Below are 137,956 nucleotides of genomic sequence, written 5' to 3'. Positions count from 1 at the left end.
AATCTGATTTATCCTATTTAACCAATTTTTTATCTCAGATAAGGTATTTTTCATCTTCAGAAATTCCTTTTGGGATATTTATATGTATATGCAAACTGTGTGTGTGTGTGGGAGAGAGGGAGAGAGAGAGAGAGAGAGAGAGAGAGAGAGAGATCTATCTCTTCTCAACTTTGTTCATATTGTTTTCTACCTTCCTTGGCACATGGAATGTATCTATAATAGATACTTGAATGTCCTTTTCTGCTAGTTCTATCATTTCTGGAGCTTGTATTCCTTTAAATAAGGTTGGATATACTTCTGGCATACAGATAAGTTATTTGGTATCAGTTGGGTGTTTTAAGGACTTACTTTTAGGTTTTGTTAGGATGTACACAGAGCAGTTATTAGTCGAGGGTGAATTGAGCTTCTGTACTAAGTATTTTTTGCAAGTTCCTATCAAAGTGTTATATAGAATGATGTCTTTCTACTGTCAGTGGAGGCAATATGAAGTATTCCCAGTCTTGGCTGAGTTCCAGTAATTGTTCTTCTACTTTCTGATGGTTATTTTTCAGCGTTTTCCTCCCACTCATGCACAGAGTTCGACTCTGCGGTTCACTGGTTTGCTTTCCTGCCTTGAGTTTGCTTCCCCCACAACCCCCCACCACCTCAGCCCCCACCAAACACACCTGCCCACCCTTCACCCCCTGCCATCCTCTGGGTACTCTGATCTACAAATCGTTGCTATCTTAGCCTCCTCAGATTCCAAGCTCTGTCTCCCTCCTCCCTGTGCATGGAAACTGCCTCTAGGCTGTAGGCTGGTGCAGTCACAGAGATTGCCTTATTTATGTTCCTTCTCTCAGGAGTATATCTCTTGCCCCCTATTATCCAATGTCTAAAAACTGTTTTTCATATATTTTGTCCATTGTTCTCATTTAGGTAAGATGATAATTCTTGTCCCTTCACTCCATCTTGATCAGAAACCTCGCAATAAAGCTTTAATTTGCATTTCTCTGATGCTAAGTTCTTAATCAAAAGGTACACTCCAAACTTTTGAGAGATACTGTCTTCTTGCTCACAGAAAAAGGTGTTAAAAATTTGTGTTCCATTTAGAGTTTTGGAAAATACTTATTTTCCTGCATTTGTGACAACAATAATAATTTCCAATCTTAAGACACTGGACATGGACAGACTGTAATTGGAACAGGAAACATAAATGCCTTCAAACATGAAAACATGCTCAATCTAACACAGAATATCAGTACCCAAAGACCAAAGTTAGGGAAAAACAACTCAGTAAAAGTAAAAACCACGCAAAAAAGCAAAAACATCAAATAATATGTTGTTAATCAGAGATGATACTGCATTAATAAAACAAAAACAGAATGTTGTTTCTAAAAGAATTTTCAGGAAACAAAAAAATCATCTATAAATGTGATTATAAAAGTAAAAAGAATTAAAAATGTTGAGGAAATTTCCTACTCACACACCTCAGAAGACAAGTATATGGGTAATGAGATAAAAAAAGATAAGAAAAATAAGAAAGCCAATCCAGGAAATCCAAAGTCCAAGTAATGTAAGTTCCATAAATAGAAACAAAAATCAGGTAATTATCAGTGAAATAATTGAGGAATAGTCCCCAAAACTGATGCTAGCTTGATAGGTTGCCCAGAACAGTTGATAAAAATAAACCTAGAATGAGGTACATTATTGTGAAATTTTAAAACACTGGGACAAAGAAAATATTTCATAAATTTTGAGAGAGAGAAAGTAGGAGGAGGAAGAGATAAAGAGATAAACTGTAGAGCAGTTACAATGGAATCTAGAAGACAATGGAGAAATGCCTTCAAATGACATACAGCCTGAAATTCTACACTTAACCAAATTTTCAAACAAGAATGAAAGCAGATGCAGGCATTTTCAAATATTACTGATCTCAAAAGGAAAATAGAAAAGAACTATCTCCTACTGAACTACCATGAAGTAAAACTGACTAATGTGTTAAACCAAAATGAGGATGTCAACCTCTTATACACACACACACATACATGTGGGTATGCATATTTCAGAAAATTGGGTATCTAGCACAAAAGAGATGCAAATGGAATCTCCAGGAGGTAAGTGAAGAAAAATCCCAAGAGGGTAGTTCATCAAGTATAGAGAGCAACTAAAACAGAATTACTCAAAACACTTACCTGTTGAGGTCTACCATTAGCAAGATCCCCCTACTGTTGGACATCATTTTCACATGAGGACTGAAAATATCCAAATAAAGCCTGACCCAAACTCTCATATGCACCTGACTTATTTGAATCATGTACTGATTCTTCTCTTCTCTTTACCTTAACACTTGTTTCAGCTGAAAATATTCATTTTTCTCTTGAGAAGCACTTTACATTGACTTATTGTGGAAAGCTTGAGTTATGATACAGTGAATTGAAAAGCAAGAAATAACACTTTCCCCTTGATTCTATTCCAACCAAACCTCCAGTTCCTGGACCTTTATACTCAATGCCAGATATCCCAGCCAAGGTGAGCCAGGCTTCCCAGGATTCTCTCTTAAGTGCGCCCGCTGACTTCCCCTAAAGTGGATCATTCAACTTTCAGGAAAGTTGAGGTCAGGCGATGACCCAAAGACTGTGCAAGTTTTATGTTTTATGTAACAATAGCAATATTGTCTTCTCCTCACACAGCTAGCTTTGTGATTGCTACTCAGCTTTTCCAAATTAAACAATGCAAGCATAGGTGATAAAGCTATAAAGAGAAACACCATAATGAACACAGAACTGATATAGCAGTTGTCTAGAGGATGAGAAGAAGGTTCACTTGTGATAGTCAAAGAGCCGTCTCTAAAGTGTAATGTCTTAATCCAGTTATTATACTCACAAGTTTTCATTTTTGTAATTATTCTTCAAAATATATTTTTGCATTTTATATGCTTTTTATAATGATGATACACCTCACAATAAAAAGAAAAATATATAGCAATGTAATAATGTTCATAACTGAAAAAGTAGGTCATAAAATGAAATGTGTGCTATGATTACAACTATATGCATTACATGACTGGGGAAGAAAGAATGGAAGGCAGTTATGCCCTAGTGAGAACAGTACATTATAGTTGAAAGATTATGCATGATTTTCTCACAAACCAAACAGTTTTCCAGTGACTTAAAATGCATTATGCCCTTTAGTCCTCACCATTCTGTGAGGCACAGATTTTTCATAATCCTCATACTGCAAATGGAGAAGCAGAGGCTCACACTATTTCACAAAACACACCTGTAACCTCAAGAAAAAGTGGACTGAGGACCAAAACTCTATGTCATACAAAACACCCTTTCTCTTACCTTGCTCAAGTGACAACATCACTAAGCCTCAACTTCTTCATCTGTAAAATAATAATGGTAATAATGGTGGGGCTTTAATCAAAGCTTTATCAGGATTCAGCAAAATACAGCAAGTAAAGCAATTACCACCTAGCATGTAATGATCACTCAATACTATTACATATGAGTAACAACAATATAAATGTGAAGGGTTAAGAAAGATAATTGGGTTTGGCTCTATTTACTAGGCATTAGGCATTTAAGAATGAACATGAGGGCCTCTCCAGTGGCGCAGCGGTTGAGCACTGGGTTGCGAAGCTGCCCGCAGCCTCTGCAGCACCGGTTCGATCCCCGGGCGCCGGCAAGGGTCCCACATGGCGCGCAGACCTCTCCTGCCGCCCGCTGCTCCCCTCAGCAGTGTACTTCGTCCGTCTGCCTGTTCTGCTTCCCGCTCTGGTGAATTCTCTCACCCTCCCACGCTTCTGACTGTACCCAGTGCTTGTATAAACAAATAAATAAATCTTTAAAAAAAAAAAAAAAAAGAATGAACATGAGCTCACTGCCCAGCAGGAACTGACAAATTCAGGAACCTGTGGAAACCATATATATGTATTCGCGTGTGATGCTAGCAGAACAGAGGAGGAAGGCTTGAATTGTCTTGTGAGGTAAAAGCAACTGGGAAAGTGTTTCTTTTTTTTTTTTTTTTAAACATTTTTATTTTATTTTTTTTTTGTGAATCATGTATTTTATTTTATTTTATTTTTTTTCATAAATTTTATTTTTATATTCCCCATACAATTGCAACCCCCCCATTCTGACCCCAATCCCTCCCATCCCGCCCCCCACCCCCCAAAAAGTGTCTCTGTTTCATAGTTTTTTGTTGATTTTGATTTTCACTTTCTTATAGTTATATTTTCCTGGTCCCTTATTTAAGTTTTCTAGATTCCTGCTATGAGTGAGACCATCCGGTATTTTTCTTTTTCTTTTTGGCTTATTTTGCTGAGCATGATCCCTTCCAGCGCCATCCATGTTGCTGCAAATTGCATGTGTTTATCTTTTTTGAATGCTGAGTAATATTCCATGGTATATATGTACATCTTCTTGATCCAGTCATCTATTTTTGGGCATTTGGGCTGTTTCCAAAGCTTAGCTATTGTAAATAGTGCTGCTATAAACATAGGGGTGCAGGTGTTCTTTGGAATTGATGTTTCTGTGTCCTTTGGGTAAATACCTAGGAGTGGAATTGCTGGATCATATGGAAGCTCTATGTTTAGTAGGTCCAGAAATCTCCACACTGCTCTCCATAGTGGTTGGACCAGTTTGCACTCCCACCAACAGTGCAGAAGAGTTCCTTTTTCTCCACACCCTCGCCAACATTTGTTGTTGCTAGTTTTTTTAATATGTGCCATTCTCACTGGTGTAAGATGGTATCTCATGGTAGTTTTGATTTGCATTTCCCTGATGACAAGTGATGTTGAACATTTTTTCATATGCCTGTTGGCCATTTGCATTTCCTCTTCAGAGAAGTTTCTTTTTAGCTCTTCTGCCCATTTTTGGACTGGATTATTTTCTTTGTTGTTGTTGAGTCTCATCAGCTCTTTGCAGATTTTTGTGATCAGTCCTTTATCATTAGTGTTGGGTGCAAAAATGTTCTCCCATTTGGTGGGGTTTCTCTTTGTTTTTGTTATTGTCTCTTTTGCTGTGCAGAAGCTCTTTAATTTGATGTAGTCCCAGCTGTTTATCTTTGCCTTCACTATCACTGCTTTGGGTGATGTGTCTGTAAAGATATCTTTGATGTGCAAATCACGTAGTGTTTTGCCTATATTTCCTTCTATATATTTTATGGTTTCAGGTCTTATGTCTAGTTCTTTAATCCATTTTGAGTTGATTTTTGTGTATGGTGTGAGGTAGTGGTCAAGCTTCATTCTTTTGCATGTAGTGACCCAGTTTTCCCAGCACCATTTATTGAACAAACTTTCTTTGCTCCAATGCATAGTCTTTGCTCCTTTGTCAAAGATTAGTTGACCATAAATCTGTGGGTTTATTTCTGGATTTTCTATTTGATTCCATTGGTCTGTATGTCTGTTCTTGTTCCAATACCATGCAGTTTTGATGATTATGGCTTTGTAGTATAGTTTGAAGTCTGGTTGTGTGATGCCTCCATTCCCTTCTTTTTTTTTTTCAGGGGAGCTTTGGCTATTCGGGGTTTTTTGTGATTCCATATGAATTTCATCAATAATTGTTCTATTTCTTTGAAGAATGACATTGAAATTTTGATTGGAATAGCATTGAATCGGTATATTGCTTTTGGTAGGATGGCCATTTTAATAATGTTTATTCTTCCAATCCATGAGCAGGGGATGTCTTTCCATTTCTTTGTATCTTCTTCTATTTCTTTTAACAGTGTTTTATAGTTTTCTTTGTAAAGGTCCTTTACCTCTTTTGTTAGATTTATTCCCAAGTATTTGATTTTTTTTGTTTCGATAATAAAGGGAATGGTTTTTTCATTTCTTCTTCTTCGGATTTATTGTTAGTGTATAGGAAGGCTTCTGACTTTTGCATGTTGATTTTGTATCCTGCCACTTTGCTGAACTGATTGATGAGTTCAATTAGTTTTCCTATGGAGTTTTTGGGATTCTCTATGTATATTATCATATCATCTGCAAATAGTGATAGTTTGACTTCTTCTTTTCCTATTTGGATTCCTTGTATGTCTTTCTCTTGTCTTACTGCTCTGGCTAGGACTTCCAGTATTATATTGAAAAGCAGTGGTGAGAGTGGACATCCTTGTCTTGTTCCAGATCTTAATGGAAATGCTTTCAGCTTTTCACCATTGAGAATGATACTGGCTGTTGGCTTGTCGTATATGGCCTTTATGATGTTGAGGTATGTTCCTTGTATTCCAAGAATTTCAAGGGCTTTTATCATGAATGGGTGTTGTACTTTGTCGAAAGCTTTCTCGGCATCTATTGATATTATCATATGGTTTTTATATTTCTTTTTGTTGATGTGTTGGATAACGTTGATTGATTTTCGGATGTTGAACCATCCTTGTGTCCCTGGAATGAATCCTACTTGGTCGTGGTGAATTACTTTATGGATACACTGTTGGATTCTGATAGCTAAAATTTTATTGAGGATTTTTGCATCAGTATTCATTAGGGAGATTGGCCTATAGTTTTCTTTTTTTGTGTTGTCCTTGTTCGGTTTTGGTATTAGTGTAATGTTGGCTTCATAGAACGTGTTAGGTATTATACCTTCCTTCTCAATTTTTTGGAAGAGTTTGTGAAGGATAGGCACCAATTCGTCTCTGAATGTTTGGTAGAATTCATTTGTAAATCCATCAGGTCCTGGGCTTTCTTAAGGAAATGTTACACACTCTGACATCTACAGTTGAATTGGAAAGAATTCTGTGAGACTATGTCCATGCTATGCCCTTAAGCCTCTCTTGAAAAAAGGAAAAAATGATGACAGTTGGAGTCAAGACAAGGATGTTACTATATACAGAGTTTAATATTACTATACTGAAAGGTCTACAGTTACTGTCAAAATAAATCAAAAGGAATAAAGACAAAAAGGCATTGATTTGGACAACCAAAAGATAACCATATCAGAAAAACTTGAATATGTACTGAGGACTATAAAATAGCAAAAAAAAAAAAAAATGCTAATTATATTAGATGTGGCATGGTTATATATTTTTAATGTCTTTCTCTGTTAGAGATGTAGAGTTCAATTTCCATAGTTAAATTACACAATTGGCCCAAAATGGGAATGGACTGGGGATAGGGATTATGATTATAAAGGAAGTATGATAAGAGAAAAAGTGCTGGAAATTTAGTGAGAATAATGTTATTTTTACTTGTATTTTGACATTTTCCATAATAAAAATTTTAATTTTAAAAATATGACACTAGTGACCGTGAAGGACATGTTTCAGATAAATGTTGGGAGAAGCAGAGAGATTTCAAAGGATCAAAGAGTACCTGGTGGATAAAACACGAAGGCAGCTCAAGAATTTTAGTCATTGTTAAGATAAGCAATAGAGATAGAAATAGAGATAGATACAGAGGTAAATACAGAAATAAACATTTTGACTAGTTATAAGGGAAACATAAGTGCATGTGTGGGTCTAAAGGAAGAACCCAGCGGAGGGCATAAGATTAAAAAAAGTGAGAAAAGGTTGACAGATGAAATCCCCACATGGCAGGCATGGGTCCTAAAAGGAGGGGTGGTTCAGTGATCAATAAAAGAGCAGAAGAAACTACTTTCAAACCCTTGTCAGATGGAGCAAAATCTATAGCTCTTCTGCCAACCTGGGGGCCGCTTGTGTCAAGGAGACAGCGGCCTTCACCATTATAACTAGAAGGGAGGTATTTTGATGCAAGGCCTGCAGTAGAGTGCAGAAGCTACCATCAAAAAGGAGGAAAAAATGAGTGAAGAAATAAGTACAAAGAGCAAAAGAGACAGTTACTCAGAATGAAAAATCTGGTAAGAAAAAGAAGCTGGCATTACAGGGGACTGTGGTGATGGTGCACGAGTGCATTGGTGAAGGAAAGTCTATGGGGACTATACCTGAGGGGGTGGGGGGGAAGCATAAATTGTTTAAAAATGAGCAATGATGTAAAAATTTTTTAAAAAATTTAAAAAAAAGAAATTCAGATATGAGATGATGGGGGAGGGGGGAGGAGCTGGTATTGCACCATTCACCCATAGCCTGTTGTTCCACTACCACCAAGTCCAGTCACATCCCAGCAAACAGTCTCAGGTGTGAAGTTCAGGAAAGGCAAGAGACTGGTCCAGGCTGGAGTTAGAAATCTAAAGGTTGCTATGAGCTCAGCCTGAGGCACAGGGTGTGGGGAGGGGGGGAGTACATGTGTTCATTTCTGAGACATTCCAATAGCCAGATTCACCAGGCCCCGAATCTCAAGGGTCAGGTCAAACCCAGGCCAAATTTTTTGGTTTGAAATGGCAGTAGGTTAAATTGCTACTCACGGGCCTCCCCTGGTAGCGCAGCGGTTGAGCGCTGGGCTGCGAAGCTGCCCGCAGCCTCTGCAGCACCGGTTCGATCCCCAGCCAGCCGGCAAGGGTCCCACATGGCACAACAGACCTCTCCTGCCATCCACTGCTCCCCTCAACAAAGTACTTCATCAGTCTGCCTGTGAATTCTCTCACCCTCCTGTGCTTCTGACTGTACCCAGTGCTTACATAAATAAATAAAATATTTTTTAAAAAATAAAAATAAATTGCTACTCGCTCACAGAACCCATATTATTACCCAATATAATGATGCAGGGATTCTGCTCACTACTTCTTTGTAACTCAGTTTCCATAGTTACTCTTATGTTGGTCCATGGTGGTAGAAAATTACCTCAAAATAATTTATCCTTAAGAAAGAAAAACTCCAAATTTTAATGTGAGAAAAAAATGTATGCCTCCCCTCCATGTAAAGCAAAGAAACATTACCCACCTTTCTCCCACTTTCATCCAAAAAGATATCTGAACCACAGGTCCTGTGAGAATCGACAGCTCTCAAATGTTAAGGAACTAGAATTCCAATGGAACAAATCATTTTCTTAACAGCGCTAGCTGAGGAACGGAGAACTATTTGTTGCACTGTTTAGTTGCTTTAATAGAGATTGAATTTCTCTCTTCCATTCACTACTTGAGATGCAAAGCCACAGAACGGTCCAGTAGGTGAGAGTACAGACACTCTAATTAGTGTCATTGTAACCAGGGTTTCTGCCTACCGATATGCTAAATCATGTGAATTACATGAATAGTAAAAGAGAGTGGAAAGTCTTTCAGATCTGCCTTGCGAGCTGAATCCATACTCTTACTCTAATTAGAGGTACAAAGATTTCCTTTATAAATCTCATATTTCTAACTTTCCATCCATTATTGACTTCAGAGGTGCCTCCTCACCCACAGTCCTCACAACACTTATTCCATGTGTTTTTTTCCTCCCAGGGACACAATCCATTTCCCCTCACCAGGAATTCTCACTGACAATACCTGGAGAGAGTTATTCTCAGAGAACAGCTTGCCCAGTGCCAGGCTTCATTTGTCTTTCCCTCGGGTCATTTATCACAGGGAGGTGGCCTATTGAGGTAAATCCTAATTGAAAGTGTCGATGTTCGCCAGTGTGCTATCTGGATGCCAGTGCTGAACACAGGAAAGTATTTTGCCACCTACATTCAGGTGAGCCAGTACAGAACTGGACAAAGTCCCACCAGCAGCAATAATACCTGCCCTGTCTTTGGAAGATTCTCCCAGTTCTGACACAAGAGTCTTCACTTATGTTGGAATTTACACATGCAATGGAGCTTTCCCCATGCCAAAGGTTTGGTTTCCATAGTAGAATATTAGACCCCAACATGAGAAGATTACACTCCCAAATCTAGACTTGTTCCTACATTCATTTCTTCACACTTCCCCCACCCTCTTTCTATCCTAATGGACTTGACATTGTATGTAAATCCATTAATAAACAACTCAGAAACATTCATTCATTCATTCAAACACAAGTGCTTTAATGCACCAGGAACAGTAGTAGGTATATCCAAATCATTAGAAGACAGAACTGCTACTTTGAAGGGAAATTTATACACAATAATACAAAAACCGACTGCTGCTTTGCAACATTTAGAGTCAATGGATACCTAAAACTTGGAAACTTAAAAAATGCACATGGCAGAATGCAAATGGTGGCAAGATATGTGGTGTAAAAGTACAGATGATAAGTGTTGGGAAGTGCAAAAGAGGAAAGATGCAGAGGGTAAGGGTTGGAGAAACAAGAGATAGTCTCTAGACTCTATGGAAGAATAAATAAAAGTACATTAAGGCTACTGAGTTAATTACAGTGGGTGCTCCTGGAGCCTGCCCTATTGCCACCTCCTCTATTTACTCTCCCCGCTGCCTTTTGCTTGTGAGGAACAGTCCACACCTTTTGACAGTCTTTAGCAGTGGATAGGTACCTACTTCTAGATAGGTACCTACTAGATAGGTACCTACTTCTACCTTTTGCACTGACCTTCTGAGAGACATATAAAGGAAAAAATGGCCTCTTGTATTCTTTTAGACAATATATTAACTAATTAACCTTATAGTTGCACTATCTTGGGACATCTTATTTGAGGGTAAATACATTTTCCCTATTGCTTAAATATTTGTGGTTGACTTTTCCTTTACTAGAAGTGAAAGCATCCTAACATGATAACCCACAGGAGTCTTATTTGGTAATTTAACTCTACTGGGTAAAAAGAAAAAGAGAGGAGGAAGAAATACATCTGAAGTAAATTCTAATGTATAGTAGAAAGTAAACAAGTAGTATAATTTATTTAAAAAAAAAATAGAAGGACCTCCCTGGTGGCACAAGGGATTAAGTCTCAGCATTATGAAGCTATTGCAGCCACTGCACCATGAGTTCGAACCTTGGCCAGGGAGGTCACCCACATGGCACAGCAGACCTCTCCTGTCTTGCCTGCTGCTCCCCTCAGCAGTGTATTTCAGTAGATCTACCTGTTCTACTCCCCACTCTGTCTCTGGTGAATCCTTTCATCCCCGCACCACCTCTGCCCTGAACCCCAGCTCTTGTATGCACAAATAAACAAAATAAATCTTTAAAAAACAAAAAGAAAGAGCAGTATAAGAAATCTATTTAGAGGGATGGAGTTACTCATCAGAAGAAACAGGGGTTAAAAATGGGACCAGAGTTGAGTAGGGTTAAGTAGGGTTAAGTTGACCACAGTTAAGTCTTTTGCACTAATTTATTTTTAAACTATGTGCATGTATCATTTTTCACAAAAGTTTTTAAATTTACATTAAAAAGAAAATGAATTCAAAACTAGAAATTAATTTCCTCTCCTGGAGGCACTGGAAAGAAAATAAGACTTTTTCTCAAGGCAAATCAGCAAGTTAATAGAACTGCTTTTAAGCCAGGAAGAGTTCCAAGGGCCCCCATGCTTTCCCTCATGATATGAGTGTAGCGGTATTTTCTTTGTGTAGATATGGATTACGCTTTTGGAATGAAAGTGTTTGAAATAAGAGATAAGGGAGCTTATGGGGCAACGATATATATATTAAAGATTTGTTTATTTATGCATACAAGAACTGGGGTGTAAGCCAGAGGTGTGAGGGGTGAGAGGATTCACCAGAGACAGAGTGGGGAGCAGAACAGGCAGACTGACTGAAATACACTGCTGAGAGGAGTAGCAGGTGAGACAGGAGGGGTCTGCTGCACCATGGGGGTAGCTCCCTGGACAGCTGGGGATCTAACTCATGCTGCAGTTAAAGACAATAGCTTGATAGCACTGTCTTTAACCCCCATGCCACCAGGGAGGCCCCAAAGATAGATATCTATATATATCTATCTATATATCTAGATATCTAGATATAGATATCTAGATATATATATTTAAAAAATAAAAATCTAGCTACAGTGCAATTAGTTTTCCTTTCCCTCCAATCAATGCAAATGGTGCTCATAATCCATCTTGTCAATGTAAGGAGCAGTTACATGAGTGGGATAACTAAGTATGCTGAATTTTTTTTTAATATTTATTTTTTATTTATACAATTTTTAATTTGTACAATTTTTAATTTATACAATAGTACAGGCCAGAGGCATGGGAGGGTGAGAGGATTCACCAGAGAGAGCAGGGAGCAGAACAGGCAGAAGGACCGAAAGCACTGCTGAGGGGAGCAGCGGGCGTGACAGGAGAGGTCTGCCGCACCATGTGGGAATCTCCCTGGTCGGCTGGGAATTGAACCCGTGCTGCAGGGGCTGCGGACAGCTTCACAGCTCAACCCACTCCGCCACCGGGGAGGCCCCGAATTTCTTGAAGTACCGTAAGACACGAATTTTCTCTAAGTTAATTTTATTCTTCAAAGTACAAGAGAAAAAAGTCACCTTGGTTATCCTGAGAGTCTCCTCAAGGATATGAACAAACTGTTTCTCCCACACATCTCTGACAGTGTAGACTAGAAGTTGCTAATGATTTAACTTGAACCACCAGCATAGTTTCAAATTAGCAAAAGGACATTCCTCTTCAACAAACTCCAAAGCTACAATTTTGTTCCCAGGGGATCAGAGGTTTTTTTAAAAAATATTTATTTATTTATACAAGCACTGGGTACAGTCAGATACGCGGGAGGTGAGAGAATTCACCAGAGCCAGAGAGGGGAGCAGAACAGGCAGAAGGACCGAAGTACACTGCTGAGGGGAGCAGCAGGCGGCAGGAGAGGTCTGCACGCTATGTGGGACCCTCACCGGTGGCCGGGGATCGAACCGGCACTGCAGAGGCTGTGGGCAGCTTCACAGCCCAGCACTCAACCGCTGTGCCACCAGGGAGGCCTGATCAGAGTTATTAAAACAAGTTCTAGGAGGAGAATAATCCTTTAATTTCTAGAATCCAAGAGAAATAAACATTGATTTCCAACCTCATTCATTTAATGATGTCCCATTGAATTCATGGTCACTAGCTCATTTCATTTAAGCTGTTTTTCAGTAATGTAAGCCAGGCACATTGGCTCATTGTCCTTTAAATTATCCTAATCTGACTTTTATAAAGTCTTATAAAAACTGACTTATTATAGTATTAAATATACACTGCCCTCCCTATTAATAGTTTTAGGAATATTTCCTATAAAAATAAAGCATATAAAGTTTTGCATTGCAGCCTCATTCTTTTAATGAAAAGCGAAAAGTAATCAAAAAGCCAAATAGCAAGACAACGATGGAACAAATAATGGATATTAATGTGGAATATTATACAGCTATGAAAACAAAAATGAAAATTTTAACTCCATAGAACTTCAGGAATTGTCACAGAAAAATGTCCATAGCAAATTGTCATTATAAAGAAAAAAGTTTTAGAAATAGGCATATAATACTAATTCCATTAAAATGTGTACATATATGTATGCATGTATGTTTGTGTGTGTGTGTGTGTGTGTTTTCTCATAACTGGGAAAAGGTATGAAAAGGCATACATAAAACTGCTCATGGTGATCACCTTGGCACAAAGAATTAGAGTGGAGCAGTTTTACCTTTAAAATAGTGAAGATTTTGAATTGTGATATCAACCATCCATTATTTTGTACTGAAAGAAAAAAAATACTGGGAGTGTGGAAAAGGTTATCAAATTCCCTTTTCCGGAACCACACCAAGTATCACAATTTAGTGAAAATCTGTTCAGCTTTTCAATATCTTCAGGAAATAATTGTTTGCAGCCTTTTTTCTGTAATTTTGTCATAATAATAGGTTCAAAAACCTATTTAATATTTAAGGAAAAATACAGCCTCTAATACAACCATTCTGCACATGAGAAAATTAAAGAAACAAGACCACAAAAAAACTAGCAAACAGCCTAGTCAGGATCCCACAGTAGAACTAACTGGATAGCTTCTCTTCCTCCTAAGACTATACCGTATCTATTAAGCACACGCATCTAGGTAAAATCCTTCACTTCACTTCAAATTCAACTATCATTTTAAATGAAAACAGCATATATGATGAGAATCTAAAATTCTACTTTGCAGGGTTGTTAAAATAGAATTTTTTTTTAACAGGCCCAAAGAAATATATGTACTCCGATGTTTACTGCAGCATTATTTACAATAGCCAACAGTTGGAAACAACCTAAGTAGCCATAAACTGATGAATGAATTAAGAAGATGTGGTATATATACAAAGCGTAACACTACTCAGCTATTAAAAACAAAAAGGATGAAATCTTGCCTTTTCCAACAGCATGAATAGATCTAGAGCGATTAATTATGTCCAATGAAATAAGTCTGACAGAGAAAGATAGACACTGATATGATAAATATGAAGACAAACAAATTAACTAATTAAAACAAACTTTTTGGATGGGAAAACTAAATTAATGGTTACTGGAAGGGAAGAGGATTGGGGCTTTTAGAGGTGAACTTAATGTAGTTTTCACAGACGCTGATTTATAATTATTTATACCTGAAACACATTATAATATTAACAAAACATATAAATAATATATATTACATAAAACAATATAATTATTTTTTTAAATTTCCTTCTCTTCCACTCATTACTCCTGTCTCCTAAAGAAAATTGTTGTCCACGAGCCACCATGTCCTCTGGAGCTTAAAGTCATACACTCCAGTCCTGTTCTCTTACCTTTAACTTATTTCTTTTAAACAATTCTCTCAGATCTCTCTAAATTCTCTAGATTTGAAATCCAAACAGACATCTCCAATGCTGAAGATCACCTCACAGTTTCTAAAGTCCTTATAATAGCCTGCAGGTGTGATATTATGTTTTGTATATTAACAAAAACAAAAATATTGTGGACTCAGGATCATTTAACTCCAATACCTTTTTCAGCTCTACTTGCGAATGGTCTGTCATTCCTGGCTTTGAATTTGTAATATTTGTTAGCAACTCTGTGGGAGGGATAGTGGGCAACAATTTTTAGAGAGCAATGTTCATTAGAGCCAAAGAGGAAAACTCAGTAGGATTTAGGATAATGCAATGCATAGTAAATAAGAAATGAGAACATACAATAGACACTGGGGGTGGGGGGCAATACCTCTGTCTCCTATCATGTACCCTGAGACATGACTGGATTTATTACTGATGCTATATTCTCACACAGCTTCAGTGACCAGCAAAGTCTTTCATCCCATCTCTAGCTCATCCAAAGATCATACTCCCCAGGGACCTAGCACTTCATAATAATGATTCATTATTTATTCCAGCCCCAGGACATTTGAAATGAGTGTTTCAAACCACTGCTGGTTATTATATTGGATTTAACTCTACTGATGCATTTACTGACACCACAGGAACCACCGAAATAGACGTCTCCATAGCTCTTTGAAAGCTGAATCTTTGATTTTCTTTCATGAATACTGAGACCTAGCATAATCTTTCCTATAATGGTAAATCATAAATATATTTGTTGAATGAAATTATAAATGAACCTTTAAACAATCTATCAGAATAAAAAATTAATGACCACTTTTGAGGAACTGATTTTTTTCTAAATGAGCATTCCAAACTTTTTCGAAGACTGGGCCAAAATAAACATGATGTAGACACTGCATCAGGGATTTCCTGGCATATGAACATACTCAGTAAGTATTACTGAGGAAATGAATGACAAATTGGATTACAACATTTTCTCATTCTTTTTTCTGGTATTGTATGAGTGCTGTAGAATAGAAGTTGGACAACTACATCTGCTCCTTTTTTACCTACCTTTAATTTCTCTGCCTGGGTTCGCTGTTGCCAAATCACAGTGCTTATATAACCTACAAATAGGAAAATATATAACCCACAAGAGCAAATTCAATTAGCTACTTTCAAGACATTTTCAGAAAATCAAAGTCTTCAGGATCAATAGAAGGAAAGGAAACACAAAATTCCAGCCCCCCGGCCCCACCCCCAGAAAGATTTCACTTAAACTCTACTACAAGTCTTCACTGTTACAAAGGTAATGATCTTTGCCCAGTTTAACTTCATTTGGTTGGTCTCTTAAATAAAGTCTTAATGCAGTGAAAAGAAGGTATGGTGAAGGAAAAGGTCAACCACACATTTCCATGGAATGCCCTTGAATTGGAAAATGACTCAGGCAACAACATATAATAAAGCAATTCTATTATGATGAGATTAAAAATCTACTAGTATTAACTAGCTTGGTAATTTTCTTACTCTGATCTAAAAGCTTTTGCTAATAGAATTTCAAGACAGATATTTTGAATCTATCCTTCCTATAAGGTACTGAATATACTAATGGTGGCTAAGTCATGAACCTATGTATACAGATGGGCACGGGTCTGGAAAGACAGGAGAATAGGAAGACCTATTCATTTACTTTTCATTCTATAATGTTGCCATAGTGACCTTTCTAAAATGCAAAGCTATATCAAGTCAATCTCACTTACAAAATCTTTCAGTGACACCCCATTCCCCTCAAAGTAACCCCCTAGCATGATAGCCACCCCTTTCAGGTTCTGGCTTAAAATTCTTCATCTGTGATTCAACCAGACTAAACTTGCTGCTATTATTCATTTTAACAATAAAAAGAACCAACAGTAATTGCCTGTAAATAACAATAGATCATATGTATTTCTATTCTCAGAAACTAAGAGTGTTTAGAACACAGTAAATACATGTTGAATAAATGAATGACTAAAAAATGATAGAATGAGAAGGGAAGGAATGATACCTATAAGGGTCTGTCTCTTAGTTTTTAGACAATATTGTGAATGTTCCTGCTATCTCATAGTCTAGAGAGAGAGAAAGAGCGAGAGAAAGAGAAACTGATACCAAGACAGATACTTCATATTAATAGAGCATTGGGGGCCTCCCTGGGGGCCCAGGGGTTAAAGTCAGCACTATCCAGCTGTCAGAGGCCACTGTGGCATGAGTTCCATCCTCAGCCAGGGAGCTAACCCACATGGCATGGCAGGCCTCTCCTGTCTCCACCTGCTGCTCCTCTCAGGAGTGTATTTCAGTCAATCTGCCTGTTCTGTTCCCCACTCTGTCTCTGGTGAATCCTCTCACCCCCCGTACCTCCAGCCTATATCCCAATTCTTGTATGCATAAATAAAAATAAATCTTTGAAAAAAAAAAAAGAGCATTGGATCTGAACCTGAGGCAGCAGACCTTACCTAAAGGTCTGAGGCAGCAGACCTTACCTAAAGAGCAGTGAGCAAAATATAAGGATATTTGGGAGAGAGAAGAATGAGCAAAGAAAGAATCAGGTAGTTTTGGAATATGTGGATTCAGCTGTCATCAAAATATTTTTATGAAATTGGTTAAACTGAAATGTATGATTTAGAACTATTTTGACAGCTAACATTACTGTGAAGAAGTATCTCTTATTTTATTACTTGTAAATATATATGAAAAAATATATATATAAATGTAAATATATTTATATAGACATATATAAATACATATAATATATATAGAAAAAAAGAAGCTATGTATGTATGTATTTATCTCTGTATCTACCTAGCTATCATCTATATACCTCTCCATCTGAGAGCTTAACAAAATCAGATATTTTAACTTGGTTATTCTCTTCAGCGGGGGTTATAAATCCCAAGAAAATGAGGGATTTACTTGTTTACTTTCTTTTTCTTTTTAAACATTGCCTTTTCTTTATTGACTTGGATTCAATTTATATATACATATATATGTATATATATGTATATATGTGTATATATATGTATATATATGTGTGTATATGTGTATATATATAAAAGAACTGTAGGTATAGGTCAGAAGTGTGGGGGAGGAGGGTGAGAGGATTCACCAGAGACAGAGTGGGGAACAGAACAGGCAAATCTACTGAAATGCACTGCTGAGGGGAGCAGCGGGCACAGGACAGGTCTGCTAGCCCATGTGGGTCAACTCCCTGGCTGTAGTGGTGACAGAGCTGAGACTTAACCCCTAGGCCATCAAGGAGGCCACTACTTGTTTACTTTCTTCACCTCAAGGTGAACTTTCATCCCTCACTTAACATTCCAAAAGCCTCTGGAGTCAATAATAAAACATTTGACTAAAAATAAAATTGTAAGCTGCTCCTGTATCCCTAGAGAATTAGAATCCCAACTCACTTCTTAAGTACCATTGTAGTCTAGGAGGAAAAAATCTAACCAGAGAAATCACATGTTACTGGTATTAATGCTTCCCCCAGGCCACAAATTGCAGATCACTGAGTATTAGGAAACAAGCTATCACCTAAAGTGTTCCCAATAGACATCACTAACTAAAAATATTATTGCACCTACTAATTACATCAACAAAGTACTTTGAATGACTGAATCCTTTCCACAAATCTGAAAATAACCCATAGAGAATCACTGTTCTGTCAAAAATCTGCCATCCCACACCATCAGCATCTTTAACACTATTTATTCATTGCTCAGCTCAAACACTTAATAGCCATCTCTGATTCTTCTAATATTCTACATCCAATTGAGCTATATAAAGTTTTGACAGTTCTGATGATAACAAATAATCTCTGAAATGGCCTTTTCCCAGTCTAAATCAAAGAGGTGGTCTTGGTCACCAGCACACTTGCCCCATTTGGCCATCCTCTACACGGTAGCCAAATTAATTTTTATTACCTCAGTCTACATCCTTTTCTACGTAAAACACCCAGTGAATTCTCACTGCAACATGAATAAACTCCAGACTCCTCACCATGGCCTATAATGCCTTTGGTGACCCAGTCTCTGCCTTTCCCTCACACCTCACTATTTCTCTCTCCTTTGTTTCCCACATCACGGTCCACTGAACTTGTTTCTTCTTTTTTTAAAAAGATTTATTTATTTATGCATACAGGAATTGGGGTATAGGCCAGAGGTGTGTGGGGGTGAGAGGATTCACCACAGACAGAGTGGGGAACAGAGCAGGCAGATTGACTTAAATACATTGCTGAGGGGAGCAGTGGACAAGGCAGGAGAGGTCTGCTGTGCCATGTGGGTAGCTCCCTGGCTGGCCAGGAATCGAACTCGTGCTGTGTGGTGGCTGGCAATAGCTTGATAGTGCTATCTTTAACCTCTGTGCCACCAGGGTGGCCCTGAACTTGTTTCTATCCAAGATTCTGAACTGAGCCCCCATCCCCACAAAAATATCAATGGCTGCTTTCTTTCCAATATTCAGACTTTGACCTAGATGTCACTTTCAGAGAGATCTTCCGTAAGTATTTAGGTCAATCTCTAACATATTAAGCAATTTTATTTCTTTTGTGGTTACATTTTTATCTGTTTCCTTCTACTAAAGTGGAAGACTTTAAGGCAGGGGCCCATCAGTTGTGTTCTCAACTCCATCCTCAAAAACTGGAACAGTTTCTGGCACTAAGTGTTGGGTGGCCAAGGCCTATGGCCCTGGGCCTTCTGGATGGTCCACATAGCCTCCTGGGCTGGTGCAAAGCCTGCTGCTCTTCCCTCCAAAATGAGAGGTTAAACTTCGCTTCCTGATGTCCTGAAACTGCACAGCCACAGGGGAAGATGCCTGCATGGTGCTGTAGTTTGAACTCTGCCCCTGATATCTTGAGAGAGCTGCTGACAAGGGAGTGTAGCTGAGTAGCCATGTGTGAATCTTTAAAATGGAATGATGCATGTGAATTTGATCTCTTTCTCATCAGAGCTGCTATAGAAAGCACAAGTACTGCTGGCTAAGAGGTTTGTTGGCCTTTCCAGGGGAGGGGGGTGGTGGCAGCAACCTCAGCAGATACAGCTCCACCTGGCACCATCTATTTGGCAGCTAGACCTTCTCCCTCTCCCTCTCCCCTGTTAGCAAAATCATTATTTTCTTTTGCTAACGTTAAGGTCCTTTTATTTGCTTCTGTAGCAGAGGCTTATGGGACCCAGAATCAGTGAGAGATGCTGACCCTGTGATAGTTTTTAGATTCTTTACTTAATAACACTATGCAATAATAAATATTTGTCAATTTACTGAATACCACACGAAAAAAAAAGGATCTTCTTCTCCATACACCAGATGCTAATATTATTTTTTTTTTAAAGATTTATTTATTTATTTATACAAGCACTGGGTACAGTCAGAAGCGCGGGAGGGTGAGAGAATTCACCAGAGCCAGAGCGGGGAGCAGAGCAGGCAGAAGGACCGAAGTACACTGCTGAGGGGAGCAGCGGGCGGCAGGAGAGGTCTGCGCGCCATGTGGGACCCTCCTCTGGTGGCCAGGGAGCAGCCGGGGATCGAACCGGCGCTGCAGAGGCTGCGGGCAGCTTCGCAACCCAGCGCTCAACCGCTGCACCACCGGGGAGGCCCCAGATGCTAATATTATGCCAGAATTAGCACACCTGGAAGGCACTATAGTTTGAATAACAACTTATCTCTTTGAAAGGAATATTTCAGGCCCTGTGAACATAAGATTTGTATTCCAGAGTAAAGAAATGACTTGTCATGAGCAGTCACTTTAGGTAGTTCCTTTTTCATTCTCACTGGATTAAGATCTAAAAGTCTCATTTCAGCACTCTGAGATCTTCAAACCAAACCTGATGAGTTATTTTGCCTCTCCAGTCAATTGATAAACAGAAACTTCTGGCCATTCTCACTATAATTTACTCAGTATTTGATCTCTGGAATTCTGGTGGCTTCATCTTGGTGCAGTTATAGCTCCACTCTGTGGAAAAATAGGGGAGATAGGTAATAAAATATAGGTATGCTACCTCCGTGACCACTGAGAAATTTTGGGAAACAGTATAGATGATAACCTGTAGAAACATGCACAAAATATCAGCATGATGAAGGGTATTTTATTTTTACCTAGATTAACTATGGTAATCTCTAAAAATGAAACTGAATCATAAGCCAATGAATGACAATTTACTTTCTTTCCCATTTTCTTCACCTCTTTATATTTCCATAGCAGGCTTGAAACTGCTCAGAATATTTTTTAAAGATTTATTTATGCATACAAGAATTGGGGTACAGGCCAGAGGTGTGGGGGGTGAGAGGATTCACCAGAGACAGAGTGGGGAGCAGAACAGGCAGACTGACTGAAATACACTGCAGAAGGGAGCAGTGAGTGAGACAGGAGAGGTCTGCTGTGCCATGTGGGTAGCTCTCTGGACAGCCAGGGATCGAACTCAGCTCCCTGGACAGCCAGGGATCAAACTCGTGCTGCAGAGGCTGTGGATAGCTTCACAGTGCTGTACTTATCCCCTTGCGCCACCAACGAGGCCCTGCTCAGAAATTTTTTAAGTAATGGATCTCTGATAGTGGCATCTGTGGTATGTATAAAAATCACAAATACAAAACACAAAGTTCATTCTGATTAGACCAGAAATAAGATTTCTGGTCTAAACAATTTCTCTATACTTAGATGCAGCCATGGAAACCAGGAGAGGCAACACTCCCTTTTCTTAAAGGAAATGAATGTTTTGCACTAACTAGTGTCCTTTGCCCTCACTGAGGGAAAAGATCCTTCATGAATCTGCCAGTAGTTAAGAGCAGCACGGAATCAAGACTCAATGAACAGGATTTCTGGGAGACAGAAATGAGTTAATGAATTCTTTCAAAAAACCCCAACATTTTGTAGGATTTATTCCAGTACACTTTTGGGTCTCTAAATCATCAAAAGCATAGCCAATTTCTAGTAACACAGCATCATTCATCATAGGAGCTACATGGCATCCACCACTTTCCCAATTAAGATTTCAAAACCATTTTAAACCCTGCTTCACTTATATTTAATGGATATAGTATTAATTTTCTCTTCACTAGCTTCTAAGAGTTAAATTTGCGCTCCACTATATACTGGGCTTTTCATTGAACTTACTCATTAAAGGCTTCAACGCTTAGTGAAACTAGAAAATAGCAAAGTTTGTATTTGGCGACCCAAGATAAACCCTTCATCTCCATCCTCCCCCATGCTTCTGTCCCTCTTCAGCCCTCAAGTTCTTTCCTTATCAAAACAACCTCTAAGGAAGAGATCTGAATTCCTTAGCACGAAAATAAACCACTGATTCAAGCTTCAAGGATGACCTTTCTCAAGGAGATAAGGGAACAAACAGGAATCAAAGCTTGGATTATACTATGTTTTCAAGAATAAAAGAACAGGTAGGGAGATTCTAGGGGAGTTTTCCCTGACCCTATTATATTGTACAACCCAGCAGCTGCCTTGCCTACAATATGACTAATTTTGTTAAAAACCTCAAAACTAGACTCTTCTTCAATAGGTTCATGGTTTATAAACATGTAAATAATTCATTTTTATTCATGAAGAATTAAAAAGAATATTTAAAGGACAGAATTAGTATAAATAAGGGAAAGTTTCACTGGTGAGTCAATAGACTTAACTTGGTTCTCAAAGACATATAATTTGTCAGCAGTCCAGATTAAAGGACATTATAAGCAATGAGATCAAAATGAACAAGGTAAGGTGAGATGAAAGCATGATATTAGTAGTCTAGTTTCTAATTTACTTCTCTCTGCCCTCCAGAAGATTCTGACCTTAGGAATTAATAATTCACAACAAGTACTCAGTTTTAGAACACAGATACATGTTGAGAATTTGAACTTACTAGGAAGCCTCTGACCCCCTTTGGCCACACATCCAGCTGACTGTTTTGGACATTTATGAGTTAGGCAATTATAATCTTAAGGCTTACCATTTTTAACAGTTTGAGCAAATGCTTTCCAAAGTTTCAGGTACTTTGGGTCAACTATATCTTTCCTTTAGATAAAAAGTCTCATCCTTTTGGTTGACCTTTTTGAGCAGAATAGGCAGTACTTGAATTAGCTGCTAATTTTTTTCATGTTTACTTTTCCTGAGTGGAGAATTATGGAAGGCCTGCATTAAGAGAGTCTTTGCTCTTGAGAAAGCATCTCAAGTCCAAGCACATGCCTTCAGATTCTCACTTATATATATAATGATGTGAGTCTTTATGTAAAATGAATGTACAAATGGGGCAAAAGCAATCTCAGTAAGCACAGATCTTTATCATATGGAACAAAGTATGAACTGAATATTTTGTAGTTCAGAATCTCAGAAGCAGACCAAAAACCTCACAGACCACATCATCCATTTTATGATTCAGGTAATTCATGTTTATTCATTAATTTAAAACTGGACAGGATTCATCCCAGATCAGTATTCATCTCAGTGATTCTCAAAGTATGATCCTAGGACAACAGTAGCAGCACAACCTGGGACTTTCTAAATGGAAAATTCTTGAGTCCCATTCTAGATATGCCTCAGAATCTGTAGGAATAGGGCCCAACACTGTCTCTTATTGAATCTTCTAGGTTGTTCTAGTGCACACAAAAGTTTGAGAACCACTTCTCTATCCCCTGTAAGTAGAATGAATATGTTGGTCCGTGTACTAAAAAATTCAGGGGTTATGCTTCCTCCTGAATAATCTGTGAAAAGCACCTTGTTTTGTTTTTCTTCCATGGTGGCAAATTTCATTTTATGTCAACTACATACTCCTCTGTTAGGGTCGTCCATCCCATGATCCCAGGCCACACATCCACTCGACCTCCCACTGCTCTCCTATAAGCACCTGACCTAGAGTTTTTGTGTGCTCTTCACTGTGCCTTGGCCATACCAAAACCTTTCCACAATTCTCATTTCCTCCATGACGTACCCCTTGATTAAAACACTTTTTAATCCCTCAGTCTATCAAAAGTCCAGCCCGGACTTTAAGCGCAAGCTCAATGAGCTAGCCATGAAAAATCTTTTGTCTGCTCTAAACTCTCTTACAAACTTTCTTGTGAACTCCTACAGCACTTAGTGTCTGACCCAGACACTGTAGTCCTCACATTTCTTAGTCAAAGACTGGTTTTTGGTAAGAAAAAACATCTGTACTCATTTAAATAAATGGTGATAGTTGTAAGAATTCAGAGGAATTTCATGTAACTCAAACTTCAGGACAAGAATACTTATTTTCATGTTTCAATATAATAAGTATATCCTGGCCTGCCTCTCTACCCCCAAATTAATCTGATATCTTACTGATGAATTTGTGAGAAAAAACTTCCTCCCTTCTTTTTGGGGACCTTCTGTAGGGAACATTCCAGAGTACTCATTGCAGAGAATAACAAGAACAGGGAGGTGGGCAGCACTTCACTTTTCTACCTCTGCCTTTGACAGGGGAGTAAGTTAATTTTGGGGGCAAAGTTAGCGAGACCATTGTTACTGCAGGGTTAAATTTGTCTCCAAACAGTTTAATCAGCAAAAGATGAAACTTTTACCTCCATCCGCCTAATTTATTGATCTGTGCTTCAATGGATTAGAACTCAGGAAAGAAAAGGGTATTATCATTAGTTACCTTAAAATTTCTCTCTCTCTCTCTCTCTCTCAGTCTGGAGCTACATATTTGCCATCCCCACTGTGAATCCACACCAACTCTTCTCATTCTGAAAACTAATTTCTTTTTAACTTGGGCTATACCTCTGCATTAACTTGGGCATTTATAAGGAACTAGGCGTTACCATTAGTGACAGAAGCTACTAATTTCTCCTCAAATGTATCCCCTTTTCTTTAGTAACAGAACACCCAAATTTTAGCTGGGCAAATGGCAATAGATGTGGCCATCTGGTTAAGTTCTGCCCAATGAGAAAATTTAAGTGGAAGAGCTATATACAACTTATGGAAAACATCCTTAAAGGGAATGGAGTTTTCCTTCTCATTCAGTTTCTTCCTTCCTACTGCGTGAAATGCAATTGTAATGCCTGGAGCTGAAGTAGCCATTTTCGACAGTGTGGGAGAAGTAGAGGTATAGTAGACCTGGTTCATATAGGCTCAGGAGAGCAGACTATAGCATATTCAGGAATATTGTAAGCTAATCAGTAAACCATTGGTAGTTTGAAATTGGCTGTCGTGGGAATATTTCTACCATAAGAATTAGGCAAATGTTAGGAATCAAACCTTCTCTCCATTTCCCCCCAAGAAAGTCAGCTCACCACTGAATAGAAGCACACGTTGAAGCTAGCAGGGTAATCAGAAGGAAAGAGCCTGAATCCCTAATGTCAATGAAATAATTTGCCATGTGAGCCTGGGATTGCCTGTGTTTATAAGAGGGAAAAAATGAGTTCCTACCTTGTTTGGGCATCATAATTTTTGCGTTCTATCCTTCAAAGTCAAACCTAATGCTAACTAAAACCCAATTTGGCACTGGGCCTAATTCAAACGGCACCTGACCATAGATTTGGATCATCAGGAAACCAAAAAAGAAAATCTGATTATTTCAGGCTTAGATCACATTCCCATATTCCTAACACAATCAGTGGGGGGCAGACCTGTTCTTTTCAGCAGGGGCTGTGGTTTAATATCTGAAAAACAGATACAAGCAGAGCAGGCACCCCAAGCTAGTTCACTTTACTACCATTAAATATGTTAGCATACAGATACCTCATTTAATTCCATGTAGCAGCTAATCCTTTCAAGTCAATTTGTCTGAATTATTTTCCCAAAACATTTTATAATCATTTTCTCTTTGCCTATGTCCTGAATGCAACTGACTACAGTACACACTCTCAGCCTCTGAGACCTCTATCTGCTACACTGAGTTAAGTGTCTTGTTTATTCCAATGTGGTTGGTCTCCATTTATTTTGTGTTCTGGCAAACAATTCTAGCAATAATGCCAGACAAAAGCTGTTCAAATGACTATGCTGTACTTGCCAAAAAGAATGAGAAAGCATATGACAGGCAATCTTCAAATACCCATTTTATTGAAGCTCTGGGCACCTTCAAGAAGACAGAAGATAAAGTTTCTTAGGCAAAAAGAGATTCATTAAAGTCCTTGGATTTTATGAAAATTCATAAACATGACTGAATTCAAGGCAGAGTGACCAGCAATCATATGAGTGAGTATGTAGTGAGAAGAAGATATAGTTGAAGGAATTCAGAATTTCTGGAGATCTGAAGACACTGGAAAAGCTATCACATTCCCAGTGGACTTTGTTATAATGGCCTTTCATAAATGCTGATTCAGTTAAGGTACACAAATTCAAGAACACAACTGTACCACTAAGTACTGTATTTATCTATTTAAAGTGTTTAGAAGTAGAAAACATAGGTTGATATTCCAAGTGTTAGCTATCAATGGGCCCGTGTGTTTTGCCTCCTTCCTCTCAATTCTGATTTCTGAGTCTGAACATGCGATATGCTTTGCGATATGCAAAGGTATATCATCAGAGGTTTGGAGAAGCACTTTGTCTCTGCTCATTGTCTTGTTCTGCAGTTGAACAGAGAATATGCCTAGGCTCATGTGCTGAAAGATAAAACACCAGTGTAGAGCTAAATGTGTCCACTCATTCCAACCAAGACTATATATAGATCAACCAATAGTGAGACAAACTCTAGACAAGTGAGTAAACTCAACCAAGATCAACAGAACTGAGCAGCCCATCACCCCAAATGTATGAGCAACAAATGCCTGATTCTTAAAAAAAAAAAATTGTTTCTGCATGATTCTTAAAAAATTGTTCAGGGCCTCCCTGGTGGCCTAGTGGTTACATCTCAGCACTATCACCACCATGGCCTGAGTTTGATCCCCAGCCAGGGAGCAAGCCCACATGGTACTGGAGACCTCTCCTGTCTTGCCTCCTGTTCCCCCTAGGAATGTATTTCAGTAAATCCACCTGATCTGCTCACTTTTTCTCTGGTAAATACTCTCACCCTCCTGCCCCGACCTCTAGCCTACACCCCAGTTCTTCTATGCAAAAAAAAAAAAAGAAAAAGAAAAAAAGGTTTATGTATGTGTGCTTCACTTGTGGGTTGATACTCTCATCTCTAACCAGATTAGAAACTCCTGAACAATGGAGAGAGGAAATGATAAATAAGATCTCTAACCTATTAGAGATAACAGACAAGAGAGTACTATAAAATGGTGTGAAAACTGATATGAGAGAGGTAAACAGTGTAGTGTTCATGGTGGTCGATTCCCCAATATCAATTTTACTCCATATGAACAGTCTAATCCATCCATGAGAATCCCATTCCCTTCAGTGGTCAATGATTAGTGGTCAATGATCAAACATGGACATTTCATTTCCATATGGCCAAGGGATCCAAGATATTTAGCAACAGTTAAAAAAAAAAAACACTTGGACATATGATCTGATCTTGGTCACCAAAACATGGAAGGAAGTGTAAAAAGATGCTCCCCCTCTTCTTCTGGACTATGGGGTCAACCATCTACCCAGTGGGTTTACTGTAAGGCACTATTTTAGCAGGTGAAAAAGAAGCCTTTGAAAGAAGAAAAAACTAGTTATCTGTAAGAGAAACCTTAAGTGCCTTAGGAGGAAGTAGCAATCATTCTTCTCATAGCCAGCAGCTAAGCCTCTTAAAAGAGAACAGCTGCTTTGTATGATAACTATTTGCAGAAATCTCATCTTATCCCTACTCTCTGCTATGTTGCAGGGCAAGGACCTTGTCTAAAACAAAGCCCCAGACACAGTGCCTTGTGCAGCCCAATCAGCAGCCGAGAAAAAATTCAAGAGCAAAAACTTGGATAGATCTTTTTCAAGGGAAGAGACTGGGTATTTGATGGTGAGAAAAACAAAATGATTAGTTTTTTTTTGGAGGGGGGAGGAAATAGAACTATTTCAGGATCTCCTCCCCACCTCCCCAAATTCTCCATCCCTCATATCACTCAAACAGAAACCGGTTTTCTCCAGTTATACTTGGAGAACCGTATTTTCTTTTATTAACCTCTCACTTTAGAATTCTAAATGTTGTCCCTTCAGGGTCGTTTTCTGCCCTCCACTGATCACATAAAGTTCTTAAACCTCACCATGTGCCAAAATCACTAGGGATTTTTTTTTTTTTTTAAATACCAATACCCAGATACCAGTCTCAGACTGATTGAACCTGGTACAAAGTCGGGGCTGAGAACCATAACATCACTGTGTTGAGGAAGGCCAACGTAGCTAAGGACAAAACTCGACCCCACATTCCAAACTTCATGCAGGAATTGGAAAGTCAACACTTCAGCAAGCCTGCTTCTTTGATGAAAGAGGCAGAATGGGAGAAAGGCAGGGGTGACCTCTTGGGGGAAGGTATTCTGCTCAGTGGCAACTGCTGCCTCCGTCAAGCTTCCCACCACTGCTAAATTGAGGATTAGAGATTAACTCTGGTCTGACAGTCAGCAAATCACTGATTTGGTATAGCCTGTGATCATTGGGGTAGCAGTGGGGAGAGATGATGGAGAGAGATGCTAAGCTGGTAGGATGGCAGGTGCCCCTCCTTGGAGTACCAGGAACACAAGGGTTTTAACGTGGTTTTATTCAAAAAAGAATTAAGAGCAATATGGAGTCATCCATGCAAGGTCCCACCAAGTTTTCATACCTAAGCTAAACTGCAGTTTCGCCCTCTCCAAGGATGGAATTCCAAACCGACCAGTCTAGAGTTTCCCGGTCAGCACTAGTGAGGTCATCTGAAGGAGAATATTGGACTTGAAAGATCTCTCCACCTGGAGCCTGGCCAAGAGTACCCTGTAGAGCCCCGTGAAGAATCAGCACTTACACCACAAGTGAAAAAATACATTGACTCCTTCCACACTGAATCAACCAAGGGACAGTCAGTCAGACCTGACTTCCGTCAGTCTACAGAAGTAAGGTAAGTCATCTTACCTACAGAGGTAAGGTGAAAACAAGGCACCCTCACTAGAGGCAGGCAGAAAGGAATCAATGTCCGACTCAGTTCCTGTATCAGAAGGCAAGCAGGGGAAAATGGGCTTGATTATGAGAGAACAGACCCAGATCCAGCCCACCCTTCAGGCTATAAGATGGGTAGTCTGGGGGTGTGGAGAATGATGAGGAAGACCTTTGAATAAAAAATGACTCAAGTTTTAAAATGGCCACCACTGATTCTTAAGATTTTAATGAGACTGTTTTAATACACTGGAAGTGACATGAGTTATCAAATTGGGCTGAGGGATCATTAAGGGAGCTTACTACCTAGAAGGCAAAGGGAGTTTTGACAGAAGTTATTGGCAAGTATGGGGAAAATAAAACCCTGCCATGTTTATACCTTACGGTAAGGAAGATTCTCAGTAACTGGGTTACTCATGTCAATGTTTGCACTCCTTGAATGTGAATTGAAGTGCTGGCTCTCCTAAGTATTGCATTTATGTTTCCAAAGAGTTTTTTTAAGAGACAAAGGTGGAACAGGATGGTGGTGGGAAGTGGTTGCAATGACTGAGGGTAAACTAAAATAAAATCTTCATCAAGAGCCAGACATGCCCCCGGATAATTGTTAAATAAATAATTCAAAACAGGGGCCTCATATTACCTAACCAACCAAATCACGTTTCTTATGTGACTCAACTTGTCACAAGGGTTGTTGGGTTATCCTCACTATTGTATGAATTAAGTGCAAGATATTCAAAAATAACCAAATAAAAGATGACTTGGATAGAGAGCCAGAGAGATTCTGGTGATAGTCTGAGAGTTAAACCCTTGTCATTTTGCCCTCCTTTCCTTCTCAAAATAAGACTACAGTAGAAGTTCCAGAATTTATCAAAAGCAGAAACAGCACCCCACAATTCAACATGGGAAAACTGGAAAGCTACAAAGTTGACTCACTTTGTTTTATTAATTATGGTGAATACAACTAAAACATCACAGCAAATAATTCATATTTTGAAACTTAAAGACAAGTTAGCTTTGCATATCTATCATTTACTACACAACTACTGCCTTTTGCAGAGACCTCTTGCTCCCAAGCAGGCATATCTGGGAGGATTTAAAGATGAGCTTCTGGCTTAAGGGCCAGTTGTAGCTTGAGGTCTGAGGTCCTGAGGTGTTTTTGAGAACCCCTCCCCTGTCCCCCAACTCCCTCTGAAAAGTAATGCCTATAATTCTTAGCATTCCTATCATTCCCTCAGGGCTGAGGCAGCTCTCTAAACATTCTTGCCCACAGGCACCTGAGGAATTGGGCCAGGAGTAATTCTGTGGGAAGGCACCAGAAATGCAAAGCACAGCAAGAGTATTTGGGAAGATGACAGCGAGGTCTAAGGGAAACACAAAGAGGGGGTAGAGTGCCAGAAAAAGACCCCAATCTACGTCAGCAGCTTGCACAGAAGGTTCCACCACTTAGCACATGTAGTTAGTGCCTTACTTAGAAATGGAATGTGGTTCTGGGAGGGGAGGATGGTACAAAGCTAGAGCCTGGAAAGGGACCCAGGGCCCTGGACAAATGCTTACTAAACTTGTTTAGCTAGTATCACTTTCAGGAAGCCTTGGGGGGCGGGGGGGGGGGGATGTTTTCATTGCGGTCCTAACTGGATCTCAGAAACCGTGTCCAGAAACTCAGGCACTAGAGTTCAAAGTCCTTAGACGAGCTTTATCAGCAAAAATCCAGGCCCCTTTCCTTTCTCTTCCCCCTTCCTCTTTACCTCCCCCATATTTCCTCTCAGATTTCTCTTTCCCTTACACAAAATGGGAGTTTATTAGGGTAAATCTTTTGGAGAAACGAGGTATACCTGCAGCTTATTCATTTACGCTTCAACCACTAGAGGGCAGTGTCATCACTAATTACGGAAACTCCTGATTTCCTCTGGCTTCTGTATTCACGCTGTCCCATCCACACATCCTGTGACAGGATGTTCCAAAATTTTCCTTTAATTCTGATTGGAAATAAACAACTTCAGGGTAGTTACATCCAGATTCACATTACATCAAAAGATGAATTTCACAGGCCATAGTCTCTGGTATATCTGGAACAATCTTGCCCAATTTTATAACGCAGTTCAGAATCCAAAGCTTAAATTTGCATGTTTATCCCTCTGAATTTCTACCTGCATCTTGGGATTTCTCTCATAAGCTTTCCCTAAAAGCAAAAGAAACTTTTCCAAGAAAGGAGGAGTTAAATAATCCAGCACAGCCTATTTGTGCAAGATCCTGTTTTGTTTCTTTTTTTTTTTTTTTAATAGAGGCATGTTTAATTAATTTATTTATTTATTTGTGTTTTTTTGTTTGTTTTTTTTTGTTTTTTTTGTTTATACATGCACTGGGTACAGTCAGAAGCACGGGAGGGTGAGAGAATTCACCAGAGCCAGTGCGGGGAGCAGAGCAGGCAGAAGGACCAAAGGACACTGCTGAGGGGAGCAGCGGGCGGCAGGAGAGGTCTGCGCGCCATGTGGGACCCTCCTCCGGTGGCCGGGGAGCAGCCGGGGATCGAACCGGCGCCGCAGAGGCCGCAGGCAGCTTCGCAACCCAGCGCTCAACCGCTGCGCCAACCAGGGAGGCCCAATCCTGTTTTGTTTCTATATCCATCTTACAAGTGCATGGCTTGGTCAAAAGCAGGGTTAGTCCAACTGGTCAAAAGTTATCAATACACTAGTCATGTATGCATACACAGGGGTCAAGATCCACATGTTTCTCTGTGTTAGAAGCACTGGGAGTTTAAACTGGGGTCCAGCAAAGTTGGTCCTAGCTAGTGTGCCAAAGAAAGCAAAGTGGTTAAATAGTTTGGGCTAGGGGGTACAGAATTCCCTGTCCTATATTCAAGTAGCTCTTCTGGGCATAGACCTTGCACGAGGCGTGCTAGTATCTGATGCAAACTAACCTACTGAATAAGGACATAGGCAAATTATAAATCAGGCAGTTACTCATTTTCCTAGGCCTCTCCCACATATACAGGAAATACACATTATTAGACTTTTTCCTTTCATATTCAAAAAAATATATATAACTCAGTAAATACTAAAGAAATACGGTAAAAGAAAGAACAAGCTCCAACACAGCCTGATATTGGTTGATTTCAAGTTCATCCTCAGTTTATCAGCAGAGGCAGATAAGGTGAGAGAAACATTTGCAGACAAGAGATTTCTGGAATTTTCCTACAGTGCTGAAATACCATCCAGAGTTCAAGTGGGCCATATTTAGACAAAGATTGCTATGCTTTTTTCTCTTTTGTATTTTCACAGCCATATAATAACATTACATTCTTTACATAAGATCAGTACTATTTACCTAAGACTTTCCCAAAGGTCTCTCTGCTCCCTTCCTATTCTCTCCCCACAACGTTCATGAGCACATACTGTATGTTTGAGGGGAAAAATGAAAGGGAAAGCTTACTGAAATTAATTAGGTCAGTATTTTAACTAAGCAATTCCATATTTATTGAGAGGATATTGGAGCTGAAAACTAGTCCCAAGGTTTAAAGAGTCACTTTTTTTTTTTAAAGATTTATTTATTTAGGCATACAAGAGCTGGGGTGCAAGCCAGAGATGGGGGTGGGGAGGGGTGAGAGGATTCACCAGAGACAGAGTGGGGAACAGAACAGGCAAACTGATGGAAACACACTGCTGAGGGGAGCAGTGGGCAAGGCTGGAGAGGTCTGCTACACCATGTGGGTTGCTCCCTGGCCGGCCGGGGATCGAACTCAGATGGTGCTTAACCCCTTGCACCACCAGGGAGGTCCCATGAGTCACTTCTTTTAAAATTCAAGACAAGGCTCCCAGAGTTGGGCCAAGACTGTATTTCACAGCAGGTAAAGAGAGAAAAAAAAAACAGAAAAACAAAGACAGTCGGAAATGTTATGGAAGGTTATTCTGAGTGAGCAAAACCTTTTCTGGGTAGAATGTTGACAAAGGGTGGAAATGTATTTGAGAGTTCTGTGGATGTCACCCACCTACTCACAACCAACAAGGCATCAGGGCCACCTTCTTTATAGGTCTGCCCCCAGGGCATCAGGGACTAGCCCTTTCTGCTTCCAGCTCACCTTTACAAACCCAAGATTTTGGCAAACTAGGACAAATAAACACAGATAGCTAGGAAATGGAAGCAGTAGATGATATCCCAGCTGTAACTTGGCTAAACAGAGTTGTCTCAGGACATGACAACTTGGCTTCAATCCGTATTATTCTGAATGTATAATCGATGTGGCCCATCTGTTTCCAGTAAAGGACCTTTTGTTTTGCTTTTTTCTTCTCCACTTTCACTCAGAATGAATGGCTTTCTCATTAGGCAATGTTCACATGCCCTCAGAAAATGTGTTTGGAATAGAAAGACTCCCCAGAATCACAGATTAAAATACCAGCAGAGTTGAGTATGTTATTCCCCATTCTGAGCTAGTCAAATGAGAACTCATGCCGTTCTCCATGCAGGGAACTTCTCAGGTAAGAATATTAAAGCCATGAAGTGATCTACTTAGTGTGGTTGTTAAAATTCTATGGCACTCTGGTGAGTAGTGTGTGGAATGGCAGCAAAGCACCTTTACCCATCCCAGTCCCTGTATTTCCTGAATTTGGGGAAACAATTAGGAAAAATTTAGGTCTTCTCACCCATTTTGCAGATATTTATTGAGCACCTACTCAGTGTGTCTGGCACTGGGTGTACACTAAAGGCTAAGCCCCTTTGCCATCTAGAGTCATATGAGAAACAGGGTAGTTAAATGGCAATAATAACTTCACACCAACTAGGGGGGCAATCATTAAAGAAATACAAAATAACAAGTATTGACAAGAATGTGAAGAAATTAGAAAGCTCATATACTGTGTACAGAAATGTAAAATGGCATAGTCACCATGAAAAACAAAATTAACGTATGACCCAGCAAGTCTACTTCTAGTTACATATCCATGAGAAGTGAAAATATGATCATACAAAAACTTGTACACACATTTTCACAGAAACATTCATAATGCAACAGAAGGAAATAAAGCAATAGTCCATCAAACTGATGAATAAACAAAATGTTATATCCCTGCAATGGAGTATTATTCAAGTCATAAAAGGGAATGGGGTACTGATAATTTGGATAAATCTTGAAAACTATATGGTTACTGAAAGAAGCCAGATACAAAAGGACAAATAGTGTATGGTTCTTTTTATATGATCCCCTCAGTAGGCAAATTTACAGATATAAATCAGATTAGCAGTTGTCACTGGGTGGGGGTTGGGGGATGTGGTATGTGGTTTCTTTTCCAAGTGATGAAAATGTTCTGAAATTATATAGTAGTGAAGGCTGCATAAACTTGTGGGTATATTAAGAGCCATTGGATTGTACACCTAAAAGGGGTAAATTTTATGGTATGTGAATTAAGACTCAATAAAATGAGGTACTTACAATGCAAAGTCATGAGTGCCATATTAGACAAGAGTGCTGTCTGACACATTTGGAGTGAAGAAGGAGAAGAGGTTCAGAAAGAGTTTCTGAAAGAAGAGACTTTTAAGCACAGACCATAAAGAACAAGTAAGAGTTAAGAGGGACAAAAGGAGGAGGAAGAGGAAAGCGGAACATGCCCAGACCTGAAGGGAGAAAGCACACAGTGCAGCAGGGGGGCAGCAGCAGCTTCACTGAGCTGAAGCCCAGTGTCTGTGGTGGGCAGCCAAGAGAAGTGAGGCTCCAGATATGAGGGATTAGCAAACCAAGTTAAAGAGACTGGACCTTATCCTAGTTATGAAAGTAAAACCTTGAAAGAGTTAATAAAGCACAGGCACAAGCAGATCTGATTTGTTCTTCTGAAAGGTTGTTCTAAAAGCAGTGTGGAAAATGGACCAGAGACCGGAGATTAGTTAGGAGGTTATTACTGCACTAATACAACTCAGAAGTGACCAAATCGGGAAAACTGGAAGGTACTTGGAAGAGGGTTCATGCTCCCTGTAATGCTCTGCCAACCCTGCCAGTGCAGGTCTCCACCTGGAAGAAGTGGTTTCATAAGGAGGTGGTGCTGATGCCGAGGTTGCCAGAACACCTGCCAGCAGGCCCTACTCTGCCTCTGGTCCAAACTTTATATTCAATCCCTCTAGACTTGGTTTCCCTTCTCAGACTACCATATGATTAAAAAGATCTTGACTATTTAAAACAGAGTCTATTCTTCATAAAGTATGGAATTGAGTCAAAACAACTTGAGTACAAATTCCTACTCTTATCATTTCCAAGTTATATGACATTGGGTATAGCCAATGTCTGATCTCAGTTTCCTCAAATATGAAATGAGGAAGACAATACACATCTAGGTTCTTATTCAGGGTTATGGTAATAAAATATGTAAAAAACAGCCTTAAACCTGGCCTGCCCTGTAACAAGTGCTCAATTAATATGGTTTCTGTACCATTCAAGCATTCTGGGATTAGAACTCTGCAGTTGGAGTCAGTCACAACTCTTCAACATAAGCAGGATCTCAAAGTATAAGTATGCTTCTGGCCTGGTACTGTCAATATTTAGTAAGCTAGGAAAGACTATTCACTGTCATCTTAGAAACAGGTGCTTGTCCAAATGACAAGCATAACTCACTGGCATCCATTTCAAAATCAAATGTATTTAAATTAATTCCTAAAAGGAAGTATGTGAGAGCTCCTCAGACAAGTCATCAAATCAGACTTGTTTATGCTCAAGTAGGAAGGCCAAAGTTCCAGGTGAAGACTGTCCATTCTAAAGCTCAGCATAACTTCAGGGCAGCAGACCATAGAAATACTTTGAGGCACTGGGCAAATGGAATGTTGTCTGGAATGATATGTGAAAGGAGAAAAAAAAGTTCATGTAAACACAGCAGGTAGTTTCTCTCTCTCTCTCTCTCTCTCTCTCTCTCTCTCTCTCTCTCACACACACACACACACACACAACCTTTCATGTATTTGAAATATGTTTTCCTCTCACCCTCCTCAATACTATGACAATTACCTCCAAAGAAATAACAACCTTCCTATGCATTTCTTTCTTAGTTGATCACTGTAATGGGTTTCAGAAAGCACAAGGTGGCAGAAGCACACTAGAAATGCCAGTGGAATAAGCTCTTGGGCATCAAAGAAACTGCAGTTACAATCAGTCTGATTGTTGTTACTGTCACTTGTAACTGTGATTATAATAGATAGGCAACTTTATTATCCTTTCAAACATCAACAGTGTGAGCACTTTCAAATCCAATTCTTACGTGTTTCAAAAAAGATTTAGGACATTCAACTTGTATTCATATTTTTATAAACTTTCAAAAAGTTCATTTATTATTATGCAGTTTACTTCATCTATCTATTTTCCTATTAACAAGTTACTTTAAAATGAAAATATTATCAGTAGTGTCAGTGACAGTAAATTTACATTTTTAGTATGCTATTTCCAAAACCAGAAAAGTCAGTTATCAGAGAGATCAGAACTGAACAAACAGATAACCATTTCATTTTTTCCTAAAATGAAATAAAATGATATCCTTTCTGTTTGAACAGTATTCCCTCTAAGAGCTTTGTAATGCCAATAAGAAAACAATAAGAGCAAAATACATTTCTTGAGCTGCTGTGTACATAACTTGGATCTGCATTTTCTGATTTTTCAAAGCTGTATCTACATAGATATAGTGGATAGTATGTAAAATATGCATGTATATCTGTACACATAGGTAGAATTTCACATATGGAAAATGTCACAGTTACAAAATAATTTTTAAATATTTAAATATTGCTGGGACAGTCCAAAAGTCATTTCTACTTTTAGAAGCTTGCCACTAAATATAGATTTGTTCCTTTGAAATCATCTGAATGCTCTAAAGAACTGTATAAAACCACTTGATCTAGTCCTCTGCTTAATATTCTCCTCTGTTATAAGATTACGCAAGTGAGTCTTCATGAACATCTGGCAACTAAGTGGGAAACAGGGTTATTACTGTCTACTAAAGCAGGCGCTGGGAAAATACATATTATCTCCATGTTTCAGTACCTTAACTCATGTCTTTGATCCACAGGTCAACAATGAGAAATCAGAAATAATTTGATGACACTTTCCTTTTTAGTTTGAAAACTTAATTTGTTTTACTAGGTGAGCAAAATACTGACTTCATAAAAAGAGAAATTCAATTGTCAAGGACAAATGTTATTTACATTTCAAAAACTCCTGAGTCTCTCCTTTGTAAATATAAGGCAATTACAGGAAATTTTCTTCAAGGAATAATCCTATTCAGGATTCCCCAGGTTGAGTGAGAACTCCAAACCAAAGGACTCTCACTCTGTGATCTTCACTTGCTCCTTCTGGGCTTTCTACTACCCCAGTAACTAAAAAATTTCCCATTTTATTCAAATACTCTCAGGCAGCCCTGCGAGGGGATTTCCTGAACTTTGACCACCAAGATTAAGTCTTCTGTGGTCAAATACGATACAAATAACTGGAGGAAAAAGCCACCTTAAAGAAATTAGTGCAAGAATTTCCTACACTTTCTCAAATTATGTGGGGCTACATAAAAAACTTCACATTGAGTCTGGATGATCTGACTATAAACTCAATGTCATAATTGCTGACATTTCTCAGAGATTGAACTTAACCATTTTCAAAGCCCTGAAGAAGATTAAAATGCATGGGCTAAATTAAGTAATGAACCTTGTCTATCTATGGAGCAATCCACATTTTAAAAGCCTAGAGACTCTGGCTTGGGAAAGCTAGAAAAATAAACATCAACCATGATGACTGGAGAAGTTAATCTTTCCTTTCCTGAATCTTGTCCCCAAACTTCTAGTAAAAATAATTTAGATTATGGCAGTTGGAACTGTTCTGTATACTGGCATCATTATACAGGAATAGTTTCTCCTATTTTTGCTTATTTGTTTTCCCTCTATTTCTATTCTTTCCCACATAGATTAAACCAAAATAAAATTAGCCGGGCCTAATTTGATTGTAATCCAAACCACATACCTTATGTATTCCATTCCAAATCAAGTTTAATTTACTGACTTCCTTGGGTCCCAACTGAATGACCTACTGGAACTCATGAAAGAGGTCACAGAATAATAGTTCAGGCCAAAAAAAGAATGTGAAAAACATAAACAAGACTGCAAACAGATTGGCTCAAAGACATGACTTGATTAAAACAATTGTTTTATCATTCAAATTCCAAAGAATGGGCCTCCCTTGGTGGCGCAGCAGTTGAGAGCTGGGTTGCTAGGCTGCCCACAGCCTCTGCAGTGCCAGTTCGATCCCCAGCCACCAGCAAGCGTCCCACAAAAAAAAAAAAAAAAAAAAAAATTCCGAAGAAACAAGACTTACAACAGGAAAAGCAGCCGGCGAAGAAGCAGATGCATTTATACTACTTATTATTTGTTCATTCATTCATTTAACCAATATTTATTAAGTACCTACTATACAACCAGATCTCACATACTCATGACTCTTAAACTAGTAAAGAAAACTGTGAACATTTGCTTTCCTGGTACCCAATTCTGCACTGAAGCCTGCCTCCCTTTGCCTCTAGTATTTTTTCTGTATGCTGCAAAATCTGAACATAGGATTTACTGTTTTGTCTGCTTTTATTTTTTGTTAATTTAGAAGCTGAACTTGGGGCCTCCCTGGTAGCACAAGGAGTTAAGACACAGCACTATGAAGCTATACATAGTCACTACAGCACGAATTCCATCCCTGGAAGACCTACATGACACAGCAGACCTCTCCTGACTCTCCCGCTGCTCCCCTCAGCAGTGTATTTTAGTAGAGCTGCCTGTTCTGCTCCCCACTCTGTCTCTGGTGAATCCTCTCACCCCCTACACCTCTGGCCTATACCCTAGTTCTTGTTTGCATAAATAAATAAATCTTTAAAAAAAAAAAAACTGAACATAAGATTTACTGTTTTATCTGCTTTTATATTTTGTTAATATACAAGCTGAATTAAAAACCTCCTTTCAGTTTTGATAACCAATAGCTTTTGAAATATTTAATCCAAGTAATTTTAATTTTTTAATTCTTTGTGGTCAAAATTTACCTTTAAATGATAAAATAAATTTTGTTAAGAAGTTAATAACATAATGGCCTACATATGGTTTTATACAAATGATAAGCCATTAATATCTTTATAGTTTATGCTATAAGTACTCCATATTTCTGATCCTCAAAATCATGTTAACAGAGAGATACTATTATGAACTTTTTGTAGGTTATGAAAGAGGCTCAGCAAGGGGAAATGATTGTCATTTTTTTTTTTAATAGAGGCATGTCTTATTTATTTATTTATTTGTTTGTTTGTTTGTTTGTTAGTTCATACATGCACTGGGTACAGTCAGAAGCGCAGGAGGGTAAGAGGATTCGCCAGAGCGGGGAGCAGAGGGCTGCAGGAGAGGTCTGCACGCCATGCATTCGGGACCCTCCTCCGGTGGCCGGGGAGCAGCCAGGGATCGAACCCACGCCGCAGAGGTCTCGGGCAGCTTCGCAACCCAGCGCTCAACCGCTGCACCACCGGGGAGGCCCAAAATGACTGTCATTTAATGATGAATGTAAACTCAGACTATCCAGTCAGTGTTCCTTTATGCTTTTCCTCAATTTAAGCTTCATTTAAAATTTAAACTTTGGTTTGCTTTGTGCTAGAAACACAAGAATACCTCCTTCTGATTCAGGGAAGTCCTGCTTATTAGTTTTACATGTTTGGTTTCATAGTTACCTGGCATCTGCCCCATTTGGTTTTTTTTTTTTTTTTTTTTTTTTTTTTTTTATAGAGGCATGTTTTATTTATTTGTTTGTTTGTTTGTTTTGTTTATACATGCACTGGGTACAGTCAGAAGCGCGGGAGGGTGAGAGAATTCACCAGAGCCAGAGCGGGGAGCAGAGCAGGCAGAAGGACCGAAGCACACTGCTGAGGGGAGCAGCGGGCGGCAGGAGAGGTCTGCGCGCCATGTGGGACCCTCCTCCGGTGGCCGGGGAGCAGCCGGGGATCGAACCGGGGCTGCAGAGGCTGCGGGCAGCCTCGCAATCCAGCGCTCAACCGCTGCACCACCAGGGAGGCCCTGCCCCATTTGGTTTTAAAACAAAAATTAAACACATTAACACCAGATCATGGATATATCATAGTTCAATAAACGGAACAAAATGTCCACTTCTTCACTAAAAAGCATGCCATTTTGGTGAAGAGGAAATCAGAAAAACTATTTTTTTAGTCCCCATTTCAATACTAGCTAATTAAACTTAGGCAAGTCCTTCAAATTCTCTGCCACAATTTTACACAATATAAAATATGTCTAAAATTTTGTCCTTTAAGCAGTTAAGTACTCCTATACCAGTTCTGCTGGTATAGAAATTCTAAAAAGTAGAGGAAAAAAGCTCATTTCCAATATCATGTCATGTAATATCTTAAGTGAGAAGGCACATATTTTGAGGTTTCTTACTTAGTGTCTAGAATATTGTGTTCACATTCAGTGAATTCTTTAAATTCCACTTACTGACATCTCTTTGGACTTTTAATCCAAAATTATATAGGCATTTTTCCTATTACATGACTAGACTGATTGTTTTGCACAAGTTACAAAGTTAGTAGCAAGATCAAAGGCAAGAATCTCTGACTGATATCCTAAGCAAGCCAGGATCATTAAGTTACACCCTGCTAACCAGACAGAACTGTGACACCCTCTCTAGTATCAACAGAATTCTCTAACTGAACTTTATTTTAGCCATCAGTTTCTTTTGGCTCCCATGCTGTCTTTTTACCAAGACCTGCTTCTTCTCTTTCTCTATTCATGCCTAACAAGCATACAAACAGATAAAAGAAAAAGCTGTAAGTGCAAAGCAAAGCAGCTGAATAATACACAAGTCAGAAAAACCCAACTAAATGATAGTTACTAAACAGATTTCCTTTCTACAGTTTAGAAAGCAAATTTTCTTAAGTGATATAATGAGTCTCAGGGTATATAAAAGGGTACAATGTGAGTTTTTAATAAAATTTAATTTTATAATCAGTCATTATAAACTGTTTCATAATCAGTCACAAAATGGAAATAAGAAAGTACACAAACTGATTTACAAAAAGGTATAGGAAAAAACAGACCTGTGACAACTTTGTCACCAGGACAAATAAAAAAATAAAAACACTTTCAGATACAGTTGTCTTGTCACAAAAAAAAGGTAAATTCATTGGCTACACCAGATCTATTGAAAATATAGATGGAAAACAGAATGGATGTTCCTCACAAAATTCAAAATAGAACTGTATAACTCAGCAATTCCACCTCTGGGTACCTATCTGAAGGAAACAAAAGCTATATGTCAAAGAGATACCTGCACTCCCACCCCAGTGTTAACTGCAGCACAACTGCAATCACAATAGCCAAGACATGGAAAAACCTAAGTGTATCAATGGAGAATGGAGAATAAAAATGTAGTGTTTGTATGTGTATTCACACTCATTCACAAACACAGAATTATTCAGGCATAAAAAGGGGAGAGATCCTGCTTTTGCAACAAGTTAACAATGGACCCTGAGGGCATATGTAAAGTGAAATAATAAGTCAGTCAAAGACAAATATTGTATGATCTCATTTATATATGGAATCTAAAAAACTAAATTCACAGAAACAGAGAACAGTTTGGTGGTGCCATAGGCAGAGGTTGTGGGTTGGGAGAAATAGGTGAAGGCAGTCAAAAAGTATATAAACTCCCAATTATAAGTTGTGGGGATGTAATATAATGCATGATGACTAGCATTAACAATACTATACTGTATGTCTGCAAGTAGCTAAGAGAATAGATCTTAAAATTTATGACAAGAAAAAAAATGTAACTCAGGTGATAGATGTTAATTAAATTTACTGTGGCAATCATTTCTCAATATGTACAACTATTGAACTGTACTATATACCTTCAACTAAGAATGTGAGTCATATCTCAAAAAAAAAAACCCTGGATCAACAAGTATTAAGTGGAGGGACCTCCCTGTGGCACAAGTGGTCAAGCATTAGCACTATGAAGCAATAGGCAGCCACTGAAGCACAAGTACGATCCCAGACGGGGTTGGGGGGGAACGGGGGGGGGGGGGTGACGCACATGGCACAGCAGACCTCTCCTGTCTCGCCTACTGCTCCCCTCAGCAGTGTATTTCAGTCAATCTGCCTGTTCTGCATCCCCGTCTCTGTTGAATCCTCTCACACCCCACACCCTCTTGCCTGCACCCCAGCTCTTGTATGTACAAATAAATATTTTTTTAAAAAAAAGCATTAAGTGGAAATAGCAATACCAAGAGTTTATCTTGCGACAGGTATTAACCCAGGCATTTTAAAATTTTATTTATTATCTTACTTAAATTAATCCAAATGCTAGATCCTTAAGAAGTTTCACAGATCCTTTGTGGGAATTAATGACTCTTTCACCTGTTCTTGTTCATTTTATATCCATCTTTTAACTACAAGTAAACTTAAGCTCACTAGAGACAGAATCTGATTAATTTTAGTATTACCGGGCCTCCCTGGTGGCACAAGGGGTTAAGCACCGCACTATGAGGCAATCCGCAGCCTCTGCAGCACAAGTTCAATCCCTGGCCAGCCAAGAAGAAATCCACATGGTGAGGCAGACCTCTCCTGTCTCGCCCGCTGCTCCCCTCAGCAGTGTGTTTCAGTCAGTCTGCCTGTTCTGTTCCCCACTGGTGGATCCGGTCACCCCCCTCCATCTCTGGTCTGTGCCCCAGCTCTTCTATGCATAAATAAATAAATCTTAAAAAAAAATTTTACTATTACCTTAGGCATATACCACAGCATCCTCTCCAATAAACACTAAAGTTTAAATAAATGAGTGGTTTTCACACTTTGGAGACACCAAAGAAACCATCAGATTCTGCTCAAATTTTGTCTCAGTACATCTGAATTGAATCTAGTGATTTGCATATTCACTAAACACTTATTAAGTACTTTATGTGGTTTCTGTGGTACTTACTAACTCTACTGTATCATCAGGGAAAGCAAATCACAGTTAAAGTAACTTGCTAAAGGTCACAAAACTTACGTAAGAGTCAAGGTTGGGTTAATGTATCAAACAAGGTCTCTTATTCATTCATTCACTCTTCACTCATTCATTCTTGTATTCACTTATTCAACAGACAACTGTATATTTCAGGCTGGCTTTCCATAGGAAAACGCATTCAGACACCAAGATGCCAATTATTTCTGTACTATTAGCCGATTATCCTGAAAAAGCTTTCCCTTGTAAATGTATTTTTAGAGTAACAATGCGAAAGAGATAGGGGATATCCTAATTTCTTTCTGGAGAGAGCAGTCTTTCATTATCTTAGGAATAGATTTTTACTTCGTACACTCAATTTTTTTAAATGGGAAATATTTTTAAAGTGCATTTTTATTCTTTCTCTCATTAGTAGTTTAGCTAACCATTTTTGAGTTATTAAGAAAATCCATCTCTCTCTTAAAATCTGTATCTTTGGTAACCCCCCACTAATCTAAATTGAAGTACCAAGTATTTTTTTTTGCTCCAAAAAGTGTATTATTTGCTTATTCTCATCAATCACACTCAGTGAAGAAAAAGAAGTTCCTACTATTTCTGAACTTAATTTAAATTGGTTATACTCCACAAATTTCATGTAGTCACAAGTAAATCACCCATTATTATCTTACTGCAGTGATAGTTATCAGATAGCAAGTAAGGTCTAAGAATGGACAAGAATAAGGTCTGCTACAACAGTTGAGGGGAAAATAAATTAGCCGGTGTGTACAATTTCAAACTAATACATATAACTGGAGAAAATATGCACATTCAAGATTATTTTTCCAGGTCATTAGAAAAAAACTACCCTCAAGCTTTCGCAATTCATAAGAAAAATATTCTTGCCCTTTCCAGAGCCAGTATGGTGTTCTAATAGTGTGATAGAAAAACCACCCCTAGTTCTAACACCTATAATCGCCATCCTTTGTTCGGCTACATAACCAAATAAACAAAACCTGCTTCTTGTTATATAGGAGCAGGTCAGTAGACAACTGCTGGCTTTGACAGAGCTTCCTGTTCTCTACTATCAGGACATACCAGTAACTGGTAATCAGGTGCACTGAAAAAACAAGCACAGAAGTAGAGAAAGAAATTGACTTGTTGCCAGCCTTCATGAATTCAAGCTGATTCACCCTGTTTGTTTAGTTCCCGTATCAGTCTGTTAATTTCACCTCCCTGGAATATATTTATTCAGGAGTTCAGGCAGACACATTTTTTTAGTAGGAAAATAGGCCCAGATTGAATCTGGGGCTTTGAGGGCAATAAAACCCTAACTGGGAACTACTTTGAGATTCACAAGTAAACTGAAGAAGTTCTTTCATTCTAAAAGATGTTTTCTTTTACCCAAGACTTGTTTGGTGTTTCCTAGGTAGCCACATTTTACCTCAGGCTATAAAGATTACATTACCTTTGTATCAACATGTACTGCATTCCTTTTCAGGACAGAATTCTGATTTGCTTCAATTGGACTTCTAAGAACCAGCGACCTCCCTAGAAAAGTAGGTATCTAAAACTAGATGGCAGTTTCATTACCAGAGCAATTTTCTGACCATCTTTTTTTTTTTTAAGTTAAATTTCTAAAAAGCAACCATTATAATCATCTGAACTTCTTCACTGGTAACAACAACAACAAAAAAATCACACTATGAACATCAAACTTCATTTTAATTTCTCTCCAGTTATGAAACAGGTATGGTATCACACATTTTATGTGCTATTATCTCATTTAGTCTTTACAGTGATTCAGTCAAGTTAGGTTTTTTACAGTGACCCAGCCAAGTTTTGTCCTTCCCAAAAATGAGGAAATTATAAAGTAACTTGTGCAAAGCCACGATGCTAGCAATGGTACAATCGGGATTTAAATAAAAGTAGGTCTAATTTGGAAATTAGTGCTCAAGTGGATCTAACTTGGAAGCTACCACTTCATTAAGTGCTATGTATACAAAGAACCTAAAGGTACAATATCCAGGTGTATTATCTGGATGATGAGATGGTGACTATATTTTTCTAAATATTCCCAACTGATATCAACCCTCCTTTCAGTTTCTTTAGTTTGTCTCAAATGCTAGGTCATAAATATCACCAAGTCCTTCATCTGTTCCTTTTCCTTGCTAGTGTACTATTTCGTCTATAACCATACATATGCCTTTTGAGAACAGAGACAGTCTGATTCATTTGAGTATGTCTATGTACCCCAGGTGATTCTCACACAGAACTGGAGGAACTATCACTTAAACACTGCCTCCAACTGTTTTTTGTTTTTTTTTTTTAAAGACTGATTTATTTGCACACAAAAGCCGGGTTATAGAACAGAGGTGTGGGGGTTGAGAGGATTCACCAGAGACAGAGTGGGGAACAGAACAAGCAGATTGACTGAAACACACTGCTGAGGGGAACAGGAGGCGAGCAAGGAAAGGTCTACTGCTCCATGTGGGTCAGCTTCCTGGCCTGAGATCGAATTCGTGCTGCAGAGGCTGCAGATAACCTCACAGGCTATGTATTAATCATCCCCTCCCCACCATGCCACAAAGGAGGCCCCTCCAACTGCTGTTTTTAACAATGAATTGAACTCAGGTTCTAAAGAGGCAAATGAAAAAATAGAAGTTTACTCTCCCTCCACTCAAAAAATAATTTTTGTAACTTCCTATACTTTATAGTTTCACATATTTCCTAATCTCTAACCTTCCCTTTTAACAGATCCGGGTTGCACAGTAATCTTACTAGTGGTCAGATAACCTCAATTTACAGGCACTAGCAGGTATCTGATTCTGCTATATCACCATATGATCTCAGGGTAAGTAAAGCACTACTCTCAGTCGCTACACAGGGGTAATTTGCTTTTTAAGCTAGTCAGAAAGATGTTATTATTTCAGACCAAATAAGAAAACCACCTCAAGTATTCTGGGGAGGAGAAATAGTTCTTGGCAATTCAAGAATTCTGAGTTAAATATAAGTATGAAAAAGGTTAAATGCTACTCTAACTTTGTCAGTGAATCAGGGGTAAATCCCCCTAAAATGAATATAATTCCCCCATATATGCCCTTCCCAAATGAAATAAATCTTTAGGTGGCAAGAGTCACAGGAAAGGATAATGTCCTGCCCATTCAATTGCAAAAAAATTAAGTGGATAATGATTTCACCAAAAGGGGAGTATTTCCTAAGCTAGATACAGAAAGCTTAAGAAAGTACACTGTACTTCCACCCCAATTGAAAAGCTTAGAATAGAGATAAAACACAGGAAGAAATAGCTGCTTTTAACTTCAGGTGACTTCGCAGATTTTATGAGCTATATACGAACACAGATTTTTGGAAAGTTACATAAAATGACTAAATGCTTCATAGGATCATAACATACTAAAAAATGTGGGACCCTGACCACACCAACTATATGCCACTTCACACTGAGGCTACTATCTCAGTCAAAAAATGAAAGGAGGCCCTCCCCGGTGGCACAGCAGTTGAGCACTAGGTTGCAAAGCAGTCCACAGCCTCTGCAGTGCCGGTTAGATCCCCGGCTGCTCCCAGGCTACCGGAGGAGGGTCCCACATGGCATGCAGACCTCTCCTGCCGCCCGCTGCTCCCCTCAGCAGTGTACTTCGGTCCTTCTGCCTGCTCTGCTCCCCGCTCTGGCTCTGGTGAATTCTCTCACCCTCCAGCACTTCTGACTGTACCCAGTGCTTGTATAAATAAATAAATAAATCTTTAAAATAATAATAATATATTAAAAAAATCACAAATAAAAAAGGATAAATTCTCTTTTAGAAAGTATCAAAGGGGGCCTCCCCGGCGGCGCAGTGGTTGAGTGCTGGGTTGCGAAGCTGCCCGCGGCCTCTGCGGTGCCGGTTCCCCGGCCACCGGAGGAGGGTCCCACATGGCACGCAGACCTCTCCTGCCGTCTGCTGCTCCCCTCAGCAGTGTACTTCGGTCCTTCTGCCTGCTCTGCTCCCCGCTCTGGCTCTGGTGAATTCTCTCACCCTCCCGCGCTTCTGACTGTACCCAGTGCATGTATAAACAAAACAAACAAATAAATAAATAAATAAATAAAAATAAAACATGCCTCTATTAAAAAAAAAAAAAATAGAAAGGATCAAAGGACATGTTGAGAAGTAACCACTCCACAACTTGGAGCCAAAACTCTTTTATTGGGCAACTAGGTAATAAAATAGCATAGGCTCAGAGTTGTGTTTTTGTTCACAGCTGTCCCTTATACCCAGACTGAGTTTGCACAAAGTGGCACAAAAGAAACAATTGTAAACCAGTGCAAAATTTCAAGAATTCTAGGCTACCGCTGGTTTCCACACTCTGGAAGAGTGGCTCTTTCATTCTGGGTGAGGTAGATACTGGGAGGAATAAAGTTTTTACCAATATTAATTCTCAGGACTGCCTATAGTCCATCCAACATTTTTTCCTCCTGACCAGGACTGCCACATAACCAATGATGCTATCCTATCAGTGCTCAGCACCTCTGCATAAGACTCCTTCAGATGTGACTAGACATCTAAGTATCTAAACTTAAAACCTGATTTTGAGTTTGGGTCAAATTTTTATGTTGGACTGAGTGAAGGGAAGGGGCAATTAGGACATACATTTTAATTGTGAATTTAGCTTAATTTATATGCTCTGATGTTTTTTCATATCCAACTCTATGAGTATGTGCATTTTTACACTTATTGTGACTGTATTCTAATTTGAACACTGCTTTAAAGTGATTCAACTACTCAAATAAAATCTTGACTATTCCTGTAATGAAGCTGAGTTTCTCAACAGGCATGAGATTTTAATATTCACTAAAAAAGAAAATCAAGATTAAAAAATCGAAGTCCTGCTATTTGTACAGAAAATGAGAAAAGTCAAAGCAACAGCAATGGTCATTTTCTGAAATCTTTAAAAATCTTTTAACAAAAAGTTGGAAAATGTCTCAATGCCTTTATAGCTTTTACAGTTAAGAACTCCATAAATGCCCTCTTTTTATGTAATTTTAATATCATCTAATAAGTTAGATGGTTGTCAAGGCTTACTTTTCTGCGAAGAAAGGCAGTTCTTGTTTCTAGGTCCTACAAGGAGATATGCAAAATAAGACTGAGGCTATCAAGGGCCAAGCTAACAATTTGACATGTAAGATGATTGCAGTGGACTGAAATACATTAAAAATATGTAAAACATGACTCACCTTTGGAGGTTGTTCAGGATCTTTAAAATTGGGAAGAGAAAGGCAAGAATAAATATGATCTTCTCTATCTTGTGTTTTAGGGAAACCAAGTACTTGATGAGGAAGTTTCTCATTAAAGAATTCCAACTATTCGTGTAAACAGAATGATAAAATTAGTAACCTACTTCTTTGCAATACAATGATATAGTGGAGCTAAACAATACTTATCAATGTTTCCTAAAACAATTTTATAACAAGGTTGATTTAAATTTAAAATAAAGCTAGCAAGCAAATAGCATCTGATTCTGTTACCCAAATCTTAATGACATTAGAAGACTAGACATTATATACCTTCTAAGGTGATTCAATAGGAAGTACTTATGAATACATATACAGCTACCTACCCCCCTGAGTTTCTGCCTCATTTTTCCTTTGTGGTGTTTTCCTTAAATCTCTTATGGTGCTTTTCAAGACTATCCATACTAAACAGAAGGTGTTAAGAAATTAGAATTAAATTTGTTAAGTATAATAATACTGTTATTTGTAAAGTCCTTATCTGTATAAGAGATGCATACTCAAATACTTGCAGGAGAAATGACAGGTAGGATGATTACAATTTAACTTTAAAATATCCCAGCAAAAAAAAGATAAAAGGGGGATAAAATAAAATTGGCAAGACATGGACAATTATTTTCTCTACTTTTATATATGAAAATGTTAGTAAGAAGCAAAATTATACCTGAAGAGTAATCCTCAAAACTGTCAAGGTCATCAAATGCAAGTAAAGTCCTAAGACTCTCACAACTAAAGGAGTAGTAGGAGATATGACTACGAAATGTAATATATCTTAGATCCTGAAACAGAAAAAGGATATTAGGGGGGAAGGTGAGGAACTCTAAATTATATATGGAATTCAGTAAGCAGTTATGTATCAGTATTGGTTTCTTAATTGTACCAAATGGACCATACAAATCTAAGACATTAATAACAAAGAAAATTAGGTGTCAGGTAGATGAATACTCTCTGTACTATCTTTACAATAATCCTATAATCTAAAACTAAAGCTTTATAAAAGTTAAGAATTTATTTTATAAGAAAAAAATGATCACAAATCAATAAACATGGATTTTAAATTTTGTCCTTACTCACTGGCCTGCAATAAATTTTGTGTATTTTTTTAAAGATTTATTTATTCATGCATACAAGAACCGAGGTACAGGCCAGATGCAAGGGTGAGAGGATTCACCAGAGACAGAGCGGGGAATAGAACAGGCAGACTGACTGAAATACACTGCTAAGAGGAGCAGTGGGCAAGACAGGAGTGAGGTCTGCTGTGCCATGTGGGATACTCACCAACTGGCCGGGATTCAAACCCGCACTGCAGAGGCTGCGGACAGCTTCACAGCGCTGCACTCAAGCGCCTGCACCACCAGGGGAGGCCCAATTTTTTCCTCACTGATCAATTCACTAGAAAAATGCTATTCATTTTCTGAGTTCACAGAGAATAAATTTTGAAAATTCAGTCTCCCTATGGACCATTGCAGCATCCAGCCATACATACAATATACCAACAAACTATAACTGCAATAAAACATATTTATTTGTCCCAATTGTTTTATAATTTGAAAAAAAAAATCCAGTTACCAAAATCTTCAAGCAGTAAGTGAAATCAAACTTAAAAAGAAAAAAAAAGTTTTCATTTCATAGTCTCTTGGACTTAAAAGAGTTCATTTGTGTTCCAGAGATAATACTAAACTAATACGGTCATGTAAACCTGCCAATTTCCTTGCTGAGGATTTCATAAGACAATCTTTTGCAATGTAAGCAACTATGAAAAGATGACTGTTTTTTTTTTTTTTTACAAGTTCATGTTGTATTTACAAAGTGTCCAAAAGAAAAACCAATACTTTTGCTTAAAAATAGAAATACAAAAGGCAAATTTGCAGGTTTTGACCTGTGTCAGAATCATTGGAAGCGCCTGTTAAAACCAATTGCTGGGTCTCACTTCATTCAGGTGTTAAGTGTGGGCCAAGAATTTGTATTTCCAACAGGGTTACACAGGAATTCAATTCCACTAGTGTGGGTATCTCAATTCCACTAGTGTGGGTATCACACTGAGAACCACTGGAAAAAAGTTTTATGACAATGATTATAATCATTGTATATTTGTATGTTATAATCATTGTAAATGTGTATGTCATAGCATAGAGCACAAGCACTATTCTGTGACCTCAAATTACCTTCCCAATCTGTACCTTGCACAAATTTTAGACAATCAAATGAAAATAGTGATTTAACACATGGCACATGACTACTGAATTACTAATTATTGAATATTTTTATGCTATAGGTTAGGGTTATGCTCAAAGTGTTTAAGTGAGTCACTATTCTTGGTAGAACCTCCTAAGGTATATTGATCTTAAGAATTATAAAGAAATTAAGTACTACTAAAAAGGCCTAATTGATGATCATGGGATTGATGATCATGGGATCATCAATTTCTAAAATATCATTTACTTATTAATCTCTTTACAATTTTCACTAACTCACTTTAGTAAAAAAGGCAGTTAATGTGAAAATTACTGGCATAATTATACTTCAGTGAGGTTATTATTGTCTTGAACCACTGATATATGAAACCGTCAGTCCATTATGGAAGGGAAACAATTTTCCAACTTCTCTTAACACTATAATATAAATGTATTGTTAGCAAAAGTGACTTGCAGGTTCTTCAAATGGGATTTCCTACACCTTTGACAGATAACTTTGTTTATGCTTTTGCACTATAAGAATGAAAGAAACCAAATACCTTTTTATTAATTTTTCTTTATAATTTGCTTTCATAAAACTAAAATATACTGATGACATCATACACCTTTGTTGAATCACAGTAAATAGTTCAAATTTTAAAGGAACACAAATATTCCCCTGGATAAAACTCTAGAATACAAAGATTATGAATTTCATCCTATGGTATATCTAGACAGATAATGGTTGAATTCATATATGGAGTAAGATTAAAGTTTGCAAATACATATAAAGTGAAAGTCCAGCTTACCTTTCTAACTAGCTATTTTTTATTATTGCTCCATTACTTGACACCAAACTGAAAGCTTTTTCCTTTAGTAAAAGCATCTATAGTAAATCTCAGAAATTTTTTGAGAGTATAAAACTGTACATTTGGCCCAGGATTAAGAGGTTTTGCTTTTTTAGTTCTGCTTTTAACCTTATTTAATTAGATATCAAAATAGCATATAAAAGGTAATATAACCGGTCCGATCCCTACCAAGGTACAGCATTACATAATTCCTTCCAAGAGGCTGACCAGGAATAAAATGTAACCTTCTGTAGAGGTCAAAAGAGAAACTAAAGGAATGGGATTAAGAAAATATGTGCGTAGTTTACAGCTACTGACAGAATTGTGTGCAAACACTGAGTGAATCTAAAAAAAAAGAAAAGGGATTTGATAAAATCTAAGATAATGGGCTCCGTTTCCAATTAAGACTAGAAGAGGTTGCAAATACTTTCAATAGGTTTGCTAATGGAAAATGTTCCTATGTAAGGACTTGAGACATTATCTAAACAGTCTGACTGAAGTATGCTTGTTCATTTGTTAGACATGTGTGACATTACTGAGAAGATTAATTTAGAGTTCTGGAAGTAAAGACTGATTAGCTGGTGCAGGTGTATGAAGAATGACACATTAGGTAAAAGGTTATGTAAACCATTTACTAAGAAAACAGACTAGATTTTCACATTCCCAGACCCTACTTATTTTTTTCAAACTATATAGGTTAAATTCTTTGAACACCTTCGGATTAAGTTGGTAATAATTCCTGAATTAAAAAACACTTTATATAGTTTTCAAACTATAAATAAATTTTCAGTCAAGCTGAACATGTGTTAATTTCCTCACTTAGTCAAGAAGCTCAACATTACAATATTCTGATTTTATCAACACACTATTTTTGCTTTATGAAACATTTACCCCTTAAAATATTAAAGATTCTTAAAGCACTGTACACTGTTATAAGAAGACACATACATTAATGAAAACATTAGCAACATTCTTAATTTCAAAAGAAAAACTCAATGTCAGGATTATACTGATGGAATAAGAAAAAATGATAAAACGATATTAAAAAACTAAATGAAAATTGACTATTTTATTGAATTTTTATTGTTTTACATGCAAATCATATTAAAAGTGAATCTATATTAAGTTGACAACTACTCCACAATGAAAACTTACGCAATGGAAATATGAAAGCTGTCTACACAATACTAATGTGATCAATAACTCTACAAATACTTGGATTGCCTGAATTAGCTAATTTTTCAACAAAACAGTAAATTTAACTTTCATATGATCTTTGCTGATATTTAAATTTAGAGGGGAAAAAAACAAATCCCAAATACCTAGTCAAATCTTTCAAGAAACAAATTCACCAAAAAAGTAATAGATATATATTAGGTATCAAAATAAAAGGAAAATAGGCATGTAATAAAAGACTATGAACTGATCCTCAGTAATAGCTGACTAATACCAAAGGGAGAGCCAATGTATGAATGGTTTATGAGACTTAAAATATCTAAAAACAAACCAGTAATCAATACTGTGTACAAAAACACTAAATCACATATACAATCCAGAGTTTGGTGTACCTCACATACATTTAATTCTTCTTACTTCATTACTGCTACAAATTGCTTTAAAACAATCTTTCCATAAGATACAATTAAATACAGTGAGACACTTCCCAATGTGCATCAGGTCTTTCATTCCACTGTTCAGTAAATGCTACAGCAAATTAAACTGTACCTATTAGCCAGACCTAAAAGACAATGGCTGAATAATTAATACAAAGAAAAATACTTTTGAGTGCACTGTTCAGGTTAGACTAGCTAATGCTAGTTAAGACTGCACTTTGTACTAATGACATACACTACTATATAGAGCATACAGCTAGGTGGGCGGGTTGGTCTATGTCCTTGGTTTTACTTTTTGTTTTTTTTTAAATTCTATAATATCTATAACCGTATACCCAGTTGAGTAAAACACACTTGATGAAAGAATAGTTAGTATAAAATTTACTGTAACTCCCTCACTCATATTCCTCTCATATACTAAAGTGTAATTGTTTGGGGGATAAAAGGGGCACATGGCTTTAACATGCTATGAGATTCTACCTAAGTAAAATGAAATTTTAAAAAAAAATCAAAGGCTCAGGTTTTCTTTGAGTATGGTTGAAGTTTTTACACAGAATGGAAAAGGAACTGCTATACTTAATGAGAAACAAATAGCATGGGGGTAACTGCCTTTGTTGATATATCTGATGAGCAAAATGTTCACTAATAGTATTATGTATTAATGGGACAACAAAAGTGTCACTAGTTCTCAGATACTTGATAAATGTTGCAATCCTAATCAATGTGATATCCTTTATTTGAGAGCCTAGTTATCAAGCAAAGGAAGTCAAATTTTTGGTACATATTAGGGATGGTTCAGAGATAGTATGAGAATGTTTAGCATTGATTTTAATATGTGGTTTTAAAATTCTGATTTCTAATGTTAGTTCTAATATATTCTCCCCAATGAAAAACTGGTGTTTGGTTTCTTAATTGCAAAATCAAAACATATGCCTGAATCTCGTAATTGGTTATTAATAAAATTATGATTAAATGCTAATATTTTGTGAAACTTACTAGGCATTGACTCAAAATCATGAACTACCAAAAAAAAAAAAAAAAGATGAAAGAGGACTACTTACTGTACATATAAATAATGTAAAGAACATTAGATCAGTTACTAAACCCAAGGTCTTACCTAGGTTGCCTTATGGTAGTGAACATATAAATACATGTAATACATTGACTTCCATTATTTTCAACAAGTATTTCAACAAGTAAATCCCACCTTTTAATTTCTAATCTAAAAATTCAAATTAGTCCAGAAAACAGAAATGAGATGCAACTGATACAAGTTTTTTACCTTAGGAATACAATGCTTCTATCACAATGTTTAAGATTATTTAAAAAAAAAATACACTGCTTCATGACCTGCCCACAAAGCTTAATTTTATGCTTTAAACTACTTGAGCAAGCATGACAATGCATCTCTACTATTTAGTAAATTCCTTTAGAAATATATGTCCTATAGCCTTCCTCCTCTTCTCTGCACCTGCAGCACACTAAAATTAACAGTAATTCCACAAAAATGAGAGATTAGTAATTTCCAAATTAATGCATGTCAGAAGTCATGAAGGCAAGTCACATTTAAAAAAGAATTATTTAAAAAATAATATCATGAACACAATAGAACTTTGGATATGCTTTATTATGTCACAAATACCCAGGAAATGTAAGAAATAATTCTGAATAGTACTAATAATTTCACAAATACTAGTACTTTATTGACAACAGCCAAGCTTTCTAAGGTAATGCACATAAGTTACCTTTTTAAAATCTCAATTTTGTTTTATAAAATTTAAAAGGAAGTTATAGCAGGTCCTACTTTATTTTTCAATATTCAGTGCAAAAGTCTTTATGTGATAGAAATATACATTTTAAAGGTGAGAGAAATGACTGCGTGCCTTAAGTTGTCAGACTTCCGTATTTGCACTTGGTACCACTATGTAAAAGATCAATCTTGGAAATGTTCCTCATAAACTAAAGAAAAAAATTTTACAATAGCTCAGTCTTGAGAAGCATCAGCATACTGGTATAACTTTTAAAAGGGATGTTAAATATTCTTTTCCTTCCACAGGATGAAAGAGCATATCTGAAATGTTTCTTTTACTGAAGAAAACAATAATAACAGTTTAAGGCTGTATAGTGACAGCATTTCACCCACATCCACAGTGTAGATAGGAAAGTAGGCAATATTGATATTTCTGCCACATACCTAAGGAAAGAGAGATGAGAAGGTCACAGCCAAAGGTGGTGACTGAGTCTGGCGTACCACTTCGACATGGTGGGTGGGATGATCAGTTCCCGTGCCAGGTAATATTCTCCAAAGAGATGCCCTTTTATATGGTAATTGCAGCTACATCATTGAAATTTTTGTAAAATATATATGGACATACAAAAACTTACTAGGCAATTATTAAAGTGGGGGGAAGGGGAAATGTAAGTAGTTAAAACTGTGTTAATTCTAGGGTCTTTAAGGGGAAGATATAGGAGGGAAGAGGTAATGACAGTTTCCAAACCTAGTTTATAATCAGAATCATCAGATGGTGAGCTCAAAAAATTCTGTCTAGGGTCTCAACTTAAACCTATCTAGAAACTATAGCCAGGGAATTCATTTTAAGCATTCAACCCAAGTTGATTCTGATGATCTGTCAAGGTTGAAACTTCTGAAGGGGGAAGGGAGTGGGAGGAAAGACAATCTAGGTAACTGCTGAAAATATCAGAATACAATATCTGGTATTTATCAATTACTTTACGTTTTCATTTGTAAATTATCTCACCTTTTCTATTTTATTAATAGTGAATATGAACAGGCTTGGCAAAAGAAAGAGAGTCAGCAGGGTGCTCAAAATGGATTTTACTATGTTCAAGCCAATTATGTACATTAATTGGATAAAAGGATATCAGCATAACGTTTGAAATTCAACTATCAGGCAGGTATTTCATAATGGATTTTAAAAACAAGGTTTCCTTATTCAACATGAAATGCAAAATATAAAAAAGCTCTAGGCAATAATATTTAATAGGAGGAAAAAACTGTAGAATTATTTAAAATAATTGTTTTTAAAAGTCCAATATTAGGAAGAAAATCCCTTAAATTTGAGGTAGGGAAATAATTCTCACATGAGAACAACATGTCACAGTGTTATTCTCTAAGTTAAATGTTAAGCAAAGTATTTCAGTACTATTTCTATGTATAAACTACTTTGTTAATGTAAGTATAAATTTTCTGAGTGTGAAATTTTTGGTTTTGATTTTAATGCATGTAATAATTAAAAATATGGATTGCTTTTCTTATACACTGAAATTGTACACACTCTCCAGGCTTGAAGAACAAACAATTTTTTAAATATCCCATGTTCACTTATAAACCTTGGAATAATAAAAAGGTAGTACCTACATAAGAAATTTTATATTAAAATTACAACTGTATGTTTTTCAGAAGTTAAAGTAATTTAAATTTTTTTCATATTCAAATACAAAATAGTACATTTTAATTTAATATAGCGCAATTCAAGTATTCTTTTAAAATTTTATATTTAGTCAACTAGTGCATGATATTAAGTGGCTTTTTATAATAGCTCTCCTTTTTAAAGATGACTGTATAAAAGAGTGTGACTCAGTATTACTCTAAATTGCTTAGAATAAGTTGAAATAAAAAAATGACAATACACAAACATTTTTATCAGTAAATCATCAAAATATAAAAGGTCAAACACAACAGTAATAAGGCATTTTCAGGTAATTCCCCAAAAGTATTTGAATTCATGTAAACAAAGACTACTATGTATTTTCCTTTAAGAAAATGCACTACCCACAGATAAAACATACTCAAATGGTCGTGACTTTTAACCATATATTATTTGAATATCACAAAAACCAGACTAAACAGAACCTGTTTTAATAATCAAAGATGATACTTATTATTCATGGAACAAAAAAAAAGCTTGATCCTTTTTTGAAGCTAACAATGCAAAAAAAAATTTGAAAATAAACATTCACTGTTTTCTAGAAATAAATATACACAGTTTAACATATTGCAGCACAGGAATCTTGCCCTAACCTTAACCATAACATTCAATCAGTAGTTTTAAATTTTTTTTTTCCACACTGAGCCTTGAATCTTCTACCTTGTTAGCTGTCCCACAACTTTCAGAAGAGTTTTATTCTCCTGCTTTAGTTGTTCATTTTCATCTTCTATATCATCTAGGTCCTTAAACAAAAAGGGAAACAAAATGTGAGTTGTAAAAAACACGTAAAAAATATCCTAAAGGTGATTAAAAAAAAACACTTCAAAAAATACACAAAGACAATTTATAAAAGTAATTCATTTGGTGATAAGGACAGGTTCTGAAAACGATTTTAGATGGGATATGCCTCACCTACAAGGAAACATTCACTACTCAGCTCCTTCTCATTGTTGTCATTATAAAGGGCCAACTCCTTCGAAATCTTTCCGTTTTGCAAGAGAAGGCAGAAAGTAAAATTCTTTCATTATAAATATTATTTTTAATCATAAATAAGGACATTTTTTAGTTAAAGGCAAACCCCTCCTCCCCAAACTGAGTGCTAACCAAAATGCATATGAAGGCATTTTGTTCAGGGACCCTGACTGCAACCTTAAATAATGTATCAAAAGATCCAGGTCACAGTACTGGATGTACCTCTTCTACCTTGTGTGACTTTTAACAAATGTGTATATAGAAGGCTGAGAATATTGGAGAAGTGATACAGTCTGAAGCATACAGAGAGATCTCTTGTTCATTTTTTTTAAAAGATTTATTTATTTATTTGTTTGTTTGTTTGTTTATACAAGCACTGGGTACAGTCAGAAGGCGGTAGGGTGAGAGAATTCACCAGAGCCAGAGCGGGGAGCAGAGCAGGCAGAAGGACCGAAGTACACTGCTGAGGGGAGCAGCGGGCGGCAGGAGAGGTCTGCGCGCCATGTGGGACCCTCCTCTGGTGGCCGGGGAGCAGCCGGGGATCGAACCAGCACTGCAGAAGCTGCTGGCAGCTTCCGCAACCCAGCGCTCAACCGCTGTGCCACCGGGGAGGCCCTCTCTTGTTCATTTTTTTTAGTTATTTATGTATTCATTTATTTTTAACTAATGTAATATTAGGGTACACCCATTAGGTTTTACTACCATAGTTTACCCACCCCCAACTCTCCCATATTTCAACACCACACACCACTGTGCTTCCTACCCTTTTTATTCTTATATTTTTGACTTCTCTGTGACATTTTGCTAGTGGGAAAGGCTTTAGCTCTTAACAAAAATTGAAAGTCACTGAATCAGATAATCACTGATTCTAGCTGTAAGGATATGTGACTCCAGCTCTATGTATTAATCTTCGTGCCATATATACAAACACTTGGTAAAAACAGATAATCCACTACAAATTTTCGTTAGAAGAAACATTTCAAGGCAGACTATTTACTGGACGCTGTATAAGCAAACACTTACAGATTTATCCTTGCAATTTCAAATAATTAAACTTGGAGCAATCATTTTGAATTTTAAGTGTGCTACAGGATAACAACATTTTGATAAATTTAGTCTACTATCCAATTAGGTAAATGATTTTAAAATGTATAAAAAAGAATTTTCATTTACTCATAAACTAAGTGAATGATGCTAGGATATTAATCTGTTGAAAACAAAACAAAAACATGAGCTCCCAAAAATATAAGTAGGGCTTATCTAATACTTAGAATTAAATGATATCACATACATGCAAATATCATTACAAGACTGGGAATATCACAGACAGATTGCAGGTTCATTTCTAGACCACTACCATAAAGTTATCAAAAAAAGGAAACCCCACAAATTTTTTTAGACTTCCAGTGCATATAAAACTTATGTTTACATTACACTGTGCACAATAGCATTATGTCCAAAAAAAAAAAATGTACATGCTTTGATTTTAAAATATTTTATTGCTAAAAAATGCTAACCATAATGACTCTTCAGAGGCTTTTATAAAAACACAGATATGCAAGGCTCCACAAGGTGAAGTGCAATAAGATGCTGAATGTGTCCATAAAATCTATAAGGGCAGGAATTTTATTATTTCTTTCATTGCACACAGTGCCTAAGACAGTGCTAAAAGACATAAAAACACTGCATGTTTTATTAAATTATATTACAGAACCAAGAGAGGAATTCTATACTCGGAACTAGTCCACAAAAGTGGGAGAAGCTTATTTAGAATTAGAGGACTATCAAATACTTGAGGTCAAATACTGGCTCCACTTATACACTGTGATTACTACAAATGACCTGGAGCAAAGTTAAACTGAATTTTGGCGTTTCCTAATCTACAAGCTATAGTTAATACCTCAGCGCTTTTATTAGGATAGGTATGTTCATAATATGAAGTCTCTTTTCTCTTCTCTCCCAGTTAAGATTGGGTTAGAGATTTGTCCCCTTTTTTCTCTGAAACAAACTTAATTCCCTTCATCTTTTCTAAACGTCTTCTTAACAGCAAAAAGATGTAATCTTTTCTCATTACCATTACCTAAGTATTAATAATCTGCTACATAGCATTAATAATCTGCTACTTAAGAAAGAAATCAGTCTCAGGGCTGAAAGCAAAAAGAAAAGTTGCGGCAGAGTAGGAATAGGGACCGTGGGGTGAGGATGGGCTAAATCTAAAGTTGGCGATGGTTAATAGGAGAAAAAGGTGGTGAAAATACATAAAGATATCTGGAATTTCTTATGCAAGAAAGTACCAATGTTAGGTCTTAACAGAGGCAATACTGTGCTAATGTCAGTTTCTGTGTCTCACTTCCAGACTACAACTGAACACAGAACAAATCCATTTATCAGTCCATCCCTCAAAGAATAAAAATAGCGAATACAACTGAGAGTTGGCCAGAGGAAATCAATTTATGGAATGAAATGAGGGCTCTTTACTACAAATTACTCAGCTATAAAAAAGATAAACTCTTGCCATTTGCCACAAAGTGTTAGGAAATGGAGAGGATTATGCTTATGAAATAAGGAGAAAGCCAAGTACCAGATGGTGTCGCTTATATGGGGAATACAGAAAAACAAAACAAAGGGTCAGATAAAACAAAACCGTAAAAAACCCTAAGAGTGGGGAGGAAGCAAAACAGGCAGCTGTGGAAGCCTATGGCTGCCTTGCTGGTGGGTGTGCTGTGGTAACATATACCTGAAAGGCATGACCCTACAGCTCAAAATCATACAGTGTTGTAAATCAAAGTTACCTCAATTAAAAAAAAAAGTCAAAGTTATTTCATTAACAAAAGAATAAACTACTGAAATTAAATATTTTTTCATATTTATGTATTTTCCTCCCTTGACAGGAAAAAGGAAACCATGAAACTTAAATATGCAAATACTCACTCTATTCAACAAATCAATTTCTTCTTTGAGTTTTCCAATCATTTCCTCTTTATCTTGCATTAGTCTCACAAGTCTTAAATTTTCTTGTCTCTCTCTTACTATTTCCTGGTAGATATAATTAAAGTGTTAATTGAAAAGTAATTGGCTGTTTTTATTCTTAAAAGGCACACATCTGCCCAAGAAAATTTTCAATGAACGTTTTAAGTCAACTGGTGAGGGAAAGAGGACCCCCCCTCCCAGGAAAAAATGAGAAAATGAATTAAATATTTCTCATTAAATATATGCTTACACAAGTCTTTAACAAATATGAATACTCAATGATTTGCCCTCTGTGACAGCTCATCACTACCATTAGTAAAGAAATATTTACATTTTTTAATGGATAATATCCTGTTCAAGGAAATCCAAAATTTTTATTAGAAGTATAAAGACAAGGCTATGGCTCATGGGAAACTCCTAAAACAGAAAAATTATGGTCTTTAATTTCCTTCTGGCTGTCCGTTAACTGACAATGGATACAAATTAGGATCTGAGACAGAATGCGGTTTTAAATTTATTTTTTCTTTAAAGAATGAATCACCTTTCTTCAAAGAAATTTAGAATCTAGTGTGTTGGGCTAGGATAGCTACCTTGTTGGGCAAAAGAGAAGCAGAATTGAAAAGGTACCCCCTGAACTTGGCTCCCTTCTTACTGGCCATCAGAGAAAAGCAGCCAGCTGGCCTCTTCAATCCAGCTGCTGTCAATTGACAACTCAATGTTCAAACCCTTAGGGAACTTTGAAAGCCTTTCTGAAGACCCCACTTGAAACTTATTACAATGCGTATTCCTTGAAGTTTTAAATTTAAACCTGTAGAGACTAGTGTTAAAATTTAATGTGAACTAAAAATAATCATAATGTTTATAAAATAGAAACATTTAAAAAAATTAAATCTTTACTTGAAACAATCTTTGTAACACAGATAATACTTTCAATTAAACACAGCAAAACATATTTTTAACAATCAGAAAGCAATTCTGTACCATTATCAACTTTAGGTTGAACATCTACAGAACAAACTTAAGACCACATGGTTAATAGATTTATACCAATGTTTGCTTGAGTTATTTTCAAAGATACTCCTAAATTACGTTATTTTTAAAATTCTTTCAAACACCCAAGATGGTCCTAGGCACTAACTCAGAACCCAGAGGTAAGTCTACAGATACTCTCTGTACAGAAAATACAGTAAGCACACAGACTTCAAACCACTGTTAAGGAAAAGGTGGCTTTCAATATAGTAGAGATAACACTTGGCAGAACCAGAGTATACATTAAATATAAAGGAATATAAAAACTGGCTTCACTTCCAAAAGTTTAATATCAACAGAACTGGAAAGTAGTAAGAAATCAGAAAAATGCTTAGGCCACCACTACACATCTAGAAATCATATACTTAAGACAGTAAGTCAATGTTGTTATTTGAATATATATGGACATAACAATTAACACAAATGATACTTCCCACTGGCGTCCCTCATTCTCTTTCCTTTTTCAGCATCATCTCCCCACTACAAATTTCAATTTACTTTGTCTTTCACAGCTGCTATAAAATTAAAAAAGCCATGCTAATGATATATTAATCTTATCAGTCTTAAATAATTTATAGTTCATACCTTTTCAAGCTCTTCAATTTTCTTTTCCAATGTGCTACTTGTGACCAAATTACCTGAAGCATTTGCATCCCTGTATCTGCTGATTGCACTTCTGTCTGTTCGGGGATGTCTGCTTGAGACATCTTCTTCAGAGGCAGTGGTTGTGCTACAGAAATAAAAAAAAATACCTACTTTATAAAAAATCCCTAAATACTCGCAAAAAGAATCTCAATATATTTTCTTCACCATAAACAATTATTATTCCTCTCTAGACACACGGTTATAATAGTTGACTTATTTGTAGCAACAGAAGTTTAATCATTAGCCCAAGACAATAAAAAATTTAAAGAAATGTTAATTCTTTCAGTCAATATCTACAGAGAAGTTGCTAAGTACCAGACATTGTTCTGAACACTGAAAATGTAGTGGTAACTGAAATGGACTCTGTCCTTCATAGTTTTCAATTTAACAGGGAATGTAACCACAATTATAATAAGGCAAGATGACCATGCCAGTATCAATAATTGCAGAGTACAGAAGAATTAGGACAGGAGGGCCTCCCTGGTGGCACAAGGGGTTAAGACACAACCTATGAAGCTATTCCGCAGCCACTGCAGTGTGAGTTCGATCCCCAGCCAGGGAGCAGGCCACATGGTGCAGCAGACCTCTACTGACTTGCCCCCTGCTCCCCTCAGCAGTGTGTTTCAGTCAGGCTGTCTGTTCTGCTCCCCACTCTGTCTCTGATGAATCCTCTCACCCCCCACACCTCTGGCCTGTACCCCAGTTCTTGTATGCATAAATAAATAAATCTTTTTTTAAAAAAGGATTAGGATAGGAGAAATAATGTAGAGTATCTGTAGAACAACTTTCCTTTCACACTCCTTTTGATTTTGATTTTTAATTTCAATTCATCATGGACCAAATACCTTTGTAACATCAAATAAAAATGAACTAGTGAGTGGCCTCCCCTGGTGGCACGGCGGTTGAGCACTGGGCTGCGAAGGAGCCAGCAGCCTCTGCAGCGCTGGTTCACGGCGAGGATCCCACATAGCGCACACAACACTTCTGCCGCGCCCGCTGCTCCCCTCAGCAGTACATTTCCTCACTCTGCCTGTTCTGTTCCCCGCTCTGGCTCTGGTGAATTCCCTCACCCTCCCATGCTTCTGACTGTACCCAGTGCTTGTATAAATAAATAAATCTTAAAAAAAAAAAAGAACTGAAAAAATGAAAGTAAAAAAGTTCCACAAAATACAATCCAACTGTTTCTTTTAGATTCAGACACATAAAATTAATTTCAATAATATAATTAAAATAAACAGAAAAAAACATGTATTTTTCATTGAAAGTACAGACAGCAATTTTTCATATTGAACATAACTCTGAACTAACAGCAAGTCAATGTTTATGTTTATAAAGTTTTTAATGAAGTAAGTGAGCTTGCTTATTTTCTATATTAGTTCTCTACTGCTACATGAAAAATTACACCAAAACTTAGTGGCGAAAACAACACACATTATTGTGTGAGATAATAAATGTCTCTCAATTTCTGTTGGAAAGCAGCACTGGTGAGTGGTTATGATTCCAGGTCACTTATGAGTTCTCTTATTTTAGTCAAGATGTTGGTCAGAACTACTTATCTGAAGGCTGGAGAATTCATCTCTAAGATCACTCCCAAGGCTAGTGGCAGACAGGCTCAGTTTCTCACTGGATACTGGCCAGAAGCCTCAGTTCCTTAGAACATAATTGTTTGCTCCTCAGTATGGGGGTTTCTCCCTGAGCTTCTCATCACACCACATGGTATCCAGCTTCCAGAAAGAAAGTGACACAGCAACCAAGACAGCTGCAGGTTTTGTAATGATCTAAATCCAGAAGTGACACCTATCATATCAACTCTGGGTAACAATGTGGAAGGAAATTACACAAGATGTAAATAACTGGAGGTAGGAAACGCTGGGGGCTTTCTAGAAGGCTGGCTAACACACTTGTTAATTTACCTAATTTGTTTGGATTAAGGACAATTCTGCTCACAAGGGATAATGTATAACTAAGCAACTTTATGTTTTAATAGTACAACAGAAAAAGTAGTTTCACAGATATGTGTTTACAGGAATACAGGAGGTTTTAAAGCAATTTCAGTAAATTAAAAATCTTCATTTTTAACTTTTACCTAAAATATAGAAAAATGATACTTTTCAAATTGTGTCTTTCATCCTTTACTAGTAGTAGTCAGTTCTATTCATTTATCAAGTATAGTTAAAATCTAAAAAACCTGACCAAAAAATGAATCCTTTATCTATTAATGTCTTCATGAAACATGAGTTTTCTCTAGAAGTAAAATAAAATTCAAGGAATATCTTATCAAATCTGTAAGGTGTCTGATTATAAACATTGTACAAAACCAAGATCACACTTCCTTTGTTACTATATTGTACAGTCCATCATAATAATTTTTAGAAATATTTCCCCAAATTTCTAACATTCATTTTTTCCTTTGATCTTTAACACTGAAAACACTTGGCATTTTTCCTCTGCATGCAAGGAAAAAGTAAAGCTATCAGACAAATTAATCATATTTCACATAGTTTAAAAAGCTGGGGGCAAACGGATTTCTTAGTTTGCTGGGAGGAAATAAAAAAGGACCTCATCCTAAAATTTAAATACTCCTGTCTGAAAGTTTCCCTATGCTACATACCTCAGCATATAACAGTTGGTGGGCTCAGCTTCCAAACTTTAATAAATTTATTTAAATCACAAATTTAATGTGTTCATATTTAAGTAATTCACACTGTGAATTACCTACTGTTAATTCAGCTGACAGAGGAAGTATACAGCTTCATTCAGCTGACACAGCAAGGCTTTCTCAAGAGCAAAGACGGGTGTTGATGTGTATTTTGGGACAAGTTCCAGCATGTTTCTCCTGTCACTGTCTCTATATAATAGGACACACTTCCACAAAAGCAAAGCAAAACTCTAAACCACATTTGTTATTTGTTAGCTTCTCAAAAGTTTCATATAAGTCAGGGAAAACTGTGTTTTTGTTAGCAAGGAAGCAGAAAAATAAATTCTTTCATGGCATGGTCATGTTAGCAAAATCACTGTGTTCTTCAAATTTTAATAAAATTTCCTTTGTTATACTTATTTGTCTATGAATTGAAATTCTGGATCATACATTGTTCCTAAATATCAAGCTATATAATGCTGCTAGAAAATACATATGAACTACCTTCTTTGTTATAGCTTCATCTAACATTCTAAGCACACCTTTGTCTTGTCATCTGTGTGTAGTTTCTTAATGTTAGCAACCTGAATACTTTAAAAGAAGCTCACAAAGCACTAATGATCGCAAATGAAATCTTGAAGATGTTTCTGTCAATTTAATTGTAATATTCTTTCGTTCAAGCAATGCCTTTGGGGGGTTGTAAATGGACATATGTCATAATATAAATGCCACTTATATTTTATTGGTTTTGTTTTAGTCACCAGTATATCTTTGCAAATAACCCACTGTACTTTTAGTATTTTCTTCCCCATTAATTATGGACAAAATTGGCTAATGTAGCTAAACATGTCTAAAACCTGAACTCAGTATTGCAGGGATAATGCTACCATACAAAAATAGTCCAAACGCTTAGAGTCTATAGTTCTTTGAGTCTATAGTTCTTTGACATTCCTTCCATTATCACTTGACTTACTATTATTGTACATTCAGGGAAAAAAAGGTATCTTATTTTTAAAAAGCCTAATGAAGCTTGGATTCTCATAAGTAAATTACGGTTAAAAATAAAGAGTATAAATTTAGATAATTCAGATTTAGGTAATACTAACAAAAGCAGATATTAAAAAGAATGAAAAAATAATTTCTACTTTTTGCTTGTTTTATTTTTTTTTTATTAAAGATTTATTTATTTATTTATACATACAAGCACTGGGTACAGTCAGAAGCGCAGGAGGGTGAGAGAATTCACCAGAGCCAGAGCGGGGAGCAGAGCAGGCAGAAGGACCAAAGTACACTGCTGAGGGGAGCAGCGGGCGGCAGGAGAGGTCTGCGCGCCATGTGGGACCCTCCTCCAGTGGCCGGGGAGCAGCTGGGGATCGAACCGGTGCTGCAGAGGCTGCGGGCAGCTTCGCAACCCAGCGCTCAACCGCTGCGCCACCGGGGAGGCCCGCTTGTTTTATTTTTTATTTAATTATTATGCATTTACTTTTTCTATTATTTTATCTATGGGACAGAAATAAAGCCTGATTAACACAAAATTTTATAAAGTATATAGGTCTTACATTTTCTTCAATTCTTACATATTCTGGGTTACAAATAGCTAACAAAAATGTTATCTATACAGTAGAATACACTTTCTTCCCAAGCTCACATGGAATATCACCAAGATAAACCATATTCTGGTCCATAAAATGAATCTTCACAAATTTTAAAGAATAAAAATCAAACAATGTGTTCCCTCTGGCTAAAACAGAATTAAACTAGAAATTATTAACAGGAAGACTGTGTGGAGATTTAACAACATACTTTTATGTAACATATGGGTCAAAGAAAAAAATCCAAAGAGAAATTTTAAAATATTTTTGACCTATACAAAATGAACCCACAACTTTAAAAATGTTGGATGAAGCAAAATGCGGTGCATGGAGGACAATTATAGCAATAATACATGTATTAGAAAGCAGTAAAAACTAAAATCAATATTCTCAGTTTCTTGGGAAACTAGAAAAGGAAGAGCAAATGCAATGCAAAGCCAGCAGAAGAATCAGAATCAGTGAAATGGAAAACAGGAAACAAATAGAGAAAATCAATGAAAACCAAACCTCTCTGCAAAGACTAATAAAATTAATAGGTCTCTAATAAAGGTAAAAAGGAAATACAAATCATTAATAACAGAAATGAAAAAAGGAACATCACTACAGATCCAAGTGGACATTAAAGGATAATAAAAGAATACTATGAAACAACTAAGTCTATAAATTTGATAATCTAGATGAATAAGACCAATTTCTTAAAAGACACAATCTGCCAAAACTCAAAGAATCTGAATAGGAATACCTATTTAAAAATATTGAATAAAAAATTCATAACCTTCCAAAACAGAAAGCAACAGGCCCAGATGGGTTCTTAAGTTGATCCCACCAAACATTTAAGGAAAAATTACCAATTTTCTAAAATCTCTCCCAGAAGACAGAAGCAGAAAAAATACTTCCTTATTCTGTGAGACCAGCATTACCCCAGCGACAAAACCAAACAAAGACATTAAAGAGATCAATCACCTGTAAATGGATATGAAGAAGATTCAATACTGCCAGATGTCAGGTTCCTCCCAACTTACTCTATAGATTCAATTCAAAACCCCAGTCAGTAATTTCTGGGTGTTGACAAACTGATTCTGAAGTCTACACAGAGTTAAAAGACCCAGAATAGACAACACAACGCTAAGTATGACTAAAGCTGGAAGACTGTCACTGCCCAACTTCAATATTTAGTATAAAACTACAGTAATAAAGACAGCATAGTATTAACAAAAGCATACACAAAAAGAGGAAAGGGACAAATAAACCCATATAAATATAGTCAATTGATCTTCAACCAAGGAACAAAGGCAATGAAATGAAGATAGTGCTTTCAACAATGGTGACAGAAAAACTGAACATCCACAAAGAAAAAAAAAAAATCTAGACACAGACCTTACATGCTTTGTAAATAATAACTCAAATGGATCAGAGAACTAATGTAAAATGCAGAACTATAAAACATTAGCACTAACATTCTAATGTTCTTCCATTACATTACGTGATTCATGATACTTTACTCTCTTGATTTCTTTCAGTCACTTTGCTGATATGAGTAGTTCTTCATTTTCTATAATCATTGGCTATATATTAGTGTTATTTAGCTCTTTATCTTAACACTTCGTTCTCTCTCTGTTCTAATATTTGTGCCAGAAATTTACTTCACTCTGATGACTTCAGTTACTATCTACTCATATTATGAAGACTCAAATGATTAGCTCCATACTTGTATAACCAACAACTTTTAAGACTATACTTTGAGTATCTCAGAAGCATCCTAAACTCAGAATTCTGCTATGTAAACTTGGAAAGCCTAGTGGATTGCAGCAGATGCTATCAAAATCCACTGGTGCTCAAGCCAGAAATGTGGACTTTGTGATGTCCTAGATTGGTATGTTGACACTGGAAATAACACAGGAAATAAACACCACAAGTCTTGGTAAATAACTAGACACAGATAAGGTAGTTGGGGGGAAGGGAGAAAGATTCAAATTTCTGTCTGATTATCTTCATGGACCACAATTACTCAAGAAGCAACTACAATACTGACAACTATAAACAACCCAGAAATATGGACAATCCCGTAATAATGTTATAGTTGTTTAATGTACAAGTTCAAAAACAAAAAGTTTCACCTACTAACATTTAAAAATTGTTAAGAGGCTGTCAATATATATAAATAACTACAAATTCAAAATAAGAAATAATGATTACTTAAGAACAAAATCAGACTTTTATGCCCAGGTGATATCAGGAATGTAAGGAATTCTGTCTCAATTGTGAATCACTGTTACTTTAACTTACTGTCAAATTTAGTTCTGTTTATTTCAAAAACAGAAATATTTTTAACCTATTTTGAGAGCGGATATGTACAGTGCAAAAATACCCAGAATGAAAGATCATTTCATTAACTCGAAAAAAGTTACTGGTAACATTCTAATCAGGAATGTTAATACAATTCCCAAAAGAATTGCCCTCTGCTCCTTCTAGCTATGAAGAAATTAACAATTATGTTCATAAAAAGGAAAAGAATAAACAGTATCATCATAGATAAATGCCACTCTTAACTAGAAGTTTTTTGCCCTCTGGGAATTTTCACATCTTCTGTGAAAAGATTAGATGGTGGTGTATGGAGGCGGGGAGAGGTGGGGGGGAGGCAGGGATGATAGAGAGCAACACTGTTATTCCAAAACTATCATGAGACCAAGATTGGCAGCATTATGAGATTACCATGAAAGGAATTTTCCACTAAAATAGATATTTTAAAGCTAGCAATTAGAATAGAAGACTCATGAGTATAATCTACTTTTAGAACGAATATCAAATATTTAGAAGTATTAGAGAAATCATGAAATTCCTAAATAACCAATAGTACATGATTGCCCTTCATATTTCTAGTATATTTTATTACCTTATTCTCCCTACCACCACCCGTCCCTCAAAATAAACCCTTAGTCAATATAAGACTTCTCTTTCTCTTCTTCCTTTAAAATACACACACACACACACACCACCCCCCAACTACTAAAGATCAAAATCAAACACTGACTCTTAAAATTGTGATGCATATTCACTGTAGGAAAGAGAAAATATGAATCACTATCACAGTAATCCCACCAACTCAGATATAAATACATTTTACAACATATTAGTAGTTTGAATCACAGATGCCTTTAAAAATCTGATGAAAAATGTAGAAACATTTTCTTTTACATAGAATTTTTGAAGTTCATCAATACATCTTAAGAATGCTTTGTTTTATATACTTACACAACATAAAATAATAGATTGTATGTATCATATATCATATACTGTAATTTGCTCTGCCTTTCCCCATTTAACATAAATGGGTAGTAATTTTCCCAAATTGTTTATCTTTCCACATCACCATTTTAATATCTGCATTATAACTTCACATTAATACATTATAGTATATACCTCTCACTGTTAGAACCTTAAGTTGTACCAGTTAAGGACATCATACACGTTCACTTCAGTATTTTCCACAGTGAATTATCGTAGAGACCAAATAAAGTATCTCCTCAAACACATCTGATTGATGAAATTTCACTACCTGAGAGCTAGACAAAAGAATTCTTGGGGGGGTGGAGGGCATCCTTTGAAATATAGGTCATTTTATTTGGTTAGAAAAGCTAAAATTGCATACACATTCTTAATTCTAATGTGCATCTCCCAAACAGCCAAGCGCAGGAACTCTGCACCTCAGACTATTCAGAAACTGTGACTTAAAACGTACACTGTTTTTCAGAAAGAAGTTCACTGAAACAATATTAATAACTTCTGTGTATGAAATTTCTATATACAGAAATTAAAGATTCATATAAAAATGCACATGTAAGTTTTCACAGCATCTTATGTATTCTAATATAAAAATTCACATTAGGCAAAAAGTGGAAGCAATCCAAATGTCCATCAACTGATAAATAGCTTAAAAAATGTGGTTTATCCAAGTATGCTGAAACAGATGAATCCTGAAAACACGCTAAGCGAAAGAAGCCAGACACAAAAGGCCACATATTGCAGGATTCCATTTATATGATATAGCCAGAAAGGCAAATTTATAAAGACAAAAAGCAGAATACTGGTTGCTAAGAGCTGTGGAGAAGCTTGGAAAAATGGGGATTGACTGTTTAATCAGGTTTCCCCTTTTTGGAGGGGGCAGAAAGTTCTGGAGCTAGTGGTATTTTTGTTCTACAATAATGTGAATGCATTATAAACCACTGAATTGTATTAATTCCTAAGACAAATTTTATATTTGAATTACATCTTAATAAAGTGCTTTAAAGTAAAATTACATCAAATATTATGATATACTTTCTCTTTCATGATCTGAAAGCTAATTAAATCTTGTTGGACCTCAAGATCATAGGAACAAGAGTTATGATACTATTTTGTAAATAGAACAAAGTCAAGACAGCTGTGAAATACAGGACTTCATATACAAAAGTCACTTTAAAAAAACCAGTTACTGGTACCTTCCAATTACTTGGAATCTGAATAAGCTAAGTCAACTCGGAATGAATCATTCCACATTCTACCCATAAAAGATAAATCAATAGGTCACTATAAATTATAGCAACATGTCTATAATTAGGTAGTCAAATTACATCTATTTAATCTCACACAGATCATTAAACTTCACTGCGCCTCAGTTTCCTCAAGTGTAAGATGAGAATAAAACTGCTCCCTCATGGGGCTTATTGGGGGAATTAAATGAAATTTATGTACAGGAAAAGTACTTTGAATAGTGTTTGGGACATAGAAATAACATTTAAATCTTAGCTAATAATATTTACAAAGCAGGGAAAGGTTTACAACTCCACAAAGGATGAATTCGGACCACAAAATGTACCAGTATCTCAATTACATTTTGTGGATTTTTGTGTCCATGTGCAAAATCCATTAGCCAGAAAAGGCACAGCTTTTGTATGCTTTACAGCACTTGATAAAATATAAAATTCATAAGCTAATACAGAAATGAAAGATTTTGAGATGGAATAGATTTCTCTAGAAAAGGTCACATAAAACCAACAACAACTGGTCACTTCACAAATACTTAATGATTCATTTGGTCTTCTTTAGCCTGGATTTCTTGCCTTTAAAGATTCTGGTTTGACCCCTAACAACAAACCAGGAAAGTTGCTTGTAACTCAGTAGTTCTCAAAACTACATGTACAGTGAAAAAGAACTACTAGTTTTAAAACCATGATCATGAAGAAAATTTCACAGAAAAAAGTTAATAGCTATGTTGCAAAATCTTGTATCTCTGCATGAAAATGTACTCCTAAATAAATTATACCCTTTACAAACTTAAACAAATAGGTTCTATTAAAATTCCTATGAAAATATTTATGTAAAAAATCATAGTGTTCAAAAGAGGATTATCTGAAATAAGAAGGGAATGGAACTGAATTGTGTACCCCACAAAAATTTGCAAAGTGATGGTGTATTTGGAAGTGAGGCCTTGGCTGGGGCGGGGGTCATCAAGTACAGATGAAGTCATAAGGGTAGAGTTCTCAGGATGAGATTAGAGATACCTAAAAAGCCACCCTCTCGCCATCATGTGAGAACATAGCAAGAAGACAGCCATCTGAATGCCAGATTGGAACCCAGCCACACTGACATCCTGATTTGGACTTTACAGCCTCCATTACTGTGAGACCATATATTTCTGCTTAAGCCACATTCTGTCTATTGCATTTTGTTATGGCAGTGTGCAATGACCAAGACAGGTGGTGTACTTATAATTTCAATGTTTAAACACATAAAAGAAAATTATTCTAAACGTATTTTGCTAACTTCACCAGGCCCATGTAAACTCACGATGTGTGCAATTTTTTCCTTTATCGGTGTGTGCAATTTTTTAAAATATAGGGTGTATCAGATTAAGTCACAGTTAGACATACATTATTTTCCTGACTACAACATAATTTCTCTTTAAGAGCATATATTAAGGTCTCATATTTTTCAAAAAGCTGCTTAAAAACAATTCTAGCTTCAAAGAAATAGAACAATTATTGATGAAATTCATATGGAATCACAAAAAACCCCGAATAGCCAAAGCTCTCCTGAAAAAAAAAGAAGGGAATGGAGGCATCACACTCCCAGACTTCAAACTATACTACAAAGCCATAATCATCAAAACTGCATGGTATTGGAACAAGAACAGACATACAGACCAATGGAATCGAATAGAAAATCCAGAAATAAACCCACAGATTTATGGTCAACTAATCTTTGACAAAGGAGCAAAGAATATGCATTGGAGCAAAGAAAGTTTGTTCAATAAATGGTGCTGGGAAAACTGGGTCGCTACATGCAAAAGAATGAAGCTTGACCACCACCTCACACCATACACAAAAATCAACTCAAAATGGATTAAAGAACTAGACATAAGACCTGAAACCATAAAATATATAGAAGGAAATATAGGCGAAACACTACGTGATTTGCACATCAAAGACATCTTTACAGACACATCACCCAAAGCAGTGATAGTGAAGGCAAAGATAAACAGCTGGGACTACATCAAATTAAAGAGCTTTTGCACAGCAAAAGAGACAATAACAAAAACAAAGAGAAACCCCACCAACTGGGAGAACATTTTTGCACCCAACACTAATGATAAAGGACTGATCACAAAAATCTGCAAAGAGCTGATGAGACTCAACAACAACAAAGAAAATAATCCAGTCAAAAAATGGGCAGAAGAGCTTAAAAGAAACTTCTCTGAAGAGGAAATACAAATGGCCAACGGGTATATGAAAAAATGTTCAACATCACTTGTCATCAGGGAAATGCAAATCAAAACTACCATGAGATACCATCTTACACCAGTGAGAATGGCACATATTAAAAAAGCTAGCAACAACAAATGTTGGCGAGGGTGTGGAGAAAAAGGAACTCTTCTGCACTGTTGGTGGGAGTGCAAACTGGTCCAACCACTGTGGAAAGCTGTATGGAGATTTCTGGACCTACTAAACATAGAGCTTCCATATGATCCAGCAATTCCACTCCTAGGTATTTACCCAAAGGACACAGAAACATCCATTCCAAAGAACACCTGCACCCCTATGTTTATAGCAGCACTGTTTACAATAGCTAAGCTTTGGAAACAACCCAAATGCCCAAAAATAGATGACTGGATCAAGAAGATGTGGTACATATATACCATGGAATATTACTCAGCATTCAAAAAAGATAAACACATGCAATTTGCAGCAACATGGATGGCGCTGGAAGGGATCATGCTCAGCGAAATAAGCCAAAAAGAAAAAGAAAAATACCGGATGGTCTCACTCATAGCAGGAATCTAGAAAACTTAAATAAGGGACCAGGAAAATGAATAACTATAAGAAAGTGAAAATCAAAATCAACAAAAAACTATGAACCAGAGACACTTTTAGGGGGGCGGGGGTGGGAGGGGAGGGATTGGGGTCAGAATGGGGGGGCTGCAATTGTATGGGGAATATAACAATAAAATTTATAAAAAATATAAAATAAAATAAAAGATAAACTTAAGCATAAAAAAAAAAAGAATTCGAACTGAACCCTTTTGAAGTATTTAACAGAATTTGAATTGAACTTAATTCAAATAGATTTGAATAGAACTCTATTGAATAAAATTTTGAAGTATTGAAAAAAAAAAAAAACAATTCTAGCTAAGCAATGGACAGACAGACATTACACTCATGGCTATGACATGTTGTAATTCACAACTTACAGACTCTTACCTTTTATATCTGCCTGAAACTGCTCGAGACGGCTCCTGTAAAGTAAAAATAATGACATATCAATTTGGATGTGTGTACAAGCACACAATTACAGATTATAGAACATAGTTGATAGTGAAGGTCTAATTTTGAAATAAATTAATTTGAAGCAATAACCATTAATTTTAAAAATCCACAATGCTGGTAACACAAAACAATACTTCACATCTGATTTTTCAGAAAAAAACAATCACTTAAAAATTTTTTTTAACTTCGTAGTATTTTAAAAGTCCCAAAACTAGACAATGGAAGCCTCATTCATCAATCAGTTAAACACTTTTGGAAGTCAATGAGCATTAAAAAAAAAAAAAAACACTATAATATATATGTATATATTATGATTATATATATAAAAGCCATAACCATTATAAACATATACACATACAAATACCTACACATATATATATACACATCTATATATGAATCTGTATGTTTTTTAAGCTCCCAGTTTATTTTTAAAAAGTTACAATTCTCCAAAGACATATAATGATAAATGCTTGTTTTTAAAGACAGGTAAGAATAAAAGGAAAAGTATTTATATTATAGTTTACATCATTCTTCATTTTTGTACATTGTATGCTTTCTCCTCTCGGGTGTGGTCCCCATGAAATTTCCACCACCAATTCACCCGTGCACCATCACCAAAGTCCCTTGTGCTATTCCTACCCCTAGCTTGATCCTTCTCCCTCCTCCTCCTCTGTAGAAATGTCTCTGATTTATAGCTGCCGGTTGATTCTGATTTTTAATTTAGTATGATTATTCTTTTTAAAAGGAAAGTATTTTTAAGATGATTCTAATATACCAAAAAGAAAAGAAGTTTGCTTAAAGTTAACATTAACCATTAGGGTGGTGAAATTATTACCTTGCAACCAATGGAGAAGTTATTTTTTTGTTCAGGCTTTTGATACCTCAGACTTGAAATGTTTTTGTAGTTTCACTTTAAATAAAATCAGTCAAAATTAAATAATGAGTCTTTTAAAAATAATGAGTCCTGATAATAACTTTTTCCTAATTAATTGTTGAAAGTCTCCAAGAGAGACCCCACAACTGAAAAACTTTGGATCTGGTTAAAATAAGAGAATAAGCTCCCTTTATAAAATTACCAGATTCTTGACTAAAACAGGAAATAATGTCTTCATGGTGCAATATAGGCAAATAGTACAGCAAACCATACAGTTAAGATTTAGGTCTAAAGTCTGACCAGATTAGAGACTGTGAGACTATCGGTAAGTTATTCAACTTCTATCACTTCCAGTATTCTCATCTCTAAAAATAACAACAAAGTCAATTTTACTGGATTGTTGTGGATGTTAAATTATACAAGTGAGTAAAACAGCACAATGTTCTTAAAATAAGCAAATTTCATAGCTAAGACAAAAAAAATATGGAAAAATGTTTACTTTTCTATGTAGAATTTTAGTAAATCGATCTTAATTATTCCAAAACAATAAATTCCCATTATAACAGCCTAAACCACTTATTTAAATATAGATTTATATCAATTTTTCTTGCCATTGTCTCATGTTCTAAATAAAAGATAAACTTCCCAAAGAAACAGAAAATTTCAATATACTATTAGTTAGCGGAAAGAATCAGTCAAAAAAAAAAAAAAACTTCCAACAAACGAAAGTTGAGAAACAGATGTCTTCAACTTGTGAATACTAACAGAAGAACTAGTACCAATACTTCTCAAACACTTCTAAAAAATAGAAAAGGGAACATTTCCAAACTCATTTTACTAAGTGAGCATTATCCTAACCAAACCAAAACTAGAAATGCCACCACAAAAAAAAAACTATAGGCAAATATCACTGTTAAATATAGATGTGAAAATCCTCAACAAAATAGTGACTCAAACTCACAATATATTAAAAGGATTTATCCAGGGATGCAAGGATGGTTCAACATGTACAAATCAATCAACATGATACACCATATTAACAAAATAAAACATTAAAAATCACATAAGCATCTCAGAAAGCATTTGACAACATTCAACACTGTTTAAGATTTTAAAACTCTCAACAACTTGAGAAGGAATGTACTCAAAATAACTAGGCCATATGACAAGCCCACAACTAACATCATACTCAATGAAAATGTGAAAGATTCCTCTTAGATCAGAAAAAAAAAAAAAAACAAGGATGCAAATTCTTCCCATTTTTATTCAACACAGCACTGAAGTCTTAGAGCATTTGGGTTAGAAAAAGAGGTGAGGGCCTCCCCGGTGGCGCAGGGTTGAGCGCTGGGTTGCGAAGCAGCCTCTGCAAGTGCCGGTTCCCCAGCCACCAGGCGAGCGTCCCACATAGCGCGCAGATCTCTCCTGCAGCCCGCTGCACCCTTCAGCAGTGCACTTCGTCACTCTGCCTGTTCTACTCTCCGCTCTGGCTCTGGTGAATTCTCTCACCTTCCCGTGCCTCTGACTGTACCCAGTGCTTGTATGTATGTATGTATGTATAAATAAATAAATAAATAAATAAATAAATAAATAAATAAATAAATAAATAATTCTTTAAAAAAAAGGCTTTTTAAAGAACGAAAAAGAGGTGAAAGATATCCAAATAGAAAAGGAAGATGTAAAGCTCTCACTATTTGCAAATGACATACTATATATAGAACACGCTAAAGCTACCAAAAAAACTGTTAGAAATAAACAATATATTCATAAAGAGAAATTAAGAAAATAATTTATAATTGCATCAAAAAAGAATAAAATACTTAGGAATAAACTTAACCAAAGAGTTGTGAAAGACCTACACAATGAAAACTGTAAGACACTGATCAACTATCTTAGAAGACATAGATAAATGGAAAGATATTCTGTGCTCATGGTTTAAAAGAAGTGAAGTTTTAAAATATCCATACTACCCAAAGTAATCTGTAGATTCAATACAATCCCTTATCAAAACCCCAATAGTATTTTCCACGGAAAGGGAATGAACAATCCTAAAAATTTATATGGCATTACAAGGGACCCCAAAGAGCAAAGGAAAGCTTGGAAAGGAGGAACAAAACTGGAAGCATCCAGCTCCCTGATTTCAAAATCTAGAGTGATCAAAAGGGTATTGCAGTAAAAAAAAAAAAAAAAAAAAAAAAAAAAAAAAACAGAACACAATGGACAAATTTACAAGTCAAGAGGATCATGAAAATAGGCTCAATGTCATTAATAATTAGGGAAATGAAAATCAAAGCAACAATGAGCTTCTTCACAGTGAAATAAACTATCATTAAAATAAAAATAATCCTCACATCATACATCCATACATCCATCCGACAGGACCTGATAACTAAGGTCTACAAAGAACTCATACAACTCAAGAAAAAGAAAACAACCCAATCAAAAAATGCACGAAAGAATTAAATATAGTCAATAAACAGAACTACTATATGAACTAGCAATTCACTTCTAGGTATTTATCCAAGGAAATTGAAAACAATTAAGAGACATGTTCCTCCCCAAGAAAATGTGGTATTTAAACACAGTGGAATATCATTCAGCCATGAAAAGGAATGAAATACTGCCATTTGCAAGAACAATGATGGACCTTGAGGGCATTATGCTAAGTGAAATAAGTAAGAGAAAGATAAATATCGTATGACCTTATTTACCTGTAGAATCTTAAAAAAAAAAAAAAAAAAGCCAAGCTCATAGATGACAATAGACTAGTGGTTGCCAGAGATCAGAGATAAGGGAGTGGGGTGGGAATAGGAGGGATGGGGTGGATTATGAGTGAAACTTTACAAATTTCCCATTAAAAATAAATTGTCATGGGTACATTATTTATATCATGGTGACTTCAATTAATAATACTGTATGGTAGGGCCTCCCCTGATGGCACAGCAGTTGAGAGCTGGGCTGCAAAGCTGCCTGCAGCCTCTGCTGTGCCGGTTCGATCCCCGGCCGCCAACAAGAGTCCCACATGGCGCGCAGACCTCTCCTGCCGCACCCACTGCCCCCTCGGCAGTGTACTTCAGTCCTTCTGCCTGTTCTGTTCCCCGCTCTGGCTCTGGTGATTCTCACCCTCCTGCACTTCTGACTGTACCCAGTGCTTGTATAAATAAATAATACTGTATTGTATATTTGAAAGTTGTAAAAAGAATGACTCTAAAAGGTCTTCGTTATAAGAAGATCAATTTTGCAACTATATATGATTATGGATGTTAAGTGGACCTGTTGTGGTGATTTACAATAGATAGAAATATATGGAAATACTGAAGCATTATGCTATGCAACTAAAACCAGTTTAGGGTTGTATGTTAATATACCTCAAAATTTTTCATTGAAAACACTTGTCAAAAGTAGATATCCCCGGGCCTCCCTGGTGGCGCGGCGGTTGAGCGCTGGGTTGCGAAGCTGCCTGCAGCCTCTGCAGTGCTGGTTCGATCCCCGGCTGCTCCTCGGCCACCGGAGGAGGATCCCACATGGCGCGCAGACCTCTCCTGCCGCCCGCTGCTCCCCTCAGCAGTGTGCTTCGGTCCTTCTGCCTGCTGTGCTCCCCACTCTGGCTCTGGTAAATTCTCTCACCCTCCCGCACTTCTGACTGTACCCAGTGCATGTATAAACCAAACAAACAAACAAATAATAAACAAATAAATAATTAAGACATGCCTCTAGAAAATTAAAAAAAAAAAAAAGTAGATATCCCCTTTGCCACACACACAGTTTGTTTCCCCTTTCCCACTCAAACACAGTATATAGTAATATATGTATTTATATACAGCAAATATATGCTCAAATAGTAGATAGTAAATATATGTTGACTTTGTATCCAAAAAAAACACTACTTGGGAATTAATCACTTGCAGGAAGTAACCAAATGACAGGACACTAGAAGTGCAGGTGTGTGGGGGTGGGAGGGCATAGGAGTTGACCCCTTAACAGGATTACCTCCGGTGAAGCCATGCTTAAAGAGTTGGTTCAAAGACATTTAACCCTCCCCTGTGCACTGGCTGTTGTTACAGCAGGGACAGTAACTACAGCCAAGAAACTAAACTTTAAAGAGTTTCTTATCTGCCGGTTTTTAAAGCAGCAGCACCTAAAGATAAAGCACAAGAATCTTTGTACTTTGTACACCAAACTTAAAACTGATCTCCCATTTAAAAGAGTATGATATCTCTAGAGAATAACAAAGAAAATACTTTATAAAATCTAACTTTTAAATTCTTTATGAGCCCTAACAAAAATGTATAATCTAAACAGAAAAATACAAGCTTATGTATATCCAATCAAAGTACATTTTATTGAATACAGACAAAAACAGTCTCATAAGGAACTTTTTCCCCTAGGATTTCACAAACAGTTGTCAAGTAACATTGTATGAAGGCTTTCTTTTATGAAATTCTCTAATCTTATCGCATATGAACTAAAACTATGCATATACCATAAATGTCTAAAAATGAATTAGAAAAATGCTAATAATGCTGTAAGTTCAAAAACAACACATCTCTAATTTTGATTACAACTGAAATACTCCAAAATGTGTTATCAGCTTAATAATCCAGATTCCTTTTTACTGGAATGAAATAGAACCATTACATATCTGATTTATTGACTTCTAGGTTACCAATACATCAAATGAACAAACTACCAATAACAACATACAATATTTCTTAGGCTGAATATAAGCATTTTCCCTAATAGAGTAAAACTCTGATAATACAGTTTTAGAGTAGAATTTTACTAAATACAGAAATGTGAAATGGGTGTTTTCAACACTATTAAACTACGGTGGCACTATACTATATAACTTTATACTTTTACATAGCTGTGAATGATTTAAAGTCAGTAAGACAAGTTTCTACTTACAAATACTAACAGGAAGTTCTATAATACCAATTTTCCACATTTTTTATTTTTAAACAACCAGTCACAAACTATATCTCAATAAATTTCACACAATATTTTCTATACAGCTAGCTTAGTACGTTTGACCTCTGACATTATTGATCAAGTCAATCCATGACCAAGAGTAAACAACTGAAATTTAAGTTTATTTCTATACAAGTAATAATAGATTCTGAATCAGACAATACTCAAGCTAATTCTTTACTGACAGATTTTGAGTATGGTCTTTTTATTAGATTATACATTTTCTAACTAAATGTTATTTCACAATGATTCTAGTAAGTGAATTACGTACCTTAATGGAATGTTCCCCAAAAGGTAAACTATATTGTATTAGTAGAAACTGAGAGCAGTAATAGCCTGCTTTTCCGGAAATAATAAAAATCAGAGTGGAAATAAACAAAACAGAAATTTAAAAAAAAGACAACCAAAAAGATCAATGAGATGAAGAGTTGGTTTGTTGGGGGAAAAAAAAAAAAAATCAACAAAACTGACAAACCACTGGCCAGACTTAAAACAGCAACAAAAGACTCAAATAAAATAAGAAATAAAAAGGTGAAGTTTCAGAAATACAAAAGATTCTAAGAGACTACTATGAACATCTGCATGGATAAATCATTTGCACTGCACAACCTCCTAAGATTTTATCATGAAGAAACAGAAAACCTGAACAAAATAATAAGTGACTGAAGAGTAATCAAAAAGCTCCCAAAACACAAAAGTCCAGGAGCAGATCTCTTCACTAGTAAATTCTGATATACAGTCAAAGGAAGGAAGATCTAATACTCATCCTTCTCAAATTTGTCCAAAAAATTGGAAAGGAGGCAATGCTTCCTAAATCTTTTTATACAAAATCAGAAAAGGACATCACAAAAAAAAAAAAAATTGCAGGCCAGTATCTCTGATGAACATAGATGCAAAAATCTTCAACAAAAATATTAGCAAACCAAATTCAACAATACATCACAAAGATCAAACACCATGATGGTTAGATTTATTCCAGTGATTCCAGGATAAGAGAAAGGAAGAGAACAATAACCATTGACAATGGCATCAAAAAGAATGAAATACCTAAGCATAAATTTAATAAAAGTAATGAATTGCCTGTAAGACCTTACTGAAGAAACTGGATAGAAAAAATGACAGAAAAAAAAATGAATATATTCCATTCTCACAGATTGGAAGAATAACCATTGTTAAATGGTTTTAACCATTGCTAAAAGTTTATGTTAAGCAAGATACATATGCAATGCAAACCCCTTTAAGATCCCACTGGCATTCTCTTCATAGTGACAGAAAAAAAAAAAAAAATCCTACAATTTGTGCAGAACCACAAAGACCTCAAATAGACAAAACAATTCGGAGGAAAAAGAACTAAAACAGAGATACTATGCTTCCTGACTTTAAACTACACTACAAAGCTACAGTAATCAAAGCAGTAAGGTATTAGAATCAAGACAGGCAGACAAAGGGAGTAGAATCTAGAGACCAAAAATAATACCACACATATATGGGAAACTAATATATGAAAAAGGAGTCAAGTACATAAATTGGATGTTCTTGAATAAAGGATGCTGCAAACACTGCATAGTCACATGCAGAGAAAAATGAAACGAGACCAGTTACATCACCACAAGCAAAATCAATTCAAAACGAATTAAAGGGCCTCCCCTGGTGGCACAGGCAGTTGAGTGCAGCGCTGTGAGGCTGTCCGCAGCCTCTGCAGCGCTAGTTCAATCCCGGCCGGCCAGCGAGAATCCCACATGGCAAGGCAGACCTCTCCTGTCTTGCCCGCTGCTCCCCTCAGCAGTGTATTTCGGTCAGTTCGCCTGTTCTGTTACCCGCTCTGTCTCTGGTGAATTCTCTCACCCTCCTGCGCTTCTGGCCTGTACCCCAGTTCTTGTATGCATGAATAAATAAATCTTTTAAAAAAATGAATTAAAGGCTTGAATATAAGAACTGAAACCATAAAAACATAGGTGACAAGCTCAACCTTTGAGATTTCTTTGTGGATTCATCTCCAACAGCAAGGAAACAAACAAGAATATAAACAAATGGGTCTATGAGGAACTAAAAGGCTTCTCCACAGCAAATAGAATCCTTAAAATGAAAAAGCTTACTGAATGGGACAAGATGTTTGCAAACCATGTATCAGACAAGTGGTCAATAAGCAAAATATATAACAATTCACATAATTGAAGAACAAAACAATGTACAACTCAAGCAGTTAGAAAAGCTATTCTCAAAATGTCAAACGGCAATAATTAGTGAGGACATGGAGAAAAAGAAACCCTAATGCAAAGTTTATGGGGATGTAAATTGTGGAAAATAGGGTGGAGGGCCCTCAAAAAATTAAAAATTAAAGTACCATATGATACATTAATAGTAATTCCACTTCTAGTTATTTCTCCAAAGATTATACAAACAAATTTTAAGATATGTGCATCCCTATGGTCACTGCAGCATTATTCACAAAAGAAATCAAACAAAGTCCAATTGACAGATGACTGATACAGAGATGTGGCATATGTACACAATGGAATACTGCTCCAATTTTTTTAAAAAGGATGAACTTGCCATTTGCAACAACATAAATGAAAGTTAAGAGGATTACGCCAAGTGAAATAAGTCAAAAGAGAAAAATTAATGTATGATTTCCCTCATTTGTGGAATATAAAGAAACAAAGCAAATCATCAAAAACAAACTCTTAGATTCTGACAACAGAATGGTGGTTACCAGAGGATAGGGTGTGAATAAGTAAAGGAATGCTATTGGTTGATGATGGACAGACAGTAGACACTATGTAACATTTTGTGGCCAGTGCAGTGTGGCATGTAGAGTGAGGCTGCAGCTTACACCTGAAACTTATACAGTGCTGCAAATGAATTCTACCAAAAGTTCAGCAGTGAATTAGTGCCTATCCTACACAAACTCTTTCAAAAAACTGAAAAAGAAGGAATACTACCAAATACGTTCTACGAAGCCAACATTACACTAATACCAAAACCCAACAAAGACAGCACAAAAAAAGAAAACTACAGGCCAATCTCCCTAATGAACACTGATGCAAAAATCCTCAACAAAATCTTTGCCAACAGAATCCAACAATGCATCCATAAGATAATTCACCACAACCAAGTAGGACTTATTCCAGGGACACAAGGATTGTTCAACATCCAAAAATCAATCAATGTAATCCAACACACCAACAAAAAGAAATATAAAAACCCTATGATAATATCCATAGATGCTGAGAAAGCATTCGACAAAGTACAACACTCATTTATGATAAAGGCCCTTGAAATTCTCAGGATACAAGGAACTTATCGCAACATCATAAAGGTCATCTATGACAAGCCCACAGCCAATATCATGCTCAATGGTGAAAAGCTGAACGCATTCCCATTAAGATCTGGAACAAGACAAGGATGTCCACTCTCACCACTCTTTTCAACATAATACTGGAAGTCCTAGCCAGAGCAATAAGACAAGAGAAAGACATACAAGGAATCCAAATAGGCAAGGAAGAAGTCAAACTATCACTATTTGCAGACAATATGATAATATACATAGAGAACCCCAAAAGCTCCTCAGAAAAACTAATTAAACTAATCAATCAGTTTAGTAAAGTGGCAGGATACAAAATCAACGCACAGAAATCAATAGCCTTCCTATACACAAACAATAGATCTGAAGAAGAAGAAATCAAAAAAACCATCCCTTTTATTACCAAAACAAAAAAAATCTAATACTTGGGAATAAACCTAACAAAAGAGGTGAAAGACCTATACAAAGAAAACTATAAAACACTGTTAAAAGAAATAGAAATAAACACAAAGAAATGGAAAGACATCCCATGGATGTCCATCCATGCTCATGGATCGGAAGAATTAACATTATCAAAATGGCCATCCTACCAAAAGCAATCTACAGATTCAATGCTATTCCAATTCAAATTTCAATGCCATTCTTCAAAGAAATAGAAAAAATATTGATGAAATTCATATGGAGCCACCAAAAACCCCGAATAGCCAAAACCCTTCTGGAAAAAAAAAAAAAAAAAAAAAAGAAAAGAAGGGAATGGAGGCATCACTCGCCCAGATTTCAAACTATACTACAAAGCCATAATAACCAAAACTGCATGGTATTGGAACCAGAACAGACACATGGACCAATGGAACTGAATAGAAAACCCAGAAATAAACCCACAGATGTATGGTCAACTAATATTTGACAAAGGAGCAAAGAATATGCCCTGGAGCAAAGAAAGTTTGTTCAATAAATGATGCTGGGAAAACTGGGTCGCTACATGCAAAAGAATAAAAGTTGACTACTACCTCACACCATGCACAAAAACCAACTCAAAATGGATTAAAGAACTAGATATAAGACCTGAAACCATAAAATATATAGAAGGAAATATAGGCGAAACACTACATGACATGCACCTCAAAGACATCTTCACAGACGCATCACCCAAAGCAGTGATAGTGAAGGCAAAGATAAACAGCTGGGACTACATCAAATTAAAGAGCTTCTGCACATGACATGCACCTCAAAGACATCTTCACAGACGCATCACCCAAAGCAGTGATAGTGAAGGCAAAGATAAACAGCTGGGACTACATCAAATTAAAGAGCTTCTGCACAGCAAAAGAGACATAACAAAAACAAAGAGAAACCCCTCCGACTGGGAGAACATTTTTGCACCCAACATTAACGATAAAGGACTGATCACAAAAATCTACAAAGAGCTGATGAAACTCAACAAAAACAAAGAAAATAATCCAGTCAAAAAATATGAAGAAGAGCTAAAAAGAAACTTCTCCAAAGAGGAAATACAAATGGCCAACAGGCATATGAAAAAATGTTCAACGTCACTTGCAATCAGGGAAATGCAAATCAAAACTACAATGAGATACCATCTTACACCAGTGAGAATGGCACATAATTTAAAAAAGTAGCAACAACAAATTGTTGGCGAGGTTGTGGAGAAAAAGGAACTTTCCTGCACTGCTGGTGGGAGTGCAAACTGGTCCAACCTCTATGGAAATCTGTGTGGAGATTCCTCAACCTACTAAAGATAGAGCTTCCATATGATCCAGCAAGTCCTCTCCTAGGTATTTACCCAAAGGACACAGAAACATCAATTCCAAAGAGCACCTGCACCCCTATGTTTATAGCAGCACTATTTACAATAGCTAAGCTTTGGAAACAACCCAAATGCCCAAAAACAGATGACTGGATCAAGAAGATGTGGTACATATACACCATGGAATATTACTCAGCATTCAAAAAAGATAAACACATGCAATTTGCAGCAACATGGATGGAGCTGGAAGGGATCATGCTCGGCGAAATAAGCCAGAAAGAAAAAGAAAAATACCAGATGGTCTCACTCATAGCAGGAATCTAGAAAACCTAAATAAGGGACCAGGAAAAAGAATAAATATAAGAAAGAAAAAATCAAAATCAACAAACAATTATGAACCAGAGACACACTATGGGGGTGGGGGGGAAGGAGGGTTTGGGGTGAAAATAAGGGGGTTGCAATTGTATGGGCAATATAAAAATAAAATTTAAAAAAAAAGAAACTTATACAGCGCTGTAAACCAATGTTATCTCAAAAATAAATAAATAAATGATTTCCAACTAGAGTGGCAACTTAATAAGTACTATAACAGAGTGGACAATTTCATTCTAATTCGGGGGGTGGGGGGAGGCAAGTAGAAATGCCAGTATCTGAAAATACTTGTAAAAAACAATTCAATGGCTAAGACTGATAACGGTCTTAAGTTTCAAAGACTATGTAACTAGACCTTCTAATAACACCAAAGTCTGTTATACAACTGATTTAAAACATACCTTTCCTGAAATAATATTCCTTATAATGCAATGGTTTATATTACTGAAGCAGTGAATAGACCAATGTAGAGCTTAGAAAATTTGGCAAGGCACAAACTTTTCTGTGTTAGCTTAAATAAAACATTCTTCTTCATTCAAGCTCAGAATGGTCAATAAGGAAATCCCATGAACACTTTTACAGGTGCAGTGCCAGATCAGAACTTGTAAAGTATAAACAAATATTTTTGTTTATAATAAAACAAAGCAAATGTGTAATAAGATCAGATAAATACAGAAAAATAATACTAAAGCTATTCAAATAAACTAGCAACAAAGCTATAGCCCTCGGTAAAATTACAGTATAACATGCTAACTGTGGCCCTTAGGACTAATTCAAAATATCAACATTGGAAAACATGATGTAGCAAGAGACATGGTTGAAGAACACATAAATCTGCATCACCCTGTCTCAAAGAACAGAAAAAGAGCTTTCTATCTGCATTTCCAAACCACTTCGATATAGTCTGCCTTCTCTGCCAAATGCCTTTTATCATAATCTTGAAAATTAAGATTTATAGCTCATCTTTTTTATCAAAACAGGAGTTGTATATACAGTTCAGAAATTCCTTTTAAGCAGTATCACAATGAAATGCATTTAAAAAGTCAAAACTGGAACTCTAAAATACAACTTAGTTTAAGATCTCAACCAAACCGCCACTGAAAATAAGATTAGATTTTATCATGATCATTTCCAAATTAGCTTATATGAAATGATTCTACAAAGTGATTTACTTTACACCAAAGCATCCAAATACTAACAACTTCCAATTTTCTGTGCCACAAGGACCCAGAACAGCTCATTTGAAACTGACTTACATTTTATTTTAAAAAATACTTTATATTACACAGGAATATAGATGTTTCTGGCAAGTCACAATACTAAAATACTGTATTTTATTATTATGCTTAAACAGTTGATTTTTGTAGAAACTTCCTGTTCAACTCTCTATCTGCTATGTGATTCTTAGTAAATATCAACCTAAAGCAGAAACTTAAGAATTCTTACTTTTTTCAGAGCAAAAAGGTAAATCTTTTTCCTGGTTATTTTTATAATTGATACTGTTTAAACTTGCTTAGTCAGTCAGCAAATTTTCATTGATCATGAACTCAGAACCAAACCAGGCTTACGTCAAAAAATCAGTGATCAGATTCGCTGAAAATAACTAAACGGAGCTGATGCAACCAAAGACTGAAAAAATTATTAACAATAGCTTAAAAATTATTGTTAAAGTAGCTAGTGACTTCCTGGTACTTTGAAATACTCAAGGGCCTCCCTGGTGGCGTAAGCGGTTGAGCTCAGCACTGTGAAGCTGTCCATGCCGGTTCGATCCCCACCTGCAGCGGAGATGTCCACACAGCACAGCAGACCTCTCCAGTCTCACCCGCTGCTCCCCTCAGCAGTCTGTCTGCCTGTTCTGTTCCCCACTCTGTCTCTGGTGAATCCTCTCACCCTCCCGAGCATCTGTCCTGTACCCTGGTTCTTGTATAAAATAAATCTTTAAAAAATAAATACTCACTTGAAGCAGATAGGAAGTGCCTGCATCTAATAAGCTCGCAGCTTCATTCTGCATCGTGTTCTGTTGCGTAATTTCATCTTCCCTTTTCCGCTCTTTCTGTCCTGCTTCATCATCTTCATATTCATCTAGGCACTGAAAGAAAGAATTGTTTCCATTATATTTTCACATACTATCGATAATGTTGTCATAGTTTGTAAAGATAATTTAGTAGCATTAAAAATATTTATGAATTCAGAAACTAATTTTCACAATATGGGTGTTCATTTCACCAATATAGACATCTAAATCTTACAAACAAAATTATCTGCTTAAAACCTGAACCTCCACATTCATACCCCTATCACCACATCTTTCCCCCAAGCTCTAACTACCAGTGTTAGTGTTTACTTAAAGGTAGGGATCGCACATTCTTTACCTTTTATTCAACAAGTAAACAGACTGTGTCTACATTAAACTTTTGGAGAGTAGCCAAAGATAAAGCACAAACATAGAATTTATAGTCTGGTAGGAAAGGTAAGGTGGCATGCATGCACATACACTCACAACAATGATAAAGACCAGATTACCTGTGAGTATATGTAAGAATATTTTCACTCGGGAGGCAAGTCTTCTACAAAGACTCTATAGAAGAGCATATAATTTGAAGGATGGATATAGTATAATTTGGAACTGCAGATACAGAAAAACGAGACTTTCAGATAGTAAAAAAGCTTAAGCAAAATTAACATCACCAACCATCTCCAGACATCTTATACGAAAAAACAAGACAACAAACAAAACAAAACTATATTCATTACACCCACTTGGAATGGGTGATCTGTTCATTCCTAACTAATACACTGACTTGAAGAGTTCTATATGAAAGACAAAAAATAATGTCTCTGAAGCCACTCTAAATACTAAAGATACCAAATGCACAGTATGGCAGAGAAGACAACAGGACTTTAAAAATGTACACAGTGAACATTAAGATTGAGGTCACTGTGTAAACCAAAAATGATCAGTCACTGAAGTATCTGGAATATGGTAAATAAGCAGCACATTCAAAGACAGAGGGTCCACAACAGGTGATATGAAAGAAAGCATCTGTCTGATATGGAATCCTAAGTTAGGCCAAGCTGCAGAACAGATGTTAGTGGAGTAAAGAAAAGGTAGACTCAGAGTCAAGAAAATGTTAGGGTACTCTCCTGTAATGCAATTGAAGGTATGTCTAGCTATCACCTGGCCCTCATCGTATCGCACTATGGGAACTGGTGCTTATGTCACCAGCACAAGAAAAATGGTGGTACTGTGGCTACTTCTACTGCTACTTCTGCTCTGAATAACGAATCACCCTTGACTCCTCTAACAGAGCAGACAAGTGTCTTCTGCCAGGATCCATGAAACTAACATGTTAGCTTGCAAGGAGGGTAAGATCTCAGGATCTTCACAGTTCTTGACAAAGAAAGGTAAGGACTGGAAAAGCATACACTCTGATCACAAGGGAACATAAATAATAAGCCATTTAAGCACTCTGGGCTTTTCTTCACATAGTGCAGAAAGATATTACAGTGCTGAAATTCCCTGGAATGTAAATAAAACATGATCAAAACTGATTTTAGGAAAAGAAGATGAATACAGCAATTTGGGTACAGGTTCACAGGAACAGGGGCCAAAAGTAGAAAGACTAGTTAGACAACATATTAGGCAATTTAATCCTATGAAAAATGATATATCCTAGATGGAAACACGATCCATAAAAGAAATCTAGTAAATGGTACAAAAGTTTAAGAAATTAGTCATGATTTTAAAAAGAATCGCTTTTAACTCTTAAAAAAAATATCAAATCAATGCACTATCATGCTTAATAGGAAAACATCAAAATTTGAAAGCACAATCAAGACACTGACTGATTAAAACTCTACATTCAGCACTAAATCTAATTAAAACTAATTAAATCTAAATCTAATTAAATCTAATTAAAACTCTACATTCAGCACTATGAAACTACCAGCAGCCACTGCAGCATGAGTTCGATGTCCCATCAGGGAGCTACCCACATGGTGCAGCAGACCTCTCCTGTCTTGAGGTCACTGCTCCCCCCAGCAGTGTATTTCAGTCAATCCACCTGTTCTGCTCCCCATTCTGTCTCTGGTGAATCCTCTCACCTCCCACACCTCTGGCCTATACCTCAGTTCTTGGATGTATAAATAAATAAATCTTTAAAAAAATAAAAATAAAAAGATATTATTAGTAATAGCAACTATTATCAGGTAAATATTTTCTAGGTGTCCAGGGTAGTGTAAAGTGTTACCATCTAGCACTCCGTATAGTTCTTAACAACAAAGACACTTTAGGATGTGTGTAGTACTTTAAAGGTATGAATGTGAGGATTATAATTAAGTAAGGGACTTCAGGACACAAAGTTGTTGAGAAGGGCAGTTAGAATGCCAACCTAAGCAGTCTGATTACAAATCCTAATTGCAATTTTCCACCTGCTGGGTACAACCTATTCATTGGTCATGAAATCCATTCAGTGCACTGCAACTCTAAAATTTTGTAAAGAAAATATAAAATATCAGTGAGCACTTTTATGTGAAATGTTTGTTTCAGATACTCTGTGTCTGGGTCACTTTGCAAAACACAGAATTACTAGGAGTTGCAACAAGAGTGGCTGCAACTTGACATATTCTTTGTAGTTAGATGAGGATTCTACATAGGCTCATCTGCTCTGCAGTTCTAAGTATAGGTAACTTAACTTTTCTTAAGACACTTGCTGAAAGAACTCTATCAGGTCTCACTTCCATTTTTACCTCAGTCATTGACAGTATACTCAACTTCCCTGGATTCTGTACTCCATACTACTCTGTACAATCCCTAATCTGATCCAATCAAGTATTCCTTGCTCCTTTCCAAATCATTCCATCATGGCCTCTGGTTTTGCTGCTAATTAATATTTTGCTCTCCCCTTAGCTACAGAATGAAACCTAGCTAGCTCCATGAAAAAGTCTTTTGCCTCTATATCTCTCTTAACTGGAAACTATTTGTAGTGGTTTTTTTTTTTAACTTTTTTTAAATTTTTTTTAAAGATTATTTATTTATACAAGCACTGGGTACAGTCAGAAGCGCGGGAGGGTGAGAGCATTCACCAGAGCCAGAGTGGGGAGCAGAGCAGGCAGAAGGACCGAAGTACACTGCTGAGGGGAGCAACGGGCAACAGGAGAGGTCTGCGCGCCATGCAGGACCCTCCTCCGGTGGCCGGGAGCAGCTGGGGATCGAACTGGCGCTGCAGAGGCTGCGGGCAGCTTCGCAACCCAGCGCTCAACCGCTGTGCCACCAGGGAGGCCCGGAAACTATTTTTTTTTAAACTTCGTTCCAGTCTGGTAGCAAGGTTAATGTCTCAGCATACCTCTCCAGAGAAAGCCTCTCCTTTGGTCGCATGTTCTAGCCTAGCAATTCTCATTGAATTAATATCACCCCCTATAAGGCATAGAATTGTGCAGAGGTAATTCTGTTTAAATTGACAGAGTTAAAGGATGCTACCAGTTTATGGAGCAGAAACAAGGGATGGATGTCTTACAATTTGAAAACTTAATCCCTTTAAGAAAGAACTGATCCACATCCCATTCAAATATAGAAAGTAATACTGAAATCATGCAGGTCAAATCTATTTATAATTATCTGCACCTAACCACATTTTGCCTCTATAAACCAGAGGAGGGAGTTGTACAAGGCTTTAAAATATACTCAGATTTTTCCAGGAATACAACTACCCTATAAATTCAGAGAATGTGATATTCTGTCTGTTAGTAATCTTAATTTTTAAAGTTCCTCAATATTTTGGAAAGCATCATGAACAGCAAAACTAAGTGTGGTATTTGAGTCACTAATAAATGTGCATTTCATTAATCTAAGAAAAGGTTTGAAATCCACTGTACCATGTTTTTATAAAGTTTTATAACCTTGCCTGAGGCATCATCACTACAGCAACATTACCACAATACACCATACTTTTACTACCAACAAGGCATAAACATAGTACATATTCAATAAATATTTGCTAAATTAAATATTAGGGTGTGCGACAGAGACTAAACTTGACTAGACCAGTTTACCAGAGGACACCTCGGCTAAGGAATTGGAACCTTAAGTCCTAAATACAAAGAAACCAAGCATCTTAATTTCTTGAACAAATATATTTTAATTTGTTTTTTTCCAGAACCTCCCTCCACATATTTTAATATATAAATACCTCAGTCTATATAACATTTGCTTCTCCATAAGGCTTTAACATTAAGGAAAAAGCACATTTCTTCATATGAACAGAATAATCATATACGTATGGCTCTTTAAAAAGCATTTAACAGGGCCTGCCCTGGTGGCGCAGGTGGCTGAGCACAGCGCTGTGAAGCTGTCTGCAGCCTCTGCAGAGCCAGTTCGATCCCGGCTGGCCAGCGAGGATCCCACATGACGCTGCAGACCTCTCCAGTCTCGCCCACTGCTCCCATCAGCAGTGTATTTCGTCAGTCTGCCTGTTCTGTTCCCTGCTCTGTCTCTGGTGAATCCTCTCACCCTCCCGCGCATCTGGCCTGTACCCCAGTTCTTGTATAAAATAAATAAATCTTTTTAAAAAAATAAATAAAAAGCATTTGACAGTCCTCCACATTTATAAAAAAATTAAGTAAACAGTATCAGCAAAACTTTTAGAGAAAAGAAAGAACCTGTATTTCGGATCACACAATTTTAAATCATGAATGTAGGTAAGTGCCTCTGCTTTCCAAAATGCAACTTATTATTTTCATGAAAGGTATTAAGGGAGTAAAGATAGATTCCACTCGTCTTCTTCATCAAAACTGGTCAAAACTATCAGTATTGCTGCTTCTTTCTGTGTCTCTCTCTCGTAAGACACCCTTGGTGTTCATGCTCCATTAGTTCTTTACCTATTGGTAGCATATACAGCTGTCATCACTCTACCTCTGCTAACTTTTCTTGCCTTCCTTCCCCACTAACTCAAGAGGTTTACTGATAAACAAAACAAAATGAAACAAAACAAAAACTCCCCAGTATAACAAAAAGAAAAGTGAAATAAGAGCAAATGAATAAGCATCTCTTTATGAAAAAAAAAGAGCAAAATGAAAAAGGACCTTTATCCTCTCATTAGACAGCTTTTTTTTTTTTAATAGAGGCATGTTTTATTTATTTGTTTGTTTGTTTGTTTGTTTGTTTTGTTTATACATGCACTGGGTACAGTCAGAAGCGCGGGAGGGTCAGAGAACTCACCAGAGCCAGAGCGGGGAGCAGAGCAGGCAGAAGGACTGAAGTACACTGCTGAGGGGAGCAGCGGGCGGCAGGAGAGGTCTGCGCGCCATGTGGGACCCTCCTCAGGTGGTCGGGGAGCAGCCGGGGATCGAACCGGCGCCACAGAGGTCGCCGGCAGCTTCGCAACCCAGCGCTCAACCACTGCGCCACCGGGGAGGCCCTCATTAGACAGCTTTAAAAAAAAGCCACATATCTCTATTACAATGATTTTAAAATCTGCTTACATAAACACTGCCTTAAGCTAGAAATTTTGAGAAGTGGAGTAAATTAAAATATATGAATTTCCACAATTATTAAACATCATGATTAACTTTGTAAATTAGCAATCCATTTGATTATCATATTAAATTAGTTATACTTTTTAACAACTTGTAACATACTAACAAATACTTGGATTTTGTGAACTTTTAAAGCTGCATTTGCAGTAAGAGTTAACTAGACAAAAAAAAAAATGTAAGGAATCTGCAAACCACCCTCCAAAAACAATAAAATTAAAACAAATTTCATTCTTCTAAGATTTTAAAAGCACCTTCCCCACCATTAAAATTTTATACCAGTTCTATCATATACAGATACTGGATCGTGGTCGGTATTCAAACAAACTACTTTGTGCTGGGATCCCATCCGATCTCAATACTAAGCAGTATCAAGTTCCTAAAATAGCAACTTTCATTTTAGAGATGTAAAACTCTTGCCTTCAGTCATTTCAAATAATAATAACTGTAGTTGGGTACAGTTATTAGTTACACAGAAAATTATAATTTCCTGATTGTAAAATCAATGTACACTGCCAAAAAAATTTAATAAAGAAAAAATACTTTAAATCATCCTTAATTCTAAACAACTTTTATCATGTTGTGAGAAATCCTCCCACTGAAATTTGTCTTTAATTCAGATAAATGTAGGCATTCTGTTCTAAGATCTACTGTTTTCACACAAAATTTTGGCAGTTGCATAGTATGGCAGCATTTCATGAATATAGCATGATTTGTTAAATCATATCTCTATCGTGAACACAGAAGTTAAATAGGCTTCCAGATGAGTATATGTGTAAATCTCTAATTTTTATGGCTCTTTAAACATGTTGTCAAATTTTCCTCCAGAAAGCTGCTCACTCATTTTAACTCTCTGCAAAAATATTAAGCAAATAATGGTTCACTGAATCCTAGTTATCGGGAGGAACTTGTGTTACCTTTTCATTTGGCTTTACGTATCTATCTATCTTTACCTTCTTCACTGATGTACTCTCTAAATTTTTATACTGATTTATCCATTTCCTTAGTTCTATAACTTTATAAAGTTAAGGATGGTAACCTTCGACTTATCATATATCTGCTTATTATTCAGCTCTCCTTTTAAGTTTTCCTTTAGAAATTTTCATCGTGTGGTTGTATAATAAAATTTTTTGTCACATTAAGATGTAATACACGTGCCTCCCTTGGTGGCGCAGGCGTTGAGCGCAGCGCTGTGAAGCTGTCCGCAGCCTCTGCAGCGCCGGTTCGAACCCGGCCGGCCAGCCAGCGAGGGTCCCACATGGCGCGCAGACCTCTCCTGTCTCACCCACTGCTCCCCTCAGCAGTGTATTTCATCAGTCTGCCTATTCTGTTCCCCACTCTGTCTCTGGTGAATCCTCTCACCCTCCCGTGCATCTGGACTATACCCTGGATCTTGTATAAATAAATAAATAAATCTTTAAAAAAAAAAGATGTAATACACGTATTTTCTTATTCTTACTACCTCATTTTTAACTTTTTCAATCATTTCATATTTAATCAGTGAGGCTGGAATCTAATTTGTTGTTTTTTAATCCAGAGCTGCAATACTGGGAGTGGCTGTGTAACAGTGATTCCTGGAGGAGTAAAACACTCCTTCCCCCAGACCCAATTGCAGGGGACCTAAGTAACATGTCTCACCATCAATTCAAAATGCTATTTTTATTTTATATGACTATGCTTTTAGCTTAGTATTCTGTTCTACTGATTTATCTATGCTAATACCAGGCCATATTTTTATCATTATAAATAATACTGAGTTATACCTAGCAATTACCTTCATTATGATTCATTTTTAAGTTTTCTTGGCTTTTCCCAGTGAACATGATTTTCCAGGTGGAATAATTTCAATGCATTTAATTAATCTATAAATTACTTGGGGGAAAATTACTAACAAGATTTATTAACTAATAGTAGTTGTTATATAGATTAGCAAATAGTTAAAATTGCTATGAAATTAAAGTAGCGATAGATTGCAGCTAGACATAGCAAACAGAATCTGCCTGGATTGAGAGGAACCCAAAGCAGTAAGGCAGGAGTAACAATATAACACCTAATTGTCTAACTCACAGTGTCATTCATGAAGTAGAAAAAAAATTTTTTTAATAGAGGCATGTTTTTTATTTATTTATTTGTTTGTTTGTTCGTTTGTTTATTTATACATGCACTGGGTATAGTCAGAAGCACAGGAGGGTGAGAGAATTCTCCAGAGCCAGAGCAGGGAGCAGAGCAGGCAGAAGGACCGAAGTACACTGCTGAGGGGAGCAGCGGGCGGCAAGAGAGGTCTGCGCACCATATGGGACCCTCCTCTGGTGGCCGAGCAGCCGGGGATCGAACTGGCGCTGCAGAGGCCGCGGGCAGCTTCGCAACCCAGCGCTCAGCCGCTGCACCACCGGGGAGGCCCGAAGTAGAAACTTTTAAGAGGGTAAATAATCAAGAGTTTGATGTTGAGAGCTTGATATATTCATAGAAAAGAAAGGATCAAGGTACAGAGCAAAGGTTCCTACTGAAACCAGAGGGGAGAAGCTCAATCCAAATGCAAATAAATTAGTCCACATAGGCGAACAAAAACTGAGAGAGCTCACTGAGGGTTCTTTAATTTCCACTGAGAAGTTTACTGTACTTGTATGCTGATAATCACAGGTAGAAATTTAGGATATGGTAATAAGTGTAAAGCAGACTAAAAGTTTAAAATCAATTTTGCACAAAATATGACTGAATGAGATAAAACTATGTAAAATATTTCCATACAAATACTAGTCTAACTCAGAATGAAAATCCTAAGACTTCAAAATGGCACTACCATACTGTAATATCAACTGTTGACAATTTAAAGCTTATTACTGCTATGAGTTCAATTCTACTATGAACATTTTCATCAATATTTTCAGCAAGTTTCAGTCTCCAGAACAGTGAGAAATAAATGCCTGTGCTTTAAAAGAAAATGTTTCCAGAAAGCCACATAATTATTTTTGGAATAAACATCGAGGAGGACCTTCCATACCCTTAATTGTTCCAACAGATTAACTCAGAAGCAAGTTTTGACAAGCAAGACATTAACTGTGCAGTTAAACCTAAACATAATATCTTTGCGAATATCATTCCATCAATATCTGAATCCCCCTCTGCAATTTTTTTAAGGTACTAAACTGAATGAGACTCTAGGATCATATGAATTTTAGGTAAAAAATTTTTTCATTGCTTTATATTACACACTTTCTTTTATTATCCACATTCCCAGTCTCAACCTAATTAGATTTGTGTAAATGGTTTAGCAGTTAGGAGTAGCAGGCCTGAATATTTGCAACATAAAAATTCACAATATTAGTCACATATGTAATGTTAGTGAAACAAAGCAGACACTGGTATAAGAGAATATCTTCAGAAATAACTATCACAGCAAATAAATATTGTCTTAAATGTATCAATGATAACACTTAAACACAGTACTGAGGTTAAAAAAATAAACACACTTCTGGTTAAACTGGTCACAAGTTATTGACATATTCCTAAACAAAAAAATGATACAAATATTCAAAAAAACAATCAAGTTATCAATATTTAGTTTTCAATTATTATCAGATTTAAATAATTCAGTATTCAAAGTATCTCTTCAGCTACCACCAATGATGCAATCTAATTCCACAATAGCTTATTCTTCAACTACCTGGATGTTTGGGATTTAACGGCTCTATGCTTCAATTTTTTTCATATGTAAAATGGGGCTAACAGCAATAGCTATAGCCCATAAATTTGAAAAAAAAAAAAAAACTGAAAGAATAGATGCAAAAAGCTAAGAACGGTGACTGGAACACAATACTTAGCAAATGTTATCTCATCATCATAACTCTCAATAAGAACATTCAGATGTACATACAAATGTATTAATAGTAACAGCTACCTTTTTTTGGACACTTACGTGTTAGATATTATTCTTTTACTTTACTTGAATTATTTCACTTCATCCTCATAGATAGATACTATTATCACCTGTCTGAAAATTTTCTTTTTTTTTTTTTTAATACAAGAACCGGGGTACAGGCCAGATGCACAGGAGGGTGAGAGGATTCACCAGAGACAGAACGGGGAACAGAACAGGCAGACTGACGAAATATACTGCTGAGGGGAGCAGCGGGCGAGACAGGAGAGGTCTGCCTCACCATGTGGGATTCTCGCGGCCTGCCAGGATCAAACCTGTGCTGCAGAGGCTATATACAGCTTCATAGTGAGGCGCTCAACTGCCTGCACCACCAGGGAGGCCCTGAAAGATTTCTTTTGTCAATGGTATTTCAGCTTCTCCTTACTTCTGTATTAATCCAACCACAAGTATCCAATTCTTCCACACAGTAGACACCCCTTTTATTGAATTAAACTTTGTCTCATTATTTCAAAAGTAAAAATCATATTATTAATTCTCAATCTTTTAGGTTTTTAAAACAATCTATTTATTGATTAAATATACTACAGCACTGTTCCCTTCTTTCATGTTGCAAATCCTATCTACTTAATTAGATCTTAAGGTTCTCAAAGGCAGGTTCTCATCCACAATCATTTCTGGATCTTTCAGTCTCTTGTTTGCAATATCTACATAACAGGGCTCAATAAAAATAAATATAAATGCATACTCCCTCAATTTAAAATTTCCTGAAACCTTCCTATAAAAATATTTAAGCAATCTTAATGGCAGATTTATTCACTTATTCAAAAACATTCCTTCCACTTAAAAATGTAATTTGAAAAATTCTCAAGTATACAAAAATAACTTCTGGTAACTACTTGTCATTTTATCCCAGTCAGTTTCTTTATAGATTTTAATAAGAAACAGACTTTTCAAGTACTCTCATACAGAGGACATTTTAAGAACACTATACAAATGCAGTAAAGCCTCATTTCTTTAGCACTGAATAAACAAAACTTCTCTATGTCTTACATAATTACTAAGGATCACCCTCACCCTTAAGTCACTCCCCCCAAACAATGAAAAGCAGTCTTAATAATTTCAGAAGAGGGCCTCCCCAGTGGCGCAGCAGGTTGAGTGTGGTGTTGTGAAGCTGTCCACAGCCTCAGCAACTCAGGTTCGATTCCCGGCTGGCCAGGGAGAAACCCATATGGCATGGCAGACTTCTCCTGCCACGCCCACTACTCCCCTCAGCAGTGTATTTCGTCAGTCTGCCTGTTCTGTTCCCCGCTCTGTCTCTGGTGAATCCTCTCATCCTCCTGCACATCTGGCCTGTACCCCAATTCTTGTATAAATAAAATAAATCTTTTAAAAAAAAAGAAAGTCAAAGAATTCACATTCGTTATTTATTCAAGTTGTTTGACCATAAACACTTTAGTTGTTTAGAACTATAAAGTAAGTGGAATCATTTGCTATTTCTCTGGATCAAAGGGAATGGGGGGAGAGGGGGAGACAGCACACTTAGTTTGGGGAATAGAAGAAGTCTGAGATATGTCTGAAATCCACACCTTTTCAAAGACATTGAACAACCTTTCAAAGAACATCTTCCCTTAAATAAATCCAGGTCTTGCTTCAAGAGTCCAGTTCCTTCCTCAGCAGCATTTCCCAGGGAAAAATACTGCTCTGTTCTCATTCGTGTTTGAACAAATTTATCTTCTCCACTTTTGGAATTTAGGGGGAAAAACTAGTATTCTAATGATAAGGTCTAAAACTCTTCAAGAAATTACATAGGTTTTTGTAACAAGACATATAATACTAACGGTAACAATATTAGTATTATATAAAACTCCTCCAAAATACTTTCACTGTCCTCATTATCTCAACTACAGTGTTTCTTTGTATAATTTGGAGGTCCAAAGAGCCAGTTCAATGTTGATATGGTTATAACAATTAAAAGGGGAAGTTGCTTTCAGCACAAAGTCCACTATGTCTCAATTAAGAACAAGTGGGTTTGGGCCTCCCTGGTGGCGCAAGGTTAAGCACCGCACTACGAAGCAATCCACAGCCTCTGCAGCCCAAGTTCAATCCCTGGCCAGCCAGGGAGAAACCCACATGACAATGCAGACTTCTCCTGTCTCGCCTGCTGCTCCCCTCAGCAGTGTATTACAGTCCATCTGCCTGTTCTGCTCCCTGCTTTGTCTCTGGTGAATCCTCTCACCCCCCACCCCCTGTATTTCTGGACTGTACCCCAGCTCTTGTATGCATAAATAAATAAATAAATCTAAAAAAAAAAGGACAAGTGGGTTACAGTCAGGTTCTGCTATCATGTACCCTTAAGCAAGTTCCACTACCTTCTGAGTCCTCATCTCCTCAGTGATGAAGAGGGTCATTTTTATATAACCACATTTAGTAATGTTCAAACTTGTTTATTAAAATATGCCATAAAATGTTAACTTCCATAAAAATAAACTAATAGATACATCATTCCTTCAAATATTTAATATGAAACACACTGTGTTAGCAAGTTGAACAGAGCAATAAAAAAGAAATAATACTTCCTGTCCTCTTGGAAGTCAGATTCTAGTAGATTCTTTCAAATCTGACTCTAGGAATATTTTTTTAATTGACATACTTTAGGAAGCAGTTGTTTTCCTGGCTATATTGACATACTGTAGATTGACCAAAGAAATACTTTTGAAGAGACATATCGCAAGATAGTATTTAACATTATTGAGCAATAATAATTTAAAGATATAAAAACAGGACAATATATTAGATGAAGAAACAAGAAACACTTAGAAAACAGAGAACTAGAAACTACATCAATAGAAAACAACATTAACTGAGCTTCTACTAAGTACTAGGCACTGAATTAGACAATCAAAACAGCCAGTCTTACTACAACTCCATTTTACAGATTAAAGATCTCGAATTCATTCTTTTTACAAACCATTTCCCTATGCAAAGCAGCAGCTGCAGCTCTCCTGCCTACCTGCCTATGACAATGCAGGTTCCTCTCTTTTCCTAATAAACCTGCATAAAAGTTTATTTTAAAAGGTTTATAATTAAAATGTACAAATTTTTTTAAAAATCTCAGATTGAGAAATTAAGAAATATATTTGTGGTCCCAGATGGGAGGGTGGGGAGAAGTTGAAGGGGGGGAAAGCATGACATAAAAAGGAAAAAATCTTTTGATAACTAAACAGCATGATTCCCAATATAATTTTCTAACATTCATAAAATTCAAAAATCCTTACAAAAATTCACAGTTAATAAAATGACTGGTAGGCCTATGTTTATAACAGCACAATTTACAATAGCTAAGCTTTGGAAACAACCCAAATGCCCAAAAATAGATGACTGGATCAAGAAGATGTGGTACATATACACCATGGAATATTACTCAGCATTCAAAAAAGATAAACACATGCAATTTGCAGCAACATGGATGGCGCTGGAAGGGATCATGCTCAGCGAAATAAGCAGAAAGAAAAAGAAAAATACCGGATGGTCTCACTCATAGCAGGAATCTAGAAAACCTAAATATGGACCAGGAAAAAGAATAACTATAAGAAAGAAAAAAATCAAAATCAACAAACAACTATAAACCAGAGACACTCTTTGGTGGAAGACGGGATAGGGGTCAAAATCGGGGTTGCAATTGTATGGGGAATATAAAAATAAAACAAACAAACAAACAAAAATGACTGGTAGGTCAACAAATGCCCTATTATTAGATTTGCTGCATTTAGCATTCCAAGGAGGTACAGTGCCCAGGAAAACCTTCAGTTTGATGGAAATTTACCATGCTCACCTTAATCCTTAGCTGAACACGTAATTCATTGCTTGTCCAGTCAATGAAGAGTGATAGAAAAAAGAATGCCCAAGTTTCCCTTACATGATCACATTTACATTTTTCAGTTAAAATCATAAGCCAATGAGCAGTTCAACAACGAACTTATTCATGTGCTTTATATGTGCCAATTTTTGTCTTTAATTAGTCAAAGAATTAATGTACTATATGCATAAGTTGATTTTTATGATGCATACCTGAATCTTATAACATAATGCAATGTTACTCAAAAATATCAATGAAGTATAATTATTTGCAAAATGCACTCATTTTAAAGTATTAAATAAGATCAATGTATACACCAATGTGAGCACCACCCCTGTTAAGATACTGAATTTTTCTTCATCTCAAAGGTTTTCCTCTTGAGCCTCCCCGGTGGTGCAGTAGTTGAGCACTGGGTTGTGAAGCTGCCCACAGCCTCTGCAACGCCAGTTCGATCCCCGGCCACTGGGTGAGAGTCCCACATGGTGCGCAGACCTCTCCTGCTGCCCGCTGCTCCCCTCAGCAGTGTATTTTGTCAGTCTGCCTGCTCTGCTCTCCGCTCTGACTCTGGTGAATTCTCTCACCCTCCCACGCTTCTGACTGTACCCAGCGCTTATATAAATAAATAAATCTTAAAAAAAAAAAAACACACTGATCACACTGGATTAATGACTACCTTAGTGATCTCATTTTTAAAAAAAAAAAGGTTTTCTTCTTATACTCAGCAATTGATACTCTCCAGCCCACCCCTACCACAGGGCAGACCACTGGTCTGGTATCTTTATGAACTGGATTTGCTTTATAAATGTTCATCTAAACAGAATCCTATATAATATGTATTCTCTTTACAACTAACTTCATTCACTCAATATGTTGTTTCTAAGGTGCTCTGCTTTGTTGCTGTTGTATCCAGTAGTGTTTGTTGTTAAGCAGTATCATTCAGGACTATAATATCATCTGTTGAATCATTCACCTCTTGGTGGGAATTTGGGTTGTTTCCAGATGTTGGCTATTATGAATAAATTCCCATTGACCATGTGGGATTTTAAAAAAGTCAAAGTTAAACAAGTTAAGTTTTCAGAAATCCTCCCATATTTGCATTATCATCAAAAGTAGTAATTTTGTGCAACTAAAGGGTGATTTTGCTATTCGTGCTTTTAAAGTGTGTTTTTACATTTTCTGACTACTTAAGGCTATAATATCACTTGAAAAATAGAGACTGCGTATCTGAGGGTAAAAAAAGAATGTTTTCAGAGTCACAGTTGGTAAATACCACTGAACATTCTTCCCTAACTAAAATCCAAGCACAATTAGACTTTAAAAATCTCCCTGTTACTAGAGCTATAGGAGATAATGTTATCTCAAAACTAATAGTTGAAATATGACCAATATGCACTCCTTTTTACACTGTTTTCAACTAAGTCCACATGGTAAGGTAAACTTTTGCTAAACTAGCCAACAGTCTAAGTTGTTAGCTCTCTAGTTTGATTACTACAAAAGGATGATTTCTGCTCTGATTACACAAATATCATATTTGCAAATTACAACATGAAGTGTTCTAAGGGAAGAACAACAACTTGCAAGACCCAATCCAAAACTCTAATGTCGGCCTCCCGGTGGCACAGCGGGTTGATTGCAGCGCTGTAAAGCTGTCCGCAGCCTCTGCAGCGTGGGTTCAATTCCCAGCCGGCCATGGAGATACTACATGGCTCCGCAGACCTCTCCTGTCTCACCTACTGCTCCCCTCAGCAGTGTATTTCAGTCAGTCTGCCTGCTCTGTTCCCCACTCTGTCTCTGGCGAATCCTGTCACCCTCCCGCACATCTAGCCTATACCCCGGTTCTTTAAATAAATCTTAAAAAAAAACAACTCTAGTGTCACAGCAATCCTTCTCTGTATTACAGCACAAAAGTATGAATGAGGCCAGTATGACAGGAAGAAATACAACCTAAGTAATAAATCTGCTATCAGTAAATCTACATGATTGGTGGAGTAAATGATCTTGCATAGAAAGAACTAAGTGCCCAGTAAATGTATGAAACATAGTGACACGAAATAAATACAAATTTCTAGATTAAAAAAAATATTTCTGGAATTTAAAGTTATTTATAATCTTATATTTATTTATATACATTAGTTATTTATATACATTCCTGGAATTTAAAGTTATATCTTCACACTTAAATTTTTACTCTAAGTAAAAATAAGTGACTAAATAAAAAAATCACCATAAACATGAAAGGCCAATTTGGAAAAAATATAAACACCCAGTTTATAAGTATAAGCATGTACAATCTCAAAGAAAAACTAATCAGAACCTTAAAAGCAACCACTGGTTAAAAATGCACATAATTTGCATATGAAGCTTTCCTTTAGAAGTCTAAATCCTGAATCACAGATCACAGTCTTCCCTATGTCAGCTTAATCTCTCAATATAGCAGCCTCATGCGGTCTCAGCTCAAATCTGGCCAGGATATTCTTATATCCCAGCTGGACTAGCAAAACAAAGATTCAAGTGACAATGAGAAAACTCAAACAGAAAATGAATACTCCCAAGGCACAAATCCATCAGTACCTTTATAGTGCATTTCTGAATCATTTGTAACACAGTAAAAGGGACTGATACAATCAGTATTGCTATAAAAGGAAAGAAAAGGCAGCAACCCAGTGTCATCCATCCAGTACATAAACAAAAAGTGTTATGGTATACCCAAACAAGAGAATACCATTCTACTTCAAAAAGGAAATTCTGACATATGCCATATATGTACACATGGTGACGTGAAGCTGAACTCCCAAAATTGTAGTTTTGTAAACGAATGGCAGATGAATAAAATTTTGGTGTTTTTTTTTTTAATTTACTAAATAAGACAAAGATACTCATTGGTTAAATATATTTTATAATACAAAAAACAGCTTGATGAAAATGACGATTTGAGCACATTAAGAAATGTTTTTACTATAATCATTTTAAACCTTTTATGTGAAAAAGTTTGAAATTCATGATTCTATAGGGAAGGTCAATTCAAAAACTCTTTGGCATAAGTTTAATCATAAAATTAGATAAAATATGGACCACCATGCATTTACTTCATTTTCATTTTCTATATTAACTTGTTCCTAAAACGTATTTACAGAGAATGCACATCTATTCTGCAGCAAATCTTTTAATCAATCACCATGTGAAAACCTCTGGCAGGGACACTGTGCATTCCTGGGAGGATTTAAATTAGTTTGTGAGAGACTAACACATGGCTTAAAAGCAAAGAATTGGATTTAGGATTTGACAAAGAGTTTCTTTTCTGAAGAACGCAAATGTTCTGTCATGAGTGTTCACACATTCTTTATCATTAGGGAAAAAAACAAATAATATCAAATTTTAATTAAAATTATCTTTTGGTTGTTTTCTGTAAATTATTGCTAGCTGTATCCACCTACAGTAACATAGTACTTGAAATCACATTTCAACTTTTAGCAAAAAACATTTAACTATTCCAACTAAAGGAAATTATTTCAGTTGCATCATTTAAAAACTCAATTAAATTAAGATCTACTTTTCAAAAGAGGAGCTATCTACTAGAAAACAGGATAATTTTCAACCGAAACGATTTCAATCTCCTTAAACACATTGTAGTTTAAAATTAGCACTGTGAAAAAACAGTAGCCTTCCTATATGCAAACAACATATGTAAAGAAGTAATGAAAACAATCACATTCACAATTGTATCAAAAAAAATTTAAATACCTGGGAATAAACGTCACAAAGGAGGTAAAAGAAAACTTCAAAACTGATTAAAGAAACAGGAGACAAAGAAATGGAAAACCATTCCCTGCCTATAGAATGGCAGAATTAACATTATCAAAATGGCCATTCCACCAAAAGCAATTTAGAGATTCAATGGAATTTCAACAAAAATCTCGATGGCATTCTTCAAAGAAATAGAGCAAATATTGATGAAATTCATATGGAACCACAAAAATCCTTGACCAGCCAAAGTACTCCTGACTAGAAAAAATAAAGAATGGAGATACTACACTCCTACACTTCAAACAGTACTACAAAGCCATAAAAATTAAAACAGTATGGTGCTGGAACAAAAACAGACATAAAGACCATTGGAACCCAGACATAAATCCACACATATATGGACAACTATTCTACAACAAAGGAGCAAAGAATATGCACTGGAACAAAGACAGTCTCCTCAATAAATGGTGCTGGGAAAAATGAACCACTACACACAAAAGAATGAAACTAGATTACTACCTCACACCATACACAAAGATCAACTCAAAATGGATAAAATACCTGAATGTAAGACTTGAAACCATACAGTACACAGATGAAAATATAGGCAAAACAGTCCATGACATACATCTTGGAAACATCTTTAAAGACTCATCCCCCAAAACAAAGAAAATGAAGGAAAAGATAAACAGCTGGTGTTACATCAAACTAAAAAGCTTCTGTACACCAAGAGAGACAATAACCAAGATGAAGGGCTACCCCACAGATTGGGAGAAAATATTTGCACTTCACAAAACTGATAAGGGACTGATATCAAAGATCTACAAAGAGCTTACACAAACTCAACAAAAACAAAAAATCCAGTCAAAAAGTGGGGAGGAGTAGGCCTCCCTGGTGGTGCAAGGAGTTAAGTCTCAGCACTATCAAGCTATCCACAGCCACTGAAACATGAGTTCGAGCCCCGGCCAGGGAGCTAACCCAGATAGCTCAGCAGACCTCTCCTGTCTCACCCACTGCTCCCCTCGGCAGTGTATTACAGTAGATCTGCCTGTTCTGCTCCCTACTCTATCTGGTGAATCCTCTCACCACCCACACCTCTGGCTTATACCCCAGTTCTTGTATGCATAAATAAATAAATCTTTAAAAAAAATTAAAATAAATAAATAGTGATACTACTCACAAAGTGAGGAAACACAAGAACAATAAAGACGAGCAGAAAAAGACCATAAATTGTTAGGGAAAACAAGCAGAAATATCCAATAGGTAGACTGGTACCCAACTCTCAAGCTTGAGGAATGCATGTACCACTGGAAACAGAGATTCATATAGAAACTGTAATGACATCCACTTTCAGCCAAGTTGGAATAACTGAAACCAGGTGTACATTCCTACCTGAAACAATAACAACAAAGATCATTAGATGAAATGGTGTTCAAACACTGAATATAAGTTAGCATGCAACAATGACCTCCAGAAAGACAGAAAACGAACAAGGTGAGCTCTGCAAGTACTGCCTAGGTAGTTTCCAGGCTGCAGCACAGTAAGGAAAAACCTGACAAAGGCCAGCAAACTCACCAAACTGAAGAAATGAGGTGGGAATCCAGGAAAGAGAGGTAGCAAGAAACTGTGCAGAGAAAATTCCGAAGAGAAGTGAGATGCACAACAATCTTCAGATTTGAAAGGATCTCCTATTTAGATTTCAGCTAAGTATTAACCAATGCAGAAGCACCCCAAGGATGCAGGGACAACCATCTGAAAGAATTAGAAGGAACAAATCTAACAGAGCTGATATAGGCCACATAACTATGCTGAATAGCCAGATTTTAAAAATATATACTGTCTGATTATATATAATATAAAATGTTTAAAAATGCACAATAGTCTATGACAGAAAACAGGTCAGTGGTTGCCTTGGGATGTGGGGAGACATTACAAAGGCACAGGAGTAAACTTTTCAGGGTAATAGATATGCCCAATGTCCTGTTGTAGTGATGGTTTTGTGGGTGTGCACATGTTGAAACTTGTTAAACTGTACACTTCAAATTTATTGTTTGTCAGTTACACCTCAATATCCAGTGCAGACATGGAACCTGACACGATGTGGGTGATTAAGATTGCTGAGCAATGACAGATTCAAAAGAGGGTCTAGGAAAGGACCATAAAGAATACCAACATTAAAGCAGTGAAAAAGCAGAGACTGTGAAGGTCTATCTGAAGAAATCTGACAGTGTGGCATCACTGAAGCAAAAGAACAGAGTTTTCTCTCAGGATGTGTTTCAAAGAAAGAGCATACATAATGTCAAAAGTAAAATAAGGCCTAAAAAGTGTTCCATGTACAAGAGAGGAAGATTATGACATGGCAACAAGGTACAGGAGAAAGAACACTGAGACATCTTTTATTTTTTTCTAAGATTTATTCATTTATGCATACAAGAGCTGGGATACAGGCCAGAGATGCAGGGGGTGAGAGAATTCACCAGAGACAGAGTGGGGAACAGAACAGGCAGACTGACTGAAATACACTGCTGAGGGGAGCAGCAGGCGAGAGAGGAGAGGTCTGCTGCACCATGTGGGTTGCTCCCTGGCGGGCGGGGGATCAAACTCGTGCTGCAGAGGCTGCGAATTGCTTCATAGGTTGCATCTTAACCCCTTGCACCATCAGGCAGGCCCTGAGAAAGTCATTTTTTTTAAAAAACATGTTCTTTTCTTTCTTTTTATTTATTATTTTTAAAGATTTATTTATTTATTTATACAAGCACTGGGTATAGTCAGAAGCGCAGGAGGGTGAGAGAATTCACCAGAGACTGAGCAGGGAACAGAGCAGGCAGACTGATGAAATACACTGCTGAGGGGAGCAGCGGGCGCAGCGGGAGAGGTCTGTGCGCCATGTGGGACCCTCGCCAGCGGCCGGGGATCTAACCGGTGCTGCAGAGGCTGCAGGTAGCTTTGCAGCCCAGCACTCAACCACTGCACCACCAGGGGAGGCCCGAGAAAGTCATTTTTTATACAGTGACTTGTATCACCAGAATACTGTGAAATTTTGATTTGAGGTTTGACAGTTAAGAAAAACCATGGATCCTAGCTGCCAAGAGATTCTTGTATCTGGCATTGCTGTCCTCTTAACTAATGTGCTCTATTCACATCAACAACAGTAATTAACTATCCTTAACTGAGTCTTTAAACGAAATTAAACCAAAATCAAGTTAAGAGTCATTGATGCATATAATCATCAAGCATGAGAAAAAAGTTCAATTTGGAGGTCTATCTTCCTATCTAAACTTAATAGGAAACTAAATACTTGAAATTCTTCCAGTTCCTCTTTTTTAATGAGTAGGAGGGCTATTTATGTCTTATCAGACAACCCAACAGAACAAGATTTTTTGCCTCATGCTAGAATAAAAATTTATATTTACATACAGATGCACACTATCAGTACAGTAAATTAAATTTAGTGAGCAATCTTCACAACAAATGCAGATTTATGTATGTCATAACACTAAAATTTCAACAGAATAAAGCAGTCATCCTTCAAAGTAAATAATATCAAAAGTAATTATGTTTAATTGCTTCTTTTAAGGTTTACAGATTTAATTTACTCAATACTCCAGAGTGAAAAGTTTAAAAATAGAATCTGGAAAGACTTACATTTAAAAAAATACCCATATTCAAGCTAATAATTTTTGTAGCATTTTACAAACGGGGCATTTTAGACCGTAGACAAAATAAGTCAATGTAAAAGGCCAAATACACATCTGATGTCATTAATATACAGATAGGCTTTATTTGCTGTTGTCATTAAAAACAGCATCCCTGTCCTACTGTGTCTTATCCTAAACGTCCCATCTCCATTTGTACAGCAACAATGATTGACTGAAGAAAGTCGATTAATTTACATATTGTCCAGACCAACCAATTCCTACATAAGACCGAAATGCTAAAAAACTTTTTTCACAGAAAACTTTTTTCACTTTACAACGATGCATACTTCTATCTGCAATCATTCAGAACATGCACTGCATTCCTATATAACGTAAGAGGAAAATAAACTATAAATTGACATTAGACATTAATTTAAAGACTTATCAATGATAATTATAGAGCATCAAAAATTTCAGAAATTTTCCGTAATATTTAAAAAGGATTTTGTCTGGGCCCAACCTGTTGCCTTTTTTTTTTTTTTTTTTTTTTCCTTTTCTGATACCTGACAAACATTTGGCTTTAAAAGACTACTGACTCCCCTTAAAGTATGTTTACAAACTGTTCAGAAAAGAGTCAAGGAGAGGAGGGAGTAGAGAGACATAGAAAGAAAAAATTCATTCTTCTAAACCAACTATTTTAATATTCCTGGCCAAGCTTAGTGCTAGGCCCATGTTACTAGGTTGGGATACATAACCAGCCATTACAGGCTTTAAAAGCAAATCTACCAAAGACCTAGTGAGTTATTAAAGTAAGTACTTAGGGTTCTGCTATCAGGTACAAAGAGCTGCCTAAAGCCTCTGATGAAATTAAGGTGGTTAGGAGCAGCCAGGGAAAATGAAATGAGGGAACCAGGAAACAGCACAGATAAAATGTTTTTTTCCTAAGGTATATTTCAAAGCAGCGTTGGCAGAATTGACCCTTCCTGGTCAATTGAGTGTGTTAATTAGGTGGTAGAAACTGAGAATAGTTATTAAATTCTACCGGACAATTTGCGATAACAAGTAGCAGAAGTGATAGAAGGATGCAAAGATGGTGAGAAAGGAAGGAGAGCACAAAAATTACTCCCTGGGTGTAACCATGACACAAACACCACAAGACCACCACCATCACCTCACATGGCAAGAACACCTTCATCTTTCATATCCTTTCATGACTGCCTGCATAGAGGTTCTCAATCTTTAGTAAATACCAGCATTACCTAGAGAACTTGTTAAAACAATAGGTCTGGACTGAATCCCAGTAATTTGTATTTCTCACAAGGTCCTGGGTAATGATACTGCTGGGTAATGAAACCCAGAACCAACCATACTTAAGAAATAATGCTGGGGCCTCCCTGGTGGCACAGGGGTTAAAGTCTCAGCGCTGTCAAACTATCCCCAGCCACTGCAGCATGAGTTCGATCCCCAGGCAGGGAGCTAACCCACATGACATGACACAGCAGACCTCTCCTGTCTCACCTGCTGCTCCCCTCAGCAGTGTATTTCAGTTAGTCTGCCTGTTCTGCTCCCCACTCTGTCTCTGGGGAATCCTCTCATCCCCGCCCCACCCCCGCCTGGACCCCAGTTCTTGTATGCATAAATAAATACAACTTTAAAAAAATGTTGTTGTACATACCCCTTTGTAACACTCATGCCACTCATGACCTCTTAATGTCTGTCATCTGGGAGGGGCGAGAGACTGTTAAATCCATCACTGTAAGCCTATCACCTAGAACAATGCCTAGTATTTCACAGTCCCCAAATATTATTTACTGAATTATTTCACCAATGTGAAAAACATGGATTGTACATAGAACAGAAGCAAATGGGGGAGGGAGAACTAAAACGAGAAAGAAAAATACAAAGATATAGAAAGGAAATGCGCAATATAAATCCACAAATATGGAGAACTATCCAAGTCTTTAAAAGAATGGCAGTAACTGGACCCCAACACAACTTCACGGCGAGGTCTTAAGCCAAAGATAAGTGAGTGACATGAGACAGAAAAAGCAAATAAAAAAGTTACAAGGGAGAGAAGAAAAGTCAATGGATATCTTATATAATTAAAGGATATTTTCAGCTGAAACTAATATAACGTTAATATGCCTCAAAAAAAATTAAATGAAGAGTGGTGAATTAAAGTCAAACAGAGAAGATAATTTGCTATGAATATACTGCCATTATATACCTATGATCCTAGTCATTTTCACTAAAATTTATTAAGTATCTATTAATCAGATATTACACATTAAGCAGTTATATTTAACTGATCACTCCAGACAGCCATTTTTTACATTTTATGGATAAGTAAACCAGGCTATAAGTAATCAAATCATTTGCCATTTGTGTTAGATGAACCTACGCTTAAATTCCAATTTTTCTACTCATCTCATAATAGAACGGCCATGAGCAAGTATTTTAATTTTTTAAACTCTTGCTTAATTACTACTTTCCATTAAGTCAGCTTTTTTTATAGCTGTTTTGTTTGTATGTATTTTTAACCTACCATTTAATGAATACCTTGTGTGCTAAATAAATAACATGGTTGGTCAAGGTAATAATATGGTGATCAAAGATGTTAAGTTATAAATTCAATGAACATAATATAATGGAGTACAGGTCTGAATTCCAGGTAAAACTAATTTCTTCATCTACAATAAAATTGGACTAATAATGCTAACCATATAAGACTCAGAAAAAGTGTCTAGCATAAAACCTAGCTTCTAATATCATTATCATTTTTACCATTATTACTGTTAATCCACATATCAACATAGGATATATCAGTCCCATTTACAAGTAAGGAACTTTAAACTAAAAAATATTAAGAGCTAGGATCTGAAATTAACTAAATTTAAAGACCTGTTGAATTTGGCTATTATAACTAACTCAAAGTGCTGTTAATTAAAATGTTTAAGCTGCAATGTAGAAAGATGCTAGTGTATTGAATCTTCTCATTTTATAGGAAAAAATTTTGTGTGATGGGGTAGGAAATGACATTATGTAATCAAATTAAACTCCAAACAAGAACAGATAACGTAAAAGGAAAGAGAAAGCAAAGGGTATTTTTATTTTTTCCTTCAGTATGTCTACAACTCAAGAAAGTTTTCAAAATGTACCTGATCTGACCTATCTCCACCTTCTCAGAAGCAGTATTTCTCATTTTAAGGTATATACACCCTTCCTGGAATTACACTATGACACTCCGCATTTGCACGTATGCAGAGGCAATTACATTTAATTGACCACTACAGACAGCAGTTCTCTACATTTTACAGATAAGTAAATTAGGTTGTTAATCATCAAATCCTTACGACATATTAGTAGAGCACCAAATGTACTCAAATATTTGGGATGGGTGAGAGGAAATAGAATGAGAAACTAACAAAGAATCAGGCAACCATACTAGTACAATTCAGGCCCCTGTGATTTGATGGTAGTGTTAGGGAGAAATGATGTCCTGAGCTAATCCCATACAGGCTTTGTGGACTCCACTCCCAGTCCAGACTAAAGCCATCAAGACATTGGGAAAGACAAATCCCATCACCACCAAAGGGAAGGTGGCTGGGACCTGAGGGTGGAGTTAAGCAGCCAGGTTGGGTATAAAAACCAAACACGTGGGCCTTGGGGTGGCTTGCTGTCGCTCACCTCCTGGCTTCACGGCTCTTGGCTTGCAGCCAGCTCTCAGAGCGCCATTTGGGATTCCTGATCAGGGGATCAGGTAGGACTCATTTAAAACTTGGTTTCCCACTTTTCTCCCTGAGCTGTACATTTCCTCATTTCCCCTTCCCTTGTAAATAAACCTTTTATTAACCTTTCGCGTGTGCCTGCAGTAGAGCATTGATAAGTCCTTTTAAGCGCGCGGGTGAGGACCCACAGTCAGGCACCCCGCTTTGTATTGGGGTTGCTCTACAACAGTAGTTCCAAAAGCAACAGTTTATATAATAAACCTATCAGTGGTATAACACTAAATCTTTTTCTACAATTACCAAAATTAGGTCATTTGGTTCAAATCAGAAAATACATGTGCATTTTCTTCAAACTATCAACCCAATCTACATAAATTAGTATTAATTTCGGTTTTGTTTTATAAAAACTATGACTGACCCCCTTGAAAGGGCTCATGTAACAAATAGCTGTTTTTCTCTACAAAATCATCTTATAATTAATATTTATAAAATATTACGCCAAGCAATTTAAAGAAAACAGATTTGTGCTAATTTTTCCCTAATGTTATATGATTCCTTACCTAGGTTCACCTCTTTCCTTCCATACAGTTGTTTCATTCACTGACAAATGCCAGAATATTAAAAGTTGGAGGTTTCTATTATAATTTCCTTCCCTCAAATGCATGCTGCCCAGTGGAAATATACTGTGAGCCACACATGTAATTGTAAATGTATTAGTAGCCACATTGTTTTTTGGGGAAGGAGAGTCTATGGGGACTCAATCTGAGAGGGTGAGGGGAAGCAAATATTGTCTAAAAAAAATACAAAAAATGATAAATGTTAAAATTTAAAAATGAAAAAGTAAAAAATAATAATAAATGCTAGAAAAAAATGAAAAAGTGAAATTAATTTTAACAAAATTTTATTTAACCCAATAAAGTATTTCAATATGTAATTCATATAAAATACATTAAATCTGTTAATGTAGTGTTTTAATAGTTTAGTATTAATTCATTTCAAACAAAGTCGTCAAAAGTCAGTGTTCATTGTATACTTACAGAGTATCTCAACTCAGACTAGTCACATTTCAGGTGCTCAACAGCCGCCTGTGGTTAGAGGCCAGCACGCCAGCCTGATAGCTAAAGGCTATCTGATGACACAAACAAGAGTTTCACTGACCTGAGGGCCACAAATTCCTGGCATTCATGTCTACCTAATCTGTTAAAGCAATTAAAAGAGGCCTTTATTTACTCCCTCCCCTTTTGTAAATCTGAGCAAAACCGTGAAAGTCAGTGCAAAAAGACATAGTAAATGAACAAATACAAAAAGCATAAACCTCTGCAGTAGCAAAATTAAAACGATTAAGTCATACATTATCAATTCAGAAACCAAAAAAGACTATTTATAGAAAGTGAAAATTCATTACCCATGTACCTATTGTGTGGGAAAAAAATGCTAGAAAAGATTCTCAAGCTAAAAGTCTTTTCCCCAAAAAGCCCTTTAGGAATGTTGGAAATATTACCCGAATTACAGGAAAACTTCAGTCAGTAAGTGGATTAGAGCTTAAAATATTCAGACACTTGAAACAGGAAATAGTGATAAAAATCATTTGTCAACAAAGTATTTTTTGTAGGTAACATCTCATTCAATTTCCAAAACAACCCTGAAAGCAAGCTGGAATACTGGAATAACTAAGTCATGATGTATTCTAAAATAGAGGGAAACCAAAGATCAGAAAAGTTAGGTGTGTGCTCAGAAATAAACAGCTACAGAAAAGTCAAAAATATTTTAATACTTACCCTGTGATCTTCAATTTTATCTATCATACCGGGAAATCTAGACAGCTTGGAATTACTAATTGCTTGCTTCCATTCACCTCTTTGTTTTGGTCTATTTTCTAGTTGTCTCATTGTCTAACTGAACTAGAATTCAGTTCAGCTTGCTTCCTTTATCCCCTCTGAGCAAAATCATTCACACAAGACCAAATAAGGAGCCCAGCTTTTATGGATTCCAGGGTAAAAAAAAATCCACAAAGGCTTAAACCAAATCATATTAGGTTCATACATGCATCTGCAAGCAATACTTCATAATATGGCACCCATTCCTCTCAGGTTTATTCCCAGACAACAAAGGACAGAAATAAAGAAAGGGTTCAAAATGTATGAGTCAACATTTAAACCATGAGACAGGAAAAATCAGCAGAGTACCAACTCTGTCAGCAGACCCCTATTTCCCATGTGAAAAGTATAGTAAATACAGATTAAGTTGTTGGGTTCCATGGACGGTTAATCTATAACAAAGGCGCCAAAAACATACACTCAAACAAGGATAGCTCTTCAATAAACAGTGCTGGGAAAACTGGACAACTGCATGCAAAAGAATGAAACTAGAACATGATCTCGTACCATACACCAAAATCAAGTCAAATGGACCAAAGACTTGGAATGTAAAACCTGAAACCATAAAATACATAGAAGAAAACGCAGGCGAAACATTTCATGACATAAGCTTTAGTGATGCCTTTAGGGATTACTCCCTAACAACAAAGAAAAAAAAAGAACATAAAACAGGACTACATCAAAATAAAAAGTTTCTGTAAAGTTCACAATTACTTATTAGTAGAGAAATGCAAATCAAAACCACAGTGAGATACCTACCATCTTACACCTGTGAAAATGGCCCATACTGAAAAAACCAGAAACAAGTGTTAGTGAGGCTGTAGAGAGAAAAGGGAACCCTCTGACATTGCTGGTGGGATGCAAACTGGTCCATCCCTTATGGAAAGCAGTATGGAGGTGTTGCAAAACATTCAAAATGGATCTGCCATTCAACCCAGTAATTCCACGCGTAGGCATCTACCCCAAAAATTCAAAAACACTAATTCAAAATGAAACTTGCACTCCTGTGTTTATTATAGTCCTATTTACTATAGCTAAATTATGAAAACAACCAAAATGCCCAGAACAGATGAATGGATCAAGTAAATGTGGTAAATAGACACAATGGAATATTACTCAGCGATGGAAAAAGATAAACTCTTGCCATCTGCAACATGGATGGAGCTTGAAGGAATATTGGTAAGTGGAGTAAATCAGGAGAAAGATAAATACCAGATGGTGAACTAATACATGGAATATAAACTAACTGAACAGATAAAGACAACCTTAAAAAAAAACCTTTATAGCTGACTACAGAACTGAAGCACCAAGGGTGGGAAGAATGGGGGAGGTGGGAAGGTAAGATCAAAGAGGGAAGGAATACACTGATCTCTTGTGGTGGAGCAGAGGTGAGTTGGTGGTGGGTGCACTATGGTGGTAATACCTGATGGGGATATCCTGATATTAAATTAAAAATATATGTAAATAAATAAAATCTAAAAATAAAAAATACTGAAATTTTAATTTTTGAATCATTATTCTTCATATTAATTTTCAATAATTACTACTGAATACTGCTAGTTTTGATGTGATAATTATTAAAAAGGATGGCTGTAAGAGTAAGATAAACCTGAATTTCAATTTTGGCCCCGTCAGTTATTAGTTATATAAAATTGGACAAGGGCACAGGTTTCTCATTTAGTAAAATGGAAATTCACTCACCTTCCTTTAGATTTATGATTAAATGATTTAAAGGTGTTTATTCAAAAATCTCTGCAAAGTAAATGGCAGCTATTTTTATGTACAATGATACATAGTATCATTTTCCTTATGATTAATAATTAGCATTTTCTAAATGCTTGTATGCTCCATTTTCACACACCAAATACCAAGAGTTACTAGCTCAAAGTAATCTAAGAAAAAGTAGATTTTTATATAAAATTCAGAAAAACAAACCACACTTGAATTGCATAATGTGTAAATATCAAGCTAGTAAAAAATTTTGCAAATCAGTGCTGCGAAGTTAATAATGATAGTCCATTTTCATCTGAATTATCAGCGAAATTATCTTTAAAAAATACGGATTCTTGGGCCCTCTCTTAGAATTACTAAATCTCCCTTAGGAAGTAGTTGGCAACTTAAGTCTAATTAAATATTTGCTTTAAATGACCTAGCAACTTATAAAGAAATGAAATTACTCCATTAGTCAATACTAGCATCCCAATTAACTTAAAAATGATATAATTAGGCTATGTGTTTATAATGTTAAGAAACTGACAAAAATAAATCCAACTACAAAGCATATGCAAAGCAGAAATTCCAGGAAAAGTACTGAGACAAATACAAAATTGTCAAAAGGAATAGTATCTTTCATCTTAAGAGTGCTTTTGAGCTGCTGTAACAATTTACCACAACCTAACAAGCTTAAAAATACAAATTTATGTCTTATAGTTCTGGTGGCTAGGAGTCCAACATCAAGGAGCTACCAAATTGGGTGCCTGGTGACAGCCCACCTCTGACTCAGACTGTGGTCCCTTCATTCTCCTCACATAGTGAAAGGGATAAGAAGTCCACCACAGCCTTTTGTAAGTACACTAATCCCATTCAAGAGCACTGTGTCTTCATGACCTAGACTCCCAACTGCAAATATCGTAACACTAGGGATTAAGTTTCAATATATGCATTTTTTAAAAGATTTATTTATGCATACAAGAGCTAGAGTACAGGCCAGAGGTGTACGGGGGGCGGGGGGGGGTGGTGAGAAGATTCACCAGAGAGTGAAGAGCAGAAAAAGGCAGATCTACAGAAATGCACTGCTGAGGGGAGCAGCAGTGGGCGAGTCAGGAGAGGTCTGCTGCGCCATGTGGGTTGCTCACAGGCCTGCCGGGGATCGAACTCATGCTGCAAAGGCTGTGGACAGCTTCATTGGTTGCGTCTTAACCTCTTGTGCCACCAGGGAGGCCCTCAATATATGCATTTTGAGGAAGACAAACATTCAGCTATGGCAGCCTGCAATAAAGCAACTCACTTTACATTCTAAAAATATTTGCCCAAAAAAAATAATTAAACCTAGTGAGAAACAATACTATTTACCAACTTTTCATAAGAGATTATTTTCATAAAAGCTGTACAAAGCAAATTTTCTTAATTAAAATAGTCACCAGAGACTACTACTTCAAGAGGAGAGGGCTGCAGCTAGCACATTTTTATTTTTTTTAAATAGATGGGGATATCCCAATGTTACCTCAATTTAAAAAATATATAACTGGGGCCTCCCTGGTGGCGCAAATGGTTGGGATGCAACCTATGAAGCTGTCCACAGCCTCTGCAGCAGGAGTTCGATCCCCGGCCAGCCAGGGAGCAACCCACATGGCGCAGCAGACCTCTCCTAACTTACCCGCTGCTCCCCTCAGCAGTGTATTTCAGTCGACCTGCCTGTTCTGTTCCCCACTCTGTCTCTGGTGAATCCTCTCACTCCCCACACCTCTGGCCTGTACCCCAGCACTTGTATGCATAAATAAATAAATCTTAAAAGTACATACATATAACACTAAATAAAACCTAAAAATAAAAATACTGAAACTTTAATCCATATTTTTTAATCTCTTTTTTCTTTTTCTTTTTTTTTTTTTTGGCGTAGAACTGGGGTGTAGGCCAGAGGTGCAGGGGAATGAGAGGATTCACCAGAGACAAAGTTGAGAGCAGAACAGGCAGATTTACTGAAATACACTGCTAAGGGCAGCAGCAAGTGAAAAAGGAGAGGTCTGCTGTGCCATGTGGGTTAGCAATCTGGCCAGGGATCAAACTCAGGCCATAGTGGTGATAGCACTGAGACTTAACCACTAGGCCACAAGGGAGACCCCCAACTTTTTTAAAGTGATTTTTCATATTCAAAAGGATTTAAAGGATTTAAAAGGATTTAAAATTAAAATTACAAAACCCTTCATCAATTTAAAAAAAATTATATGATAAACACTCAAATAGGTTTCTTTCTTGTCTTATTTAGCCATCTCTATTTTTTTTTAAAGATTTGTTTATTTATTTATATAAGAACTGGGGTACAGGCCAGAGGCACAGGAGGGTGACACCAGAGACAGAGCGGGGAGCGGAACAGGCAGACCAACAGAAAACACTGCTGAGGGGAGCAGCGGGCACTACAGGAGAGGTCTGCCACATCATGTGGGTATCTCCCTGGCTGGCCAGGAATTGAACCCGCGCTGCAGAGGCTGCAGACAGCATCACAGCGCTACGCTCAACCCACTGCACCACCGGGCAGGCCCCTAGCCATATCTAATTTTTGCCCTTCAGGATCATGTCATGCTTTCATATCATTAATTACCTTAAATTACAATTACCAGGTTTTTACACTAAACCTGTATTTACCAGAGCACACTCTAGAGAAAGTGTATTTTTGCTTGGTTTTTTAACCCAAGGCATCAACTTGTTTTGGATTAGAGTTGTTTTCTGGGAAGTCAACATTTTTAAATCTAGCATTAAAAAGGAAGCTCTATACTCTTAAATATCTATTATACCTCAATAAATATGTAAAATAATTTTTAATGAAGTCCTATACTTAATACCAAATTATTCCAGGGTCAGAGAACATACTACTTTTGTAAAGCTTGAAGTTTATACTTCAAAAAAGGATCAGGGGCCTCCCTGGTGGCGCAAGGGGTTGAGCACCACACTATTGGGCGGTCCACATCCTCTGCAGCACGAGTTCGATCCCCAGGAGGCCAGAGAGCAACCCACACAGTGAAGCGGACCTCTGCTGTCTCACCTGCTGCTCCCCTCAGCAGTGTATCTCAGTCAGTCTGCCTGTTCTGTTCCCCACTCTGTCTCTGGTGCATCCTCTCAGCCCCCACGTCTCCGGCCTGTACCCCAGCTCTTGTATGCATAAATAAATAAATCTTTAAAGGAAGAAAAAAATAAAAAGAAAGAAAGAAAGATCAGGAACAGAAAACATACTGCAAGCACAGTCAATAAACATCTACTACTACTTAAGTACACTTAAAAAAAAGTTTAGCTTTATAGAGAACTTTTGGTCATCATAGTCATCATTGACAGCTAGACAATCCCACTTCAATTTCTAATATGGAGAGGGGCAGTTCACAATATTTTCCCCAAGATCAACAATACTTACTCTTCAACGGTTCAACTGTGAATAAGTCTGATATATACCCCAGTATACATGAAAAAAATAGACTAAGGCAATGAAAGACTTAATTTCCTTCCCAAATTGATTTTTTCAATGGAATGATTAGTCATAAGTCTCAAAAATGCATTTTTTCCAAAGAAATGTTAGAAATGCAAAAATTATTTAATTTTTTTTAGTCTACAAATACAAAAACTAAAACAGATACCTTAAAATCATAACGATGCCATTAAATTCTAATCTCTAAAATAATTTTCATCAAGTCCAAAAACAACAAAAGATTGTCTAACTAGAAAAGATTTACTTTGGAATAACAGATTATTCCATTTGGTTTAGCTTCCTTCTGTCCTTCAACTCATATCCTCTCACTTCTAACCCACATTAAATAACTATTTAAACTGCCAAATATTTTAAGATCCATAGATAGCTGGCTCAATAAATTCATCTCATTGTATTTCTATTGTATCATAAAAATTCCAAAAGTCAATTAAAATGAAAAGTGTTAAGTACAGGATAACTGATTCCACATTTCATCTCAAGCATGCACAGCAGGGAATTAAAACAACCTCCCCCTTTCATTTATGTTTAAGAACAAGAACTGATATTTTATTATGCCTAATTAATCTATTGCTTATACTACTCTGACATACATCTCCTCTCTCCAGACTTCATTCCATTCCAAGTCTTAGTCTCTGGGTTTTATCATTTATGACAGCTTACTACTCCCAGTCTTGCTTCAAGAGTGCTCAAATTTGGGAAGCAATTCTGGAAACAGATTAAACACTTCCATTTCCTAAAATCAAACCGCAGCAAAAGTTAACATCTCATAACAGAGCCTTTACTTTTCTTTCTACAGAGTTAACGGTAATTTATCTCACAACATACAAGAGCTTTAAACTATTCACAGACATCATCTTGTTGATCTTTACATTTCTGTAAGGAAGCAGATATGTGAAAGCATCTGATAACTTGGAAGCTTCCAACCCTTTTTAGATTCCTCAGCAGTTTCTTAAAGAAATTATAATGTAATTTGATATACTACTAACATAAGCAGCCTGTAAGATACAAACTGCATCTTAGGGCCTCCCCAGTGGCGCAGTGGTTGAGCGCTGGGTTGAGAAGCTGCCTGCAGCCTCTGCAGCGCCGGTTCAATCCCCGGCTGCTCCCCGGCCACTGGAGGAGGGTCCCACAAGGCGCGCAGACCTCTCCTGCTGCCCGCTGCTCCCCTCAGCAGTGTACTTCGGTCCTTCTGCCTGCTCTGTTCCCAGCTCTGGCTCTGGTGAATTCTCTCACCCTCCCACACTTCTGACTGTACTCAGTGCTTGTATAAATAAATAAATAAATCTTAAAAAAAAAACAACAACAACAAACTGCATCTTAATAATTTAAGAAGGTAATGCAAATGTATTAGCAGAGGGCTTTCCTTTTCCTTGTAGGAGTTAATCATCCTGCCTTATACCTTGCACTAGTGCAATTCTATTATTGTTTCCATTTTAATGTAAACAGTTTTAGCAACACCAACAAAAGGTTTAAAGAACTAATTGACAATATGCTAGCATAGTCTAAAAGAAAAACTTGCAGGAAAAGTTACTAAATTACAAAGGTCTTCTTTAAAACTATTTTCAAAGATTATCATGGAGTTGGGTAATTTAAACTCAAAGTTCAGAACTATCATCCTAGATAATGCAGTAAGAAAAGAAAATATATATGATTTGGAAGGAAGAACAAAACCTGCCTTTTGTCATAAATGATATGATAATCATGCAAAAACCGTCCCCTCCAAAAAAAAAAAAAAAACTGCTGGAACTAGTAAGCAATTACAGCAAGGTTGAAGGTTGTAGAATATAAGGGTAGTGTTTTTCAAATGTATCATTTTCCTATATATTAGCAAAGAATAAGTGGAATTTGAAATTAAAAACACAATACATTTATATTAGTACCTCCTAAATTAAATACTTAAGTATAAACCTAATAAAATCTGTACAAGAGCTTTATGAGGAAAATTACAAAATGCTGATGAAAGTCATCAAAAAGAACGAAATAAATGGATATCCTTTGTTCATAGTTAATAAAAGACTCAAGAGTGGCAAGATACTGATTCTTCCAACATGATGTGTAGATTCCATGAAAGTTCAATCAAGTTCTCAGCAATTGCGTGGAAACCAATAAAATGACCCTAAAGTACAAGAAGAGACAGAAGACCCAACACAGTAATGGAGAAGGACAAAGTTGGAGCCCTAATGCCACCGGACCTCAAGACATGCTATAAAGGTCAATAGTAAAGACAATGTGGTAATGCCGAAAGAATAAGCAGAGCAACATAACAGTGCTTAGAAATATAGTGATCTGGCAACGTAGGAAAGCAAATACAATGGAACAAATACAGTCTTTTCCCTTGTGCTGCTGCCGTGTGCTTTTCCCTTGCGCTGCAACCATGCTTTTCCCTTGTGCTGCAACCATGAGAATGCTCAGGTTTCCGAAGAGGCTCACCTCCAGTGTCCTCTACAGTGGCAAAAAGGTTTGGACATCAGCAGATACAGAAACTGACCAAAGACTGACTGACCATCCAGAAACAAGTGACTAACTATTCATTCTCTGGCTGAATACCAGGACAGTCATATAGGCATAGGTAAGTAAAAAGGTACTACCAATGCTTAAATGACCAAGAAGGTAACCTGGATGAGGAGGCTGAAAAGTCGACCTGACTGCTCAGAAGATAAGACAAAACCAAGAAATAACTGCCACATGTATCACAGCCTGTCCCTCAAAGTGAAGGGAAAGAGATTCTCATGGAACACAACCACAAGCTGAAGGCACACACATCTCACAAGAAGCTCTCAGCTGACCTGGCGGATGCTCACAGGCCTAAGACCAAGGCAGCATGAAAGGGCCATGAGGAGAGGCTCCATGTCAAGGAGGAAGGGACCCATCAAGATTCCACGGAAGAGAACAAGAAATAAAGCTCTTCCCTCTCTTGTCTGTACATAAATGGCCTCAGCAATTACACTGATTAGTCATTCAATAAAATAAGATATTATCTGCCTATCTGAATTAATTAAAAACAATCTTTTCAACAAATGGTGCTAGAACTGAACACCCACATGAGATATACGTGTGTGTATATTAATCGAGACAGAAACCTTACACCCTTCACAAAATTAATTCCAAATAGATCATAGGCCTAAATGTAAAATATGAAACTGTGCAACTTCTAAAAGATAATACAAGAGAAAACATAGGTTATTTTTTATTTGGAGATGACTTTTTAGACACAGCACCAAAGACACTATTCATGAAAGAAATAGCTGGTAAATAATACTTCATTGGAATTAAAATATTCTGCTCTCAAAAGTCAACGTCAAGAGAATAAGAAGTTACAAACTGAGAGAAACTGATTACAAAAGATGTTTTTAATAAAGAATTTATGTCCAAAATATACAAAGAACTTCCTAAAACTCAACAAGCAACCCATTTTGAAATTATTTAAACAGACACCTCACCAAAGAAGACACAGAGATATCAAATATGACTATGAAAGGTCGTTCCATATAACATATAGTGAGGGAAATGCTAACTAAAACAAAGAGACCACCCCACACCTTTTATAATGGTCAAAATAAGGAACACTGACACACCAAATGCTGTCAAGGATGCAGACCAACAGGAACTCATACACCACTGATGGGAACACACAACACTACAGCTAATGTGGAAGAGTTTAGTGGTTTCTTAAGAAACTCAATTGACTCATATCACAGGATTCAGCCATTGTGTTCCTTAATATTTATCTAAAGAAGTTGAAAACTTTTATCTACACAAAAATCTGCATATGGGTGTTTATAAAAGCATATTCATAGCTGCCAAAATTTGGAAGCAATCAAGACGTATCTCAGCAATAATCTGTGGTACGATCAGATAGTGGAATGTTATTTAGTACTAAAAAGAAATGAGTTATCAATCTATAAAAAGATATGGAGGAGACTTAAATGCACATGATTAAGTAGAAGCAGCCAATCTGAAAAGACTGCATATTGTAGGATTCCAACTATGTGACATATGGAAAAGGCAAAACTAAGGGGATAACAAAAGATCATTAGTTGTCAGGGATTAGGGTAAGAGGGTGTAAAGAAGCAGAACCAAGAGGATTTTCAGGACATTGAAAATTCTAATAATGATGAATACATGTGCTCACACTTTTGTCCAACCCACAGAATGTACACCATCAAGAGTGGACCCTAATGTAAACTACAGACTTTAGTTGATAATGATAGATCAGTGTAGGTTCATCAACTATTAACAAATGTACCACTCTGATAGATGTTGGTAACAGGGTAATGGTGGAGGTGATGCATGGGGGTGGGAGTAGAAGAGAGGGTGCAGGAGACATAGAGGAAACCTCTCTATCTTCCACTCAATTTTGCTGTGAACCTAAAACTGCTCCAAAAAAAGAAAGTCTATTTAAAAACAGCAGCAAAGCTAAAAAATACTATTATCAAATCTGCCCCTGGAACCAAAATAAAATTAAATGGGGGAAATATTTTACCATTAGAATGCCCATATTATGTGTTACTACTACAAATTTTCTTAAAAAAAAATTCCAGTAACAATGAAAATTTTTTACAGAAAAATCAGAGGATTTCAAAATGTTAAAAAAAAAAAAGTCATCCCTTTTCAGTTTCAGTCTGAAAATTCCATTAGGCATCAAAAAAAAATAATAATAGTGAGTTTTCCTGAGACAGCAAATGTTGCAAAGAAAATAATTTACAAAATATCAAGATAACAACAATTAGTATAAGTCACTCATGCCCACACAAATTTTTGGCAGATATTTTCTACCATTTGTAATGTTTCCTTATTCAATGGAATGAATAATATTAAAAACTGTACTTCAAAATAAAAAAAGGCTGTCATCGTTGAAGACTAAATATTGACAAAGTAAGTTAAATCCTTTTTCTCTCATCATATTACCATCTAAAATATTCCACCCATCTCAAAATTGAATCCCTTCTTTAAAAATAATGTGGACAGATTTCAAGGACAAAGGAAAGGTTTTAATCAATATGTTAGAAACAGGGAACTTATGTTCTGTGCATTGAAGGTGGAAGTCGATTCTCTGAATTCTCATTCACTGCCGTGCAAAAATGAAGCCAGGCAGACAGGAGCACTTAAGCTTTAGTTGTTTATATTCTTCTAATAATTCACTGGGTCAATAAAAAATGAATTTCCCTTTCTAAGAATCTATAGAAAGTTAACAAATTGTATTTCTTCATGAAAACACACATAGATGAGAGATCTAGTAGGAAGCCACATACAAAGCTGTAAGTTTACACTAGAAGGTAATGTGATTAATATTTTAACATAATCATTTTGATTGATGTGATCAAGTAAGAAACAGTGTCTTCTCTGAGCTTTACATGCATAGTATAAAGTTGTATACATTTTATGAAATACCATCATTAATCAAGATATCTGTTAATGCTGCCCTTCTGAAATTCTATTAGATCTTTGGCATATTCTTCTGAACAAACGTTTATTTGATAAATGTTAGCTCATCACCTACTTCTTGCTGTAACTCCCTAGTGGTAACAAATGCTTGTCATCTGAGAGTAGATATGAGTTTTTTATAATCACCCCCAGGTCACTTGGGATATCTTGGGTGATTAGGTTAAATAATAGAACTATTATGTAAATAATATAACTATTATGTAACTATTAAAAAATGAAATGTTAGAACTTTAAATACATGTTGCTAAAGGAAAAAGGCCAGTCTAAAAAGGCTGCACACTTTAGGATTCCAACTGTATGAAATTTTGAGAAAGCAAAGCTAAAGGCCTCCCTGGTGGTGCAAGGGTTTAAGCACCCTACTATGAAGCAATCCACAGCCTCTGCAGCACAAGTTCGATCCCTGGCCATCCTGGGAGAAACCACATGGCGAAGCAGACCTTTCCTGTCTCGCCCTCTGCTCCCCTCAGCAGTGTACTTCAATCAGTCTGCCTGTTCTGTTCCCCACTCTGTCTCTGGTGGATCCTCTCACTCCCCGCATCTCTGGCCTGTACCCCAGTTCTTGTACACATAAATAAAATCTTTAAAAAAAATAGCAAAGCTACAGAGAGTAAATAATATTGGTGGTTGCCAGGGTAATGGGGAGGAGGTACACATAGGGCACTTTCAGAGCAGTATAACTATTCCTTATACTATAATGATAGGTGCGTGATGATTCAACAAAAACAAAAACCCTATATAAATAACACAAAGAGTGAACCCTAATGTAAACTATGGACTTAACTGGTTCATCAATTTTGACAAAGTAACAAATACATTAACTATAAGATGTTTATAATAGGAGACCACTGTAGGAAGTGGGGGAATAGATGGGAATTCTCTAGTTTCTGCTCAGTTTCTTTATAAACCTAATTATTATGAACTAATGTGAGTTCAGATGATCCTCACAGCAGAGCTATGAAGGTAAAACTGGATAAAACTACCAACTGTAATATCTGTAACTCTCTCTACTATGTGTTTGAAAGATGAGCTGTTATAGTATGTACTTTGTTTTTCAATTAACCACCTTTTGCTTATAAGATATAATTCTGCTGAAAGCTCTAGGAGAAACTGACCAGTCAACAGTAGCAAATACTAGTATATAGTTTAAACAACCAGCAGATTAAAAGAGTTCAGAATTAAGTAAGATTAAAGGATTTCTGTAACACAGTTTGGGAAACTGACAAAATATAATTATGTCAATCTTTTCAAACTATTATAGACCATCTACAGAAACTTTCCATACATTGTATCATGAAAATCTCAAAAAGGAGTCTGTGAGGAACACCTCATCCTAAATCTACCATCTATTGGATAACTACTATTAACCAATCTGTGGATCTCTTTCCAAACCTGAGACTATATCTGACTTACTCTTCTCTCACATGGAACTTCTACCTCAGAATAAACAGGAAATACTTTAATACCTGAAAGCAAACTTTTATATAAAGTCCCTTTGCTCAGGCCAGTGTTAAAAGACACTGATTCCATTGCAAAGCTGAGAAAACAGGGAGAAAAAAAATGTATGCATGAATGTAAGGATGTATGTATGTGAGGCTTAGAATAGTGCCAGGCCCAGTAAGTGCACTTGTTATCTGTTTACTAACATGGCTTGTTTATACTGAAAGACAAATAGTCTTTTCCAGCCATAATAAAAATAATAAAATATTCTAAATGTCAGCTAGTTTATACTATGATTTCTGGTTTTATTCTGTCTTTGAAATTATCTTGTGACTCAGATAATAATAAGCTCCCCTACGCACTCCAAGTGCGGACACTGTCAACCAAAACATAAAAATGAGAATGTACTAATGAAATGTATTATGGCATGACATGTCTCTGCAACAGTATGTAAAACCTCCCAACTCATCTCCTTATCTCTGTTCTCTCCACTAATCTATTCAATGCAATACTGCCTAACCTCAGAGCTTGTGAGAATACTGCTCTCACAAATACCAATATATGCTGGCGACGTCTCCTATTTACAAACATATCAAGTCTAAAATTTTCTATCTAGTTTTTCTGTTCCCCAATTTCACAATTTTGTCCCCCAATTTCACTTACTATTATTATTTCTTACTATAAACCTTCTATTTCCAATCAGATTGCTAACTCTCACCTTTGTACCACTGCCTACTCTGTTCTCTAAGTCTGATATAAAACTCTATTTTTTCAAATAATAAATTTTATTTTTATATTCCCCATACAATTGCAACCCCCCCATTCATTTCTTATCAGTCCTTCAAGGTCAGCTTGAATCTTACACTCCCCTCCATATAATTGCATCTCATTTTTCAGTATTAACAGTATGGCATAATGCTTAACATTATACAGTTTTTAATGTTTCAAAATATTATATTATTCCTCCAAATTATCTTTAAAATTATGCAAGAACCCATGAATTAAGAGTTTATTTAGGGTCTCCCCTGGTGGCGCAGCAGTTGAGCGCTGGGCTGCAAAGCTGCCCACAGCCTCTGCAGGGCCGGTTTGATCCCCGGCCGCCGGCGAGGGTCCCACATGGCACGACAGACCTCTTCTGCCAGGCCCGCTACTCCCCTCAGCAGTGTACTTTGTCAGTCTGCCTGTTCTGTTCCCCGCTCTGGCGCTGGTGAATTCTCTCGCCCTCCCGCACTTCTGACTGTACCCAGTGCTTGTATGAATAAATTTTTTTTAAAAAGAGTTTATTTAAATCCTGGCAATGCTGTAACATTATAGACTAAACATTCAAATGGACATTCCACTGTCCAAAAAGCCTAGCTTTAAAGTTTAACATTTAATATGTACTAATAAAGTAGTAAATGTATGGCAGCTATACCAAAACATTCAAATAATGGAATATTTTTATAGCCATTAAATTCAGAAAATTGATAAAAGGTCATAATGGTATGTGCAGAATGATTAAATTTCTGGATAAATATATTTTATATGTATAGCTAAAAAATTATATACCAAAACATTAAGTAATAGTTTTCATTGGGTAGTGGGAATTATGGTTATCAAACAAAAAAAAAATAACATCTCTTTCAAAAGTTTAAAAGGAAATAGTTTTCATGATGTCAACTCTAAGTTATAAAAATAAAACATAAAATGTTATAAAAATGTATAAGATGCATAAAGGTAAAAATACAAGATGTCAAATTGATAACCATAACGTATACAGAGGATTGTACAAAACTATTTCTGTTTTTAAAAATATTCTACAATAAGAAAGCATCATCTTTATAGCATCAAAAATATGCATTACTCCTAAAATAAGGTTTTGAAAAGCACTTGGTTTCCTTTAAATAAATGGCAGAAGGGAGGGAGGGTAGGAATATTTGAGATGCTGAACAAATAACATGTGGGAAGTGATTCAAAGGCAGTGCCCATCTTTATAAAGCACGTATATTCCAAGCCTCTGTATCCCAACAGGAACTGAAAGAAACAAAAAATGTAATAAACATCTGCCTTTATTTCAAAGAAAGGGCAAAGTTCAAATCCAGTAACAATATTAAGCTATAGACTCTTCCATGGCTACATGCAGAACAGAATCTGGCAAGTTACTATCACTAGAACCTCCATCCTACCCTGACCAAAAAGTCATTCCCAAATCTATCTTCAGTACAGATTTTTGTATACCCACTTGGTACAACTTCGTGTAGAGCTAGCTCCTCATTTCTTTTTAACCCATATATATACAACCCATTATATGTATACTATGCTTTTACATTTTTGCATTGTTTACTATTCTTGAATAGATACCTAGCACTGAATTAAAAAAAAAAAAACCTCTTAATGACTACAAATTACGCAAGCAAACTTTCATTCCAAGTTTTCAGTTATTGTATAAACAGGTGTACAGAGGAAGGAAGTGACCAGTCAACAATACTAACAAAGAATAGTAGAATAAAGTCTGCATTCATTAGGAAGATATTCATATTCATCACAATATTCTTCATTCTATATTCCATTATCATTTCACTTTAGCTGTTCTTTCTTCTACATTTCCTCCCTACCATGAATTCTACACATCAAAATTTCCACAGTTAGAACATATTCCTCCTTTTTTCCAACAATGATAACCAACTGTGGGCACTGGCACACAAGCAGATTTGGAGTCAAAGCCAAGTTTTACCAGTATGGCCTTTGGGCAAGTCACAAATTCTTTGAGGCTCAACTTCCTCATCTTGTAAAATGAGGACTATAAACAAATCTACCTTGTGATTTAATGTGAAGATTAGAAATAAATGCCTGCAAAGTTCCTAGCAAAGTGCTTAGCATTCACTTGACATACAATATAATGCTATTATTTCCTGGCTCTGTGCCTTTGCACAAGCTATTCACTCTGCCTAAAATGTTATTCTGTCTCCCTTTCTACTTGTGAAATTCTTGTCAAACTCAGGGTTCAAAACCACTTCAACTTGTATAAAGCCCTCCCTGACACCCTTACGTAATTAATGGCTCCCTTTTCTGAGCCAGTTCAGTACTTTGTTCTTTTCCCCATCAGTTCTTATTATACCAGATTGTAATCATTTAACTGCTATGAGCTGAATTTTGTCTCTCCCCAGAATTCCTATGTTGAGATCCTAACCCCCAAGGTTACGGTAATCAGAAGGTAGGCCTTTGGGAAGTGATCAGGTCATGAGGGCTATGTGCCTGTGAATATCATTAGTGCCCCAATAAAATATACCTTAGTGAGCGCTTCATTTCTGCCATCATGTGATGCAGAGTGACCTCAGAAACTGGAGGCCATCAGGCACCTTATCTGTTGCTACTTTGGTTTTTGACTTCCCAGCCTCCAAAACTTCTACTATTTATAAGCCACCTAGTTTATGGTATTCTGTCATGGCGACTTTAACTAAGACATTATCTTTTTCCCTACAAGAAGATTAAAAGTTCCTTAAAGCTAATGAGTATTTCAATCTTTGTATTATCTAGCACTGAACCTGGGGTATACATAGCAAGCATTCAACTGTTTCTGAGTTAAAAAATCTAACAAAAATGCTGTAGCATCCAAGAGAGATGAAACAAAGGCAACTGCTCCAAGGATACCAAATAAGATGAAAATAGAAAGAAGTTGTTACATATGGTGATTAGAAGATCACAGCAAAACTGGAGAGCTCAATTTCAGTAAAATAGTAGGCTCTGAGCAGTGAAGTGGGAGTTAGCAAGTGAAAACAATGCTTTTAAAATTGAGCAATTAAGGAAAGAAAAGTAAATTAAAGGTGAAATGGAATTAAGGGAGCATTTCTTTGTAGCATGATGAATCAAAAAGAGGCTAAGAAAGAAGGAATGAAGATTCCAGATACGGTAAAGCTAGCTATGGAGAAAAGAAAAAACAAAACTGTTAAACACTAAGTTACATGTAAGAGATTAAGGCTGAAATACAACTTAAGTTTTAAGATAAAAGTAACCTTCTATCTTAAAAAAAAGTTAACTTGTTTTTATAATGGATCAGATGAACTCCAACGACCATTCCATCTCACAACATCCACTCATGTAATTTTCGAATACCAATGAAATACCCCTCGAATACACTCCTTTCCTTTCCTTTCAACACGGTATTAGTATACAGTAATCATATAAATGAGCATTCTCACTTCTAGTCACTGTCTACTTTCTAGCCCTTTCTCCATCTCATTACTGAATTGGTCTTCCAAGTCACTGTACATATTTTGAGTGGATGTGTGTGTGTATATATATATATGTGTGTGTATATATATGTGTGTGTGTGTGTGTGTGTATATATATATATATATATATATATGCATGGGCATATACACATACACTATAACATCTCTTTATAAAATTGGGCTTTTTCCAGTGCAAATTGTATGTTGGGAAATAAGCTGAGCATAATACAAGTTTCAGATTTGCTTATGTGAAATTGCAAAAAATACTAGATAAACAGAGAACACAAAAGACACAAATACACAAAAAGCACATACTTCAAACTTCTGTGGGATACTTCTGTTCACTAAATGTGCTATGAGACACCTGGTGCTACACTTTTATTTCAATTTCATATAACCATTCTTCCACCACTTCACAACTCTCAAGGTGCAACCCATTTCACATCACCACTAGAAGCAGACTTGGAGACTTCTTTCTGGTCAAGTGTCTTGTTTAATATAAATATTTACACGTTTCTTAATCATGTAACATGTAAAACTGTGATCATCTTTATTAGGCTTTTATTTTTTTATGTCACAAGTTTTTAAGAGTAATGTCCCTAAACTCCATTTCTGCATGTTATGCTCTGTGGTTTATTACTGTGTGATCCTTCCTAGATATGAGTTTTTGGAATTTGTATATTGAGTTATAGCTTACACACACTTATCATTACTGTAGCTCTGATCACTATTTTTTTTTTTACATAAATCAAAGGTTACACAGAAGGTAAAAACAAACCCTAAAAGCCCTACTCTGGACATCCTTCACGGTTATCTGAAAGCCTTAGTAGTTATAAGATTCTTTGAAGGGCCCAAACAAGAAATAAACAGCTATCTTAAGACAACTTATCTATCTGCCTTTCAGAAATCTACATAATAGGGCAGAGAACCAGTAGGGTCATTTCCCAATGAAGTAATGCTTAAGCATTTTAATCTCAAATAACACAAATATACCCATCCCTAAAGACAGAAATTATAATGGTGATTGCCAGGGTGGTGGAGGGAAGGATGGAAGTTATTGTTGAATAGGTATAAAGTTGCAGTTTTACAAGAAGAAATGGAGAGTTATGGAGATGGATCGTAGTTACAGCTGCACAACAAATATATTTAATATATTTATATGTAAAGCTCTAGAACAGTGCCTGACAATAAGTACACCATAAATGTTATCTACTTTAATTATATACTTATTTTTATGGAAAGAGGAATCTCAGTTTAGACATCTCATAACAAAAGCTAGTAATATTAAAATTTCAACTTCATCAATGAGCCCAAACACAGAAGAAGTTAAACTTAGTATCTTATTAAGTTGCCTCAGTGTTTATACCATATTATCTTATGCATGAGTCCAATTTTCCATCTGAGTCACTATTAGTTCCTCTTCTGACTCATCACATAGAAAGGTAGACAGTCTGGAATATAATGGGCATACCAAAAAGCATTTCCTAATCTACCTGGATTTATAAGGTTTACTAAGTGAAACTTGTCCTTGTTCAATAAATATGCTGAATAATTAAGACTTAAATGGTGTCACTTGAAAGCTAAATGTTCCTTCAAACTATGGAGTAGGTATTATAACCCCTTTTTACAGAAAAACAACATATCGCATAAATCAAATCAAAAATCCAGATTTCTTCTGATAGTCAAAATTATTTGTATTTTGCTGACAGGAGCAGTGATCAAAATTTTGCCAAGCAAGTTACATACTTAAGGGTCGGTACCAATTTTTGAATCCAAAAATTCTAATTTAACATCTATTGAATTTTATACTTTCACTGTTTCCCCATGCAGATATTTAAGTAATTTAAGATAATCTCTAATAAAAACCTATAGAAAAATCCAGGGAAATAAAGTTAAATGATGAAGGTAGGCTAATTATTAATAGTACCCCATCCCCTAACACACATACGTCCCAAACACAAAAATGTTTAAATACTGCTTTATCACTCAATCATTTCTCAATATGGTCTAGAGTCATTTTAACTTTCTAATTCTGCATTTTCTCCTCTGGAAATGGGGATTAAAAAAGTAATAACTGTAACTACCATATGGGACTGCTGTTGAATATTAATTAAAATAGCACATAAAGCACTTTCGTCAAACACTACAAAGATATTAAGTTTCAACATATTAAATTTTATATTTTTAAGGGATTTATTTATGTATACAAGAGCTGGGGTACAGGCCAGAGATGTGGGGGGGTGGGGCTGAGAGGATCCACCAGAGAGAGCAGGGAACAGAACAGACAGACTGACTGAAATACACTGCTGAGGGGAGCAGCAGACGAGACAGTCGAGGTCTGCCTCACCATGTGGGTTTCTCCGTGGACGTCCAGGGATCAAATTCGTGCTGCAGAAGCTGCGGATTGCTTCATAGTGTGGTGCTTAACCACTTGTGCCACCAGAGAGGCCCTAAATTTCATATTTAAATGAAAACTTCAGTGTCATTTGATTTGTACCTACTGGAATATTGTATTTCTATGGTAATCATCTTTACTAATCTATTCAAATGGACTCAAAGGCTACTACTTCACTAGCATTCTGAAAACAAGCACCTAGCTATGTAGGAAGCTTTCTCAACTATCCCCGCCTCCTTGAGGTGGGCACCATGTATTCAATGGGCTGCATTTAACCTTGCTTTTCAAATTTCCTTGTATTACTTGAAGGAGCACCTTGTTGGCAAGACCTATGTCTACTAATTTCTGTATCCCCAACTGCAGCCCAACAGTTCTTAATCCTGACTCACATAGGACTCACATGAGGAGCTTATCAAAATATTAAATCATAAGGGAGTCAGGGACAGAGGGAAAGTAATCAGCTTGGGGGAGCACTTTTTAAAGATCCTCATACCATATAAATGTGCTACCGCAGTTAAGAACTTACTGCACGCCGATATTTCGCGTATGTATAAAAATATGGGCAAACACATGTGTAAATATATAGGTTCATAAACACGTCTCAGCTCAAAACCCTCATCTGGAATAGCTTCTCTAAGCACAACATCTCTTCTCTTTAAACACATAGTATTTCTAATAAACAATTAGTTAAATTCTGAGTTATGACAGTTTTTTAAGATGTTAACTCAGTTTTTAAGGTTTTTATCCCCCTTCTGATCCTTCTTCCTACATCAGTCTTTACTCCTTGAGACTATACACTGCATTGTTCGTCTTACTTCCTCCACAGTGCTCTTGATGTTATGAACAAGGATAATAAGCATCTGACTGATCTAATAAAGTACCCCAAAATTACTGGCAAGAAACGTAACACATCCAAATTTTCCAATTTTGGTTATTACTTCCCCCCAAAAAAAACAGAAAATATAAAAATTTAGAATGATTTTTCATCTCTAAGTATGTGCAAACAACTAAAGTTTATGTCACCAAAGAGCATCTGTGTATTTGTACTTTTTATTACAGTCATCACGAGCCCATCCACCAGTTGCAATTTTTGACCTGCTTCCTTGCCAACACCACTTGCTTTTGATGTCTTTAGTTGCTATCAGGTACTTTTTTTATAACAATTTTACAATACTGTGTAATTAGTAAAATAAGATAATGTCTGAAAATAAGAGAGTCTCACACATTACATATAATACAATTGGAATACTGACAGATTATTTTCTGCTTTCACAATATTTTCATATCTAAGTTTTGTAAAAATTATGACTTTTTAAGAGTGCTAAATTGTATTACACAAATTTCACAACTAACATTCTCAATACTGAAATAAGACAAAATGAGATACAATTCTAAAAAAACAGCAAAAAGATCACTTTTTAAGTTTTCTGTCATGTATTTTACTACTATTAAAATCACCTGAAAAACTTAGGTTATATTTTAAAAGCTGAATATATAGGAGAGCAGGCTCTCGAAAGTATGCCAGACTAATTAGATACTGTGGTAAAACACTTGGGTTCTACAGCATAAAACAGTCATAGTTACTAAAAGAAAGCTGTCCTCAGTTCCCTACTCAATAAAAAGGTTCAAATTCCACAGACAAAAAATGGTACCCTGGGTTGTTTGTTTTTAAGGAAGATTAAATTTAGGAGTTGCCAACACCCAAGTGAAAAACATTCCTGAGTATTAGACTCAATTGTAGTGGGGAGTCATCTACATTCTCAGCACTGTTTCCTTACCCAAAGCAGGAGTATTAACAAAGGATGTTTCTTAGGATCTCACAAGCTACACCATACTTACTTCACCCAGTAAACATTACCCTTGTTAAAAAGCAAAACACTGTACTTGAGAAGTAACAATTTCTAGCAGAAACAGACAGACAATAATGAAGTTCAACATCTGCCAAGGAGTTTCCCAAAATAAGACCCCTGTCAAATGAACAATGAGTAAAAGTTTGAAAATAACAAATTATTTTATTTGGACCATTAGTTACTTTTAAAAATAAATTGAGGAATGCAGTTTTTCCAAAGTCTTGTCTGTAGTTTCCCCTTAATCTTCATATTTTAACTTAAAAAAAAAAAACCCTAGAAATTTGATTACTGCCCTTATGAATTCCTTTTAAAGCAATTTAATGAATAACAGATCTTTTGTGCAAGTAGCAAACCACAGAGGACAGTTTTGCTGGCTGATAAAAATCTCTCTGAAATACTCAGAAAAAAATACCAAAGACAAACTCTGATTTTTCAGGTATGGAAATCACACTGACTTCAACTTTGAGGTATGTTTGGTATACACCCTAACTCACTGCAATGCTTTTACTTAGCCCACAACTGAAGTTAATAAATTTTTATTAATTACTTACTAAGTACCAAACTTGAGTAAATTAGAAGGCCAGAAGTTAAAAAAATAAATAAATAAAAAGTAAAAGCTAAAAAGTCAGCGATTAAAGATGCAACTACTTTGGGTGAAACAAGGTTGTTGAATCACTTCCCAAAGCTGGTAAGCTACTATTACAGTAACCAAAACTTGTTTAGGATTGTTTGTTTAGTTGAGGGTGAAGAGAGGTGGGGTTATATATCAACTAAAAATTTTTCTCCGGTCACTCTGATGGGAAGATGCTGCTGCCTGCAGAAATGTTTTGAGACTGTTCAAAATTACCAAAAAAGAAAGAAACCCAACCTACCACAAATGTTTTCCAGAATATTCAAGAGCCAAATCTCAGCAAAAAAGACTTGTGGGCTGCTACAGCATTCTTATTGTCCTTAGTATCACTCAGTGAGAGAGTGAGAGAGAGACAGACAGAGAGAGAGTGAGTGAGTGAGTGTGTATGTGTGTGTGTGTGTGTGTGTTGGGGGTGCTCTATTTCAAAAAGTTGGGTTATATACAGATGAAAATGTGAAACATATACATATAGGGCATATACTCTTTTGGATATACTCAGGTTCACTGGAAGATAAAGCTGTCTTGGGGACTGCCAAGGACACGTTTTCTTTACAGGTGTTATTAAACACTGTTAAGAGAGGAGATAAACAATCTGATAACTTGAGATGCACACGTGGGAAAGTAAACAGAAGGCGTCGTTATCGCCATTAATCAATTTCTCTAACTGATCAAGCACAAACAAGGCCAGGTGGGCAAGATGTCTTTCCACCACGGCAAAAAAGGATCCTGGGCCTGAGACTTCAGCCAGGAAGCCTGAAAAGCACGTGTCCTCCTTTGGATTTGGGGAACTTCCCAGAAGCATTTGTTCCGAGGAAAACGCATCACCCTCCGCCTGCCTAACTCCATGAAGAGTAGTACGAGCTGGAAACCGGGGTATGGGGCGGGGGAGTCCCTGGACCCCGGAGATCCTGGGAGCTCCCAGGAAAAGAGACACTGGGCTGGGGTCAGCCCAGCCAGGTGGGCCCCGCCCGGCTCACCTCGGCCGCGGGGATGTTGACCACGCCGGTGGAGCGCCTCTTCTCCCGCAGCTTCCTCTTCTCGATCTGCCCCTTCCCCTTCCTGGCGCTGGGGCCTGAGCTCTTGCCCTTCTCCGGGGCGCCGTCCGGCTCCTCCTCGTCACCCCGGGCCGGCTGTGTCCCCGACGAGGAGGACGAGGAGGCAGCGCCCGCGCCGGCGGCGGGTTCGTCCTCCGTCCGCCGCGGGCCGGGGGCGCCCCGGGTCGGCGCCGCGGAGCCCCCGACGCAGTTCACGCCCCCGGGGCCGGGGGCGGCAGGTGCGGCCGCGCCGGGGAGGTTGTTGTTAAGCTCGCCCGGGGCGCCCGAGGTGGGCAGCGCCCCCGCCGGGGGCTTCCCGGCCGCGTCGCCGCTGCCCCCGCCGGGAGCGAGCGGCCCCGGGGGGTTCTGCTTGGCGCGCATCTTCTCCCGCTTGGCCTTCCACTCCTCCAGGAAGTCTGTGGTGGTGCTGCCGCCGCCGGCCCGGTAGCCACCGGTCGCCATATTCCCAGCGGGGCTGGCCGGCCCTCACCTCAGGCCGCCCGCCCGGGCGCCGGCCGCCTCTTCCCGCCCGCCGCCGGGAGGGCGCGTGGGAACGACCCCCCAGGGGCGCGCCGGACTGCGGGGAAACACAAAAGGGGGCGGGAAGGGGAAAACGTCAGGTCGCCGCGCTGCCCTGGGGCTCGCCCCGCCGCTGCCCCTCGGAAGCCCCCGCTCCCCTCGCGAGGCGCGTCCGCCCGTCCCCGCCGGCGAGCGGCCGCCGAGTCCCACCCCGCGGGGTTGCTCGACGCACCTACACGGCGGGCCCGGGCCGCCCCTCGGGGGAGGAGAGACGGACAGTCCCACCCCCGACCCGCTCGCCCCGGCCCCGGCGGGGTCCGCGCCCGCGGCGCTCGCGGGACCCCGGCCGGACCCCGCCACCTGTCGGCCCGTCGCATCTCCCCCCGCCCCCCGCGCCCCGGCCACCTCCGGCCCGGGGGTCCCCGCCACCCACCCCGGGGGTCCGAGCGAGCGCGGCGCGGAGCCCCCAGAGGGTCCGCGGAAGAGGCGAACGCGGACGGACGCCCGCCGTCCCGGGAGCCGCGAGGGGCGGGAGCGCGCGGGGGCGCGGGGGCGCGGGCGGCCCCTTACCTGGGACGAGCCGGGGAGGACGCGAGCGCGCGGCCAGGTGAGCCCGAGCGGCCGCGCAGAACCAACCGCTGCACGCTCGCGGGCCGGGCCGGGGCTCTCCCGGGCCAGGAGGGAAGGAAAGAGGGAGGGAGCGAGCGAGGGGCGGGAGGGCAGCCGAGCGGCGCCGAAGCGCGGGCGGAAAGGGCCGAGACGGCGCTCGAGGGGCGCGGCGCGCGGGGTGGGGGGGTCGTGCCCGCCGACGCCCCGCCCCCGGCGCTCAGGTGCGCGGCGCCGCGTCCAGCCCGTCGCTGCGGCCCGCCCCGCGCCCGCCCGTCCGACTGCGCATTCCTGGGCGCTCAGCCTCCGGCGTCGGGTCGGAGTCGCGGCGCCTCCGCCTCCCGGGCGAGATCGGCCCCCGGCGCCCCTCACCCCGCTCGCCGCTGCGCCTCGCCCCGCGCCCCCCGCTCTTCCTTTTCAGTGCGGGAACAATTCCTCGGGAGAAAGTCTTCAGGGCTGCCACAGTGGGGAAAAGTACAATCAGCTTGGGATGATTCAGGGCCTGCGCAGCCAGGAGGAGAGAACACTTGCGAGTCCCTCTCTCCTCATCGCCGCCCCTTGGCATCTGGGGGCCGGGCAGGAGAACGGAAAGATTTGCACCCTACACCCACCCTCCAGGAAAAGTCTGTGATCTCCTGGTGAAAGGTTGGACGGAGAGGAGGGGCTTAAGTTGTCGGCGAATTATCAAAGTTTTACTAAGATTTTAGGCTTTCAGGGAAGAAAATTAAACTCTCACTTCGATCATGTATTGGCGGCTCCAGTATTCCAGTATTTGGAATTTGCCTCTTAGTCAAATCTCTCCTTCACTTTATAGATAGCAAAGTTAGCAGCAAAGCTTCCTACCAAAGTGCTACAGGTACATTGGGGCAGATTTGATTGGAACTGAGGCGATGAGAGCTGTTTTTCCATCCTTAACATGCTAGAGGGTCTTTTTTTTTTTTTTCAATGTTAATATTTTCAAGATTTAATATAGAAAAAATATCAGGTCACAGAAATAATTTACAGGTGGTATAAAAATATACAAAGTAATATTAAATATTTATTGGCCTTTTTTGCTGTATATTAAGACTTTTTTAGAGCGGTTTTTATATTCTTAACAAAATTGAGAGGAAAATACAGAGATTTCTTATATACCCCCTGTTGTCACACACACATGTTCTCCCTTTTATCAACAACATACACTACAGTGGTACATTTGTTCCAGTTCATCATAGGTAGGTGCTAGAGAGTCCTAAAGGTTCCCCTCAGATGCAAGAGACCGAAAATTTCTGGATCAGGGAGAGGAGGGCTGCCATTGAAAGGCATCTGAGAGGACACACCTCACTGTATCTAAGGAACACCAGGGCACCTCATTCTACGATGTCGGGAGCACCATTTTGTAAAAAAGTGGGCGATTCTGAGTCACCCAATATAAGTCATCTTACCTAACATAAATCTTTCTTCCTACTTAGTATTCCTGTTTTGCCCAGGTGGCACATCGTGGGTGGACAGTCAGCCTTTGCCCGCGACAGGAATGAGAACAGGAGAAAGTGATTCACATGCTATTTATTTCTCAGGAAAAGTCACACAATTGCTTGTCTTGGTCTGGTGTTGGAGGTAAACAATTGGATAATCAGGAAGGCAGGGAGGGATAGAAAAGTAAAGGCCTTACTTAGAAATCAGTTTAAAAACCTGAGCCTACGTGGCACTAACCTGG

The 137,956-nt window shown here is 37.1% G+C and overlaps 1 protein-coding gene across 1 annotated transcript; it reads right to left on the bottom strand.

Annotated features, from left to right (window-relative positions):
* Window positions 1–56,413: 56,413 nt before the first annotated feature.
* On the bottom strand, window positions 56,414–135,824 carry PAWR (pro-apoptotic WT1 regulator; the record flags this gene model as incomplete). The annotated part of the gene is made up of 6 exons (XM_084255101.1): window positions 135,079–135,824; window positions 86,646–86,777; window positions 73,340–73,374; window positions 61,314–61,458; window positions 59,661–59,765; window positions 56,414–56,500 (listed from the first exon to the last, which is right to left on the bottom strand). The coding sequence occupies exons 1-6, from the start codon at window positions 135,595–135,597 to the stop codon at window positions 56,414–56,416; spliced, it is 1,023 nt and encodes a 340-aa protein (XP_084111227.1). The 5' UTR covers window positions 135,598–135,824.
* Between the last annotated feature and the right edge of the window lie 2,132 nt (window positions 135,825–137,956).

The sequence above is a fragment of the Talpa europaea genome, assembly GCF_964194135.1.
Source record: "Talpa europaea genome assembly, chromosome: 15".
Taxonomy (NCBI): Eukaryota; Metazoa; Chordata; class Mammalia; order Eulipotyphla; family Talpidae; genus Talpa; species Talpa europaea.
The sequence above is the reverse complement of the archived record's forward strand: the minus strand, read 5'-3'. Positions and strand labels throughout refer to the sequence as shown.